Here is a 137,269-nt window from a genome sequence, read left to right on the forward strand (position 1 = left end):
CAGCTTGTTTAACTCAATGAAACTAAGCCATGCCATGTGGGGCCACCCAAGATGGATGGGTCATGGTGGAGAGGTCTGACAGAATGTGGTCCACTGCAGAAGGGGATGGCAAACCACTTCAGTATTCTTGCTTTGAGAACCCCATGAACAGGATGAAAAGGCAAAAAGGTACGACAGTGAAAGATGAACTCCCCAGGTCGGTAGGTGCCCAATATGCTACTGGAAATCAGTGGAGAAATAACTCCAGAAAGAATGAAGGGATGGAGCCAAAGCAAAAACAACACCCAGTTGTGGATGTGACTGGTGATAGAAGCGAGATCTGATGTTGTAAAGAGCAATGTTGTATAGGAACCTGGAATGTTAGGTCCATGAATCAGGGCAAATTGGAAGTGGTCAAACAGGAGATGGCAAGAGTGAACATCAACATTCTAGGAATTAGAGAACTAAGATGGACTGGAATGGGTGAATTTAACTCAGATGACCATTATATCTACTACTGTGGGCAGGAATCCCTTAGAAGAGATGGAGTAGCCATCATAGTCAACAGAAGTCTGAAATGCAGTACTTGGATGCAATCTCAAAAATGACAGAATGATCTCTGTTCATTTCCAAGGCAAACCATTCAGTATCACAGTAATCCAAGTCTATGCCCTGACCAGTAAGGCTGAAGAAGCTGAAGTTGAACGGTTCTATGAAGACCTACAAGACCATTTAGAACTAACACCCAAAAAAGATGTCCTTTTCATTATAGGGGACTGGAATGCAAAAGTAGGAAATCAAGAAATACCTGGAGTAACTGGTAAATTTGGCCTTGGAGTACAGAATGAAGCAGGGCAAAGGCTAATAGAGTTTTGCCAAGAGAATGCACTGGTCATAGCAAACACTCTCTTCCAACAACAGAAGAGAAGCCTCTACACATGGACATCACCAGATGGTCAACACCGAAATCAGATTGATTATATTCTTTGCAGCCAAAAATAGAGAAGCTTTATACAGTCAGCAAAAACAAGACCAAGAGCTGACTGTGACTCAGATCATGAACTTCTTATTGCCAAATTCAGACTTAAATTGAAGAAAGTGGGGAAAACCACTAGACAATTCAGGTACGACCTAAATCAAATCCCTTACGATTATACATTGGAAGTGAGAAATAGATTTAAGGGACTAGATCTGATAGATAGAGTGCCTGATGAAACATAGACAGAGGTTTGTGATACTGTACAGGAGACAGGGATCAAGACCATCTCCAAGAAAAAGAAATGCAAAAAAGCAAAATGGCTGTCTGAGGAGGCCTTATAAATAGCTGTGAAAGAAGAGAAGCAAAAAACAAAGGAGAAAAGGAAAGATATACCCATTTGAATGCAGAGTTCCAAAAAATAGCAAGGAGAGATAAGAAAACCTTCCTCAGCATCAATGCAAAGAAATAGAGGAAAACAATAGAATGGGAAAGACTAGAGATCTCTTCAAGAAAATTAGGGATACCAAGGGAACATTTCATGTAAAGATGGGCTCAATAAAGGACAGAAATGGTATGGACCTAACAGAACCAGAAGATATTAAGAAGAGGTGGCAAGAATACACAGAAGAACTATATAAAAAAGATCTTCATGACCCAGATATTCACGATGGTGTGATTACCCACCTAGAGCCAGACATCTTGGAATGTGAAGTCAAGTGGGCCTGAGGAAGCATCACTACGAACAAAGCTAGTGGAGGTGATAGAATTCCAGTTGAGCTATTTCAAATCCTAAAAGATGATGCTGTGAAAGTGCTGCACTCAATGTGTCAGCAAATTTGGAAAACTCAACAGTGGCCACAGGACTGGAAAAGGTCAGTTTTCATTCCAATCCCAAAGAAAGGCAATGCCAAAGAATGCTCAAACTACCACACAATTGCACTCATCTCACACGCTAGTAAAGTAACGCTCAAAATTCTCCAAGCCAGGCTTCAGCAGTATGTGAACTGTGAACTTCCAGATGTTCAAGCTGGTTTTAGAAAAGGCAGAGGAACCAGAGATCAAATTGCCAACATCCGCTGGATCATTGAAAAAGCAAGAGAGTTCCAGAAAAACATCCATTTCTGCTTTATTGACTATGCCAAAGCCTTTGACTGTGTAGATCACAATAAACTGTGGAAAATTCTGAAAGAGATGGGAATACCAGACCACCTGACATGCCTTTTGAGAAATCTGTATGCAGGTCAGGAAGCAACAGTAGAACTGGACATGGAACAACAGACCTGTTCCAAATCGGGAAAGGAGTATGTCAAGGCTGTATACTGTCACCCTGCTTATTTAACTTATATGCAGAGTACATCATGAGAAATGCTGGGCTGGAAGAAGCACAAGCTGGAATCAAGATTGCTGGGAGAAATATCAATAACCTCAGATATGCAGATGACACCACTCTTATAGCAGAAAGTGAAGAGGAACTAAAGAGCCTCTTGATGAAAGTTAAAGAGGAGAGTGAAAGAGTTGGCTTAAAGCTCAACATTCAGAAAACTAAGATCATGGCATCTGGTCCCATCACTTCATGGCAAATAGATGGGGACACAGTGGAAACAGTGTCAGACTTTATTTTGGGGGGCTCCAAAATCACAGCAGATGGTGATTGCAGCCATGAAATTAAAAGACACTTGCTCCTTGGAAGGAAAGTTATGACTAACCTAGACAGCATATTAAAAAGCAGAGACATTACTTTGTTCACAAAGGTCTGTCTAGTCAAGGCTATGGTTTTTCCAGTAGTCAAGTATGGATGTGAGAGTTGGACTATAAAGAAAGCTGAGCACCGAAGAATTGATGGGCTTTTGAACTGTGGTGTTGGAGAAGACTCTTGAGAGTCCCTTGGACTGCAAGGAGATCCGACCAGTCCATCTTAAAGGAGATCAGTCCTGGGTGTTCATTGAGAGGACTGATGTTGAAGCTGAAACTCCAATACTTTGGCCATCTGATGCGAGGACCTGACTCATTTGAAAAGACCTTGATGCTGGGAAAGATTGAGGGCAGGAGGAGAAGGGGACGACAGAGGATGAGATGGTTGGATAGCATCACCAACTTGACGGACATGAGTTTGGATGGACTCTGGGAGTTGGTGATGGACAGGGAGGCCTGACGTGCTGCAGTTCATGGGGTCGCAAAGAGTCGGACACGACTGAGTGACTGAACTGAACTGATTGTAAAGTAATTAGCCTCCAATTAAAGTAAATAAATTGATTTTAAAAAATAAAATAAAATAAATTCCTTGGTAGTTCAGACGGTAAAGAATCCACCAGCAATGTAGGAGACCTGGGTTTGATCCCTGGTTTGAGAAGATTCCCTGGAGAAGGAAATGGCAACCTACTCCAGTATTCTTGCCTGAAGAACCCCAGACAGAGGAGCCTTGGCGGGCTACAGTTCATTGGGCTGCCGAGTCAGACACAACTGAGTGTCTAAGCACAAGCTACTAAATTCCTGCAAGCCATGTGGCTCAGCCAAAGGGGGAAAAAAAAAAAAAGAATTGCAACATAGATCTTCCAAATCCTGCGGCTTACCAATTTTTCTCTCATATAAAAAATAAGTCTGGGGTCTTCCATGGTGATCTTGTTACTAAAACTCTGTGCTCCTAATTCAGGGGGCCCAAATTCAATTCCTGGCCAGGAAACCAGATTCCACATGCTGCAACTGAGAGTTTGCATGGCTCAAATAAAGATCTTGTATCCCCCAGCGAAGATGGAAGATCCTGCCTACCACCACCAAGACCTGGCTTATCCAAATAAATAAATATAAATAAATATTTAAAAAATAAGTCTGGAGATACACAGTTCAAAGCTGGTATGATAGCTTCATAATATTTTCAGTATTATAGTCTGCTTTCCACTTTTGCAGAAGATGCTTAACATCTTTAGTCATCAGGGAAATGCAAATCAAAACCACAATGAAATACCACTTCACATCCACTAGGATAGCTATAATCAAAAACAAATAATAACAAATGTTGGCCAGGATATGGAGAAATTAGAACCCTCAAAAACTGCTGGTGGAAATGTAATGTAGGGCAGTTACTTTGGAAAAAGCTTGGCAAGTTCCTCAAAAGGTTAAATATAGAGTTAACATAAGATCCAGTTACAATTCCACTTATAGGGAAAAAGCTGCCAACAAACTAAGCTAAAATATCTGAGGTCCAGTTCTATTTGTAATAGATTTTTTAAAAGAAAATAGTTTCTTCCTAAGCACTCAATATATATAGTTGAATAAATGAATGAATATATTGAAACTATAAATATTTTTAAAAATTTTAATTATTTATTATTGGCCTCACTAGGTCCTTCTTGTTGCACTCAGACTTTCTCTAGTTGTGGCAAGTGGGGCTGCTCTCTTGTCATGGCTCTCCAGTTCTAGAGCATGAGCTCAGTAGTCGTGGTGCATGGGCTTAGTTGCCCAGCAGCACGTGGAATCTTCCTGGACTAGGGATTGAACCCATGTCCCTTGCATTGGCAGGCAGATTCTTAACCCGTGGACCACCAGGAAAGTCCAAAACTGTAAATATTTAATGAATGAATATTTAATGTGGCAAAGAATCATGTCCTCCTCTTGAATCCACCAATTAAAGCATCAGTTCAGTTCAGTCACTCAGTCGTGTCCGACTCTTTGAGACCCCATGGACTGCAGCACACCAGGCCTCCCTGTCCATCACCAACTCCCAGAGTTTACTCAAACTCATGTCCATTGTGTCAGTGATGCCATCCTACCATCTCATCCTCTGTTTTCCCCTTCTCCTCCCACCTTCAATCTTTCCCAGCATCAACGTCTTTTCAAATGAGTCAGTTCTTTGCATCAGGTGGCCAAAGTATTGGAGTTTCAGCTTCAGCATCAGTCCTTCCAAAGAATATTCAGGACTGATTTCCTTTAGGATGGACTGGTTGCATCTCCTTGCAGTCTAAGGGACTCTCAAGAGTCTTCTCCAATACCACAGCTCAAAAGCATCAATTCTGCAGTGCTCAGCTTTCTTTATAGTCCAATTCTCACATCCATAGAGTTCAATATTTTGATACTCAGTATTATTTTTGTATTGGTATATTTAGGTATATAACTAAGAGAAATGGAAATATACAGCTACACAAAAACTTCTACATGAATGTTCATAGTAGCACTATTCATAATGGCCAAAAAATGGAAAGAACATGTCTATCAACTGATGAATGAAGAAATACAATAAAATCTGGTGTAAACCAGATATACAATAGAATACTGTTCAGCAATCAAAAGGGTTGAAGTACTGATATGAGCTATAATACAGATGAACCTTGAAAACATGAATGAAAGAAGCCAAACACAAAGAACTACGTGTTGTAAAACTTCATTTATATAAACTATTTAAGAATAGTTCTCTTTTTTTTTTAATGTTGCTCTGATGTTTTATTAGTGGCAGTAAATTGTAACTTATTTCAGCAAGATTTATCATTAATGACAACCATATTACCTAAATATTCTGGATTGAAACAATATTTAAATAATTAAGTTATGTGCTTCATATCTGCACACATTAAAAAGCATTTTATATGATTAAATACAAAAAGACTAAAACAATTTTTCCAGTCAATTTTAAGTAAAGAGACATCATGAGAGCTGAAGAGTTACATATTTTTCCATAGGTAAGACTATTTTTCAATGACCAAGTATTTCTGTAAGTTAGGCATGCGTGCTCAGTCACTAAGTTGTATCTGACTCTTTGTGACCCCATGGATGGTAGTGGGTTGCCCTTTCCTTCTCCATAAGAACAGTTCTGTTAGTAAGAAAGAAGGGAAGAATGCATATCAGGTAAGCAACTGTCAGTTTCTACCACAATTAATATTAAAATCATAAAAAGCTCCTACAAAGCAATTTTAAAAATTAGTGAATGACTCAGGAGCATGAGAAAGGACATGAAAAAGCATTTTGTAAAATAAATACAAACAAGGACATAAACATATTAATAAAAAGAAACAACCTCACTGGCAATCAAAAATTCAAATTAAAATAATAATTTTATGGCTATTTGATAATGGCTATTATCAAAAAGGGTCTTCCATGGTGACTCAGTGGTAAAGAACCTACCTGCCAATGCAGGAGACACAGGTTTCATCCCTGGGTCTGGAAGATCACCTGAAGAAGGAAATGGCAACCCACTCCAGTATTCTTCCCTGGGAAATCCCATGGACAGAGTAACCTGGAGGGTTACAGTCCATGGGATCGTAAAGAGTCTGACATGATTGAGCAACTAAACAGCAGCGCTCCTTGGGGGTGGACATGTTTATCCTTATTTCATAAATGTGAAAATGAAATCTCAGTAAAATGATATAATGTGCCGAGGCACCCAGCTATTGAGTGGTAGAGTAAGTTAGGAACCTGGTGTCTCTGACTTTAAAACCTTGCTAGTGCCATGATCATGGCAAACTGTGGAAAGCTCTTAGAGAGATGGGAATACCAGACCATCTTACCTGTCTCCTGAGAAACCTGTATGCGGGTCAAGAAGCAACAGTTAGAACCCTAAATGGAGCAAGTGATTGGTTCAAGATCAAGAAAGGAGTACGTCAGGGCTGTCTGCTGTCACCCTGTTTGTTTAACCTATATGCTGAGCACATTGTGAGAAATGCTGGCCTGGATGAGTTACAAGCTGGAATCAAGATAGGTGGGAGAAACATCAACAACCCCAGATAGGCAGATGATACAACTCTAATGCTACAAAGTGAAGAAGAACTAAAGAGCCTCTTGATGAGAGGGAAGGAGGAAAGTGAAAAAGCTGGCTTAAGACTAAATATTAAAGAAACTAAGATCATGGCATCCGGCCCCATTACTTCATGGCAGATAGAAGGGGAAAAGGTGGAAGTAGTGACAGATTTCCTCTCCTTGGGCTCCGAAATCTCTGCAGTCGGTGACTGCAGCCATGAAATCAGAAGATGATTGCTTCTTGGCAGGAAAGCGATGACAAACGTAGACAGTATGTTGAAAAGCAGACATATTATTCTGCCAACAAAGGTCCAGATAGTCAAGGCTATGGTCTTCCCAGTGGTCATGTACAGTTTTGAGAGCTGGACCATAAAGAAGGAAGAATGCCAAAGAATTGATGCCTTCAAACTGTGGTGCTGGAAAAGACTCTTGAAAGTCCCTTGGACAGCAGGGCGATCAAACCAGTCAATCTTAAGGGAGATCAACCCTGAATACTCACTGGGAGGACTGATGCTGAAGCTGAAGCTCCAGTATTTTGGCCATAGGATGTGCACAGATGACTCACTGGTAAAGTCCCTGAGGCTGGGAACGATGCAGGGCAGGAGAAGAGGGCATCAGAGGATGAAATGATTGGATGGCAACACTGATGCCATGAAAATGAACATGGGCAAACTCTGGGAGATGGTGAGGGACAGGGAGGCCTGGCGTGCTGCAGTCCACGGGGTCGCAAAGAGTTGTACAACAACAACAAGGAGTACCATGATACTAAGTGAACAAGACAGGGCAGGAGCTGATATTTCCTGATTTTCAACTCACCACAATCTCCATCAGACTGCTTTTCCTGTTACATAGTCTGTAAGTTAGCAATCACATGATATCTTACCTTGTGACCTTGCCATATCTACATCAGATGCAACAGGATTGATAACATTCCCCCTCCCCCAGGTAGGAATTGTGTCATAAATATTAATCTCCCTGAGCCTTAGTCTCCGTTTCTCCCAAGCAGCTATCTCACAGGACTGGGGTGGAGATTCAGTAGCACTTGCAAAGGCATCTCACGTGATGCCTGGCACAAACGCTCCAGAAATATTTTTTGCATCTCAAGCTCTCTTTGCAATCTCCTTCAACAAGTCACACAGATTTGAGTGGCTGGGTGTGGCTGTATTGGTTCTTGTCAATGATGATTATGATGTTGATAATCTTAGTTCCTGGACCAGGGATCAAACCTGTGCCCCTTGCAGTGGAAGTGCAGAGTCTTAACCACTGAACCACCAGGGAACTCTCTCGATTATTATTTATGTGACTGTGTTGGAAGAGGATTATTATCCTAGGCTCCTGTTGGATTTTCTCTCTTCACATATCACACAAAAGGTTTGCATCAAAGGATGAGAATGGAATGGTCCCACGCTGGATTCAGCAATCCATAGAGCGCTTCAGCATAAGTCATATTCTTACTCCATCTCTGTCAGTTGGTACCCTTAAGCCTATTTTACAGATGGGAAAGTGGAGTCTTAGATAAATTGCTGGTAGGTAAATTGCTAGTAAATTGCAGATCTGTCAAGACTCCAACGCAGGGCTTTAGATAACATTGGGCCTGGGCTCCTTCCATTCCTTGAAGCCACCAGCCAAAAGTCTACTTGAAAATAATCAATGGGTGGGACCTATGAGAAGGTGGGGGAACCAGACCTTGGTATTTCTAGCTCTTGGTATTTCTCCACCTTTTGCTTCAGGGAATGAGTTGCTTTTGAATTCACAGTACTCCTGCTTTGAGGTAGTCTTAATTCCTTAAGGTCTCAGGTGACTTACTGGCTAGCCCCGCCCTCTGCCCCTCCCCTCAGTGTACTAAGTAAGCCACGCCCACTGGCTTTTTAGCCCTGGGCCAATTACCGCGCCCCATCCGGGTTCCTAGGACTAGAAACCTGGGCTTGTCACCAGGCAACTACTGGCCTACTGGCTTCGCGGCGGATTTTCAGTTCGGTTATTCGCAGCTCCCCTCAACGGCTGCCAGCTGCGGGAGCCTAGTGCCCGGTACCCCGTTGCCATAACAGCAGTATACAACGCCTCCTTCTCCCTTGCCCTCTACAAGACAGCCCTTCTCTCTCGGGGTCAGATCTCTCCACGACAGCTTCTGGTTGAGCAGAACCAGGGTCTGTGTCCCTTCTGCCAAAGAGGATTGAGTGGGAGGGTTGGAGCCTGCGTGACCGGCTGGTGTCCAGGAGGGGACAGGGAAACGTGGGATGGGAGAGTTAGAAGAAAGGACTGGAGCAGGGGTCAGGGATGGAAAGGGAGGGGAGGTGTCTGTAGGGGATTCTGGAGAAGAACTTCCAGGCAGAAGTGGGAAGAACTGGCGAAAGGGGAGCCCAGGAAGCTGGACAACTAGCTGCTGGAGGAGTTGGAGCCACTGAGAAGGGCTGAGAAGGGCAGAAAAGGTCCTGGGGGGTCTGGGAAAGCATCCAAGGGGAAGGGATCCTTGGTGGGAAGTATGAAGTGGAGGTTGGGAGTCAAAATGCGATGTTCACAGGGATGAGGTAAGAAGCATGGCCGGCAGGAGATCTGGGGGGTGATAGGGTGATGGGAGGGGTACCCATTAATGGAGGTGAGGGAGAGAGCATTGGCTAAGACTGAGATCATCTCTCTCAGAGTGGGGACCCAGCCTGCTCTGACTCCAGAGCCTTCAGCAGGGAAGACAAATGTCAGATGAAGATGACCTGGAAGACTTCGAGCCAGACCAGGATGATCTGGAAAGGGAAGATGATGAGAAGGATACGGAGGAGTGGGAGGACTACAGGAAAGAGGGAGAAGAGTCCGAGGATGTGAGAACTTGGAAGCGGAGGGGTCTGGGGTTAAGGGCTGGGGTTGGGCTGGAAAGGCATGCCTGAGTCCACTTCCTCCTGCAGTGGATATCCACACCCCTCACAGAGGACATGATGAAGGAAGGGCTTTCTCTGCTCTGCAAGACGGGTAATGGACTGGCACATGCTTATGTCAAGCTGGAGATTAAAGACAGGTATGTTTATGGGGGACCAGAAGCGGGCCGAGGTGGTGGGACCTAGTCTCCTTTCTCAACCTCCATCCTGGGTGTTTTGGCTGAGTTTGGATCTCTGTCATCCTGGGCCAGCTAGGAGGGGGAAGGATAGAGTCTACTTCTCAGGACACTGTGACCCCCTGCATCAGAGCTGGCCTGCGGCATTGGAGGCCGTAAGGGGATAGGGTTGGGTGGAGATTCCAGATGGACTCCCTTACTTGTCCTTCAGAGTGCTGGTTCTCAGCCCTTCACAGACATAAGGTCCTGCTCACTGTTGAGAACCCACCTGCCTTCTCCTTCCCCTCCCAGACTCATCCATCTGTCAGTCACTCTCCGCTCTAAGCCATCTTCACGCTGCCCTCTGCTTTAGTACCTCTGACAGCCCTTGCTGGATTCTTAACCCTGACCTGGCCTCTACCACCTCCTAGGGATCTGACAGACATCCAGCTGTTGCGTTCCTACATCCATCTGCGCTACGTGGATGTTTCCGAAAACCACTTGACAGACTTGTCCCCACTCAATTACCTCACCCACCTGCTCTGGCTCAAGGCCGATGGCAACCAGCTGCGGAGTGCCCGGCTGAACGAACTGCCCTACCTGCAAATCGCCAGCTTTGCCTACAACCAGATCACTGACACGGAGGGCATCTCTCATCCTCGTCTGGCCAGCCTGGATCTCAAAGGTGGGGACTTAGGATGGGCCACGCACAATTCCTTCCTCACCTGGGGCCAGTAGCAGTGGGCAGCATGGCCCTTGGCTGTGCGACACAGCAGCCTACATTCATTCACTCATTCTTTCAGACACCCGTGGCAGTTCACGACGACAGTTCTATGTGCTGGAGATGTAGGAGTGAACCAAAGAAATTCCCTATTCTTGTATAGCTTACGTTCTAGTCAGGGAAGGCAGGCAATCATCAATGATCACAATATTTAATTTTATTTATTTTTTGGCTGCGCCATGCAGCATTCAGGATCATAGTTCCCCAAGTAGGGATCAAACCAGTGCCCCTGAGTAGAAGTGTGGAGTCTTAACCGTTGAACCACCAGGGAAGTCCCAACGATCACAAAAAATAAGTAAATTTTTATAAAGCATGTTAAAAGGAGATAAGCGCTAAAAAACAGAACAAAAAAAGAAAAGTAAAATGAAAAAATAGATCGGGGTAAAGGAAATGGGTGGAAGGAGGTGGTGATTTCAAACAGGTTGGCTAGGACAAAAGTCATTGGGAAGTTAACACCTGAGCGAAGACTTGAAGGAGGAAAGGGAGTTAGCTGCATGGATTGTGGGGCACCCCTCATTCATGCCTCAAAGACTTAGGTGGGCACATCCCTTGCGCCCTTGGACTACCAGACCATCGCCCCAAGGCCCCGCGGGTGTTACATCTGGAGCTGGCCCTCCTGGTATCCACCTGGCATTAGAGAGGATGATGCAGAGGCGCTATTGCTGAACACTCGGGGTGGCCCTCTGAACCCTTAACACCCTCCTTCTCCTCAGGGAACCGCATCCACATGGTGACAGGTTTGGATCCCCAAAAACTGATCAGCCTGCACACGCTGGAGCTTCGGGGGAACCAGCTGAACAGCACCCTGGGAATCAACCTCCCTAAGCTGAAGAACCTCTTCTTGGTAGCATCCTGGGTCACAGGGTGGTGGGCGCTGAAAAGGGGGCACTGTCCTGGGGGCCAGGATGCCAGCTTCTAGTAGACGGTGGTTTAGTCGCCAAGTCGTGTCTGACTCTTGCAATCCTATGGACAGAGGAATCCCCCAGGCTTCTCTGTTCATGGGATTTTCCAGGTAAGAATATTGGAGTGGGTTGCCATATCCTCTTCCAGGGGATATGTCCTCCTTCCCGACCCAGGGATCAAACCCTCTTTTGCACTGCAGGTGGATTCTTTACCACTGAGTCACCAGGGAAGCCTGGCTTCTAGTGGACTCACCTACTAACTTCATCATCCTTATGATAATTGGCATTATTTCCAAACACTGAGCATTTGCTTGGTGCTCAATGCTGTGAGGATGCAAAATCCAAATAGACAACGTGTTTACCAACTAACAGGGCTAATAATACACAGCGTGTGGATGACATAGAGACAGTTTGCTTTGATATAGGTTGGGACACCATGTGCATAACTGAGGTACAGACATCAGGCTAAGGAGGCCACGTAGGTGTCTAGTCTTTTAATTTTTTTTTTTTTTTGGCTGGGCCATGCGGCATGTGGGATCTTAGTTCCCCAAACTGGGCTTGAACCCATGTTCCCTGCGCTGGAAGTCTTAACCATTGGACCACCAGGGTAGGTCCTGTGTCTAGTCTTTTAGGCCCCTGAGATTCTTCATTCCAAGATGCTGCTGAGGCCATGTCTCCTTGGTGGAGCAGTGAGGCTCTTGGGCTGGGGGGTAGTGGGGGTGGGTTGAAGCATCTCCTTAATCAGAGGTGGCTGTGGTGGGCTGGATAGTAGGGTTTACTGCTAATCTTTGTCTTGGTTGAAAGCTTCTCCTGGATTCTTTATTATCTACATGGATCTCTACTCACCTCCGCTCCCCTTTCGCACCCTCTCTTCCTCTTAGATTTGCTCTTTTGCAAATCTAAGTAAAGAATCTGCCTGCAATGTGGGAAACCTGGGTTTGATCCCTGGGTGGGGAAGATACCCTGAAGAAGGGCATGGCAACCTACTCCAGTATTCTTGCCTGGAGAATCCCTATGGACAGAGGAGCCAGGCGGGCTACAGTCCATGGGGTCTCAAAGAGTCAGACACAACTGAGTGACTAGCACACACATACACATACATATATATAATTCATTATTGGCTGTGCTGGGTCTTCATTGCTTTACTCCAGTTGCGGCGAGCAGGGGCTACTCTCTAGTTGTGGTGCAAGGGCTTCTCACTGTGGTGGTTTCTCTTGTCGTGGAGCACAGGCTCTCGGGTGCCTGGGCTCAGTCGTGGGTCCCAGGCTCTAGAGCACAGACTCAGTAGCTGTGGTAGGTGGGCTTAGTTGCTCTGCGGCATGTGGGGTCTTCCCTGATCTATGTCTCCTGCACTGGCAGGCAGATTCTTTACCACTGAGCTACCAGGGAAGCCCTGCCACATCTCTTTCTGATTTCTCTTCCTTCTCCCCCCGACCCCCTTTCCCCATCTATCTACTGTATCCTGGGTCTAGGCCCAGAACATGTTGAAGAAGGTGGAAGGCTTGGAGAACCTAAGCAATCTCACTACCTTGCATCTTCGAGACAACCAGATTGAGACTCTGAGTGGTTTCTCCAAGGAAATGAAATCATTGCAGTACCTCAACCTAAGGTATGCATCCCTCCAGGCCCACCTCACCCTTACCCCTGACCAGGAGCCACCTTGGACCCTGTGTTCCTCTCTGGTCCCAGTCCCCCAGTTCCAGCCCACTCACAGATTCTCCCCTCATCCTCCGTCCTCACCCCTCCTTTCCTGACTGTCTTCTGCATCAGTCCTAATTGCATGCAGCACTGGAACCTTTGTAGCCTGAGACTCCTGAATCCTATTCATTCCACTCACATACTGAGAACACGCTATGTGCCAGGCCTTGTGCTGTGCTGGGAACCATCTGAAGGAATCAGAGATGGTTCCTGTTCTCAAGGGACTCACAGTCTGGCTCCATCCCATATAAATTTCCACTGCTCTTCTCCATCTCCTGGGCCCCAATTCCCCTTCCAATTTCCAGCCTCTCTTCTCCTGAGTCTCCCCTGTAAGGGATGGCCCCATACTGATTTCAAACACAAGGTGTGCTCAGATATGAGGCAAGGGGAGTCATTAGAAGAAAATCTCTAGATGGAAAGGCACTAAAGATCACGCGAGACTTTCCTGCAGCAGCTCCTGTCTGATGGGGGATTTTATGTGTGTATCTTTAAGCAAAGATGTAAGGAAATTGCCTGCTTAGTCACCAAGGCCAAATCCTCTTCGAGGACGGCAATGGAAAGAGAGTCTCCGAGTAAGGAGTGGTGGTTGTACCTTGAAGCCCAGAGTCCTGCCCTCACTCTTGGATTTAGCTCTGCCACCTTGGTCTGGTACAGTGGAGGGTGTATTGTTTTCCTGTCAATGGTATGCATGCTAAGTTGGTTCAGCTGAGACCCCATGGACTATAGTTTGCTAGGCTCCTCTGTCCATGGGATTTCCCAGGCAAGAATACTGAAGTGGGTTGCCATTTCCTTCTCTAGTTAATGGTATAGATAGGGATAATGGACCTTCCTCAGTGGATATTAACCAGGGGTGTTTGGAAGTAAGTGTAGGAGGGAGGGTTTGTCTCAGTGACTGGGAGGTGCCTCTGGGGCCAGAGACCTGAAAACAAGGACAGTCCAGCATGCAGTGCATGTTGCACTCCCCACGAGAAACACCATGCGTGGTTCAGCCCCTCCCTTGAGATAGGGCTGAAACATTCGAGCCTGATTTCACAAAGCTGTGAGCCAAGAGCATGAAAATAAACACAGAGGACCATACAATGGGGGCTTCCCCAGTGGCTCAGTGGTAAAGAATCTGCACAGGTTCGATACCTGGGTTGGGAAGATCCCCTGGAGAAGAGCATGGCAATCCACTCCAGTATTCGTGCCTGGGAAATCCCATGGATAGAGGAGACTGGTGGGCTACAGTTCATGGGGTCGCAAAGAGTCAGACACAACTGAGTGACTAACACACACTTGAGTTTCCTATAAAATGAAGCTGAGGTTAGGACCTACCCCTCAGGGTTATCGTGAAAATGTCTGTAGCTGAAACAGGGATGGCGGACCACTGAGGGGTGAATAGCTGAAGCAACTGAGCAACGCATGCATGCACAGTACCATGAGGCGCTTTGGGGGGAGCTTACTCTTTGGGCTTCTTCCTGAGGGAGTACCCAGATAGCACCGTCTCCATGAGCTTAGAGTCCAGTTCCGTCTCTGCTGGCTCTGGTCCCACTGTCTAATCTCTCTGGTTAGACAGAAGCCTGTCCTTGTAAGGGAGATTCCTCCCTTGTCCCCAGCTACAAGACAGGGTTGAGACCTAGCTTTGCTGTTCCAGAAGGAGACACACGACACGTTACAGAATAGACCATGGCCCTGAGGGTTCCCCAGGGTGGAACTGATTGGAGCAGGGTTGCCCAGCACTTCTGTCTGCAGCAAATCCAGCCAGTCCATGGAGGCTATGTTTCTAGAGGAACCGGAGTCCCGTGGGAGATTCCCCCGCGGGCCCCAGGCCTGGCAGCTGGCCTCTGACACCCGCATTCCCTGGTGAACCCCTCCTGCCCGCACCGGCAGGGGCAACATGGTGGCCGACCTGGGGGAGCTCGCCAAGCTGCGGGACCTGCCCAGGCTGAGAGCCTTGGTGCTGCTGGACAACCCGTGCACCGATGAGAACGACTACCGCCAGGAGGCCCTGGTGCAGATTGCTCATCTGGAGCGCCTGGACAAGGACTTCTATGAGGAGGAGGAGCGGGCTGAGGCTGAGGAGATCCGGCAGAGGATGAGGGAGGAGCAGGAGCAGGAGCCTGAAGCAGAACCTGAGTCGGAACTGGACCAGTCGTCCACCTAGCAGTTCCCCTGGCCTCCAAAGACAGTAAGGAAGGGGGCGGGGAGGCAGGAAGACTGGCTGAAGAGCTGCTGTAGGGAGGAGGTGGGTGGGGAAGTCAGGGGCAAGGAGAAGACTTGGGGGCACCTGGGTTAGGAGTCACGGGTGTCTCACGGGGAGAAGAAAGAACCAGAAGGGCCTGGGAGGAGCTGAGAGGCAGAGGTGATATATCAGAAAGCCCGAGGAGTAAGCCCCAAGAATGGTGTGGCAGGCAGAGATGAGGGTGTGGCTGGGCAACCACACCTGATGGAAAGGCTGGGTCAGGGGCTTTGGTGGGGTGGAGGCAGGGCCTGAGGACTGGGCCTAGGGAAGAAGGCGGGAGAGGAAAATCCTGCACTAAAGAGCCGAGGCTAAAAATGCCAGGACAGGGGCAGAAGGAGGGCAGAATGAGGCGGAAAGAGACAGAGGCTGTGAGCCCAGGGAAGGGTGGCAGGTGGCACTTCAGTGGGGCAGAGGAGGGGGGTGCGGGTGGCCAGAGGCTCAGCTTCTACCTTCTTCCTCCAGGCGATCAGGGGGATGCTGGCCCCCAAAACTGAGAAGACCCCAGTCAGGGGGTGCCCCACACTTATACCCCACCCTCATCCAGAGACAGAAGATGCCCACTCTTGTCCCAGACCTGCGAATTCATCACAGCGTGCCGCCCAGGCTACTCACAGGCATCTGGGCAGTGATGACTAGGGGGCAAGCAGCCCCCAGGGCAGGTCTGGAGGGAGCCAGGCCTGGATGGGCCCCAGGTGCTGCGTGAGGCATCTGCGGAGGAGCTGTGGAGGCGGTAGCATGGGTGTGAGGAACAGTTCGCCTTTCCAATAAAGAGACGTTGGGAAAAAAAAAAGAGAGAGAGACATTGGGATACTTTGGTGTCTGATTCGGTTTGTGAGACCCTTGAGTCCTTCGTGGGCTTTCCTGGCTGATCACTGGCTTGAGACTGACTGTTACTTTCCAGGGGGGTCTGGGTGTGGGTCTGAGCGCGCGTGGGCGGTGGGGGGCCAGGTCCTGGGTGGTCCCCAGCCCCTCCCACGTTGCTCTCCTCTAGCCCTCCCCGCCCCATCCCATCGGCCCCCCATGCGTGCTCCTGCGTGCGCCTCCGCCGGCGGCTCCTGACTCATCGGGGGCTCCGGGTCACATGCGCCCTCCCGGCCCTATCGGCGCCTCCCCCCGCCGCCCGCCGCCCGCCGCCGCCTGCCGCCCGCCGCCCGGGAGCAGCAGCCGCCTTCGCCACTCCCGCTCTCTCTGCGCCGCTGCCACCACCACTGCCAGCCCCGCCGCCACCGCCACCGGCTGGGTCCGCAGCCCCGAGGTGAAGCCCCTCCGGCCCCCTCCCCTCGCCGCTGCGCCCCCGCTTTCTCTCCCCGGGCCTCGCGCATCCCTCGCCCCGCCGCTCTGCGCACCTGCTCCACCACCCGCGCCTCCCCGGCACCTCCCTTCTCGGCCTCCCCGGGCCGCTGCTCTCGGTCTGAGGCCGTCGCCCCGTGGTCATTCGGGCGCCAGGCCTCTCCGCACCTGCGTGTGTCTGACTGCGCCTTTCTCTACCCTTGCGGGCCCCCTCCCTGTATCCCTCTGCCCCTCCGGTTCCGTCGAAGATAAGCGTTCGGGGTCTCCCGGGACTGTGCGTTTCTACCCTGGCACGTCCGTAGACGTGCATCGGGGAGATGTCTTCCCTCACCCTTTCTCAGCATCCCCAGACTTCCTCGAGACCCCCGCGGCCCCTCCTCCCCTGCATCGCCCTCTCCCGTTACCGCGCCGCTCTCCGCCGCACGGGGAGGGGTGCTTGGAGCGGAGAGTCTGTCCAGGGCCCGAGGGAGGACCCGCCCAGCTTTGCCCCTCCCCACCGTCTCCCCTCCTTCTCCCTGCCCATGGCAACCCCGAAGACGGAGGATCCTCGCTCCGGACTCGTCTCCCATCTCTCGGGAAGAGGCGGGACACACATTTGGAGGGAGATTGGGACCTCGGAGTGGTGGGAGGGATGTTAGCTTGGGTGGGATGGGGGCTCTGGAGGAAAGGCCCCCCTCCGCTGCCCAGACGACCCGTGCTCTTCTTGACGCCAAAGGAGAAGTGCAAGCCTGGCGGCCGTACCACCCCGAGGAGAGCTGGGGGCACCCCTCCAGCCGGCGGCCGAACTGCTGAGGGGGCGAGGGAGTCACTGCCGCGCCCCTCCTCTCCTCCCTGCAGTGTCCTCCCATCTCGTCGTTTGATCGTACCCCGCCCCCCACTGCAGTGACCTCCCCTTCCTCACTGCATTGACCTTCTCCTCTCCCTACGGGCGGGGGGATCCCTTCTACGGCCGGCGACTGCACCCAGCTCCTCCCAACCCCCCACCCACTGCAGTAACCTCTTTCCTGTCGCTCCCAGCCTCCCAGCCTCTGGCCCCTCCCACTGATCTCAGGCTCCACCCCTCTAAGCCTCTTATCTTTCTCCTTCCTTCCCTGCCACCCAAGGAGATCCTAGGCATCATGTCCATAGAGAAAATTTGGGCCCGGGAGATCCTGGACTCCCGTGGGAATCCCACGGTGGAGGTGGATCTCCACACTGCCAAAGGTAATGGGCACCTTCCCACAGCCCCGGGGCTGGGTGTACCTACCGGCCTGGAATGGGAGGATTCCCAGTGGGGGTGCCCTGCTGGGCCAGGCTCAGGAGCCTGCAGTCGGGGAGTAGACCTTCCTTGTCCAGGGGTGCCGTGATAGGCCAGTCTCTGTGTGCTAGTTTAGTGTGTGTGCTCTGTGTGTGCGCACTGTGTGTGTGTGTGCACCGTGTGTGTGTACCGTGTGTGTGCACTGTGTGTGCTGCCTGCAAAGCTCCATTTCTCTGGTATCCTCCTTGTGTGTGTGGGACCTCAACTGGGTGGATGAGGAGGCCACCGCTTGTGTATCTGCTGCCTTGTGTGTGTGTGTGTGTGTGTGTGTATGTGTGTGTGTATGTGTGTGAAGCAGTGTGGGGAGCAAGCTGGATGTGCCACAGGAGTGCAGAGCTGCAAGGCTGAAGGAATCCCGGGTCCCTGTGCTATCCTCTCCATTCTCTTTCCGCGGCCTTCCCCTCCCAGGTCTTTTCCGGGCTGCGGTGCCCAGTGGAGCTTCCACCGGTATCTACGAGGCCCTGGAGCTAAGGGATGGGGACAAACAGCGTTACTTGGGCAAAGGTGAGGCCTTTTGTCTTTTCCGGGTTCCCTGTCCCTCCGCTGGGGGGAGGGACATGCCCATCCCCAGCCCTCTTCCTGCATGCCTTCCCCTACCTGGTCCCTCCTGGCCTGACCTCTCCGCCTCTCCCCAGGTGTCCTGAAGGCGGTGGAACACATCAACACCACCATTGCCCCGGCCCTCATCAGCTCAGTGAGGCCTGCTCTTTGCTGGGGGTGGGGACAGGGTCCTGGAGGGAGCCCTGGATTAGGGGAGGGGGAAGAGGAGGGAGAAAGGGCCACCTCTGGGGAGTCATGGTTACTGAGGGAAGGGGGCCCCGTTGTTACGGGGGCTGAGTCCCCTAATTCAGACAGGCCACTATCAGAGGAACCTGGGGGAACCCTGGTGGACGTGAGCCTGTGTGTGGATGGGGGAGGGGTGCCTGTCTTAGGTGTCTTAAGGTCCAGCCTCCATCCCGGCTCCCGGTGATGGGGCCTCTGCTATCAGGGTGTGTCTGTGGTGGAGCAAGAGAAGCTGGACAACCTGATGTTGGACTTGGATGGGACTGAGAACAAGTGTAAGCAGGGGCTGGGAGACAGTGGGCGTGTGGGGGGCCGGGGGCGGGGCACGTGGAACAGACTGAGAAATGAAGGAAGGAAGGACAGCTGAGGACTAGCCCTTCTCGTAGCCTCCTCCAGTGGGAGGGAGTGACATGAGACAGAAGGGAGAACTCTGCAGCATAAGGAGGGGGGAGTTGGTGGCAGAGAGTCTGTGGTCTCAGGGATGTTTGCAAGAAGTGAAGCTCACTGCCCTTTCTGATCACACCCCGCCCCCTGCTATTTGCAGGATAGGATGGATGAGGTGTTGCTGGATTGGGGGGGTCACACGTGTAAAGTGTTTAGGTGACATCGTTAGCCTTCAATAAATGCCAGCTATTAAAAAAAAAATAGGTGAGGGCTGGAAGGGGAAGAGGACATGTTTGATCAGTGCCTTCCTCTATAATCTCTCAGCCAAGTTTGGGGCCAATGCCATCCTGGGTGTGTCCCTGGCCGTGTGTAAGGCAGGGGCTGCCGAGCAGGAACTGCCTCTTTACCGACACATTGCCCAGCTGGCCGGGAACTCAGACCTCATCCTGCCTGTGCCGGTGAGCACCGTGCCTCTTCCAGGGGTGGGTGGGGAGGAAGCATGAAGCCTTGGGAGACTGATGGGAGAAGAGTGATTGGGGCAGCTCTAGGGAGAGGACAGGGGCCATGGGATGGAGGGTTCTGAGTCTGGAAGCTGGGGGAAGTTTGGGCCCTTGGTTGGCACTCCTGGGGGTGGAGAGGGAAGAGCTCTGTGACTTTTTCTGTCCTCCCGTGGCTCCCAGGCCTTCAATGTGATCAACGGTGGCTCTCACGCTGGGAACAAGCTGGCCATGCAGGAGTTCATGATCCTCCCGGTGGGGGCCGAGAGCTTCCGGGATGCCATGCGACTTGGGGCGGAGGTCTACCACACACTCAAGGGCGTCATCAAGGACAAATACGGCAAGGATGCCACCAACGTGGGGGATGAAGGTGGCTTTGCCCCCAACATCCTGGAGAACAGTGAGGGTGAGACCAAGACCCTACTTCCAGCTCGGTCTTGCTCCATTCCGGGACATCAGGAAGGGCCACATGCTTCACTGGGTCCCCAGGAGGCTGCGTGAGTGTCCTTGAGCTACGAGGTCCCAGTCCTCGGAGTGGGTACCAGAGGGCCTCACAAATTCATGTGCAGGCCTAAGAGGACCACCTTTACCTGTCCAGCCAGATGTGTCAGTATCTGCAAGTTCCCACGGAGCCCTAAAGGATTTGGGGAGGTGGTCCACGTGACCCGTGGGATCCATTCTCACCATGGATTCTAGTTTGATGAGATACCCCGAACTCTAAATCTATCCCATCTCCACCCCAACCTCTTAGGCCTCTAGGATCCCTAATTTTTTTCCCTGCCCTGGCAGAAACCTTAGCGTGAAGAGAAACTATACAGGCAGGTAGTGGCTGAGAGTTAACTTTTGGGGGCCAAATTGCCTGGATGTGAACTTTGACTTGAAGAGTTACTGGCTGGTGATCTTGCTCACTGAACAGTCTCTGTGCTTGTCTTTCTTATCTGTAAAACAAGAATAACAACAGTGTCTACCTCTTAGCATTATTGTGAGGATTAAGTTAGATCATAGGTGTAAAGTGCTGAGGTGACATAGTTAGCCCTCAATAAATGAAAACAACAAACTGTTATTAACAGAATTCCATTCCCCTGCCTTCCTCGAAGGTGGCCTGCTTATCGCAGTCCTGGGAATAACCCCAAAACAACCTTAAGCAGAACTCTCCCCAGCAACAGCCCTCCACCTCTGCTCTGAATTACTTTCTTCCTCTCATTCCTCCTTGGCCACCCTTCCTGCTGATGACCTCACTGTATTCCATCCCCAGCCTTGGAACTGGTGAAGGAAGCCATTGACAAGGCTGGCTACACAGAGAAGATTGTCATTGGCATGGATGTTGCCGCCTCGGAGTTTTACCGCGATGGCAAATATGACTTGGATTTCAAGTCTCCCGCTGATCCTTCCCGATACATCACCGGGGACCAGCTGGGGGCCCTCTACCAGGACTTTGTCAGGGACTATCCTGGTGAGAGCAAGGGCTGTGGCCGGGGGAGGGCAGGCGGCAGGCGGGGGTGTCTTGGGGGCAACTCTGGACCTGGTGAATGCTGACCCAGATGCTAGGTAGAGATGTCCTGAGAAGTGCCTGAGAACCAGGGATGGGGTGAAGGGGTCTCCTGCAGAGGCTGGGCTTTGGGTGTCCTGTGAATGGGCAGGAACCCGTGATGAATCTGTTCCAACTGCTTTGGATCCTGATTAAGGTCACCATCTCTGAAGCTGCTGGGGTCATGGGGCGGGTTTGGAAGGACCGGGGCACAGTAAGGCTTCCCTGGTGGCTCAGTCGGTAAAGAATCTGCCTGCAATGTGGGAGACCTGGGTCCGATCCCTGGATTGGGAAGATCCCCTGGAGGAGAACGTGGCCACCCACCCCAGTATTCTTGCGTGGAGAATTCCAGGGACAGAGGAACCTGGGGGGCTGCAGTCCTTGGGGTCACAAAGAGTCAGATACGACTGAGCAACTAAACACAGCACAGCAGAGGCGCAGTGAGAGGCTAAGACTGGAAGCATCGCAGTTCAGGGTGTTCAGTTGATAAACCGGATGCTGGGGAATTCCCTGGTTGCCCAGTGGTTAGGGCTCTGTGCTTTCACTACCTAGGGCACGGGTTCAACCCCTGGTTCAGGAACTAAGATCCCACAAGTCACCAGCTCAGCAAAAAAAAAAAGAAAGAAAACAAAACTGATGCTGAACGGGGCTGGGCTGTTGTATGGGTGAGGAGGAGCTGAAGTACCTTTCGCAGGCCTCCCAGTGACTCTTATCCCTGGAATGGAAGCAGTTGGTTTCCATTTCCTGAGACACAGCAAGAGAAAATAGGCATAAACTGCAGAATGAAAGGTTTCCAATAGCCATGAGGAGGGTTTCCTGGTAGAAAATAGGAAAATGCAAAGAAAGGTTGTGAGAAAGTTTCTGAACCCTTGTTTTCTTTGAAAGGTTTTGTGAAAAAATCAAGATAAGAATGAGTCAGGGGGAACTTCCCTAGTGATCCACTGGCTAAGACGAGGTGTTCCCAATGCAGGGGGCCCAACCAAGACCTAGCGCAGCCAAATGAATAAAAAATAAATGTAAATGAAATATTAAGGGGTGGGATGGGGAGGAAGGTGGGAGGGAGGTTCAAGAGGGAGGGGGCGTAGGTATACCTATGGCTGATTCATGTTGATGTTTGGCAGAAACCAATACAATATTATAGAGCAGTGTGTATTAGTCCTTCAGTTGTGTCGAACTCTGTGACCCCATGAACTGCAGCCCGCCAGGCTCCTCCATGTAATTCTCCAGCAAGAATACTGGAGTGGGTGCCATTTCCTTCTCCAGGGGATCTTCCTGACCCAGGGATGGAGCCTGGGTCTTCTGCATTGCAGGCAGATTCTTCATTGTTTGAGCTATCCTTCAATTAAAAATAAATAAATTTAATTATAAAAAATATTAAATAAAAAGAATGGGTCAGGGGAGGCTTATTTCAGAGGGGAGGAGGCTGAATTGGCCAGGGAATCTGATCTGTCCATGCAAGGACTCTAAGCGGGGCGTTCTCGCCTGATGCAGAGCCCCCTCACCGTTCTCCCAACAGTGGTCTCCATTGAGGACCCCTTTGACCAGGACGATTGGGCCGCCTGGTCCAAGTTCACAGCCAACGTGGGGATCCAGATTGTGGGTGATGACCTGACAGTGACCAACCCCAAGCGAATCGAGCGGGCGGTGGAGGAGAAGGCCTGCAACTGTCTGCTGCTGAAGGTCAACCAGATCGGTTCGGTCACTGAAGCCATCCAAGCGTGAGTGCCTCTGGGCCCTCCCCCACTCAACCCGTTTCTGCAGGACGCCTCCTGCCAGTGCCCCAGCCCAGCCTTGCCCACAAGTGCAGAAGGAGGCAGGGAGCCCTGAGTCACCTTCATGGCTCTTCTGGTTCTCCTCCCTCCATGCCCCCCGATTCTCTTTCCCCCTCCTGGACAGCTTCCCTCCAGGTGTTTCTTGATCAATGTCAGGGCTGGGGAGAGCATGTGGGCTGGGCTTCACTGCTGCTGCACCAAATGCAGGTGCAAGCTGGCCCAGGAGAACGGCTGGGGGGTCATGGTGAGTCACCGCTCCGGAGAGACTGAGGACACGTTCATCGCTGACCTGGTGGTGGGGCTGTGCACAGGCCAGGTGAGCCCAGGGAGCCCGTTGTGCAATTGGGGGGTTCTAGGCTCAGGTCGCTCTCCTTCCAGGTGTTTGTGGGCACCATGGCAATTTCGAGGGAGTGTAAGTTCTTCATGGGGTGAAAGGGTGGCCACTGAGCTGTTTGTCTTTTGGGATATTTCAGATCAAGACTGGCGCCCCGTGCCGTTCTGAGCGTCTGGCTAAGTACAACCAGCTCATGAGGTAAGGGAGCCCAGGGAATGGAAACCCAGGGCTCCAAGGGTTACAAGCTATGTGTGTCCACCATTTTGTCTCCAGTGCCCAGGGCCTGGAGGACAGTAGATATCCAGAAAGTATTTAGTTTTGAATGATGGCCTGATTGATGACCCATGGAAAGCCAGGGAATGCCCTCACTCAGGCCAGGCCCCAGGAGCACGTGGTGCAAGGGGCTTGGAGGATGTAGTGGGGGAACTCCTGGGAAGAGAAGCAGGGTCCTTCTGCTTGGCCGTTTCCTTTCTGACTCGTCTCTCTCAGAATCGAAGAAGAACTAGGGGATGAAGCTCGCTTCGCGGGACATAACTTCCGCAACCCCAGTGTGCTGTGAGTTCCTCCCTGCCTGGAGACCTGGAACCCCCTCACTCCGTCCTCTTCCTGGATCCTCTTCTTTCCGGTCCTGCTCGAAATTTCCACCCTGACACCGGCTCACCCTCCGCGCTGCGCCTTGGCTGGTCTAGCCTTGCCGTCTCTGCGCTCCCACCCTCTGGGTTCCGCGCTCTCCGCTTCTCCCTCCTTCCTCTTCTCTGTCCTTGAAAACTGGCCATGGACTGAGGACCGTAAGGGCATCCGCAGAAGACCCATTGGGGTCCCTGTGGAGCGTCTGGGTTGGTTGTCGAGGTGTGTAGAGGGGCCGTGTGTCGTGTGTGCTTTGCGCTGAGTCCACGTGTTTCCAGGCTGCATATGAAGCAGGAACTGGGCAGTGCTGAGTGTGAGTACTGGGGAGGGCTGGCTGCCTGCTCAGGCCTGGTCTAAGGCTCCACTGTATTATTTATTCATTTATTTATTTTTCATTCATCTTGTTAATCAATCACTTCGCCATTACTCCGGGGCCTGAAAACTGGCCTGACTGGAGTGGGGACCATGTGTCTGTATTTCACGTGACTGTAGGTTCTGAGATGGCCTGGGGTGGGGGTCCTGCTGGAACTGGAAGGGCAGCAGAAAGGGGCCTCAGTGACGGCTCCTGGGCCAGAGGTGGGGCTGTGCGCCTGGGGACTTGTCCCCTGTCCCTCTCCCCCCAGCCCTAGCTTCCCCGTTCTTCCTCCAGCTGCACCCGTGCCATGTTTCACAGCTGCCAGCACCTCTGTGGCGCTGAAATGAACACTTCCATTAAAGTCTGAGTCACCGTGCATTCCTGTGTCTGAGGAGTCTTACTCTAGTCTACATGCGGGGAGAGAAGATGGAGCTCCTAGAAGTGGGGAAAACTGGATAGCAAAGATGACAGGTGGGCTTCCCTGGTGGTTCAGTAGTAAAGAATCCACCTGCCAATGAAGGAGACACGGGTTTGATCCTTGATCCGGGAAGATGCCACATGCCACAGAGCAACTAAGCCCAGTGTACCACAACTACTGAGCCTGTGCTCGAGAACCTGGGAACCGAAACTATTGAAGCTTGCACGCCTCCCTAGAGCCTGTGCTCTGCAACAAGGGAAGCCCACACACCACAAGCAGAGAGTAGCCCCCCCAAAAGCCCAAGCAGCAATGAAGACTCAGCACAGCCAACAAAAAAAGAAAAAAAAAGCTGGGGAGGGCACAGAAAGAGGAAGCAATCCAACAAATAAGGTCAGGAGGATGGCACTGCCTACACTTCCCTGGCCAGGTGGGGAGCTTGTTGGCCTGCCTTCCCCCTCTCCCCTCCCCGGCGGGGGAGGGGGTGGGTGGGGGAGGAATTAAGATTTTTAGCCTGGGGTCCAAGAATTCATAAAAGTATCAAAAACATTGTGTGTGTGTGCATTTTTGGAGAATGGGATCCAAAGTGTCTGCAGATTCACCAAGGCCCTTGATCAGAGAAGTGATGGAGCTGGTACTGGAACTGCTCTGGTGTACAGGTCCTCTCCCAGATTGAGTCTTGGAGCTCCTGGGATGGGCCAGCACTGTCTGGGCAGCGCCCCCTGCAAGCTGCAGAGGCCTGAGGACATGTAACTTCCAGTAAACTGGAAATTCAGGACCTGAGGTGATCAACAGGCCCCTGGCTGGGTGAGCCTGCGAGCAGGGGGCCAGTGTGTGACTGGAGACCATCACACTTGGGCTCCAGCAGAGCCCCAGAACTGAGACAGGAACGCAGGAAATACCTGGGGGTAGGGGGAGGATGAGCCCCCTCTTTCTATTTTGGTGCCTAAGTGGTGTCTGATTCAGTAACCCCATGGACTGTAGCCTGCCAGGCTCCTCTGTCTGTGGGATTTTGCAGGCAAGAATACTGGAATGGGTTGCCATGCCCTCCTCCAGGGGATCTTCCCAACCCAGGGATTGAACCCACATCCCCTGAATTGGCAGGCGGATTTTTTTTTTTTTTTTAATCACTGAGCCACCGTCTAGGGCTCGGCTACCTGGCCCGAGTGGTGGGGAGCTGCGGCCACTAGAGGGAGCCAAGGCTCTGCAGGAGGCCGACAGCTCCGGCGCCAGAGCCAGGGTGGGAGGAACCGCTAGGCTGCTCCCTCCGTGGGCCTCCTGCTCAGCTTCTACTCTGAGTTCTGGTACCGGGCCCCCTCTGCCATTCTGCCCAGCTCCAGGACTGGAAGAGGATTCCAGCTCTGTATGGGCAAGACCCGTTTCTCTGTTTTCTTTCCCGTATCGCTGACAACTTAGCCCTTTTCAGTCAAAGGGCGAGGTTTCTCGCCCCAACCTCTGTGCCTCTTCGTTCCAGCGCGGACATCTCAGCTTTCCCTGCTCCTGTGTCTCCTGGCGCCCCTTTTTGTTTCCTTTGGGGCACCCCGCGGTTTACTCTGGGGTCCATTATACGCACCTTTCTTCAGTAACTCCTAGGCTGACTCCTGGCCGGAGCCATGTTTCCCAACCTCTGCCCTCTTTCCTCGATGGGTCACTTTGTCATGCACCCCCGCAAAAAAAGAACCCTCAGGTACTGGGGTGGATTGAGTTACATCTCCCCCTCCCTGGGCCTCCCAGGCCCCTCTCTCCACTTTTCTTATGTGCTGTTGCCTGGAAACGGGTGGGTTGTGGGGAGCTGGGGTGACCAATGATGGTGGGGTGTGTGTGATGCTCCCTGAAGCTGAACTGAATCCGGTCCTCAGGTTGGGGAGGATCTGGAGGGGAGAGGCCCTGGCTTTTCTTTTCACTCTACTTTTCTTTTAGGCTCAGATATATCACCATCCAGGTCAGTGGTAAAGAATCTGCCTGCAATGCAGGAGACATGGGTTCCATCCCTGGGTTGGGAATATCCCCTGGAGAAGGAAATGGCAACCCACTCCAGTATTCTTGCCTGGAGAATCCCACAGACAGAGGAACCTGGAGAGCTACAGTCCATGGTGTCGCAGAGTCAGATACGACTTAGGGACGCAACAACAACATGTCACCATCCTAGCTGAGCCCTTAGTGGTTAAAAAAGGAGGCAGAAGGGCTTAGCCTGGAAGGGAGTTGAGAAGAGCCTGGGCCAGGGCCCAGTTGGGGACTGAGCTGGGCAGTGCAGAGAGAGAGGAAATGCAATGGGGAGGGGGGACCTCAGGGAGAGGAGGAGTCTTGGAGCAAAGTTGGGGGTGGGGAGAAGGAGCTGGGGTCCTTTTAGGGTGCAGTGGGCAGCGGGTGGGTGGGGTGGAGTTGTCTGGAAAACCCTGAGGGATAAGGTGGGCCTGGGGTAATAGAGTGAGTGCCAGCTGATTCAAGAGTCCGAAGAGTGGGAATTCATTCCTAGGCCAGGGAAGGCTTCCTGCTCAGGCTCCCGGTGCACGGAATCCATTTAGCACTTCTGGGTATTCCTAGAGCTTGGCTGAGCTGGGCCTGGGGAAAAGGAGGCAAAATCTACCAGTTGCTCCCTAACCAGTCTCCTTCCTTCTCTGGAGGCTGGGTGGTGGTGGGGATCCCACCTTCAGGGCCCACCCTCAGCCTCAAGCCGGCCTCTGGCACAACTACCCCATCCCCGCCCCAAATCTGGAGTGCTAGCGAGGGCTCCCAATCCCGACTCCAGCTCCAGCTCTTCCCGGTTCCCAGCCTGCCTCCCTCCCATTCTCTGGCCTTCCCAATCTCTGCTGCCAAAAATCACCCAGCGTCTTGGTGTCCTTTGTCCTGAGAGATGTAGCTGCTTGGCGTGGGGCAGGGAGAGAGCCCAGGAGACCCTGGGCGGGGGTGGGGGTGGGGTGGGGGGTGGACTGGGGGTGCTGGCCTCCTGGCTGAAGACTGGGAGTGGCTGGGGGCTGTCAGGGGCAGAGGCTGCCTGGAGAGAGTCTGTGGTGGAATGGTCTCCACTTTAGAATAATCGGGGCACTTGAGGTTGTCTCCACAAGGAGCCTAGTCCCCACCCCACCTCCCCCCTCCCCCCCACCAACAAGTACCATGAGTGGTGACTTCGGACAGATTTGAGATGGAAAATGGAGCGACCGCCAGCCAGAGGGCCTGGGGAGGGTGTCCCACTTCCATAAATGAACGTCTTCCCTGTGCCGGCCTGTCCTTCTCATTCCTATCGTTGCCTTCTCCTGCTTTTCCCTCCCGTGTCCACCAGCTTGTCCATGGACTTTTCCTCTCAGGGCCACCAAAGGCCTAGACTGCTCTTATATTTCCTCCTAACCGTCTTTACTCCCTCCCCCCCTTCTATCTCCCTTGTCTTGCCCAAAAAACTCTCCTCAGCTCTTTCAGAACCCGCCCCCACCCCCCAATCCAGCCATCCCAGTTTCCCACCTTCCTTTCCCACCCAGAACCCAGTCTCCCTTGGAATCTGCATCTAGCCCCACCTCCTTCATCCTTTCTTAAGGCTCCTCTAGTTTTCCTTCTTTCTCCACAGGACATCGCTAGACTTGTCACTCCCCCAAATTCTTATGTTCTCTGTTCTTTCCCCAACACCCATCACCCCCAGACGCTTCACTCTTCCAGAAACCCATCCTCTCGAATATATCTCCATCTTGTCAATTTCTTCCCCTCCTTAGGACCCCAAACTTCATCCCATTCTCTCACAACTGCCCCCCCTAACAAACCTCTTCCGCTATGTGTCTGCCACAGACGCCGTCACCCCAAGCTTCTTTCCTCTGGTCACATCTCATTGCCCCCAAGAAGCTCCATCCCTCCAACCTCACCCCATCCCCGCGGCTTTGCTACACACCCACAGCCTCCCCCCTCACCTCCGCCACACACCCCTAGGCCCCCCAAACTTCTCCAGCCTCCCCCATAACGGCCCGCGCCCCCCGCCCCCACCTAGCCCTCTCCAGCGCCAGGCCCGCGGGCTCCCCGCATTCCGCCTCGGCGCACCCCTCCCCGCGCCCCGGGCCCCTCGGCCTCGGTCTCGGCCAGCTCGCGCGGCGCCTCCCCCTCTCCGGATCCCCTCCCCCCTCGCCGCTCGCCTCGCGCTCCCTCCCTCGCGGCTCCCTCCCGGCCCCTCTCTCCTCCGTTCCTCCGCGCTCCCTCCTTCTCCCTCTTCCTCCCTTCTCCCATCCCCCTCTCCCAAGCTCCCTCCCTTCGCCGTCCGCTTTCCTGTGCGAGTCGCCGGACGCGCCGCCCAGCCCGCCCGCCCGCAGCCCCGCTTCGGGCAGGGGCCTGGGGCCGGGACCCGTTTCGGGGGTACCGGCGGCCTCGGGGAGGGGCCAGGAAGGGGCGAGAGAGACGACCGCCGGGCAGGGGCGGAGGCCGCGGGCGGAGGCCGCCTAAGGGGGTCGGGGATCGCGGCGGTGTGGGCTGCGCCGGGCGGGCGCGGGCGGTGGGCGGGAGGCGGCGGGTCGCAGCCGCGCGGAGAGCCGGCCGGGCCGCGGGGGCGGACGGCGGCGCGGCGGGGGCGGGTGGCGCGGCCCGGGCGTTCCGGGTGGCCGGGGGAGGCGGCGGGCCTGGGGAGGGGCCGAGCGAGAGCGGGGATCGGGATTTGCTCCGGAGGCCGGCGGGCGACTGGGGCCAGGTGGGGTAAGAGGGGGGATGGGGGCCGCCCTCCAGGGGGGTCGGGGCCGCCGCCGCCGCCGTCGCGGCGGCGACTGAAGCCGGGAAGAGGAGAGGGGGGCGGGGGAGCGGCCGCCGCCGCCCCCCGGAGGCGCCGGAGCCCCGAATCCGCTCGGAGCCAGCCAGCCGTCCCGAGCTACAACCAGGTAAGCCCTGCTGCCGCCTGGGCCTCGGGCCCGCCGGGGTTCTGGTCCGCGGCTCCCCACCCCCACCCCCACCCTTCCCAGTTCCCCCTCCCGCAGCCGCCGCCGCCGCCTCCATTTGTTATTTTTCCGATCTGGTCCCCCACTGCGGGCAATGCCCGGCTTGAGGCTGGGGGCTCAAGGGGTGGGGCCGGCCCCCGAGGAGGGAAGGGGGTCGGGGCACTTGGAGGATCTGGAAGGTAGGGGGAGGTGGGAGGGTCTCAGGAGGAGGGCCAGTGGGGCAGGAGGGTAGGCAGGACCCCGAGACCCAAAGAGGAACCCCGAGGTGGGAGTTTGGCGGAGGAAAAACGGGGTGCCCGGGAGGGGGCTTTGGGCGAAGCCAAAAAGGAATGGAGAGATGGCAGCAAGGTGGAGCATGAGGACTCCAGGAGAAGCCCCGAAGGCTCAGAACCCGGGTGTCAGAGCCCGGGGTTCGGGGTGCCAGGTATAGAAGGGAGGTGGGAAATGGGGAAGGGGTGTGGTAGGTAGATGGAAAGGGTTTGTAGCTGACTGAGGGAGGAGATTGGAACCTGGGGGAAACGGGACTCGCTCCGAGAGGGCTGCCTTTGAGAAGAAAAACCCGGCGTATTCCCCGGGTGGAAGTGGGAAGGTGATGCCTTTGTGACTCAATTTTCTTTCCCCAACTCCGGGTCACCTCTGACCCTGTTTTTCCAATCCCAGGCGTAGGTACTTCTTGGAGAGGGGCATGCTGGGGCCCAGTAGTGTAGTTCCTCCTCCAAGTGATGAGGAAGACAGAACCCCTGGAGGGAAACTTAGGGGGAAACGGTTTCTGGGAGGGTGGACTGGAGCAAACTGGGCAATCTTACAGGCACTCCAAACAAGTTGTGACCCCCACCCACAAATCCCCAGAGCACCCACTGCCCCTCTAGCTGTGGTTTCTTTAAGAGGGGGTGGATCTTCATTACTGTTTTGTGCTCAAAGATTTCCCTTTGTGCACGCACTTATCTCTACTGGGGTAGGTACTCTTTAAGCTCCCTTCCCTGAGGGTGCCATAGGAGGACAGGAGTTGCTTTGGCAACTGTAGGGGGAGTGGCTGACAGATGGACCCCTGGGATGGACTCTTGAGGGGCAGGGTCTGCCATTTTCTTGCCATGGCAATGATCCAGTGGGATGTCCAAGAGATGGGGGCTCAGAATCTTGATGGGGGCCTCAGCCTTTCACTGTGTCCTTGGGACTCTTGGCTGAGTTCTGGAGGATGTTTCTGGTGCTGCTGGTGGAGAGGAGGTTCCTCGGAGCCTCCACCCAGCTCCATCCAGCTGTCTTTGGGAACAAGTAGACATATTCCTTGCAGGTCATGTGTGTTTCTTCAAGTCCTTCCCCTTAGGCATGGTGGGAGGATAGAAATGCTCCTGATCCTTGGCAGTTCATTATTAGAGACTTTAAAAAAATGTTATTAATTTTATTTTTGGCTGCTCTGGGTCTTCTTTGTGGCGTGCGGGCTCTTTTTCCTGTACACGGGCTTTCTTGAGTTTCAGGGTGCCCGCTTCTCATTCTTGCTGGCTTCTCTTGTTGTGGAGCATGGGCTCTAGGGTGCTCAGGCTCAGTAGTTGTGGCATACGAAGCTTTGTTGCCTCATATGAAGTTTAGTTGCCCCGCAACATGTGGGATCTTAGTTCCTGGATCAGGGATCAAACCTGTGTCCTCTGCATTGGCAGGCAGATTCTTAACCACTGGACCACCAGGCAAGTCCCAGGGCTTTTTGTATACAGTAATCTTTTTGCTTCTTTGTGCAGATTTTCTCCCTTTTCTTAAACTTGAGTCTTCCTTCCCAGGTATCCCTTTTCCTTTTCCCCAGACTGTCTCCATGGTGACCCTTTCCCTCAGCCAGCCTTCGACCTTCTATTTCTCCCACCTTGTAAGCATGGCTAGGCCCTCCATGCCCATCCCAGATGACAGTGGCCCAGGGGAGAGGGCTGTGTATCAGCTGGTGTGGTGGGCTTCAGGACCAGAGCCAGGAGACCTGGTTCCTGGCCTAGTCCTGGCTGCACCTCTGAGTAACTGTGACCTTGGGCAAGTCACTTCTCTTTCTTTGAGCCTTGGCCTCACTGACTAAGGGTCACAGATAAGATGGTATCTGAGGTCCCAGTGACAACTGTAGATCCTGAAGCTTAGGCCCTACCTTGTTATCTGCTGGTCTGGGCTGCACTGTTATCTAGGACTGGTTTGTTAGTCTGGAAGTTCTGGAACAATGGTGGGGGCTGGGCCTACGTTCCTGAAATTTACCCTGCAAGCCCATCCTAGAAAGCCTTGTGCCTCGAGTGTATTCCTTCTGATCTCTATTACATTTCTCCCTTAATTTCTTTTCCTGTTCTTACTCTTTTCCCTTATTTTTCATGTTTCCACCTCCCCAGTCTGGCCTTTATAATTTTACTTTTGCAGTAAAGTGCTTGAAGGTGAAGGTGCTTATTTTTTGCAGACACACAGTAAGTGCTTTATAAATTGGAATTACAGTGACGGACTACTAGAGCAGGAAGGAGGGTAGTTAGCTTAGCTTGTAGGTGCTAAAACAGGCTCCTGGATCAGGAATGTATGTATAACCCAACCCTATCTCCTCCTTTCTCCTGCCACTCCTGCTCCCCAGGGTCACCTACCCTTTTATGACTGCTTTTCTTCTTCAGAGCTACCCATTGCTAATTTTATCAGATTTCAACTGATTAAAAGTTGAGGTGGGGGAGGGGCACACTGGGCTTGCTCTGTTCTTCAGGTACATCCATTCCTGCCTTTCCCTGACTCACCTACCGTGAAGATGGTTCTGTGATAGGAAGACAAGTACCCTCCTTTACAGGGGCTGCCAAAAGACACACCAGTCACTATCACCTCTCTTGTGCTTTCCTTAAGATTGTTTCCCCCTTTTGTTATGTTGGGTTTTGTTCTTTGGGTTTTGGTGGGGGTGGGTTGACAATATTAGAAAACCAATTTACACAGCAGCTCAAAAATGTGGTAATAGTTGTAGTGGAAGAGAAATGGCTGGCAGACTGGGCAGAGCATCAGTTGTAAGCTCAGACCTGGGCTTCGACCCAGCTATTTTGTGACTTTAAGTAGATTTTTAGTAAGTTTCCTGGAAAAGTTAGGCTCGCCCCTCACTGCATGCCTCATGAGAGTTCAGTGGAGGTGAGTGAGAAGGTGAGTGAGAAGGAATTACTTTCCCAAGGTATTCCTTGGGAAAATATGCTATAGAATGCGGAAATGCTGTTTCCATAGCCAGGGCTTTCAGCTCAGAGTAGGTGGCTAAGCTTGGTCTGTTCCCACCAAGGCCAGCAGCACTTCATTCGAGACCTGCTAAAGTCAGTGGGTTTAAAGGTCAGTAGCAAAAAAAGATCAGAACACCCATATGTACAGGACATTGCGAGGGATATAGAAAGGAAGAAAACAGTAAGAAGATAGTATTTTGTGGACTTCCTTGGTGGTCTGGTGGTTAAGAATTTGCCTGCCAATGCAGAGGACACGGGTTCAACCCCTGGTCCGGGAAGATCTCCCGTGCCGTGGAGCAACTAGACCTGTGAACCACAACTATTGAGCCTCTGCTCCACAACAAGAGAAGCCAATGTGACAAGAAGCCGGGGCCCAAAAACCCTCCTGCAGCAACCAAAAATAAATAAAAAGAAGATAGTATTTTTGCTCTCAAAAGATCTTATGGTAAGTAACATGGAGAGATGTGACACTTAGCAGGAAACACAAGTGTAAATGAAAATTGCTGACTATGTAGATAGGGATATATAAGGAAACATATCGATGTATATAGATCGGCTATGAGGAGCTGGGAGCCCCTGTCTAAACCAGATGGGAGGACAGGCTTACTTATGTATAAACTCGGAATGTTTGCTCAGTGATCTCCACGGATTTGGTTGGTAAAGTGAAAGCTCTGAGTTTTCCTCCAGCCTTAGGGGACCCAAGCACTAGAGCAGGGGTCTTATGAGACTCAGAACTGAAGTTCGGCACTTTGGGGACACCTCAGTTTGGCCTTCGCATTGGTAGGGCTGCGCGCCTTTGCACTGTTGAATGGGACATTGTTCTACAACCTACTCTAATGTGAAGAAAGATTCTTTTCATATCTCTGAGACTGATCTAGGCCTTCTGAGAATTCTCCTCACCAACTTCTGATGAGAGTATAGCTAAGTACTGAAAAAAAAGCATGCGCTTGGAAGTCAGGGGGATGGGGCTTGATTCTGGCAGTCTCTAGTTCCTCACTGTGTACTCATCGCGTGAAGTTGGGCAAGTCACAATCACAATCTTTGATCCTCAGTCTCCTCACCTATATAATGGGAATAATAAGACTACCTCCTTTATAGGGTTGGGCTTCCCTGGTAAAGAATCCACCTGCAATGTGGAGACCTGGGTTCGATCCCTGGATTGGGAAGATCCCCTGGAGAAGGGAATGGCTACCCACTCCAGTATTCTGGCCTGGAGAATTCCCTGGACTGTATAGTCCATGGGGCACAAAGAATCGGACACGACTGGGCGACTTTCACTTTCAGGGATGGTTATAAATATGAAATGAAATGGGGCTTTATGTCAACTAAGGGCTTGACATAAAGAAGGCACTCAATAAATCAGCTAATATTTCAGGTACACTTCTTTGTGCTCCTTTTGTAAGGCTCTGTGGAATTTTGTGTGCACATATATTTCCATGGGGGAAGTAGTGTGATCTCCTGAATCGGGGCACATAGAAACATCTGCGCTTTCTGCCTTCCCGAGAGATGAAGGGGATGACATTGCCAGCAGAGGTTCCCTCACTTACAGACAGCCCCCCATGGGAGCGGCCCATGGGCAAGTCAGCAGTGTGTCATGGCTGGGCTGCCCACTCAGCCCCTTGACAAGTGCAGTAGTACCTCCTTCAGACTCTGTTCTCCAGTTTGGAGACTTTGATGGTTCTTTTTCCAACAGGCTTCACTGCAGACAGACCCTGCAAGTTCCAGGTGCTGAAAACTTGGGAGAGCCTGCTTCTTGCTTCCCAGGCCGTAGCTGGGGGGACCTTAGGGTGAAGCAGAGAAGTTTCTGTATCCAGCTGCCCGGGCAGAGGAGAATGGGGTCTCCACAGCCTGAAGAATGAAGACACGACAGAATAAAGACTCAGTGAGTAGGAGCTAAAATGAGAGACACAGAAGACCACGGTCAGGGAGGATTCTGACCTGTCCCAGTGCTCCGCTCACCCCGGCCACCCTCCTCGACTCTTTCCTTCCTCCTTTCTTCTTCCCCCGACAGCCGAGCCTGGCTTTGAACCCCATCCTTCCGTGACAGCCACTGGAGGGGAATAGAAAGAAGGCACAGGATGAAATGAGGTATAATGTAGAAAACCGCATCATCTGCTCACTTCCTTCTCCTTCAGATGTCAATGAGGAGTGGACGGAAGAAAGAGGCCCCTGGGCCCCGGGAAGAGCTGAGACCGAGGGGCCGGGCCTCCCCTGGTGGGGTCAGCACGTCCAGCAGCGATGGCAAAGCCGAGAAGTCTAGGCAGACGGCCAAGGTATTCTGTCCCCATGTCCTGCCACAGGATGCCCAGGCACTGGGGCTGACGGTGTATGTTGTGTGTTGGGGGAGCTTCCTGTCTGGCCGAGGGCACTGGTGGAGCTCGGGAGTACAAGATAGGAGTTTTCTTTCTCTCTAACAGAAAGCCCGAGTAGAGGAAGCCTCCACCCCAAAGGTCAGCAAGCAGGGCCGGAGTGAAGAGATCTCAGAGAGCGAAAGTGAGGAGACCAACGCACCAAAAAAGACCAAAACTGAGGTGGGAGACCCTTGTTGCCATCATGACCATTTTCTTGACATTCTTTCACCCAAACTTTCTTTCACTCACAATTCTTACTTTGTCTGCAGTATGAAAGAAAAGTCTTATCCGAATGCATATGAAACTGGCCTGTCTGGATGTCAGTCAGATCTTTAGGGCTCTGGCCAGTGTCAGGTGGACAGGCAGGGCCAAAGAGGAATGGGTAGAGGGTGGGGGATTCTAGCCTCTCCCTTTCTAGGGCCTGGTTTTCAGGCAGGGTCTGGGGAGGAGATCCAGGGTGAGAAGTCTCAGTAGGAGGAACGAGTAAGTCATAAAGAACATGCAGAAGTGGTCTTTTTAAGAACCAGTGGTTTCTGCGATGTTTAATTAGAAGGGTAGATGAGATGAGAGGATGGCAGATGGGCTGGTGGAAGATAAGGATTTGGGTTCAGCTGTGGAATGGGAGGAGATGCTAGAGATGGATGCCTGAGGAAGGAACTGGGTTTGCCCCAAGGGAACTTGGATGCCTGCTAGGGAGCAGCGGAGAGACTGTGAGGGTGGAGGATCCCCAGATGGCCGGGCGGTGGGCTTGAGCCAGAGTACTCTTCACATCGTGGTGCAGTGGTGTGCTGTGGATGGGAAATCATTCTGTGCCAGCGAGGCCCCAAATCCCGGGGAGGCAGGAAAAGCAAAGGCCGCCATGGCTCTCCCTCTTGTGCAGCAGGAGCTGCCCCGGCCCCAGTCTCCCTCCGATCTGGACAGTCTGGATGGGCGGAGCCTCAATGACGATGGCAGCAGCGACCCCAGGGACATCGACCAGGACAACCGGAGCACGTCTCCTAGCATCTACAGCCCTGGAAGTGTGGAGAATGACTCCGACTCATCTTCTGGCCTGTCCCAGGGCCCTGCCCGCCCCTATCATCCACCTCCACTCTTCCCTCCCTCCCCTCCACCGCCTGACAGCACCCCCCGACAGCCAGAGCCTGGCTTTGAACCCCACCCTTCTGTGACACCCACTGGATATCATGCTCCCATGGAGCCCCCCACATCTCGGATGTTCCAGGCTCCTCCAGGGGCTCCTCCCCCTCATCCACAGCTCTACCCTGGGGGCTCTGGTGGGGGGGTTTTGTCTGGACCCCCACTGGGTCCCAAGGGGGGTGGGGCTGCCTCTTCAGTGGGGGCCCCTAGTGGGGGTAAGCAGCACCCCCCACCCACCACCCCCATTTCAATATCAAGCTCTGGGGCTGGTAGTGCTCCCCCAACGAAGCCGCCTAACACTCCAGTCGGTGGTGGAAACCTACCATCTGCGCCACCACCAGCCTCCTTCCCCCACGTGACACCGAACCTGCCTCCCCCACCTGCCCTGCGACCCCTTAACAATGCATCAGCCTCTCCTCCTGGCCTGGGGGCCCAGCCACTACCTGGGCATCTCCCCTCCCCCCATGCCATGGGGCAGAGCATGGGTGGACTTCCTCCTGGCCCGGAGAAGGGCCCCACTCTTGCTCCTTCACCCCATCCTCTGCCCCCTGCGTCCTCCTCTTCAGCCCCTGCCCCCCCGATGAGGTATCCGTACTCATCCTCTACTAGCAGCTCTGCAGCAGCCGCCTCTTCTAGTTCTTCTGCCTCTGCCTCCCAGTACCCCGCTTCCCAGGCACTGCCCAGTTATCCCCACTCCTTCCCTCCCCCGACCAGTCTCTCTGTCTCCAATCAGCCCCCCAAGTATACGCAGCCTTCTCTCCCATCCCAGGCTGTGTGGAGCCAGGGTCCCCCCCCACCTCCTCCCTATGGCCGCCTCTTAGCCAACAGCAGTGCCCACCCAGGTCCCTTCCCTCCTTCAGCTGGAGGCCAGTCCACGGCCCACCCATCAGCCCCAACACATCACCACCACCACCAGCAACAGCAGCAGCAGCAGCAACCACCACCACATCACGGGGGCTCTGGGCCCCCTCCCCCTGGAGCATATCCTCACCCCCTGGAGAGCGGTGGTTCCCACCATGCACACCCGTATGCCATGTCTCCCTCCCTGGGGTCTCTGAGACCCTATCCACCAGGGCCAGCACACCTGCCCCCACCTCACAGTCAGGTTTCCTACAGCCAAGCAGGTCCCAACGGACCCCCAGCCTCCTCTTCTTCCAATTCCTCTTCCTCCTCTCAAGGGTCCTACCCGGGTTCACACCCTTCTCCTTCCCAGGGCCCCCCAGGGGCGCCCTACCCCTTCCCACCGGTGCCTCCGGTCACCACTTCCTCGGCCACACTTTCCACGGTCATTGCCACAGTAGCTTCCTCGCCAGCAGGCTACAAGACAGCCTCCCCACCTGGGCCCCCGCCTTATGGCAAGCGAGCTCCGTCCCCAGGGGCCTACAAGACAGCCACTCCACCTGGATACAAGCCGGGGTCGCCGCCCTCCTTCCGAACGGGGACCCCACCCGGCTACCGAGGCGCCTCGCCGCCCGCAGGCCCAGGGACCTTCAAGCCGGGCTCGCCCTCCGTGGGGCCCGGGCCGCTGCCGCCTGCGGGGCCCTCCAGCCTGTCATCCCTGCCTGCACCGCCTGCGGCTCCCGCCTCTGGGCCGCCCCTGAGCGCCACGCAGATCAAACAGGAGCCGGCCGAGGAATATGAGACCCCCGAGAGCCCGGTGCCCCCGGCCCGCAGCCCTTCGCCCCCTCCCAAGGTGGTAGATGTGCCCAGCCACGCCAGTCAGTCGGCCAGGTGAGCGCCGGGGCGGGGGTTGGGGGTGGCGGGCGAGGGATGGGCTCCGCGTTCGTTTGATGCTTTTCAAAGTACTCCAGGCCCCAAAATACTCCGGCGGCTCTCGGCCGCCTGTGGGGGTGCCGCTCGCAGGGGCTGAGCGCGCGCTACCTCGGCGCCTGGCAGGTTCAACAAACACCTGGACCGCGGCTTTAACTCGTGCGCGCGCAGCGACCTGTACTTCGTGCCGCTGGAGGGCTCCAAGCTGGCCAAGAAACGGGCCGACCTGGTAGAGAAGGTGCGGCGCGAGGCCGAGCAGCGCGCGCGCGAAGAAAAGGAGCGCGAGCGCGAGCGGGAACGCGAGAAGGAGCGCGAGCGCGAGAAGGAGCGCGAGCTGGAACGCAGCGTGGTGAGTGCGTCACTGCGCGCGCCGCCCGCCTCGGGGCCGCCCTCTACGCGACTCAGGATGGTTCGACGTGGGGGGGTGGTGGTGGGGTGGTGGCGTGCGCCACCTGTCGAACAGGAGGAGCCATGGCAACCCAGGAAATGGAGATCAGAGGATTCCAGCAGCAGGAATTGCATCCCTGGGCTGAAGAAAGGCAAGCTCAGGTCAGAGTACCCGTGGATCGTAGAAAGATCATCTCCGTAGGAAGAGAAGGGGCAGGGAAGTCCCTGGCAGGCCGAGTTACAGTAAGCTGAGGCTTTAGGCATTCAGATGCTGAGACAAATGAGCAGCTGAGGACCCGGACCTGCCTTGTTGACCCCGCGTCTCCCTGTGTCCCACAGAAGTTGGCTCAGGAGGGCCGTGCTCCAGTGGAGTGCCCATCTCTCGGCCCAGTGCCCCATCGCCCTCCATTTGAGCCGGGCAGTGCTGTGGCTACAGTGCCCCCTTACCTGGGCCCCGACACTCCAGCCCTGCGCACCCTCAGTGAATACGCCCGGCCCCACGTGATGTCTCCTGGCAATCGCAACCATCCATTCTACGTGCCCCTGGGGGCAGTGGACCCGGGGCTCCTGGGTTACAATGTCCCGGCCTTGTACAGCAGTGACCCAACAGCCCGGGAGAGGGAGCGGGAAGCCCGTGAACGAGACCTGCGTGACCGCCTCAAGCCTGGCTTTGAGGTGAAGCCCAGCGAGCTGGAGCCCCTACATGGGGTCCCTGGGCCAGGCCTGGATCCCTTCCCCCGGCACGGAGGCCTGGCTCTGCAGCCCGGCCCCCCGGGCTTGCACCCTTTCCCCTTCCATCCGAGCCTGGGGCCCCTGGAGAGAGAACGTCTAGCGCTGGCAGCTGGGCCCGCCCTGCGGCCTGACATGTCCTATGCGGAGCGTCTGGCGGCTGAGAGGCAGCACGCGGAAAGGGTGGCCGCCCTGGGCAATGACCCGCTGGCGCGGCTGCAGATGCTCAACGTGACCCCCCATCACCACCAGCACTCTCACATCCACTCTCACCTGCACCTCCACCAGCAGGATGCCATCCACGCAGGTGAGACTCCCTCGTCCTTGGCCAGGCCCTTTGGGATCCCTGTGCACCCTGGCAAGTCATTGGGCGCTTCTGTTGCTCAGGCCTGGACCTCCCACCCCACGTCTGGCCTGAGCCGGTCTCCTGAGATTGCTGCCCTGGTCTTTGCCTCCCCAGCCTGTCATTCTTACCCCAGCCCTACTGCAGAGACCCTGCCCCACACCCCAGCCACATTCAGGTCTGCATCTCCCCCCACACCCCAGGTAGAAGCTGGAGGTGGAAACCTTTAAAGGAGTGCGACCTTCCTCCCCTCACAGCCTCTGTCCCTGAGCCCTTCTCATAACTATTTCCTTGCTCCTCTGGGTTCAGCTGTATTGTTTCTTGCCATCTTCTCCATTCAGGCAGAGGTGATTCATGTTCCTCTCCCAATCTATAGATCTGTGCCTTTCTAGAAAGAGCCCTGTGGCTCAGGTTGTGGGATCACAAGGGACAACGAGCTTTACTCACAATGAGTCTTTCCACCATTTTTCTAATTGTCAGAACACTGCCCCATTTAGCCTTACACTCACATTCATTCCAGGCTCCTTGTGTTCTCTCTTTTAAGTTCCTCCCTGTCTCATCTCCTAAACTTCCTTTTCTCTTCCATCTCCTCTCGGTAGTCCACTCCCTTCCTATTCCTCAGGTCCCTCTGAGAACTGGAATCTCCTGTCTTCTGCCATCCGTCACTCTGTCCCTCCTGCAGTAGGGTCTTGCCCTGTCCATCTCCTAGACCTCTAGCCCCTCCATTGTGCCTTTTTTGATTTGCTGGATCACCCTGTTTTGATCGTCCACCTCTCTTCCCAGGCATGGAGCCCTTCACCCAAATGCATGGTTTTCCCCAAACCTGCCTTCTGTTGACACCTTCCTCTTCTCTACCCTCCAGCCTCTGCCTCGGTGCACCCTCTCATTGACCCCCTGGCCTCAGGGTCTCACCTTACCCGGATCCCCTACCCAGCTGGGACCCTCCCCAACCCCCTTCTTCCTCACCCTCTGCACGAGAACGAAGTTCTTCGTCACCAGCTCTTTGGTAAGGATGGAGGTTGGGGGTGGGGACGGTTTCTCGAGAGAATGGAGGAAGTTAGGTGCTGGAATCAGTCTGATTGGGCTTGGGGAGAGATGAGGTGGCGGGAGGAACTGGGAATGGAAGCAGGATGGCTGAGGCCCTGGCTGAGAGGCACAGATGTTAAGGTCAGGCTCAGAGGCCTGGATCCTTACCACCTCTGGCAGCTTGCAGGACTGACTGTCACCTAAGTTGATTCGTGGTGGTTCCTCTGTATGTACAGAGTCTGGCCACCTGAGTACCTCATCAGTCACGTGGCCCCTGCCCTTCCTGCCCACAGCTGCTCCATACCGGGACCTGCCAGCCTCCCTCTCTGCCCCGATGTCGGCAGCTCACCAGCTGCAGGCCATGCACGCGCAGTCGGCTGAGTTGCAGCGCTTGGCACTGGAGCAGCAGCAGTGGCTGCATGCCCATCACCCGCTGCACAGCGTGCCGCTGCCCGCCCAGGAGGACTACTACAGGTACCACAGGGTGCCCGGGACCCGGCGGAGGGGGTGCACCCCAGCCCGACAGGGGTGGGTGTGGCCCCCGTGGGAGGGGACCCATCGGCAGTGAGTGGGGCCGGTCAGGATGGACCTCAGTCTCTCCCCACCCCCACCCCCACCCCGACTCCCTGCTCTGCCTGCTCTCCCCCCAGTCATCTGAAGAAGGAAAGCGACAAGCCGCTGTAGGACCCGCCATCGAGAGAGCACCATGGCCCCTGCCTCTGGACCCAGGAGGCCTCTCTCCCCTCCTGCCACTCAGAGCCTCCCGGTGCGGCTCAGGCCCCAAGCAATCGGGCCTCTGGGCAGGAGGGAGGAAGGGACAGACGCAAGGCCGAGGAGGAAGGGACAGACGCAAGGCCGAGGCTCCTGTGGTGTGCGGAGGCGGGGAGGGGGCGGGTGGGGGCAGAAAGCGCACACTTATCTTGGACCGGGTCCCTCTCCCTTGGCCCCCGACTTTATTCCTCCCCCACGTCAACCCCCCCCCCCATGGCCGCTGCCCGCCCCCCACCCCTGGTGTGATTATTTCATCTGTTAGCTGTGGCTGTTTTGCGTAGCATCGTGTGCCGCCCCTGCCCCTCCCCAGCTGCCCCCCCCCACCGTGTGCGCGCCCCACTGCGATGTACGCCCCTCCCCCCCACATTAATAATTTATATATATAAATATCTATATGACGCTCTTTAAAGAACATCCCAAACGAAACCAACCAAACAAAAACATCCTCACGACTCCCCAGGAAGATGTCTGTGGCTGTTTCTTTGTGGGCTGTGGGGCGTGGGTGGGGGTGTGGGTCTCCGCACAGTGACACCTCGAGAGAAAGCCGTGCGACCTCCCAGAGCCAGCCCGGAAGTGGGTAGGGACCCTGGCGAGTTGGAGAGGGGACTCACAAAGAGCCGGGTTCCTGGAGTCCTGGCTCCGCCATAAGGGGGTGCCAGGGCAAGTCCTGACCCTTTCTGCCAAGGCTGGGCAGTCAGGATGCTGGCGGCCCAGGACAGCTCTAGGGAACTACGCAAACTCGGGAGGCGTTTCTGCCACTGGTCCCACAGCTAGAAGCCTCCGGGGACCCGAATCCTTTTGGTTGAGTAGCTAGAAATGGTGATACAGCGGAGGTGCAGGGGGCGTGGCTGCAATAAGTTTAGAACCCAGGTGTCTTAACCACCCTAAGGTCGCGGGGAGAGGGAGTGGGGGAACAATTTCAAACGCCCAGAAGGGAAGAGAAATTACAGGGCGTCAACTCACACCTCGACGAAAGACCATTTTAGGAAAGCGCGGGAGCCGCCGAGCTCTTCTGCGGCGAAGCCCTGTCTGCGTTCTTAAAAACTGAAGGGGGCGTGACTGGCTTCCTACTCAGCCAATCGGCACTGGCTCATTTGCATAGGCCCCCACCCAACGTTCACAAACTCTAGACACGAAGGATTTAAGAGAGTTCCTTAGAACATGGTCTTCCCCTTCGAAAGTCGCAGTGTGTCTCGTTATCTGTACAGCAGTAGGAGCTAGGAACCGGCCGTCGGGGCTCACCCTCACCGACAGCGGGGTTGATGGCTATGCCGCTCTCCCTCCGGCGGCTACGCACGCAGTGTTACAGCTCTTTTAGAATTTGTCTAGCAGGTTTTCCGGTTTGCACCGGAAAGCCCCTCCCACATAAGTGGTTATCAACAATAGACTGATATTTAGGGGGGAAACTGTTGTTTTTCTCCTGATTCGGTTTTTTTTTTTTTTTTTTGGTCTACGTGTGGTTGGCTAGTTGCTGGCGGAGAAAATCCGGGAGGTTGGGACTCTTGTCGGGAAGTTTCCGGCTCTGTCTGATGTAGCTTCCCGTTCGCTTACCCCCTGCACCGGGAGGGCCGCACTAGAAACCGGTTCGTTTTTTGCCAGCTCGTCGCTACCGCACGTGCATCTTTTGTCCCATGGCGTCCGCCTCGGCTCAATCCGCGGCCCTGAGTGCCGAGCAGGCCAAGGGTGAGAAGCCTCCCATTTGCCGGGTGGGCTCTTTTCTCGAGAAGGGCGCTGGGCGAGAGGTGTGACTGCATTCGCTGGGAAGTGGGGGCGCGCGGGACCGTCCTCTCTTCAGAGGGGCCTCCATGCTCTCAGCGAGGAATTCGGGGGCCGAGCTCGGTTATTACGGCTTAGGTTCACTAATCCGCTGCCCTTTTCCTTGCGCTCTCGGCCGCGCGGGTCGGCTGGACTCGGATGCCCACTCGCGGCGGCGACTCCTCCCTGGGCTGCATCTGCGCACAGTGGTCCTGGCCGAGGTGATCCAGGCTTTCTCGGCGCCGGAGAATGCCGTTCGCATGGACGAAGCTCGGGACAACGCGTGCAACGACATGGGCAAAATGCTGCAATTCGTGCTGCCCGTGGCCACGCAGATTCAGCAGGAGGTTATTAAAGCCTACGGCTTCAGCTGCGACGGGGAAGGTGGGTCGGACGGGGGTCGGCGGTGCACTGGATCGAGGAGAGGACGATGGATCTGTTGGGTCCCTGAGCCGTCGTCCCCTTTCTCGCCACACGGCGGCAGCCACAGTCTTAACAGTGTTGGCGCTCAGAGCCCAGGGTCTGCTGTGAACTTGAGCCAAGAGAGGTTCTTAAGTGCATGTTGTAGTTACCATTAACTATACTGTTATTCCGTTTTAAGATGAGGAATCAGGCTCTGCTAGTAAACCAGTGCTGGAGGTCACAGCAGAACTTTCTATGAGTCCCATTTTGGTGGCTTTTAGTGAGATGTCTATATGACCACGCACTTCTGCAGCCCCCCCCCCACCCCCCACTCCCCACCCCGCAACGTGTTTCAGCTAATTTGAGGTCTGGCAGTTCAGTTTCTTGGGTGAGATCACCGAGTTCTCCAAGAGTGTTTATTGATTCCGCCCAGCTGGCCCATGATCCTCCTGTGTCCTGGTTATAGACTGGGGACCTCGTTCTGGTGGGTATGCATCCTTTGGGCTCTTGTGACTAAACTGCTAAAATGGTTAATCTGATCCTGGGAAGCACACTGCTTTGAGATGTTGTCATTCACTGCATCCCATCGGGTTGTGCCTGCTGTAGACCAGGAAATAGTTTATCCAGACCACGCAGGGCATTGCCTGGGTCTTGTTTTGGAGACAGCTACCTGGCCCGAGGGGAAGCAGCCATCCACTCCAGCTCAAGCTGCTCCCTCCTGCCATCTTGGACACATCCGTTCCCTGTTGGGTGTGGACTGATGCCTCGTTCCTCTTTGCAGGTGTTCTTAAGTTTGCCCGCCTTGTCAAGTCTTACGAAGCCCAGGATCCCGAGATTGCCAGCCTGTCCGGGAAGCTGAAGGCTCTGTTCCTGCCGCCCATGACCTTGCCGCCCCATGGGCCTGCTTCGGGTGGCAGCGTGGCCGCCTCCTGAGGGCTAGCCCTCCCGTGACACTGCTGGGGAAGGGAAGACCTAATTGTACCGCAGGATAATAAATGTGCCTGTGACTTAGTGTTGATGTCTGTTTTTGTGACCCTGACAACCTCCACGTCCCCCCTGACTCCCTCTTGCCTTTCAGGCTGTCCCATTTCCCTATCCAGATCTTTCCTGTGTTCCTGCCCGGCTGGACTGGCTCCAGGGCAGACTGGGAGGATGGGCCGGCCCCTCAACCCTGCTGGGTGGGGGGCCTGCACAGGCTTCACCCTCTTTGAGCAGTGGGGCTTTCTGGACTTTTCCTGAGGCCCCTGGGCTTCTGTGCCCCTGGAGACTTCCTCATTGGCTGGTGCTCCCTTGGCCAGGGTGACTTCCTGGGTTTTGCTGGCAGCACCCAGCTTCCTGCGGCTCGGTTGGCTGGTGGGCCAGGTGGAGTTGCAGGTGGCTCCTCCCTTCCCCAGGGAGGGAGGCGGGGGACAGGGAGGGAGGCGGGGGACAGGCAGGCGGTGCTGGGCTGGCGCTGGACTGCCGAGTGGGGCTGGAGGGAGAAGCCAGCTGCTGAGGCCAGCTCCGCCCCACCTCTCCCTTTTCCGGGGTTATTTAGTCCAGGGGCTTGTCCCTGCAGTGCCTCTGGCCTGGCAGGCAGCGTCGAGAGGAAAGTGGCTGGTTTCTGAGCATTCTTCCTCACCTGGCTTGGTCCCCTGCACAGCTGCGCCACGGGGCTCGACCCCACCCCCTGTGCCTTCTGCCTGGGACTCCCCACCCCTCTGGGGAAATGCTGTCCCATGGGTAAGTCCCCTGCTCCATCTGGGTAATGGGGCTCCTGTTCATTTGGGAGGGAGGGGCGGGGATCCTGCTCACTCCTGACAGGTGCATGACCATGAGTGCGACCCGCCCCTGCCCCCTCCCTGGGTCACTTTCCCCACAAGATGCCAGAACTCCAGCCTCGTTCTTGACCTTCTGCCCCACCCCCCCTTCTCTAGTACTTTCTCCCTGACAGATGCATATTTATTCTCACCAAATTTCTCTCTCTGCCCTCTGGTCCCCTGCTTCTGTCTTCTGCTAAGGACACACCCCCTAGGGAGCTGAATGTCACCTGAAACATTACGCATCTGAAAGGCAGACCTGAGAAAGCTCCCCTATTTCCCACTAAATGTCCCAAATCCTTCGTTCTGATCTCCCGCAGTTTCCCTTCACTCCTGTGCATCAGTTCGTTCAGATACTGTTAAGTGTCTATTGTATGCTGGTGCTTTTTAGTTTTTAAATTTTTTAAAAGTTTTTTTTAATGTGGACCATTTTTAAAGTCTTTATTGAATTTGTTACAATATTGCTTCTGTTTTATGTTTTGGTTTTTTGGCCCTAAGTCATGTGGGAGGGATCTTAGCTGCCCAGTCAGGGACGAACCTACACCCCGGGTACTGGAAGGTGAGGTCCTAACCACTGGACTGCCAGGGAAGTTCTGCCAGGTGCTTTTTAAGGTGCTGCCAATACTGTAGCAAACAAGAGAGACACAGTTCCTGCCTGCATGGAGCTTCATGCGCGTGGAAGGGGACAGACTGCCCAAGGAACCCATTAAATAGGATAATTGCAGGGTCTCAGAAGTGTTACCCAGAAAATAAACCAGCTTCACATGCTAATAAGTGACTGTGGTGCCGGTGGCATCACTGGCTGGAGGGGCCAGGGAGGGCTCTCCTGAGTCGGAGATGCAGGAGCTGAGACCTGGATGAGGAGGAAGAATCAGGCTCCAGTGCTGCTGGCAGAGGGAATGGCCAGTGCAAAGGCCCTGCTGTGGGAATAAACTGAACGATGGTGCTTGGGGGCAGAGTTGGCCAGTGAGGACAGAGGAGGGCTGGGTCATGTGGGGCCTTCCTGGAGTTTGGATACTACAGTGAGGACCTGCTGGGCGTCTTGGTAAGTTGCTAGGTTGGTCGCCCCAAGTTCAGTAAGTTCTTGCTTTTTATATTTACATCTGCTCTTGGGGTGTGCCTGCCTTCTTCAGTGCATCCCTTGTCTCCTTCAGCCCCAGTGTCAAGGTTCTTTTTAAAAAAAATAATTTATTTAAAAATTTTATTTTTATTAATTATTAATGTATTTAGAAATAAATTATTTATCGATAGATTTATTTATAAATAAATTATTGATAGATTTATTTATAATTAAATTACTTAATAGATTTATGTGTAAACAAATGATTTATTGGCAGATTTGTTTATTTATAAATAATTTGTTTATTGATAGATTTATTTGTATATAAATACATTTATTTATTAGTTGTGGCATATGGGATCTAGTTCCCTGATGAGAGGTTGACCCCGAGCCCCCTGCACTGGGAGCAAGGAGTCTTAACCACTGGACCACCAGGGAGATCCCTGCTGTCAAGGTTCTCACTGGGGCTTCTGGTCCCCGATCCCTTCCACGCTCCTGTCTGTCATTTTCCTGCCAGATGGTTGGCAAGTCTTTTCCTGTGAAAGAATCCTTCCTTGGTTCCTCAGCCTGGCCCCATGAGACCCTCTGCCAAGGGTCTCAGCCTCTCAGAGCAGCTCAGCTCAGCCACAGGGCCCAGCTCATAGCTGGTGCTATGCTCGTGGGTCCCGTGCCAGCCCCCAAGGGGCTCCTGAGGGAGAAGCGCCCTGAACCCGGCCTCGACGTGCGCTGTGCCCACGCCCTGCCTCCTCCTCCCACGGTGGCTGGTACAGTGGGAAGGACAGTGGACTCGTCAGACGTCAGACGGCCTTGGTTTCTTGCCTTCCCCCTTCCTAGCTTGTGACCTTGGTCAAGTTACTTCTCTGAGCCTTAGTTTTTGTTTCTAAAGTTGGGCTAACATGGACTTCCCTGGTTGTCCAGTGGTTAAGAATCCACCTGCCAAGGCAGGGGACATGGGTTTGATCCCTGGTCTGGGGAGATTGCACATGTTGAAGGGCAACTAAGCCCTTGGGCCACAACTACTGAGCCTTTGAGCCCCAGAACCTGTGCTCTGCAAAAAGAGAAGCCACAGCACTGAGAAGCCCATGCACCTCAACTAGAGAAAGACCACAAGCAGCAGGGAAGACCCAGCACAGCCAAAAATAAATAAATGAAAATTGGGCTAACAGGACCTACTAAATAGGGTTGGCATGTACATTAATAACGTCACATAAAAGCTGTTCATACTAAAAATCTACAACATATCAGCTTTTTATATCAACATTTGGGAAATATTGTTAAGCCCATTTATCAGGTAGGGGTACTGAGGCCCAGGGAACTTCAAGAGCTTTCTAGAGATTACTTTGTTTGCTCTTCCAGACTGCCTGTCTTTCTGCATCCCCGTTGACCTTCATCTCTGCCTTTGTCTCCTTGCTTCCCAAGTGAGTAATTTTCTCTTCTGAATTAGTAGGCCCTTGCTTTTTTAACTCTCAGCTTCCTTGAACCTGTTTACCTCCCTTAAAAAAAAAAAAAAGAATGGATGGAGAAGGAAATGGCAACCCACTCCAGTATTCTTGCCTGGAAAAGTCCATGGACAGAGGAGTCTGGCGGGCTGAAGTCCATGGGGTTACATGACTGAGCATGTGTGCACGAGGGTGGAGGGAGATGGGTTGGTAGCAATAAAGTGGTAGAACTAAAAAAAAAAAAAAGAATGGGGAAAATAATTCCTAGATCCGGTGTTCCAGCAGTTAAGAATCCACCAGCCAAAGCAGGGGACACAGGTTTGATCCCTGGTCCGGGAAGATCCCATTTGCAGAGGGGCAACTAAGACTGTGGGCCACAACCACTGAGCCCTGAGGGATGCCTGAGGCCCAAATGGGAGTGTGGGTGTGCGTGCACGCGCACGTGCTCTGTGAACTCCAGAGCACTTATGCCAAGGGAAGGGCAGTGCTTCTTATTTATTTTCCGGCCAAGGGACAGTAGAGACTGTGCATACCCTCCTAGTGCCTGTCTGCCTTCTGACTTGACACCCTTCAAAGAAATTCCTGTCTCTTTCATGGTCAGGAGTTTCTGGGTGCCTAGTTAGTTTCTTTTTTAAAACTCCCGAGGGAGAGTGGTTTGTGGCCACAGTACAGGGGGTGTTGGGTGCTACGTAGTGACCTGCAAATTTGTGGGTGGTTGGGATGCTGTGTCCACGTGTGGGTGTTTGCACCTAACTATGTACGTGTGTAGATGGACGTGGGTGATGAGGTTGCTTTTAGTGGGACGGTGTGTGTGTAAGTGGATGCTTGTGTGTGTGCATGCACGTGTGTGTGTGTATACTCATCTGTATGTGACAAGCAGGGTGTGCATGGGTAGGACTGGACCTGGGCTTGTGGCCATGTACATACATGGGTCTGGATGAATGTGGTTTGACACGTGCTCTGTGTGAGACATGGTGCTAAGTTTTAACTACTTGGAGGTGAGCCAGACCAGCAGTGGACCTCCTGTGCTGGAGGTGAGGGCCCCCTGTAGTGGAGGTGATGGCGTCCAGTCTCTTCCTGCCCCCTGCTGTGAGAGAGTTCATAGTCTTTCAGGGCTACTGTCTAAGATAGATGTAGTCAGTGTTAGACCATGAGATAAACAGACCAAACAGGGTCTCCAGAAATCCTTTCTGGGGGTGGGGAGGGCGGAGAATTGATATTCAAAAAATGATAAAGTAGCCAACATAAGAAAATAGACTTTTATTGCTTGAATAGTTTGTTATTTATTTTTCCTTCTTTTTTGAGGCATAGCATACATAATGTGCTTGAATACTGAACATCACATTTACTTCATCTGTGTACACACCTCTCAGATCTGCTATCCCAGAAATTGCCATCTCCCAGTCAGTTTACTTATTTTAATGAAGGGACTACATGCCCATGCTACAATCTTCAAAAAGGTAGACTGAAAGGACTTCCCTGGTGGTCCAGTGGTTAAGACTCCAGGCCCCCAAGAGAGATGCCTGCTCAGGGAAGTAGATCCCACATGCAGCAGCTAAAGATCCTGCAGGCTGCAATGAAGCTCAAAGATCCTGCATGTCACAACTAAGACTTGGTGCAGCCAATTAAATAAGTAATAAATACAAAAATATTAAAAAAAATAAAGGTGGAAGGAGGGAGAAGGAAAGGTCCCTCCCAGCTCTTTCCTCCAGCTACCCGCTCTGGTCCCTTCCCTAGGGAAGCCACTCATAGGGTTTCTTGTGTATCTTTTTTTTTTTTTTTTTTTTTTTAATTTTGGCTGTGCCCCAGGGCTTGTGGAATCTTAGTTCCCTGACCAGGGATCGAACCCTTGCACTCTGCAGTGGAACAGTCCTAACCACTGGGCCCCCAGGGAAGACCCCTCTTGTGTATCTTGCATTGATTGGGCTTCCTTCCTCTTGCTTTGGATTGGCGGTATGTTTGTATTTGGAATTAGATGGAGCATCAGAAGCTTTTAGTGTTTAGGGCCTCCCCAGGTGAACGGGTCCTGAGACTAGGCCATGGCAGGGTCTGGGTGCCCCGCTGCGGCCCAGGAGACAGGCCCCTGGGTCAGTCCTGAGCCCTGTCGGATTCAGACCAGACCCCCTCAGCAAGAACCTACAGTTCAGACTCCGGTGGATCCATCCATAGGGCTGGCGGCTCTGGCCCCACCTGCTTCCTATTCCGCTTCTCACCTGACTGCAGGGTTGGGGCACGGTGGATGGCCCAAAGGTCGAGGATAAGAAGCAGAGAAGGTGCCAGTTGGACAGGGCTGCTCCAGGGTCATTTTGTCCATCCCTCTGTCCCAGGGCACCTATTCAGATGTGTGTGTCGAGGGAGGGTTTCTCTCCCTCTAAGAGGCATCTGCCCAGCCTAAACAGTTAGGAAACTGCCCCCTCCCACCTTGGCCTGAGTGGAAGAGACTCTCAACCTCTGTTCGGTTTTTTTTTTTTTAATTATTTATTTATTTGGCTGCACCGAGTCTTAGTTGCAGCATGTGGGATCTAGTTCCCTGACCAGAGATCAAACCTGGGCCCCCTGCATTGGGAGCAGAGTCTTAGCCACTGGACCCCTAGGGAAGTGCCCCCCTCCCCAACCTTTTTAACTTTTTCTTTTCTTTTTTAAAATTTACTTATTTATTTGGCTGTGTCCAGTTTTAGTTGCAGTACACAGGATCTTCCATTGTGGTACACAGATTTAGTTTTGGCATGGGCTCAGTTGCTCCACGGCATGTGGGATCTTAGGTCCCTGCCCAGTGATCGAACCTGTGATGCCTGCCTGCATTGCAAGGCAGATTCTTAACCAGTGAACCACCAGGGAAGTCCCTCAACTTTTTATTTTATATTGGACTGCAATTCCAACCTCTGTTCTCTGAAGCCCTGAGCCCTGGCATATAGTAGCTAAAATCACTAGCTTTGGAGCCAGGCCGTCTGGTTTGCACTCTGGTTTGCCATTTACTGACCGTGTGGCCCCAGGGGGGAGCTCCCTTCACACCCAGAGCCTCAGGTTCCTTGTCTGGAAAATAGCAATAATGAAGGTACCTGCCTCACAGGGCTACTGTGAGGACATATCAGATAAGGCAGGTAAATACCGCCCAGCACAGTGCCTGTTGTCTAGGCAGACTCCGCTAATGATAGTTGCCACCCTCACCATTATTATTGGTTTGGACCAGGGAAGGCTGCATGGAGCAGGAAGAGATGGCGCGTGACTGTGTGGGTTCCCATGGACCAAGCATGAGCTGGCCCGGGGCGCTGGAGGCTCACGTGTGTTCTCATTCGGGTGGTCGTGTGTGGAGGGCCGCCCTCCCCAGGCCTTCGATGGCAGGCGTGTGGGAAGTGGGTCCTGTCCCCACCCCCACCGCCACCCCGTGCTTCTCCCCGCTCTGCCCTAAAACGAGAAGTGAGTGAGTTCCCCCAAGGGGTCGGCCGCGCCCCTTCCTGTCCCCGCCCTGCCGGCTGCCCCAGGCCAGTGGAGTGGCAGCCCCAGAAGCAGGACAGGACCGTGCTGGGTGGCGAGGTGGCCTGGGCGCTGAGAGCCTCCAGAGCTTAGCCCCAGCGTCCCCCGCCTGCCCAGACTCAGCGGCACCACCCCGTTGCCTGCACGCCTTCACCCCCCTCCCCACCCCGGGCACTCCCAGGATGGTGAGGTAAGGGCCGGGCACCCGTGGTAGGCAGGAGGCAGGGAGCCCCATGGCCCTGGGGCCTCTTCTCATCACCTTCTTGGCCCCCAGGTGGTTTCACCGAGACCTCAGTGGGCTGGATGCGGAGACTCTGCTCAAGGGCCGAGGGGTCCATGGAAGCTTCCTGGCGCGGCCCAGCCGCAAGAACCAGGGCGACTTCTCCCTCTCCGTCAGGTAGGTGGCCTGCGGCTCCAGCCAGGGGTGGGGTGCTAGACCTGGGCTGCTCATTTCGCTTCCCTAGGGCCCTGGGTGTATCCACCTCAACCCTACCCGGGACCCCCACCCACCCCCTACCCCCACCCGACCTCCACTCTCCCACCCACTGGCCTTACCACCGCCGCCGGGTGCCCTGCAGGGTCGGGGACCAGGTGACTCATATTCGGATCCAGAACTCTGGGGACTTCTACGACCTGTATGGAGGGGAGAAGTTCGCGACGCTGACGGAGCTGGTGGAGTACTACACGCAGCAGCAGGGAGTTCTACAGGACCGAGACGGCACCATCATCCACCTCAAGTACCCGCTGAACTGCTCAGACCCCACCAGTGAGAGGTGAGGGGCTTCGCTCCCTGGCCCGCCCCACTGAGAGGTGGGCTAACCTCCCCGCCTTGGGCCTCTTCCCTCTGTGTGATCTGCGGACCCCCTTCCCATCAACCCCTAGGAAGCAAGAGAAGGTTGCCTGGCCCTTCTCCAGGGTCCCTGTCCACCCACGCCCCAGGCCCTACCAGTGCCAGAGAGGCCTCTCCTCGTGGCCATGTCTTCCAAATGGCCGGCTCTGTTGTTAGAAAGCTCTTCTTGCCTGAGACAGAATCTGACCTCTTGTAACTGTTCCCTCCCCAGCACGGGTTCCTATGGTTGAGGAGGAGCGTAGGGGTCAGCGTGTATGAGGACACGTAGCCTCATCTCAGTGTCCCCTGAGAATGGGTCTGCCCTCTGGGGCTGGCTAGCGCTGGACTAGTCCCTTGACCAGACCCACATCGTTGAAAATTGTGTCATAGGGGTGCAAGGGCCTTGTAGCTGGGCACAGGACAATACTCTAAGCATTTCCCGCCCATCTTTCTGGTTTCAAAGATATGGTCCCCAGAACTGGGCTGGCTACTCCCCAGGTGGTCTCCCTAAAGTGTGGGCAGACCCAAAAACTCTGCATTTTATGGGTGGGTTGGGGGGTGTCTCATTTTCCAGCTGTGTCTCCATGATAGCTTCTATAATTAGGGGAAGGACAGCTGAAAAACTCTGGGTTGTTATGGGGGCTTTTTCTGGCACACTCCTAGGGCCAAGCCAACTTATCCTTGTCCTGTATTTGTGCATCGATTGTTGAAATGATTCTGAACCTGGATTCTCTCAGCTTTCGGTCTTTCTGAGATGCATGCCTCCCAGCTTGCATCCATATTTTGTTCGTCACAGGTTGAGACTGAGATCTAGATGAGGCTGGGTAAAGGCCCCAGACTCACCCCTGGAGACCCTTTTTCCCGTGAACATGCAGCCAGGGATCCATTTCTGGTGAAGCCGCCGCTCCTAGGAGGGAAGCACTTGGATGCCCTTGCTTGCGTCTGTCCTTCCCTGGTGTTCACCGCCTCTCACCCTTTTCCTGCACCCCACCTGCCACATTCATGGGGATTTTCTGCCCAGCCAGATCCTCATGGGCTCTTCATGACCTGGCCTCCTCCTTGTCCACAGCCAGGGTCCGGCCTACTGGCTGCTGCCAGAGGATGGGTGGATGCAGGGGTGGTTGAGGATGGAGCTGGAAGAGGGATGGAGCTGAGAGGACCCCCTGGGGCCTGGGGTCAGGGTTCAAATTGTGGCTGGAAGAGGTCAGGGAGAGAGGGACTCAAGACCAGGGCATCTGACTTAAAGAGGGGCTTCTGGCTCCCCATGCCAGGAGGCCTGGATTCACCCTTGACCCTGGGAGCCTGTGGGGAAGGCTCTTTCTCCCAACCTCTGCTCTGGTTTGCTCTGGTTCTTGGCCTTGGCAGCTGCCCCTCCTCCTCTGGGGGGAATTTGCATTTGTCCCCTCAATGGCTAGCTCTTTGCCTGTGGTCAGTCTGACATTTGCATGGAGACTTCCTCATCCTGTAGGGCCTGGGGAAAGAAGGTTAGCCCCCTCCCCACTGCTTGGGGGCCCTGGCCTATCCCTGAGCCGTGGGATATGGTGGCCCGGGGGTTCTGCACTGGGCTGGGGACTCTGGAGGTGTCTGAGCTGCAGTCTCCTCCGGGCCACAGTACGATGGGGTGGGACAGACTGGCCCCCTCCCTCCTTCCCCCCATTCCTGCGGTTGGAAAATGCCCCCCTTCCCCTGTCCCTGGGCTGAGGAAACCTCACAACCTCACTTCTCACTCTCTCCCCAGAAGGAGTTTTGTGTTTTTTCCATCACGTGGTTTCCTGTGGGGCTGGGCATTGCGGGGCTACAGTTTCCTCCTGGGAAGGGGGTGTGTTTTGGGGAAAGGTCCTAGTTCTGCTTTCTGCCCCTCTGAACCCCTTGAGCCTCCCCCCCAACACCGAACCCCAGCAGCCCCTTCAGTGACACCACCTGGGGCACCCCAAACCACTCTTCACCCTGTGGGGCTTGTCCACCTTCCCGGACCCCAGGGGGACTTCTCCCCATCTCCCCTCCCTTGTGACTTCCGTCTCTCCCAACCCCATCGCTGTCTGTGGTTTGGCCTCTGTCTGCATTTCTGCTTCCCTTGCCCAGCTCTTTCATGGAGACCCTTCCTGGGTTTCTCCCCTCTGAACATTTTGGATGTGGCTGCCTTTCTCCCTGTGTCTTAAACTTTCAGAGGTGGGCTTGCTTAGAAGTCCTGAGGCTTGCCACTTATCAGCCAGGTCCTTGGGCCAGTGTGCAACTGCCCAGCCTCAGTTTCCTCATCTGCAGAATGGGTAGTACCTACCTCTCATGTTTCTGTGAGAGTGACGGACCTACTCATAGTGGTGGATTTGAGAGCGTGTAGCAGAGCTCAGTTCGGCACATGGCAGGTGCCCAATTTCCCTGCCCCCTCCCTGAGCATCTGCCCAGCGCCCGCCCCCGGCCTCAGTCTCAGCTCCCCGGATGCCGTCTTCCCTAGGTGGTACCATGGCCACATGTCTGGAGGGCAGGCGGAGACGTTGCTGCAGGCCAAGGGGGAGCCCTGGACCTTCCTTGTGCGTGAGAGCCTCAGCCAGCCTGGAGATTTTGTGCTGTCTGTGCTCAGCGACCAGCCCAAGGCTGGCCCCGGCTCCCCGCTCAGAGTCACCCATATCAAAGTCATGTGTGAGGTAAGGCCTCTGGGCACCAGGGAGGCACCCCGCTGGGGGTCCTCTCTGGGTCCACAGCCTTGCCCGTGGGGAGGGGCAGCCTGGGCTTTGGTCCGAGGCTGGGGGTCTGGGCAGGGAGACTGAGGTGGCCTGACTTGGCACCCCTCAGGGCGGACGCTACACAGTGGGGGGTTCGGAGACCTTTGACAGCCTCACGGACCTGGTGGAGCATTTCAAGAGGACGGGGATCGAGGAGGCGTCTGGCGCTTTTGTCTACCTGCGGCAGGTGAGGGGTGGGCCTGGCTGCCTCCTCCCATTCCCTGAGCCTCTGAGCTCTAGAAGCGGCTGACTTCTGGCCTCCCCCACCCCAGCCATACTATGCCACGAGGGTGAATGCGGCTGACATTGAGAACCGGGTCTTGGAACTGAACAAGAAGCAGGAGTCAGAGGAGACAGCCAAGGCCGGCTTCTGGGAGGAGTTTGAGGTCTGTGATGGGACCAGCAGGGTGAAGGGCATGGGGTCCCAGGCAGACCCTGTCCCCTCACTCCCCTCCCTCACATTAGTCTGCCCCACCACCTCTATACCCATGGACACCCCTCTTCTGGGCCTGGGGCTCCATTTCCGTGACTCGTCTCACAGAGTCTGCAGAAGCAGGAGGTGAAAAACTTGCACCAGCGGCTGGAAGGGCAGCGGCCAGAAAACAAGAGCAAGAACCGTTATAAGAACATCCTTCCGTGTGAGCACCCTGGGCAACCTCCAGCCCGCCCTCAACTCAGGCAGCGTCCACTCACCCAGGAGATGCCTCTCCCCTAGCTGACCTCCCCCCATCTCAGACGGTCTCCTTCCCCAGCTCTATGAGGGGCCCCCACCCACAAGGGTGCCCCCCCTTCCTCCAGGCTCCCAGAGGATCCCCTCATACCCCACCCCACCCCCTTCTTCCTCTGAAACCTCCAACCCACACAGTTTGAGATCCCTCAACCCATGTGGGTCCCCCACCCCAGCCTGCCCACAGGGCCTCTGGGCAAGGATGGCCTGGGAGCTCAAGAAGGCCCTTCTTGCTTCCTTTCTACCCACTCCCAGTTGACCACAGTCGAGTGGTCCTTCAGGGACGCGACAGTAACATCCCTGGGTCTGACTACATTAACGCCAACTACGTGAAGGTCAGTGTGCTCACCAGTCATGGTGGGGTGGGGGCGGGAAATGGGCCCCGGCTCCTGGGGATGCTGGGTCCAGAGACATCGGGTGAAGCCAGAGCTGTTGCTATGGGGGTGTGTGTGGGTGGATGAGGGGCTCACAGCCCTGCTTATCTCTGCACTCTGTCCAGAACCAGCTGCTAGGCCCTGATGAGAACGCTAAGACCTACATCGCCAGCCAGGGCTGCCTGGAGGCCACGGTCAACGACTTCTGGCAGATGGTGTGGCAGGAGAACACCTGCGTCATTGTCATGACCACCCGGGAGGTGGAGAAGGGCCGGGTAGGCTGAGCCCCACGCCGCCCCCACCCCCAGGACTGCTCCACCACCATTAAGCTGGAGAGACACTTAGGGCCTCCTCAGAGGGCAAGGGCCTGACCTCCTTGGGGAACTGAGGCAGAAATCTGAGTACACAATGACTTCTGGGTCTCTGCTTCCTATCTGGGACTCCCCTGACCATCAGACCCAGATTTCCAGAGGCCTCCATCCCTTAAGTGTCCCCCCACCCAGTGCCCACCGTCCCCCTCGGGGTAGTAGCACCTCCTCTCCACTCAGCCTCATTACTCTCTCTGAAGTCAGCCCCAAACCCTCACCCCATGGTCAGGCTGCCCCCTCGCATGGCACCCTCTGCCCTGGAGTGGCTGTGACCTGTGCAGAGGTGTGTGACTTCTGCGTCAGGCTGTCCCCCTGAGGACCCTGGTACTCAGGTCTGGTGGCTCCCCTCCAGCCCTCACCTCCGACCTGCCAGGCTCCTTCAGGTTTCCGTGCCTCTGCAGGAGCTCATTTCTCCTAGAAAGTGACTTCATCTCTCCTCCCTATCTCTGCCCGACAGACTCCTTGTTTTTTTAAAGACCTGGCTCACATGCTCTCTCCTCTGTGAAGCCACCCCTGATTTCCTCCATTACCTAGAGGGAGAGTTAGCCTCTTCCTGCCCCCCACCCCCAGCCCGGGCTCCTCAGTGGCTCAGTTCCCTGGCTTACCCTTCTCTCTGTGAGCTCCTGGAGGCAGTGCGCACCAGGCTGTGTCTTACTTGTGTCTGTAACTCCAGCCTGGTTGGCGTGGCTTCAGGTGCGAGGTCCGTACCGGCCCGCATGTGCGTAATGACTTGTTGAGCAGCTGGTCAGGCCTCACCACCTGGAGCACGCTGAGCCAAGACCTAAGCCTCCGACTCTCAGCCAGGTCACCCGTTCATCCATCAGAAGCTGCCGGACCAGCACCGGGCACTCAGGCCCTGCCTCTGTGCCTCACGTCCCTCCCCACCCTCTCTTTTCAGAACAAATGTGTTCCATACTGGCCAGAAGTGGGCAGTCAGCGTGTTTACGGACCCTACACTGTAACCAATTGCGGGGAACATGACACAACTGAGTACAAACTCCGAAACTTACAGGTCTCCCCGCTGGAAAATGTGAGTGTCCCCTGCCCCTGCCCCAGGCTGGGGGCTCTGCTCACGCTCGTTCTCCTGGGTTGGGTAGAATGAAGCCACGCGGGGGAGCAGGGTGCACTGACCCTATGTCCTCCACCCAGGGGAACCTGATTCGGGAGATTTGGCACTACCAGTACCTGAGCTGGCCTGATCATGGGGTCCCCAGTGAGCCTGGGGGTGTTCTCAGCTTCCTGGACCAGATCAACCAGCGGCAGGAGAGTCTGCCTCACGCAGGGCCCATCATCGTGCATTGCAGGTGAGAGTGACAATGATCATGATATCGGTGATAATAATCCAAGTAGTTGCTGGCAAGTGAGTACTGCCAAGCGTCCTGCACTGTTGTAAGCAGTTTACATGTGAACGCATTTAAAGCCTCCTGGGCCCCCCACCTCTTCTGGGTTCCCTGATGGCTTCCAGACCCATGGGTGGAACTTAACTTGAACCAAGCCCATGGCTTGATCCCCTGCCTGGAGTGGGGAGTCCCCGTAGAGATGTAGTGTCCGGTCCAGTCTAGTTCAACCTGCCATGTGCAAATGAGGAAATGGGTCAAGCCTCTTGTCAGGTCACCTCTGGTCCATGGGGGGAACCTGGAGCAGGGCTCATGGTAGACCCAGATCCTGGTCAGTCCTGTTTTTTCACACATACCTACCCACGGTGTTTCTCCTTGGGGTCGGTGTGGCTCCCCATCTCTTCGCTTTACCGTCTGCACCCATGAGGGGGAGGGGTGCTGAGGCCTCTTCATGCCGCCCCTATTTCTCCCTTCCTGCCAGTGCCCCCAGCTCAGCCCCTCGGCTCATGCACCACTAGGTCCACTGGAGCTTCCCATGTTCATGTTTGGGAGACCCTGCTAAGCTGGGGAGCTGAGGGGTCAGCAATGAGCAGCAGGGCCCCAGCAGGCTGCCTGGCCTGGGTGGAGAGGAGGGGGTAGGCAGGGGTTGCTGGACAGATGTAGCTTCCGTAAATTCCAGCTCCTCCACTCCCTGGCTGTATGATCTCAGACAAATGACTTCACGTCTCTGATCCGGGTTCCTTATCTGTACGTGAGATCCTCACACTGTGTCTGGAGTACAGTAAATGCTCCAGAAGGGGGGATCATTCATGTTTTGATGTCTCCCGTGGGGGGGGACGGAGGTCTGTCTCCTTCCCTTCCCTTCCTGCTCCCTCCATGTGACCCAGGCTCTGAGGGCCAGGACTTCCTCCTTCTGCCCACCAGCTCTTGTGTGTCCTGGGGCAGGGCCGGGTGGGCTGAGCCTGGAGGTACCCTCCACGTGCCGTCTCAGGGACTCTACCTCCAGGGACAGGCTTATCGCCAAGAATGACCCTGCTGCCCGTGACCGCCCCCCCCCCCACCTTCTTGAAATCCCCATGGCCTTAATTTAGACGTTACAGGAAGGAAGTGGGTGAGAGGGTGTTATTTTTAACAATCTGGGTTTGAAATTAGACAGTGCGACTTGGGGCATCGGCCTGACTGGCCTAGTGGTGGAGGTGAAACTGGGGTCTCTGTGGGGTGTTGAGGTTGCTGGGGTCTGTGTGCCCAGGGGGTGGCGGCAGAGGGTGGGAAGGAGGGGAGACCTCCTGTGAGCTGCTCCCCCAACTCTCCTGAGCCCAGTGGCCTTGTGGCACGCCGGCGGGGGCACTGTCTTCACCCTGCTGTTGGGATCTGAAGAAAAAGGGAGATGCAGCCTTGCAGAAAGATGGTCCTCATGCGAGGAGGGCAGCCTGGCTCGGGCCAAGGCTGTGGGAGAGGGCCGGGGGGTCAGGGTGCCAGGGTAGTAGGCAGGACAGGTGGGATGGGGTCCCAAGTCTCCTGGGGTGGTGGGGGGAAGGGGGAGAAGTGGAAGCAGGCGGCGGGGCTGGGAAGAAAGTCTGGGAAGGGCATCGGGGAGCAGCGTCTTAGCACTTGAGTGCAAGGCTCTCCCCCCAAATCCTTTGGCTGGAGGGATGAGCATGGGTGCAGAGTTGGGCAAACCCATGCCCTGCCTGCTCCACCCCCACCGCACTAACCCAGCCAGGTTCCTGCATCTTGTTTCACTGCCCTTACCCTAAGCCCCGCCCCTGCCTTCTGCCCGCTCCCTAAGCCCCGCCCCTGCCGGCGCCGTTTGAGCCCCTGGTTCGCGGCCTTTGCGGGCTGGACCTCTCACGCGCCCCTTCTCTCCCCAGCGCCGGCATTGGCCGCACGGGCACCATCATTGTCATCGACATGCTCATGGAGAGCATCTCCACCAAGGGTGAGGGTGACCGGTGGGGGACGCTGGGACTGGTGGGTGAGCAGCCCCCCCCCCCCCGCCTCCTTCTCCGCTCGGGGCCTGACATCCGGCTGCCCTCTTGGCTAGGCCTGGACTGTGACATCGACATCCAAAAGACCATCCAGATGGTGCGGGCCCAGCGCTCGGGCATGGTGCAGACGGAGGCGCAGTACAAGTTCATCTATGTGGCCATCGCCCAGTTCATCGAGACCACCAAGAAGAAGTTGGAGGTCATGCAGGTGCGGGCAGAGCAGGGGCCTGGCTGGGCTGAGGGGGCCAGTGGGCATCATGGGGTGCTGCTGGGACCACCGGCCTCCCACCACACCTCTCCCCGCAGTCCCAGAAGGGCCGGGAATCGGAATACGGGAACATCACCTACCCGCCAGCCATGAAGAACGCCCATGCCAAGGCCTCCCGTACCTCCTCTAAGTGAGTGGCCCCTGCCTAGCCCGACCTTCCTTTCCAGGGAGGTTCGGGTTCAAGTATAAGCTTGGTTCTTACAACCTGTATTCACAAGTGTCTCCTGAGTGCCCTTCCACGTGGGGCCTGGGCTGAGTATACTGATGTGTGAGATGGCGCCTCTGCCCCTAGGCGCTTCTAGTCTAGTGTCAGGACGCTGTCAGGGCTGGTGTCCTTGCTTTTCTGGCCTCAGTTTGCTCACCTGTGAGATGGGGTGACCCCATGTCACCCCAGGCTGGTGCTGGGGAACCCTGCCCCTGTCTCCTGACCCGCTGGCCCCCGCCCTGCAGACACAAGGAGGACGTGTATGAGAATGTGCACAGTAAGAACAAGAAGGAGGAGAAGGTGAAGAAACAGCGGTCAGCGGACAAGGAGAAGAACAAGGGCTCCCTGAAGAGGAAGTGAGCCGGGCCTGTCCTGGGGCGGCCATGGTACGGCCCTTCCCTGGCCTGTCTCTGGGGCCCCCCAGCTGGGCTTTCTGCCCCGGATAGAGGGGGCGGCTGTGGCCTCACCCTGCCTTCCCAGCCCCACCAGACCTGCGTCTTGTCTCCCACTCCAGGTCCAGCCTTGCCTTATCCTTTCCTCCCTTCCCTTTGCAGCCTCAGCCCTGTCTCTGCAGAGGCCTCCAGTGGATGACCCACAGCCTGAACCTGGAGCAACACCGCCCCCCCCCCCCCCATTCTACTGTAATTTAAATAGCCGTGTCCTCACCTCCCTCTCCTGGGATCCTGTATATAGCCCAGCGAGGCCCCAGGCGGGGCCAGGCTGTTCTCCTCTTGTAAATAAAGCCTCTAGGTCACTGTGTGTGGGTCTCTAACTCGGTGTGCCTGGCGGGAGGGGGAGGCAGGCAGGGAGCCTTCACAGTCTAACAGGCGAGTGTGAGCATGAGCCAGGTCTGGCTGTCTCTTCCTTTTCTTTAAAGTGGAGGGTGATCCTGCCAGGGTGGTTGTGAAGATCACTGAGGTCAGGGATGATGATATAACTGGCAACCATAATTCATCACACTTTTTTTTTTTTTTTACACATTATATTTATTGGATTGCACTGGGTCTTAGTTGCAGCATGAAGAATCTTTAGTTGCATTAGGTGAACTCTTAATTGCAGCAAGTGAGATCTACATCCTTGACCAGGTATGGAACCTGGGCCCCTTGCAATGAAAGTAGGAAATCTTAACCAACCACTGGACCACCGGGGAAATCCCAATTCATTACACTCTTGCCATGTATCAGGTCTGGTGTAAGAGACTAAAAGCATTGTGGACTTCCCTGGTGGTCCAGTGGTTAAGACTCCGAGCTTCCAGTGCAAGAGGTACAGGTTAGATCCCTGGTCAGGGAACTAAGATCCTACAGGTCATGTGGCATGGCCAAAAAAATGTAAAAAACAAGACCCCCCCAGAAAAGAACAAAACCAAGACTAAACGTATTGAACCGAGGTACCTGTATCAGTCCGATTTTACAGTGGGACAGACTGAGACACAGAGAGATTAAGTAACTTGCTCGAGGCCACAGGACTGTTTGTTGAGCAGTGAAACTAAGATTTTAACTCTGGCCGCTGGGCCCCAGAGCCTGCATTCCTGGAAATGCAGCCGGGGTCACCCCGAGGGGGACACAACCACATTCTCTGGCCTGACTTCTGGGTCCAAGCGCTAAGAAGATGGATCAAGGCCATTTAGCACAGGCCCAGAGCCACCCTGCCTGCTGTCCCTGCCCTCTGGACACCTGGTGCTCTCAGGACCGCCTGGCTCCTCCCTTCCTGGGGCCACTGCTACCTTTAGGCTCTTGATCAGAGTCTTAGTTTTTTAAAAAAATGTATTTATTTGATATCTGGTTGTGCTGGGTCTTCATCACTGCTAGGGGTTTTCTCTAGTTGTGGCGAGTGGGGGTTACTCGTTGCGGTGTGTGGGCTTCTCATTGTGACAGTCTTCTTGTGAGACATGGGCCCTAAAGCGTTTGGGCTTCAGTAGTTGGACCACGTGGCTCATGGGCTCTAGAGCACAGGCTCAGTAGTTGTGGCACATGGGCTTAGTTGTCCTGTGGCACGTAGGATTTTCCTGGTCCGGGGATCAAACCTGTGTCCATTGCATTGGCCAGTGGATTCTTCACCGCTGAGCCACCAGGGTTCCCTAGTTTTATTTTTGATCACTTTCTGTGTGTCTGCAGTGGACAACCATGATTCCTGCTTTGTGTTAAGGCTTTATGTTGATTGAAAATGCTGGTCTCCTGGGGAGTTGAGTCTCAGAGAGCCCTACTCGGTAAGGCCCGGTTCCCTGCCGCTGGGCTGGCTGAGACTGGCTGGTCATTTGCTCAGTGGACACTTTCTGTATTGAGTGTCCCCATGTCCCTGGCGCTGGAGCAGTGCTGGGGCGAGGTGGTGGATCCGATTGTTCCTGTCATTGTGGAACTGAGGAGACTGGTGGGAAAGGCAGACCCAGAAACAGTCCACAAACAGAGAATAAATACAGACAAGAATTAAGAAGGGAAAAAAAAAAAAAAAAGAATTAAGAAGGAAGCAAACAAAGGTGGGCTTCCCAGGTGGTAAAGAACCCACCTGCCAGTGCAGGAGACATAAGAGACTTGGGTTCGATCCCTGGGTCGGGAAGATCCCCTGGAGGAGGGCATGGCAACCCACTCCAGTATTCTTGCCTGGAGAATCTCATGGACAGAGGGGCCTGGCGGGCAACAAAAGAGTGGGACACCACTGAAGCAACTTAGCAGGCTCACAAACAAGTGTGGAGGTAGAGAGCTGGGATTGGGCAACTCGGCAGGCATCTCAGCTCCCTGGAGCCGTCACCCTCCAGGGGGTGCGAGGGTGGAGCATCACCTGTGGGCCTCCGGGCCCCTCTCCCAGCAACCCTTTCTTCCCAGCTGAGCTGCACAAAAGAAAGGCGGGTCCCACCCCTCGAACTGCCCTGGGCTAATTGCTGGAGGCTGGGACTTGGCTTCTCCTGGGCTTCGAGGTGGGTCCAGGGGTGGCTCTGCCTGGTGAGGTGCCTGGTCCTTCTGAAGAGTGGAGACGGGGACTGCGGCCAGGGCTTCAGAAGCCCTCAGAACTCCAATCGGCCGGGTCAGTGCAGAGGTTCCTGACCAGGAACTCAGGACTCTTGGCAGGGGCCCCAACACTAAGGGTGAGGACAGGGAGGTGCCCCTCGGAGATCCCCGTGCCCTCCGCAGGCTGGGATGTTCTGGGCGGGGGTCGAACTCAGTCCCTGCTGAGCTGAGCCCCACTGACCTCAGGATCTCTGGCAGAGGACTCAGAGGAAAGGGCTAGCGGACAGGGGGCAGGAGCGGCTGTGGGGTGAGGCCCAAGGAGGAAGGCGAAGGGGCCCAAAGGCAGCCCTGTCCTTTGTTCCTCTGGCGACAAGGCCTCCCTGGCCTGGGCCCCGGATCCAAGGAGGCAGGTAGCAGAGGACAGACTGTGGCAAAGGCTGGGGGCCTCCGGTGGGGTGACTAGGCCTCAGAGGAGGTGCCTGTGGCTGGCACTGGGAGGGAAGGGGTTAAGGCAGCGGGGTGCAGCCTATGGCGGGAGGACACACCTGTGCGCAGGGGCGGCGGGCGGGGCCCAGGTGAGGAGCCTGCGCTGCCCTGCAGGAGAGAAGGAAGAAGGAAGAGTGGAGGCCAGGGCGGCTCCAAGGCCTTGAATCCTGGGCCTTGATTCCCCTTGCTCTACATGGCCCATGCTCTCTGGGGGCCAGGCAGCCTGGTGACAGGTAAAGACCACTGGGAGAGGGGTCCTGGGGCCAGGCTAGGGATTGCTGAAGGGGTTTGAGGGTGGGAAGCTGGTGTGTGGGGGCAGAGACTGGCTTTGGGGGTGGTGGGGAAGGGGCTCTGGGTGGAGAAGAGATGGTCAGGGGGCTTCTGAAGTTCTGCTTGGGCCTCAGTGGATCAACAACCCAGGGTGGGGCTGGTGGCCGCTGCAGGCTCACCCGGAAGTGTCCCCAGGGACGCGGGTGGTGGGGGATGGGGGCCTGGGCCTAGGACTGGCCCTGGATGGGCGGCGGGGTGGGGGCCCCCGTCTTACCCAGCAGTGTTTGGGTGCTGGTTGGGAGTCTCTAATACTGCCGGGTAATGATGGAGGCCCCTGTCTCAGTGCCAGCGACGTCCACGGCCTCACGGGCTCCCTGCGCACAGCTGCTGGCGTCCCCACTCCCAAACCTGCCCGCCCCAGCCCTGGAGGCCCCCTCTTTTTGAGCGGAGGGTGCTTCAAGAGAGGTGGCTCTTGGCTGGCTGGCTGCCCACAGAAGGGACACAATGGCCCCAGCCCCTCCCCCAACCCAGTGGGATTTGTCATCTGGAGGATCTAGGACCCACAGCTGACGTGGAGTTTAGGATTGGCTAGTAGACTTTCAAGAGACCTCAGCTGGCCCGCGGCCAGGGTCCCTGGAGGGACTGGCCAGCTCCAGCCTGGATGTCTGCGACCGGCTCTGGGTCCATCTTCCAGCACAGTGTTGGATGGTCTAATGGTGAAGCTCCTAACACTGTCTGGTAAAGATGGCCCCCGGCTGGTGCCCTCGGCAATGACCTTCAGGGAGGCCTGAAGACTACGGAGCCCTCCGGACCAGCAACCTCTGACCTTTACCCTTGGGGAGGTGGGGGAAGTCACTAGGAAAGGGAAACAATAGGAGGAATCAAAATGGCTGCCTCAGAGCCCCAGGGGATCTGGACACAGGCTGGTTCTCTGGGCACCTCCATTCCCTTCCTGCCTCGGGGATGTGAAGGAAATGAAATTGTGGACCTGGACTCTGGCTCATTCACCTCTCCCCTGGAGCTCCCAGCTCCTCACATGTCCTTTCATGACAGTGAGCAGGGGCCAGTTAATCTGATTTCTTCACAAGCCGCCAAGCAGCTGAAGGTGAGCCCCGGCTCTCTAACCCCGTCACCAGAACTCCCTGACTTCTGCACACACTTCCGCCCCAGGTGCCGACCATCCTCCGGTTCCCACCCTTCCCTGTCTCCCTTAATACAAGGGACGGGACACGGGTGAGATGGCACGTGGGCACAGCCAGTGGGCCCCTTTCTCTGCCCGCTCAGTGAGGGCGGCATCGAGGAGGGAGGAGGCGACTGGTCTGCGGGGTAGCGGTGGGGGCAGGGCTGTGGGAGTTAAGCCCACCTCCAGAGGGCAGGCCCTGGCTGAGAAGTGGGGGCAGCCTGGGCAGGTGACACGATCCGCAGGGCGGGGGTTTGAGCACGAAAGCCCTCCGGTGAGCTCAAGTGGTCTCCCCACAGTTGCGTGGAGTCTTGTTACCAAGGAAGCAGCTCCTGTTGGGATCATCAGATTTTTGGTCTAGCTCAGCAAAGCCACAGCTGCTCCGGCCTTAGAAAAGGAGATGTTGGTAAACAAAGGGGAGATGCGGTTTAGGAGGGCGGGGCGGGGAGTGCAGCTGGGCCTGGACCCCAAGGCCCGCGGTTCCCACCCTGGTCCTGTTTTGGATCCGGCTCTGCGGGCTTCCAGGGTGAGCAGCTGGCCAGGCTCTCCCGACCTGCCTCCGCCGGCGTCCTCGCGCCCCCTGCTGGCAGAGAAGGGGGAAGGACCCGGGAGTGCGCGGTGTGCGCGTGCGCATGTTTGCTTCCCCCTGGGTGCCTCCCCGGCCGCAAACACACACCAGGAGGCTTTGACTTCAGCTTCAGTAATAAAAATTTATTGAGAATTCCTGGGGTGGTGGTTATCGTCTCCGGACCACGAGGGAGGAATCAACACCGTAGCAAATCACTGAGAAATCACACTGTCCCAACACCCCTGGCCAACACAGGGAGGAAAGTCATTGCCCCAGAAGTGGTCAGTCTTTGTTCATCAGAAGGGTTGAGAGGAGCGATGCAGAGGGACCATCTCATGATAGCGGGGTGGGGGTGGGGTGGGCCCCAAGGTGACTCCTCAAACACCAGGGCAGAAACAGATCCACTTCCTCCCTGGAGGCAGAGTTCTTGGTCACCAGGCTCATTTCTTACCCTTGATGAGACTGTCACTGTGGAAATGAGACAGACGGTGACATGATTAGGGGACACACCTGTGAGAGGCAGAGCACCTCCCCCTCCTCCCTGGTGTGTGGGTGGGGAGGTCAGAAAGGGGAGCTGGTGGGGGAAAGGCAGGTACTGGGAGATAAACCCCACAGCCCAACGCTGTGTCGACTACTTACCTTCCCCTGTGGACACCAGATCACCACATGAACAGGGAACACAGAAAGACAAGAGAAAGGCACATGTGATTGATAAGTTTCAGGCCCCACCCAGCTCTAAACCCCTCCTCCCTCCCAAGAGAAAAAGGGGAGCCTGCTGGAAGCCGGAGTCTCTGGCTCTGGGAAGGAAGAGAGTTGCTCCCGTGGCCACTGCCAGGTCTCACCTCTGCCTTCCTAGCATCTTTCGGTGACTCAGAGCAGCTCCCCAAGACAAGGACTGAATATCATCTTTCACTGCTTTTCAGTGGAAGGGAACTTTACAATTAAAGCCTTTACAGGAACAATGCTATTTGATCTCATAAAATCAATCCCATGAGACTCAAGGTCGGAATTATTAACCACCCACGTTTCTAACTTTGATCCAGAGAAATGGTGTTTTCCAGGGTCATATGAATAGGCTAGTAACAGGCTCCGGCCCCTGATCTGTGTGGACGACCCACGTGAAGGCCCTGTCTCTCACCGGGTGAAACTTTCATCCTGTAGGTTGAGCACGAGGTTGTCAGCAGTGAGATAGATACGATTCTGTGAGGTGGCGATCTACGGGGCAGGAAATGAGACAAATGTTTGCATCAGGCAAAAAAGACCTTGATTCCTACCTGTACAATTCAATAACCACTGACAGAACACCTGGGGGTTAGAACAGGGATGCTGGTTTCTGTGCTCACTCAGGGATCCAAAGCAACAAGCAACGGTGATGGGTTAGGTCCACAAGAGGCATGAACAGAAGGTCAGGGGAGCCCAGGGAGTAATTTTTGATGAGAGGAAGTGTCAGACAAGCCAATTTGAACAGAAATCTGAACAAGCAAGATTCTACTTTCCTCCCTTCAGTGTGTGCACACTCACCGTCTTGGAGATGTTCTGGGCTGCCCGGATCTTGCGCAGCTTGATATAACCTGGGTTTTTGCTCAGGGCCTCTCCCAGGTAAGCAGGATGCGGTTAAGGGGCCACATGAGGCCAGATCTCAATCAGGGCACTGTTCTAACTACTCCCCAGGCTCGGCCCTCCCGTGGGCTGTCAGATCCAAGGTTGCGCTCACCGGGCTCGTGCCCAGCCCCACCTGTTGGCCTCCCTGCAGGCTGCTGCCAGGAACTGGAGGCAGCGGCGAAGTGAGGCAAGGCCAGCTGTGCTGTTGATCTGCCTCATGGCGGGGAGCCAGCCCTCGGGTGCCCCACCAAGTTCTCAGATCCCACTTGGAAACCCCGCCCCCAGGGGTCGCACGGCACGGGTCGCATTCGCCTTAAGTCTCATCAGCCAGCCTACGGGGGAGGATGTGGAGCCGCATGCCCCCGGCCTGCGCTGGGAGCGCTTCTGCGGAAGGATATCATCCGTGCTGCCTCGGCCTCACCCTCCGCCTGCACGATCTTCTGCCGCTGTTCCTGCTTCGCTTTCTCCACCAGGAACTGGGCGCGCTGGGCCTCCTGCTGGGCTGTGGCGGGAGAGAATCAGGGTCACGGGGATGCGAGGCGGCGGGAACGCAGTCGCACCTGCCTGCTTCCTCAGATGACCTCGTCCGACTCACCCACTTGTTTGGCTTCCACAGCAGCCGTGTACTCGCGGCTGAAGCTCAGCTCGGTAATGGCTACGTCATCCAGAATGAGGCTGAAGTCCTTGGCCCTCTCTGTCAGCTCCCGTCGGATCAGCAAGGACACCTGGGGGGAGGGGGCGGACGGGAGAGGGGAGTTGAGGGGGCCGGAGAACTGAAAGGAAGGCGTGCTGCCGTGACCACGGGAATCCCAGATCTCCGGAACACTGCAGGGGCACACTGATGCTCCCCGAGTTCCTCACTGGGCCCGCGGGCCGAGCTGGCGAGGCCTCGGTCACAGGGACTGCTAAGCTCGACTCCTTCCAAAATCGTGTGTACGGGTCTAGGTCATGGTTCTCCCTCCCCACCTGACACTAACCAGGCCCGGCTCTCGTTCCCCACACTGGCCATCAGCACGGCTTTTTGGGTGGATGGGACCTCAGGTTACAGTCCTTTCCTAATGGGCTGTCTTTCCTAAAAGCCCGTCCGTGGGGCTTCGGAGGGAAATGCTGACGCTGTGGGAGAGAAAGGGAGCTGGAGTCAGACCTGGGCCCGCTGGGTGATCAGCTGGGAGGCGTTGAACTTGGCCACCACGCTCTTGAGCACCTCGTTGACAATGGACGGCAACACTCGCTCCTCGTAGTCCAGCCCCAGGCGCTGGTACATGCTGGGCAGCTCCATGGCATTGGGTCGGGACAGCACTCGCAGGGAGATGTTCACCATCTGCAGGTCTAAGAGAGAGGTCAGCAGTGGCTGGGCAAGGCTATGGGGGCTCACCTGGCTTCTCTGCAAAGCCGCCCTCCCCAGGCATTTCTCCTGTGCGCACTCCCCTGGCTACCTAGGGCAATGCCCTGTGGCCCAGAACGGCCTTGGGCAGAGGAGAGTGAGGAGGCTGAGGAGAAGTGACTCAGCACAGGCCAAGTGCATACTTGTCCATGCTCAAATCTTCTCTGCCCATGGCCCCTCCTCCAGAAAATGATTTTTTTTTTTTTGACGCTTCACTGAAAGTTGTTACACTGTATCATTATCACCAGTCTCCTGAACTAGACAGTAAGGGCTTGAGAACAAAGACTGTTTTGTGAATCCCAGGGTTTTGGGAATTTAAGCAACCTTCACTAAAGATAATGCAAAAAATTACATTACAGGTGAGCTACTTGCCTCATTGTGTGTATGTGTGTGTGTGTAAGGGATGATCTGGGGAATCTCAAAGGCACAACATCTGAATGGTCTAGGGAATAGGTGCCCTAGGGAATAGGTGAAGATTGGGACCAAGTTTCCCCAGAACAGAATGCACCAGTAGATTAACAAATCAAACAGTGAAACAAAGGCTTTAAAGCGAGGCTCTGACCTAGGTAGTGAACAAGACAAAAGACAAACAGTGCTCTTACTGAGCTTACAGTGGGGGGAGGAACAGTTGGAAATGAGCAAATGCACAGCATGTCCAGAATGTACTGCTTTAATCCCTGGAGCAGGTGCTTTTATTACTCCTTGTTTGCAGAAGTGGAAGCCAAGGCCCAAGAGATCTGACACTGCCATCTTCCCCAGTCTCTGACCAGGCTGCCGTTTTTACTGTCAGGGACGCCCCAGTGCCCAGACCTACCTTTGGAGCCTGTGGGGGAGGAAATTTTTCGGGGTCTGGCCCGAATGTCATAGATGATGGGGTACTGGAACCAGGGGATCCTGGAGGGGAGGGAACAGGGATAGGGGTTAGGAAGCTGCGATTTCACTAGTTCTGCCCGGTTTTCCGTCACCACGTGTTTCTTGGCCTGCTCCTCCTCTTAATGACCACGGTCAAGGAGAAATTCTCTTCTCCCTTCAGAAAATAACAGTATGTGCTGCTGGAGATTTGGGCAGCACCACTGTTCGGGGAGATGGGGTGAGGAGGGGAAAGGGCAGCGCTGAATCTCGCTGTTAAGTCTTACTACAGGTACTGGTGGGTCGACGTTCAAGGGTGAAGGGTCAGGGTCAGTCAGCTCTGCCCGCCATTACCTGAAGTGAAGGCCCTCGGCCAGAATGGTGTCCTGCTGCACGCCTCCGATCCGATTAAAGAAAATGGCTCTGTGCCCTCCTTCCACTGCAGGGAGAGGAGTGGGGGGTCAGTCCAGGCCGGGCTCAGAGTACGTGCCAGCTTCTGGTGGGGCGGGGTGAGGGGTTGGGTGAGCGCGGGGCCCCGGCGGGGCTGGGAAGGGGTCTAGGGAACGTTGGCGGGAGTCCGGAAAGCGGGCGCAGGTTGCTCACCGGTGAACACCGATTCGCGGATGCCGTAGGCCACGGCGCCGGCCCCCAGCAGTAGCTTCAGCGCCGTGCCCATACCCCGGGGCCCGGAGGGCAGCCGTCCCGCCAAGTCCTTCAAGTTCTGGGCCATGTTCGGTCCTGAGGCCCGCGGCACCAATGGTAAGAAGCGGGTGCCGGCCCGCCTCTACCGCGCTCCCCGCTTAGGGATGGCCACCCTTCACACGAGGGTCCGGGCCCCAGGAGCTCGCGGGAGAAAGGGCACCGGAAGTGCGCTCCTTTCTGAACCCTCCCCTCAGCCCACGGCGGACCGGAGCTGGGCGCACAGGAAGTACGCATCCGGAAGTCCAGCCCCTTTCTGGAACCCTGCCCTCCCAGAGAGGCTTCGCGAGCGCCAGACCCGGAGCCGTCGCCATTTCCGAGCGCCCACTTTCGAAAGGGCAGACGGAAGGAAGCTGGCGATTGGGGCGAGCTTGAGGCCAATTTAAAGGCGTTACACAATTTCCGATCCGGATGCAAGATGGCTGCGCCCAGTGGGGCATTCCAACCTCGTGAGCGCCGGGCTGCGGAGCAGGAAGAGGACTGGGATGCTGTGGCGCCCAAGCGGCCCCGACTTGGGGCGGGAAGCAAGATCGGGGGCCGTAGGCTCATTGTGGTGCTGGAAGGAGCCAGTCTGGAGACAGTCAAGGTAGTCTCGGGCTAGGAGATGAAGAGCTAGTGGATCGATAGAATGGGATCCGGTGTGGTGAGGGTTGTGGGCTCAGGGGGTGATGGATGGAGAAAGCAGAGACGGGTGGAACAGGCTTTTGGAGAAGGAGTGGCCTAATCCGACTGCCTCTTCGTTTAACATCCTGGGTTGGCAGTACTCGTTTTCTTTGCTATTGAATCTCTGTGCCGCTCACATCCTTGCTTCGATTGATTTACCAGGATTCTGTGATAACCCTAACCCCAAAGTCGTCTTAGGGGAAAGGTTTCGTCCCTCGCGTCGTTCCTCGGTTCATCCCAAGACAAGTTTACTGGGCAAAGGGGAAAGGTAGTTACTGTAGCTCAGTCAGTCAGTTCAGTCGCTCAGTCGTGTCCGACTCTTTGCGACCCCATGAACCGCAGCACGCCAGGCCTCCCTGTCCATCACCAACTCCCGGAGTCCACCCAAACCCATGTCCATTGTGTCGGTGGTGCCATCCAACCATCTCGTCCTTTGTCGTCCCCTTCTCCTCCTGCCCTCAATCTTTCCCAGCATCAGGGTCTTTTCAGATGAATCAGGTCTCAGTATCAGGTGGCCAAAGTATTGGAGTTTCAGCTTCAACATCAGTCCCTCTAATGAACACCCAGGACTGATCTTCTTTAGGATGCACTGGTTGGGTCTCTTAGCAGTCCAAGGGACTCTCAAGAGTCTTCTCCAATACCAGGTTCAAAAACATCAATTTTTCTGCGCTCGGCTTTCTTTATAGTCCAACTCTCACATCCATTCATGACTAGGGGAAAAACCATAGCCTTGACTGGATGGACTTTTGTTGGCAAAGTAATGTCTCTACTTTTTAATATGCTGTCTAGGTTGGTCATAACTTTCCTTCCAAGGAGCAAGCATCTTTTAATTTCACGGCTGCAGTCACCATCTGCAGTGATTTTGGAGCCCAGAAAAATAAAGTCAGCCGCTGTTTCCCCATCTGTTTGCCATGAAGTGATGGAACCGGATGCCATGATCTTAGTTTTCTGAATGTTGAGCTTTAAGTAAACTTTTTCACTCTCCTTTTTCACTTTGATCAAGAGGCTCTTTAGCTCAGTCGGCTCACCCTTTTATTTGTAAGGACTTAGTGTTTTGATTCACTGAAACGTGTCTGTCAGTCTCCTTTATTACTACTATATATTTCAAAACACTGCCTGGATCAGGTTATCATTAATACATTCACGTCTTTATTTTTACCTATCATTTGGCTCTTCTCCCAAATAAATCCGGCAGTTCCCTGTCTTAAACTTTATGCAGTGTTCTCATTCCTTTTGACATTGTTTCTCTTGCCCTTTAGAGCTAAACTTGTTCACTGAGTAGAGCCAGAAGAAATAGCACAAGTTGAGAAGTCAGACCTGAATTTTAACTCAGGTTCTTACACTTGTTTTAAGCATCTGATTCTTGAGAAAAGTTTGTAGTCAGTTTGTAGAACGCAGTTAATACCTTGCAGGGGGATTGTAATGAATGTGCTTTAAAAGTAGTACATTTCCATAGTAATCTAGGTGCAATTCTTTTCCACCTTTCCTCAGCCACTGTGGCACTTTATTAAGCTTGCAGTTTAGAAAACCTTTTAAATGACCAGCTAATCAGGTTTCCTTTCATTTTCTTCTATAATTGATATTTCTAACCTAATTATAGGTTCATATATTCATCCCTCCAGCCGGTTAGTTCTCAGATTCACTTAACCACTTCATTTCCTGGTATGTTCTGTGGGGGTGATGGTATTTGTACCTGTTTTACTGGATTGTTGGGAGGATTAAAGGAATTAATGTGTGTAAAGGATTTAGAATAATTTTTGTCACTTGGAATTAGTTGTTACTGATTCAGGTTACTTATTAAGAAGCTGAAAAGGTTGTGGCTAAATTAAAGTTCCTAGAACATACTCCAGAGTAAATTAGGCCAGTTGTCATTAATGATACTCCAAGGGTGATAAATCCATTGCTGAAGTTGAAGCTGAAGGTTGAAGTTTTCTGTACTGTTAGCTTTTGTCTTCTTTGTGCTGGTACCTCTTGCTTCTGCCAGAAAACAAGACTCATCAGCCTGCTCTATTTCTTCTTTTTTTAAAAAAATATTTATTTGGCTGTGCTTGGTCATAGTTGTGACACATGAGATCTTCATTGTGGCATGCTGGATCTAGTCCCCCCCCTACCAGGGATCTAATCTGGGCCCCCTGCATTGGGAGTGTAGAGTCTTAGTCACTGGACCACCAGGGAAGTCCCCTCTCCATTTATTCTTTGTACTCCAGCCTCACTGGCCTCCTCTAAGCTCTTTGAAAGCACTAAGTTCTCTTATACCTTAAGGCCATTGCAGATAAATGTTGTTTAACTGCAAGCACCCTTTACTCAGCTCTTTGCCTCATTAATTCCTACTTAATGCTTATTCATTGGACAATTATTGAGTCTGTTACTCATTCTTCAGTTATTAAATGTTATTCTATCTCATAGAAATGATTTCATTCCTGGTATAAATCAGGTCCTCATAATCCTTTAGTGAACCATTTAGTTTTCCTTCATGTTTATCACAATTTGAATTAAATATTCATGTGGTTGATTGTCTTTGCCACTAGAAGGCTATAAAAAGGACAGAATAAGGTTTTAAAAATTCTTGTATCTCCAGTACCTACTACAGAATACACATGGTATTCATTCTTTGATTATTCTAATTAGTGGTTTTCAAGCTTATTAACCACAGCCCACAATAAAAAGAAAAAAATTACACGGTGAGCCAGTGTGTACACTCAGCTATATGAAGGAAAGTTTTGTAGTCCTTTATCTACCATGACTGCATTTGAATTACTCTGATGTTTTTTGTTCTATTCCATTAAAAGAACAAAACCTTGGTTATAACTTACTAATGAGTCAAAACTAGATTCATCTATTCAAAAGGTTGTTTTTTTTCTATAACTTAGAATGTCCTTGGAATAGGAAATGGCACCCCACACCAATATTCTTGCCTAGGAAGTCCCATAGACAGAGGTGCCTGGTGGGTTACAGTCCACTGGGCCACAGAGTTGGACACAACTGAGCACGCACATACATACAAAAGTGTTCCATGGACTTAATTCTTGGCCCTTTGGTTTTGTTCTCTGACATTTTTATGTCACTTACTCAGTTAATTTCAAAGTCTACATGCCTCTTCCTCTAAACTTTTTGGAGTCATATCTCAAAATGTTGCCAGACATACAAATGTTGTATTGATACATAAAAACTTAGCCTTTCAAAACTGTATTTGTACTTAAAACTTTTTACTGACCACCCTAATGCTCCTCAGGGCTCCAATTTGCAATTGTTTGTTTTAGCTATTGCTCATACACCTTAAACCTGGAGCTATCCCCTTTTCTTTTACTTCTGGGAATGTTCCTTGGTTACACTATCTCTGGCCTCATTAGTTTTCACACTTCTTCCTGTTCAGATTTGCAGCGCTTCACATTTTGCAAGCTTGTTTTAAGCAGACTGAGGGTAGTGACCATGTATGTTTTGCCCAGTGTGCACGTAATGATTTTGTGGTAAACAAGCCGTCAGCCTTGCTCACTAACCTAACTTTTGCCTGGTTCCATCACCCCTCACTGGCTTTGCTTGATACCCATAGGTTTTAAAATTAGATCCAGTTTAGAGTGTGTGGAATCACAGGCTGCCCTCTTCCTCCCTCTTCCCTCCAAGATCAGTGATGGGGGTGGGGGTCGGAAAGATGTGGGCACAGAGGATCCCCTGCAGGATTTGGGGGCCCCACCCCAAGTGTCTGATGTATAGATCTGGGGTGGGCCTGAGAATCTGATTGTTCACTAGGTTTTCAGATGCTGCTGGTTTGGGGACCCCTCTTTGAGAACTGGCATCCCAGGGAAAAGCAGCTTATGTAGCTCTTGTTCCCTTTTCTCAGGTGGGAAAGACATATGAGCTACTCAACTGTGACAAGCACAAGTCCATGTTGTTGAAGAATGGCCGGGACCCTGGGGAAGTGAGGCCAGACATAGCTCACCAGGTAACTCCAGGGGCAGAGCTCAGGCCCTGGGGCCTCTGGACGGAAGGTAAGGCAGCTGTGGGGCTTCTCTTCCATCCTGACTGTGCCCTGGTCTCCACCCCACCTCCCTCAGAGTTTACTGATGCTGATGGACAGTCCTCTGAACCGGGCGGGCTTGCTCCAGGTTTACATCCACACGCAGAAGAATGTGCTGATTGAAGTGAACCCCCAGACTCGAATTCCCAGAACCTTTGACCGCTTTTGTGGCCTCATGGGTGAGAAACTTGGCAGAACTGATGGAGGGAGGAAGATGAAGGGTTGAATAAAGTGTGGCGTTTTTAAGTGGGGGAGGGGTCACGTGACTGATCTCAGCACCAGCGGTCTGCACTTTCTTCCCATGCTTGTGGGTTCCTGGCTGCAGAGAAGGGGGTGGGGGGGCGGGTGCTGTCACTGCACAACCAGCCTGGTGCTCGCAGCTACTTGTTGAGAGCATCTCAGTTGTGTGGATGCACGGGACACGTGGAACCCAGCTCACCTAAGGGTTTTCTGGTTGAATCACTGGGCATGAGAAGCCGGGTCTCCACCTAGCTCTGAACTCTGTTTTTCTGTCCTAGTTCAGCTTTTACACAAACTCAGCGTTCGAGCAGCTGATGGCCCCCAGAAGCTCTTGAAGGTGAGGTGTTGTTACCTACTGGTTGGAGGTGGTGTTCTGGCTATGTTTCTGGGGCTGATTTTTATTTATTTATTTTTCTTTAGGTGATTAAGAATCCAGTGTCAGACCACTTCCCAGTTGGGTGTATGAAAATTGGCACTTCTTTTTCCGTCCCAGTTGTCAGTGATGTGCGAGAGCTGGCACCCAGCAGTGACCCCATTGTCTTCGTGGTGGGGGCCTTTGCTCACGGCAAGGTAAGGCCTGGGCTCAACTCTCAGATTCTTCACGGAGCTGAAGCTTAGCACAGAGTCCCGAGAGCACTCAGCATTTTGATGATCCTTAGGAGTTGGGAGGTAGAGGGTAAGAAAAAAGCTGAGGGGCTCCACCTCCTGCCCCGGGCGCATCCTGTGAGGAACGCTGGGGTGTGCCTCATGGTTGGAACTAGGCCTTCACCATCCTTTGCCCACACTGGTGGTAAACAGTGCTATGAGATGGCAGTTTTTCTGCCCTAAAGAAGGGCTGAACCTGTGATGGAGCGAACGAGCCGCTGAGAGATGCTGTCTCCTCAGGTGGACGTGGAGTACACAGAGAAGATGGTGTCCATCAGCAACTACCCGCTCTCTGCCGCCCTCACCTGTGCAAAAGTCACCACTGCCTTTGAAGAAGCGTGGGGGGTCGTCTGACAGCAGGGCCCGGTCCCCCGACAGACAGTGCGGACGTTGCTTCCTGCCCCTGTCCTCAGTCGACTGTTGGAAGACCCTCCCTGCACCCAGACTGGGGTCTGCAGAAGTCCAGGCTGTACGCCTGCTATTTGTTTATTTTATAAATGTTGTTCTTGTAAACCTGGTTGTCCTCTGAGAGTTCCTAAACTCGGCAGCATCTGATGGTGTGACCTGGTGTAACCCCTCAGACCTCAGGAAGACCCGTGAGGTTATGGTATTTGCAGTCTGGCGCCCTCAACGAGGGAGCCCTGATTGTTTCAGCCATGGCACACGTGGAGGGCTGTGTTTGAAAGAAAGTAGCCAGGGGTGCCAGCCGTGAAAAACCAAACAAACTGAAGTGATTTTATGTGGTACAGTCAGTCCAAGGTAGAAAAGTGGGGCAGGCGGGGCCTTGCCCCTCCCTTCCCCCCATGGCGGGGGGCGGAGGCAGCGGCATGGATACAATCATAGTAAATTGGCAGAAGAAAAACACAAGTTCCTTGCTAGAGGGGGAAGAGATAAGGCAACGTGCATGGGGGAGCCCAGAGGAGGGACCTGGGCCCCTCTGCTCCTCCCATGAGAGTTTCCCCTTTGGCCCCAAATGGAGACGTGGCCGGCGGCAGAGGCACAGCTGGGGAGCCCCGTCTTCCCACACCCTGGCTTCTGGTTCTCTGTGCTCCAGGGCAGAGGAGTGCTGCGAAGGGAGGCGGGTCGTTGGTGTGCCAGTCCTGCAGTGGGCCACCTGCGAGGGGAGGCAGCGGGAGGCCAGTTGGCGTCACTTCCTGGTCCCCGGGCCCCAGCCCTTCCAGCTCCCTCCGGGCACCTCTCAGAGCAGTCAGCGCCCCATACTGTGTTTCTGGAAGCCAGGCCCGGTGAGGTTCACACCATTTTCCCAGGACCAGCCGTTCCCCGCCCCATCCCAGTCCACGGCTGTCTTCTGTGACCTAGTAGTTTATGCTCAGTTGTAGGGAGGTGTACTTACCAGGGATTACTCCATTTTCTTCAACTTCTCTTTCCTCGGCACCATCACTTTACGGACGTAAGGCAATATGAATAGTAGACTCAAGAAGAAGACGTGGCCAAGGAAATAAATGGACTTGTACACCTGTGGGGACACGCAGCCTCCGTGGTAGATGATAGCCTGGAACTGTCCCCCTCCCCACTGCCCGCCTGACCTCTCAGCAGTCCCTTCCCCTCTGGCGGGTAGGTCCCTGGCTACCTTCATCCACTTGTCCCATGTGAAGAGGCAGAAAGCGGTCATCGAGTAACCCATGAAGAGCCAGTGGATGGTCTGCTGCACCAGATAGTAGAGGGGCTGCAGGACGGTGATGGAGGCCAACCTGCTTAGGACTGGGCTGTCTTGAATCAAGCTGGCAGCCTGGGGAGGAAGGAATGGGCTCACTCAGCCTTGCTCCTCTGCTCAGGTCCCCTCTGCCCGCCGTCCTGAGGGCTCACCTGTCGCTCCACGATCACAATGAGGAACTCCATCTGAAAGCAGACCAGGTACCCTGAATGCAGGCCGTGCCAGAGCGCCAGGAAGAGCAGCGAGAGGCCCTGGGACAGAACCTTATTTCCCAGGAACTTGAGTCGTTTGAAGAAGTAGCTGGAGAGAAGGGTGAGAGAGGATGAGCCTCAGACCCATCCTGCCTCCTGGCGCCCACACTGGGGCGGGAAGGCAGTGTGCGCGGGTCACTTCAGAATGAAAGGCAGCCAAGCTGATGAGTCACGGTTTAGACAGAACGGACTGAATGAAGACTCAGCTGGGGCCCCGCTTGGTACCGTGGACGATGACGGGTGGCCTGCCTGGTGCCGAGGCTGCAGCGGAGAGGGGTGGGCTAGCCTGTACCCAGGCCGCTAACTACCTTGTTTCTGTTTTTGAAACATAACAGGGATGGTTTTGGGGGTGTTGAGTTGGGGACGAGAGTGGGCATGGCTGGGGGTGTCAGAGTGCCTGGAGGGGTCCGCCTGCAGTGGGGAAAGGTGAAGAAGTCAAGTGACACATCCCTGCCCTGGGCGCTTACCGGGCCACCCAGGCGTTGGTGTTGATGTTGAAAGAAGCAATGGTGCCCGTGAAGCGGGGGTTGGTTTCAAAGAGCCACACCTTCATGTTGGCACAGGCATCCCACTTGGCTGTCCCATACTCATCGAAGCCACTGAAGCCCAGCCCCGTCAGAATGCACACGCCTTCCTGAGGGAGCCAGGCCATGAGTGTCCCACCGCCACCCGGCTCCCACTCCAGGCAGGTGGTCTGTGATCCCGCCCCTCTACCCCCCAACAGGTTCATCCCCTGTGAGCCCGCCCCCTCTGCCCCCCAGCTGGTCTGTGAGCCCACCCCTCTCCTCACCGTGACCAGCCAACAGGTGACATATTTGTACAGCACGAACTTGCCCCAGAGCAGCATGTACATGCAGCGGAACCAGAAGCTGCCGTTCTTGAGAGAAGAGAACGTGGGTGGGTTAGGAATGCCACTAGACCAGGAGCCCTTCCTCGTCTTACCTCACATATGCGGCTGACTACTCTGCAATAGGCCAAGGGGAACCCCTCGGAGAGGCCCCGAGACAGCGGGGCCTCACCTCCTCTCCTAAAGTGGGGGGCACTTGGGACACTGGTGCTGGGGGCTTTTACGTCCACATTCATCGTCAGTGAAGGAAATGGGGCCGAGCCAGCAACTCTCCCCGGGTCCTGGGCTCCTAGTGCCCGTCTGCCCAGGGCTGGAGGGGCTTGGCCAGGTCGCCCGGCTGTTAAAGAGAATGAACCCAAGCTGAGCTGCAGGGGGAGGTCGAGGTGCCGATGCGTACCCGGCATGGCCCTGTGCCCGCGAGGTTGTGCAGCGCTGGCTGATGGGCGCCAACTCTCAGATCTAGAGCAAGACCAACAGGCAGTTGTAGGTGGTGCTCCCACCTCTCAGCTATCTACGGGGGTCCCGGCCTGGCCACCGAGTGTCTGGTGCTGCTGTGCCGCGGCTGCTGACGAAGCACTCACGTGGTAGTCGTCGCTGAGGAGATAGTCTTCGGTGATGTGGGGGCTGAGCAGGGTGTAGCCCACTAGGTAGACCAGGCCCAGGGCCAGGCGCCGGAGAGCAGGTATGGTGCTGGAAAGGGACAGGCGGGGTCATGGCGGGTGATGGCAGAGGCCCCTCCCTCTGCTCTTCTTGAGGGCGTGCGCTGCCTCAGCTGGGCAGGGGAATGGAGCATGCAAGTCCTGAGTCTGGGTGCTTCCCCTCAGGTCCGGCGGACCTCTGGGTCTCCCCGGTGTACGCAGGCTACGTGGGGACTGAAAGCCCGATGCAGAGCTCAGCTTTGGATCTGCTCTCTTCTCTCCTGGCTGGATCGATGCTCAGACACAGGCTGGCCAAAGTTCTCAGCAAAGGGATCTGCCTGGTAACTTGATCAGTTTCCTGATTCTTGGTGGCTCAGATGGTAAAGAATCTGCCTGAAATGTGGGAGACCCAGGCTTGATCCCTGGGTGGGGAAGATCCCCTGGAGAAGGAAATGCACCCCACTCCAGTGTTCTTGCCTGGAGAATCCCATGAACCGAGGAGCCTGGCGGGCTATAGTCCATGGGACTGTGAAATATATAGATTTTGATATATTAACATTTTTTAAACTGGGAAAATGGGTTTTAAAGGCAGGGACATGACTGCTTCAGGCAAAATTCTATGGCATAAAAGTGTATTTTGATGTTTGTACCACAGGTTCGGGAGGGATGGTGGGAAGTGACCCAAACTGACAAGTGCCCACTCCCCGCCATGAGCAGGCACGCAGCGCTGGTCACAGGGCAAGAGCCTGGGCCACAGCAGACAATGCAGCTGGCCGGCCTTTGGGAGGTCACTTCAGAAGCGCCTTTGTGTCAGGTGAGAGGCCTGAACGGAGGTCTTGATGAAGGGGGTGATTACCTGTTTGGTATCCTCCCTGGGACGTCGGTCAGCTCTCCCCGCACCAGCTTCATGTAGTGGTTCATGGAGAACTGGGGCCCCACCAGGAAGGCTCCGTAGAAGTAGGAGAAGCCGGCGACTTCCAGCAGGGAGGGGACACCCCGTATGGCGTATATCTGCTGCTCGGAGGACAAGGATTTCTGTGCCAAGAAGAGAACAAAGAGTTCAGGACCCCCAAGAGCCAGTGTGAGGGCTCCCCGCCCTGGTGCCCCACTGAACTGGGTTCTGCAAACAGAACCTCTTTGAGGGGATGAAAATATGGAGGGGAGTCGGTGCTTCAGGGGGAAGTGGGTGTGTCGGGGGGAAGTTCAGCCACGGCCAGCTGCAGCCCTCTTCCCAGGGCTTGCTGGCTGGATCACTGGGCTGTGAGCAAAAGCTGGACCTGGGCAGTCAGAAATGGTGATCATACCACCCGGCCCGAGGGCGGGAGGGAGGCCCCACCCCTGATGATAATAGCCATCCTCCTCCCTTTGGGTTAAACTCCTTCACCTCTCTGCAGAGGGAGGGTACTTACCTGATCCTTCCCTCCGTCATAGTAGTCTATGGCCAGACCTGAGCAGAGAGAGAAGGTGTGGGTGGAGCGGAGGGAGGGGGCACACGATGCGGCCTGTGGACCGAGGGTGGGTAGGAGGATGGGAGGGGCGTGGGTGTCAGAGGGGACCCACCACTCACCGATCAGCTTCAAGGTCAGGACACAGTGTGGCATCGTCCACTTGATGTCATAGGTGCCGGTGGCTGTGCTGTAATATCCGGCCAGAAGGTAGCCCTAGGAGAGGGGTGAGTATTTATTTATTCCACCATCACTACAGTGCATCTCCCCCTGCTCTGAAATCCAAGGTATTCTTTCACTTTTTCCTTTCTCTTGCTCTAGAAAGTGAACCTGTAAAGGGAAACGGACATCCTCAAGGTTTCTCAGCAAAATGAGGGCTAAACTGAGCATTTAAAGGATTAAAAAGTTAAAAAAAAATTTTGTTTTTTTGGCCTCACCGCATGGCCTGTGGGATCCCAGCTCCGTGACCAGGGATTGAGCCTGGGCCCCTGGGCCCTCGGCAGTGAGAGCTCAGAGCCCCAACCATGGGACCGCTGGGGACTTCCCCAAACTGACAATGTAGATGCTCACATCCTGCAGCTCATTCCAAGTGGGTCTCCCGCCTTGACTTTGAGGGACTCCCCTCGTGGACGGATGGCTGCACTAATCCCAGGAGGCTCAAGAACCCTGATGGCGGGGTCCAGGGCAGAGGGCCAGTGGCCACCCCTCGGTGAGGCAGGCAGCCTGCAGGGGACGTTCCCGGGGCCTCTGGACACTGACCCAGAGCCTCGCTGCTGAGGGTCGCTGTGGATCTCCCAGTCCACGGCTTCTTCTCCACCCCAACCCTCGTCCTCCCCCTGCCCCCAGCCCGGCCAGCTGTGACCCGAGCTGCCCTGGGAGAGACACGTTTACCATCTGGACGCAGAAGGTGGTGAGCACAGCGGTGACAGTTCGGCCCATCAGCCGGAGGATGAGGAACTGCAGCAAGATGCAGAGCAGGGAGTGGTAGAACTGGGTTCCTGGGTGTGGAGCAGACAGCACGTTGTTGCCTGTTTTCCCCCTACTGCCCTTACCTTCCCACCCTTCCTGACACTTCTGAACACAAGGAGGATATATACAGAAGAAAAAAAAAAACTTTGGTATCTGGATCTTTCTTCTTTTTAAGGAGCCTCCTGATTTGGAGGAAGGGAAGGAAATTAACTGTATAAAAACACAGGACTGCCAGGGAGCTCCTGTATTTCTGGATGTTGGGCCTAAGGGATGCTCCTGGGGGTACTGCTTGGGTCTGTCGGCCAGTTCCAGCCCCAGCAGAGACAAACTGGTGCCTCTCTGTGGATGGCATCTGGTAAAGGTTGTTTTGTTGTTTTAGTCACTAAGTTGTGTCCAACTCTTTTGCGACCGACCCTATGGAGTGTAGCCCACCAGGCTCTGTCCATGGGACTTCCCAGGCAAGAATACTGCAGTGGGTTGCCATTTCCTTCTCCAGGGGATCTTCCCGAACCAGGGATGGAACCCTCATCCCCTGAACTGGCAGGCGAGTTCGTTACCACTGAGCCACCAGGGAAGTCCCTCTGGTAAGGGTAACCATTCTCAAAATGCTTTTATTTGGGAGAGAAATGTACATGAAAGGAGAAGCTAAGCTGTGTTCCTGCCCATAAAACCCTCTCTTTGCTCCCAGAGCATCACAACTTCACTCTCCATCAGATTCCCTCCAGGATGTTTTGTTCAGGTCTGTTCCTTCTCAGGCTCCCTATAGTTGTGGTGCTAACTCAGTTCACTCACCAAAGTTATAATAAGCGATTGAGAGGCCCGTAAAGGTGTGGAAAAGGTGGATGAGGTAGCTGTCCTTGTAGAAAAGGTAACGCCGATAAAATAAAGCCAAGGGGTAACCTGGATGGGGAGAAAGAGAAATAGAGGGTTACTCATGGCTGGTGCCCAGATTTGTTCTGGAAGTTGATCTGGCATAACACCCAGCCCAGAGAGGAAAAAAAAACCATGCATACTAAGGATGTCTACAAAGACAGCAACAGCATCCCTAATTATCAAAAGAAGCCTCTTTGTAAATACAAATTTAACACGGGAGATATTAATTTTATATTGAGGCAATACAAACTAGGTCCTATGATGAGGTTTCCTTTACTGCTTATTAAATATTGCTAGGAACTTTCTCTTGCATTTTTCTTAGATGATATAAGGGACTGAGGGTGCCCAACTGTGCCCAGAAATGCCATTTTACACCTTGATGATCTATTATAATTCCATCACCAGCAGAGTATTGTCAGTCACATTATTAAGAGGATAAATACAAATGATCCCTGGCAACAGACAGGGTTGCTGTCAGCATACACAGTTGCACGGCAGTTAGTAGGTGGGTACTCCTCACACACTTGAGGTCTGGGCACTGCCCAAGCTAATAAATCCATTTAGGTATACTGGAAAAATGTCTTCTGAAGCCATGATTCAGGGTATGGTCCCAGGGTTACGACTGAACTACAGGGGGTCTCTTGATGGCCGTGAGCTGAGGATGCAGAGCCAAGGGTTGCTGACGGAAAGGGCCAACACCACTGGGTGTTCCCGGACTAAAATCAGCACGTTGCCTTGTTTCACTGCAGACTCACAGCCAGGGTTCCTCACATCAACCATCATGAAATCTGGCCGATAGGCTTGGCAGCGTTCCTCCTGTAGCGCCTGAGCAGAGAGTTGAGGCCCCTCCTGTTTTTTGGAAGGATGCTTTACCCAGTCTATCATTGCATAATTAGTGTTCTTGAGTTGGTCATGGTTTATAGCTGCTGCAATTCTTGCAATTTTGGCTGTACCTCGGGGCTTGTGGGATCTTAGTTCCCAGACCAGAGATTGAACCCAGGCCCCCAGCAGTGGAAGCTTGGAGTCCTAACCACTGGACTGCCAGGGAAGTCCCTGCAATTCTTAACTTTTCAATTGTAAGTTGCAGGTAGTTTATCACTGGTGATATAGTTGTGAGTTTGGTTAACTTCAAGGCTTAGATGAGTATCATACATAAAATGCTGAATTAAGTGAACGAGTAACTGGATAATCATGTTATATGTTAGCTGATGTTCTCCTAGTTATTTTTCCCATAACCTTTTTTTTTTATACTTATGATCACAGGGACTTCTCTGGTGGTCCAGTGGCTAAGACTCTGTGTTCCAAATGTAGGGGGCCCAGGTTCAATCCCTGGTCAAGGAACTAGATCTCACATGCTGCAACTAAAGATGCTGTGTGCTGGAATTAAGATCCAGCACAGCCAAATAAATAATAATAATAATTAAAAAAACAACTTATGATTGCAACCTGTATACTTATGTATCCTAGTTTTTTCACACAACAATGTATCAGTCATTTATCTTCTTCGTGGTGGCAGGATCTACTGGTGTCCTTTGAATGCTGCTCTCATAATGGGCTATATATTTATCAAATATATAGCTTCATGCAAACAGTCGATGTAGATAATTCTGTGGATGACTGGCTCATTTGCTCATTCATTCATCCGACAGATGTTTATTATGTGCCCACTACATGCCAAGCGTTCTGTTTATGGAGCACAGAATGACGGAGGGGGTGGCGTGGAATGGTTTATGTTCTAGCTACCTAAGGTGAAGTGATGCAGGGCTGCTAGTCGAGGGGAGGGGGCAACTGTGACCCTTTCACAGTCAGATGAATGAGTAAAGGAATACGACAAGCCTCATACGTACCGCGTGGGCAGAAATCTTGTGGGACTAGCAGCAAGTATTGCTAAGAACCAGAGCCAGGTACTAGAAAGTATATGTAAACACCAAATGCCTTACATCTTTTGTCTTTAATGTTTTAGGAATAGGGGCATAAATGAACAAAAACAACAAATAGGGTGGATCTTAATTACCTAGAGTACTCATAAAAAAGTTTCGGACAGCTGAGAGTTTACCCTTTAAAGCACTTAAAGGGTTAAAAACCTTTAACCAATTGAAATCACTGAAACCCTTCATCATTTGGGATGCTTGAAGTTAAAAAACACAACACACATCACGCCGCCTCCTTAAATTGAATATAACTGGACATTTTCTTGGTGATCTGGGTCATTGTTCTAAAGGCATGATGGCTTTAGGACCTATTGGGGTGTGCCCACACTGTCCTACATTCTGAGTCCTTATATCTATTTCCCATACTTTTCTGCCCCTTTCTTTGCTATTCAGGGATCTACAGTCACTTCTTGATCTTTCAGTGCCAAGAATAGTCTCTCTTCCTACTTCTAATTTACAGCAGGCCTTAGAAGTCTTAACTTTGTTTTAAAGGTGCAAAACAAACAGACAGACAAGATCTAAGACAAGAACAAGGGCCTTGGTGTCTTCCTTGCAGACTTAGTGCGCAGCCCTTGTAACAGCTGTTCTGGCATTCAAGGCCCTTTCACTCTCTCCTATTTTCAGGTGTATTTGGGGGGGCGTTGAATTGGGTGAGGAGTTCCATGCAGGTGAAGTCTGACTGCGCACCAGGAAATGTACCGATAAGGAGATGGAATAATTGGGAGAAAAAGAAAAAGAGCGCAGCAGGCCAGGTTACCAAGGACAGGAAGATCATCAGAGAGAACAGCGGAGCCTCCAGGCTCTGGAAGCCGCCAAGGGGAGGAAGGAGCTGTGCTGGGCGAGTTGCTGTGACAACCCGGAGCTGGTTGTCAACACGGTACCCTGCTCCCCGCTGCTGCTCAGCTCGGCAGGCTTCCGAGCCTGGCTGCCCTTCATCCTACTGGGGATGTGCTGTTTGGGGGGCGGGTGTCATCCTACAAGCTGCTTCTGAGTCTCAGTGCTGCTGTGTGGGAGCCGACGCTTGATACAGTGGCTGCAGTCACCTGAAGAATCTCTAAAATAAACCAACAGAAGCAGCTCCCACCCGCACACCCGCCCGTCAGTCTGCAGTTAGGTCTGGGTGGCCCTAATGGGCAGCCGGGGCTGAGGAGCTCTGCCTTCCTAAACCCTCGTGCAGGGCAGGTCCTGGGGAGAAAACCCTGAGCTCGACGACCAGGGGCTGCTGTTTTCCCTGAATGGCACCCAATAGGCAGAGGTTTGCTCTCTAAATCCGGTCTGGAGGCTTTTTAGAGCTTGTGTGGCCGCCACACTGGAACAGTTTCTTCTATTTGATTGTTTGCTTAAAGGGGGACCCTGGGGACTTCCCTGGTGATCCAGTGGCTAAGATTCTGTGCTCCCAATTCAGGGGGCCTGGGTTCGATCCCTGGTCCGGGAACTAGATTCCACAAGCAGCAACTAAGAGATTGCATGCCACAACTAAAACCCGGCACAGCCAAATAAATAAATATTAAAAAAATAATAAAGGAGGACCCTGCAGAAACTTATCAGTGGATGAAGGCTGAAGATCAAATCTGCACCCTAAACCCGGGATTCCCAAGCAAGAATGGGTATAGGCCAAGAGCAGACTGGAGGGCACTCACTATGCCTACACCCTACAGCGGACTGCTGGGAGGCACTGCACTTGGCCCTTTCAGGCAGGGGTCCCCAACCTCCGGGATCCAAGGATCTGAGGTGGAGCTGATGCAATGATAGTATTAATGGAAATTAAACACACAATAAATGTAATGTGCTTGAGTCAGCCTGAAACCATCCTCTACCCCTCACTGTCTTGGTCTTTGGAGAAAACTGTCTTCCAGGAAACTGCTCCCTGTGTCAAAAAAAGTTGGGGACCATTGCCTTCAAGGATCCCAGTAGTTACAACATGGAGTGTGTGTACCCCGCTGGTCTCCCCAGCTCGTCGCTGGATGTCTCCTCAGGCCCCACTGCTGTCTTGAGTCAGAAACTTGGATCTATTAACTGAGATCGCTAGTGGAGTTCCTCCCTCTCTGAGATCTAAGACTTGTGAAATTACTCATTAATCCTAAAAGGTCCTGAAGTTCCATGTGAAGAAATAGAAATGGACTGCTTTCATTCAAGTCTGATGAATTTCTTTGTCTCTCATCCCATATCGCTATTTCTGGGCTCTGTGGGAATATGATATGACCCCATTTGATCAGGCAATGGTTCATGTGACCTTGATGAAGAGAAAACAGAGCATGTTTTGGCAGGTGTGAGGAAGAAGACAGAACTAGAACTGCTGTGTGTTGTCTTAGCCAGGTATTGACACCGGTTTTACCAAAAAGAAGACAACCACCTCCAACACCACACCAAGAGTTCAGAGGACACCCTTAGCACATATACATTAGTGGCTGTCAAACATTTTGGTCTCAGCACTGCTGTTTTAAAAATCATTAAAAAAAAACTGAAATAGAGTTAATTTACAATGTTGTGTTAGCTTCAGGTATACACAAACTGATTCAGTTATATATATGTGTGTGTATGTATATATATTCTTTTTTAGATTCTTTCCCATTATAGGTTATTATTAATATAAGATATTAAATATATCTTCCTGTGCTATACAGGAGGTCCTTGTTAATTAGCATCACTTTATACTCTTAAAAGCCTTCCACTGCAGGGGCCATAGGTTGGATCCATGTTTGGGGAACTAAGATCCCATATGCCATGCGGCAGAGGCAAAAGAAAAAAAAATTAAAAGTTTTAAAATTATTAATTCATGAAAAAAAAATAAACCTATTACACATTAATATAAATAATGTACTCTTAATGAAAACAGCTATATTTTCTAAGTTAACCATTTAAATAAAAACAAAACCACTTAATGAAAAGAATGGGATTTTTTTTTTAACAAATATCTGGCCTTGGCTAAATAGAAGAAGGCTGGATGCTCAAAACTGCTTCTGAATTCAGTTTGTTGTAATATGTCATTTAGGCCAAAATATATGAAAAAAAATCTGGCTTCACAAAGATATACAGCTGGAAAGAGAATCTTAATAGCCTTTACAGGTAATTTTGGATATTCTGTCTTTGATAACATACAGAAAATCAAAACTCAGCAAATAAGTAGTTTCTTAAAGGTTAGTTGTAACACGGAATCTGAAATCATATCAATGAGCTTTTCACACTGTTACATTAAAATCCACAGGTCTCTCATGAGCTATAAATAGATATTAGCCAGGCCTGGGTTTTTAACAGTGTGCATTGGTCATTGGGAAAATATTGGTTCACTGAGTTAGGGAGATCTTTCAAATCTTGAGACATCCTTATAATACAATATCCAAAAAAAAAAAAAAATCACATTTCTTAGTATTACCATTGATTTTCAGCAGAGAAGTCTTTATAAAATGGGAAGTTGTCTAGCTCATGGTAGCAAATATAAGTTTTGCAAAATTCAAATTTTCACTTGAAAGTTGAAATTTATCACTAATTACAAACACTGTCAGTAATGTTCCTTGAAGTGACAGGCTCACTTTGCACATTTCCAAGAAGCTATCTGCCAAATGCCCAGTCTAAACAACCAGTTTGTCTATCAGTCATTTTTTCACGTGAAAATGGTCTTCTGTGTAAGAGAAGCTGTCAATTCAACGTGCAGTTTGAGCCAGGGCACAGGTGCTTTGCTTTGAGACACTTCTACTTTGGGACAGAGGGTATTCCATGCACGTGTCTCAGTTCTTCAAACAGAATGTTAAAAAGACATGTACTCAGGGTTGAGATTTTATGCTTCATCCAGGACACTCTTTGGTTGTTGTTCAGTTGCTCAGTTGTATCTGACTCTTTGCGACCCCATGGACTGCAGCACGCCAGGCTTCCCTGTCCTTCACTATCTCCTGGAGTTTGTTCAAATTCATGTCCATTGAGTCAGTGATGCCATCCAACCATCTCATCCTCTGTTGCTCCTCCTTCTCCTCCTGCCCTCAATCTTTCCCAGCATCAGGGTCTTTTCCAATGAGTGGACAGTGGATGGATTTGTGCACCCCCCGCCTTGTTTTTTTTAGCATTTATTTTTTGGCAGCATTGGATCTTTGCTGTGGCACTTGGACTTAGTAGTTGCGGCTCGAGTCCTTCTCTACTTGTGTCACATGGGCTTAGCTGCCCCCAGGCATGTGGGATCTCAGTTTCTGGACCAGAGATCAAGCCTGTGTGCCCTACACTGGAAGGTGGATTCTTAACCACTGCATTGCCAGGGAAGTCCTGGATCTGCCCTTTCTCGAGCGACTGCATGGTGGTGAAGAATGTAGGGTATGCTGGTTCAGTTTGGTGTCCTCACCTTCACTCATGCTTAGGGACCAGCAGAGTTTTACCCACCATTGCTTCTGCACTGTCAAGTGCCAATGACAAAAGCAAATAACATTTTAATTTTATTCTGAAAATAACTTTAAAGTTCTCAGGGACCCATAGGAGTTCATGGACTACACTTGGAGAAATGCTGACACGGAATGGTGTTTTGGCTTAATCTTCCGGGTTAAAGCACCCTAAATCAACAGGCTTTTCTTCCTCCCTCCTTTCCTCAACTGCTCCTTCTTTTTTTTAAAAATTTATTTATTTGGTGGCACTGAGTCTCAGTTTCAGCATGTGGGATCTAGTTCCCTGACCAGGGATTGAACCCGGGCCCCCTGACCAGGAGGGCAGAGTCTTAGCCACCGGACCACTAGGGAAGTCCCTCCTTCTGTATTTTATTTTTTTGGAAAGTTTCTCTGTCCTTGGTTTTGAGATGATCAGTTTCCTCTTTTTTTCTTATTCTATTGAGATGTATTTCACACACCATCAAATTCATCAGAGTGTAGAATGCAGTGGTTTTTAGTACATTCATAAGGTTGTATAATGTCCCCACTGGAATGTCTAAATTCCAGCATGTTTTCACCCCCTGCTCCCCGCCCCCAAGAAACCCCATCCCTGTTAGTGGTCACTCTACAGACCCTGGTGACAAAGTCACTTTCTGACTCTACAGACTTGCCTGTTCTGGGTATTTCATAAAAGCGGAGTCCCACCACACGTGGACTTTTGTACCTAGCTTCTTTCACTCAGCGCCCTGTTTCTGAGGTTCACTTACGCTGTACCATGTAGCAGTACTCCATTATTTTTTTATGGCTGAATAACATTCCTTCGTTTGGACAGATCATACTTCATTCATCTAGCCATCAGTTGATGGACATCTTGGTTGTTTCCACTTTGGGGATATTAAGCAGAAGGCTGCTGTGAAGATTCCTGTATCACTTTTTGCACGGTGCATGTTTTCCGTCCTCTTGGGTATGTACCTAGGAGCAGACTGTTTGGCTCATTTGGCTGCTGAGCAGCACTTCTCGGTTGGTGGTACAGATCAGTTTTTAAAATTTCCCATCTGCTGCGAAGCGATACTTCAGGAAAGTACAAAGTCATGGGCTTGGATGATGTGGCACTATCGAACTGCTGTGAAAATCCCTAAATGTTCACTCTTACTCTCCACTTGCTTTGAGCTTTGATTTGTCAAAGGGTGGTGACAAATTGCACCAACCTCTCCTTTGCCTCTTTCACTGAAGGCTTTTTCTTCCGACTCCTAAACATGGCTAACCTCCAGTCAGTCCCAACCCTCTGCTATGCTCTCTACACCATCTCATTGGACAGCCCATCTACTCTCATGTAACTTAACGTGATCTTTATGCCAAAGACAACCTCACATCTTTAATCCTGACCTCTCAGGTTTCAGTTCTACATTTCCTACTTCCTGGCGGGGCATTTTCAGTTTGATATCTTGTACCATCTCTATCTCTGTGTAAATAAGACATGGGCTTTCCCCTGATTCAGGCTTCTCTCAGCTTCTTCTTTTGTTGATTAATGTTACTGCTCTCTGGGCCACACAGCGACATTCAAAGGCGTGAAGTTGTCTCTGCCTCTTCCCTTTCTCCTCAGTGCCCATATCTAATCACCAAATCCTGGCTTGTTTTTGTTTTGGCCGCACCACAAGCCTTGCAGGATCTTAGTTCCCCAACTAGGGATTGAACTCATGCTCCCTGCAGTGGAAGTCCAGAGTTCTCAGCCATAAGGACTGCCATGGATTTCCCCCACCAAATCCTGTTGCTTCCTCCTTTCCAAAGTCTCTCGCCACCATCGCATCCTCTTCTTTCCCACGTTACATCCGCAGGGAAGGCCCTCAAGTGCTCCCGGCTTCAAGTCTTGCCACGACCTCATCTCTGCCTGTAGCTGCCTCCTCTGACATCCTCCACCAGGGGGCTCTCTCTGCCACTCCTGCTCAGAAGCCATCAGTGACTCGACCTGACCACTCCACACAGCACCAGCTCCCAAGTCCAAGATTCAAGATCTACCTTCTTTTTTTTTTTTTAAGATCTACCTTCTAAACTACATTTCTGGGCAAAGCCTCCACCGTCTTCCTCCAGCTAACTGATATGCTAGTTTCTGCTCAAACATGCCTTGTGTCAGGAATTCCACAGTGGTCCACAGGTTAGGACTCTGCGCTCTCACTGCCGAGGGCCCTCCAGGGTTCAATCCCTGGTCAGGGAACTAAGATCCCACATGTAATGTGGTGTGGCCAAAAAAAGAAAAATCCAGCCAAACACACAAAACCACAACAGCCCCCCCAAAAAACCAAACAAAACATGTCTTATATCTTTCATCTCTAGACCTTCACTCATACCAGTCTCTTTGGGTGGGACACCTTCTTCAACCACTCCTCTAACCAAGTGAAGTCCTACCCATTCTTGAAAAACACTCAGTTCAAGTGTCTCCTTCTTTAGGGTTACTGTAGACCACAATTAATTCATGACCCTGCGCTTTGGACTCATGCCTTAAATACATGGTGCTTAGGACAAAGACTCATTTGGCAAAATCATTATGTAATACATGTTGCCATTCCTTATACTTCTGTTCCGAATTAAAACTATCACACGTGCTTGCTTCGGCAGCACATATACTAAAAAAAAAAAAAAAATTGGAACGATACAGAGAAGATTAGCATGGCCCCTGTGCAAGGATGACACGCAAATTTGTGAAGCATTCCATATTAAAAAAAAAAAAACTATCACACGTTCACAATGTCTTTTCCTAAAGTCCTTCTGTGTCTTTGGATCTCCCATAGCATGCTATCCTGTGTACTTCATTTTCTGATGGGTTGACCTACAGTAATTGACACTTAATACCAGTTTGAGTGTAAGTTTCCTCATCTGTAAAATGGGGACAGGACCTGCTCCAATGATTATTGTAAGGGCTAAAGGGGATAATGCATATAAAGTAGTCAGCACAGCCTAAAATATTGTAAGCAGTCACAAAGTCACACACACACACATGCAGATTCACATAGAGGGTGTCTGTAAACTAGGTCTTATCTGAGAAATTCTGATGAAAGTGGTATCAGGGGTTCTGAATCTAATCTTCATTCCATGTGACAATCAAATGACTGAGGGATTTGCTTCTCATCTTCACTTTAAAAGGAGAGTCATTGTCTATTTATTTTAGAAAGATACTGACTCTGGCTTGCCAAGAGCACTTTTTCTAAAATGTAACGTACGGTTAAATTAAGGCACTGGATGGTTAGAAGAACACCAACTCTGAGGTTAAGATGAGATTTGACAGCCTGAATCCCAGTTCTGCTACTTACTAGCTGTCCCCTTAGGCTGGTTGATGAGTTACTGCTTTTGGTCCTCAGTTTCACTAGTAGAGTATCTAGGTCCTGGCTCATATTTCAACCTGGTCCATATCAGATGCTCAGTAGTGTGAGATGGGATCAACCTCTCCTTTAACAGAGGCATGCCCAGCGACCTCCACCAGTCACCTGGCTTCAAACACCGTGAGTGCCGACGGCTCCTGTATGTCCCCCTCCCGTCGAGGCTCTCCGCCGAACTTCACACTCATGTGCCATGTGGAGTCAGCACCCACCTAACGGACACCTCAGAAGTAATAGGCCTCAAACTCAACTGCTGATGTCCCTCTCTCAGCAAGCCTGCTCCTCCCCTGGCTTCCTCATTTCAGCAAAGCCTTCTGCTCAGCCCTTCTGCTGGCGCAAGGCTGAGGCCCTGCCACCTTCCCCTCCTCCTAATACCCTCCCCTCCTACAGGCAACCCCATCTGTCAGCAAACCCTGTCTGTTCTACCTGCAAAGTGAACCCAGAATCTGACCACTTCTTCCCCTGGTCCACGTGGGTGCCATCCCTGGCCTGTGTTATTACTGTCGTCTCCTGACTCATCTCCCCCAGGGCCTTCAGTCACGCTCTGCTCTGCAGAAGCTGAAGTCCAACCAGAATGCCAGACGGAGCTGCCCGCCCCTCCCCCACCGCTCTGACTCATCTCTGACTCTGGGCTGCCCTTCCTGGAATGGCAGGCTTGTGCAAACCTTAGAGCCTTCACATTAATATGTTCCTGGCCTGGGATGCTCTTTCACTGATGAGCTCAAGTCCCTCCAGCACTTCAGGTTTTTACTGAAATGTCACCTTATCTGCGGGGCCTTCCCTGACCCCGTATCTTGAGATTGCACACGTTGCCCCACCCTGTATGCCACCAACGCACACTTCCTGTTTTTCTTTCCTACTTCATCTTTCCTATTTTCCCCTGGCACTTACTACTCTTCCACATGCTGTATATTCTACTTATTGGTCTTTGAAGGCAAGATTTTTTCTCCCCCCCCCCACCCCCACACTGTACAGCAAGTGCCTTATAGAGTTCCTGGTACAAGAAAGTTCTCAAAAATATTTGTTGAATGGATGAGAGAATAAAAGAATGAATGAACAAATACTCTGTATCCTAGGGAGTGAATAAAATATGTATTGAGCATCCATTATGTGGTCAGCAATGCATTAGGCAAAAGGAGACTATGGTAGATTTGTAAGAGATGCTTTCAGACTCTGAAGGAGCATTTTAGAGAGAAAAGAATACCAAGCAATGATGTTGTGTAAATGCTAACTGATGGAAAAGCCAATGTTGTAGAGGTTGGAGAAGACAAGAGGTCAATAATGAACAGAGCAGTAAGGATGAGCAGAGACGAAACAAGGGAAGGGAGTTCCAAGGGAGAATGATGTACTAAAGACCCAGAGGCAGGAGAGGGCATGGAGCAGTCATGTCACAGACCGGGCTGACTACCAGATGGGGCAGGAAGGTTTGCAAAACCAGACAGAGTCAGAATTTGATATAATGGGGAAAAAAATCAAGAGGATTGGACTTCCCTGGTGGCTCAGAGGTAAAGAATCTGCCTGTGCCAATGCAGGAGATATGGGTTTGATTCCTGGGCTAGGAAGATCCCACATGTTATGGAGCAACTAAGCCCATGTACCACAACTACTGAGCCTGTGCTCTAGAGCCCCGGAGCCACAACTACTGAGTCTACGTGTCATAACTACTGAAGCCTGAAAGTCCCAGAACCCAAGCTCTGCACAAAAGAAGCCACTGCAATGAGAAACCGAGAAATGCAACTAGAGAATAGCACCCGCTCACTGCAACGAGAAAAGCCCGTGCAGCAATGAAGACCCAATGCAGCCAAAAATAAACTGAGCTCATCACCTCTTTTTCCGGTCTACCCATTTCTGCCTTGGCCCTCAGCAATGGGGTAACATACCTCCAGCCCAGGCCAACTCACCCTCACCTCTTGTGAGAAGATCTGGTTCATAGGGTCAACAGGCTTCTTAGAGTAAAATGACTGAAACTGATCTCAAACTCAAAATTCATGCTTATCGTTGGAGATAAAGGGATGGAAGACAGTGGATCCCCCCCAAAAGGCTATGTCTGTCCATCTCTGCTCTTAGGGATAGTTCACTGACAAAATTATGGAAACTCTGGAATTTCTAGCTAAAAAAGATGGATGGAAAAACCTGTTCCAGCCTTATATCATCTGAATGCTGAAATTTTTCTAAATTATGAAATGTTCCCACAGATAATGGGTATTTTGCTTTGGACAATGCAAAGGCCAACTTTCATGATCAAGTTTCAGTTCAATTTTCCTAAGGATCACAGACTAGATTATAAAACAGGACTGCTTTTGAACATGGCTTATTTGTATTATTTATTTATCTTTGGCCATGTGGCATGTGGGATCTTACCTCCCCAACCAGGGATAGTACCTGCGCTACCTTAACTGGAAGTGCAGAGTCCTAATCACCAGATGGCCAGGGAAGTGGCCGTCTAATGGCTTACTGGTAATGACAGTTTATTTTTTATCACATATTTCCACATGCTAGCTTTATCGTGATTATTTCCACTGTGAAGAACTGCCACTCACATTTCTTTTCTTTCACCAAAGCGGAAATTCCTCATACTGAAGAACTATACAGAGGAAAGGAAGACAAATGGAGATAGGAAGGAGAGTGAAGCCCTGTGTGACTCTGGCTCTTTGCGGTGATAGGTAACTGATTGGTTACTGACCACGCTGTCAGCTGGGGGAACACTGGGACATTATGGACCTGGAGGTGGGGTGACACTCACCTCTGGAATTTGTTCACAATGGTCCTGTCTCTATTCGGCAGATTAAGCCTTGTTGATGGTATGGCCAAGGTGTCAACACACCTGCCCCACTCCGACAGTCCTCTACGGCTCAGGCTGAGTCACATGCTGAATGGTTATCCATAGGATTCAGATTCTCTGAACCCATGAAACTTTATAAATCACTGACTCCAAACCCTTGATTAGAGAGAGAAGAAAGCAAAGCCCAAAGGGGCTAACTGGCTTGCCTCAGGTTAATAGAGCAGAGCCCCAGTTAGAACCCACATCACTTGACTTCTATGCTGATACTCCTGTCACATGCCCTGGCACCTTGGCGGTGGCCGGCAAACACATCACTAGTCACTGTGGTTGTTCAGGCACTCAGTCATGTCTGACTTGTTTTGACCCCATGGCCTGTAGCCCGCCAGGCTCCTCTGTCCATGGGATTCTCCAGGCAAGAACACTGGAGTGGGTTGCCATTTCCTTTTCCAGGGGATCTGCCCGACCCAGGGACTGAACCTGCATCTCCTGCATTGCGGGTGGATTTGTTACCTCTGAGCCACCAGGGAAGCCTCACTAGTCACTAGCTGTGCACTTTTAAAGCTACGGCTATGTTATTCTCTGATTCTCTGTTCACAGACACACGCATGCCCATGTCTGCTTATCATCCTATCTAAAACCATTTGAAAACTTTATCTCTGCTAAATTTAGGTACTCCTTGTTCTTTCTTTCTTCATCAGTTCTTGGGGACGCCCCCTGCCTATCTTCTTAGGGTGCAATTCATTTCTGAAAGGGACCTCCTGCTGAGTATCTTAAACATTTTGATGACTATAGAATAGAATTCAGGTATAAATGATCAAAATGTCCTCGGAATAAGAACAGAAGGGGCATTTTAAGGGTAAACTAGTAAATGACTGTTATCTGTGAGAAAGGAAAAAGGCTCTTATGAAGGTTAAAAAGTTTTTTGTTTTTTTTTTTTTAAATGGGAATTCCCTGGAGGTCCAGTGATTAGGACTTGGTGCTCTCAATGCTGAGATCCCAAATTCAAACCTTGGCTGGGGAACTAAAATCTCATAAGCCAAGTGGAATGGTGTGAACAACAACAAAAAAAGGACATATTAGTTTTTTCAGTCACTTAACCCAAACAACCTAAACCTGAATTGCACCCAAAGTCCCATCAAAACTCAGTTTTTTATTGTTCCACTCAAGCCAGGGGCTCTTAGCAGTTCACAGGCAAGGCCATGTTAAGGTTAGCGCCAATGATACAAGCTGGCAATTGTGTGTGCAAACTGGTGCTGAGGCTGAGAAGTTATGATGTTATGATCAGACAACAGACTGACCCTGAAGCCACATTCCCTTGTATGACCCCACTGGGAAGAGGTACTCACTGGCTTCTTAGCCTAGGAAAAGTCAGCACCGCTTCCCTCCACCCCCGCCACCCTGGGTCAGGGGCCAGCCCTCAGGACTACCTCAAGCCTGATCATATGCTCGGAACTATTTGTGAATGTCTGTCTGCACTATTACAGTCTTTTCTGTACTATTACAGATTGTGCAAATGGTCACATAGTTTTTTTGTTATGACAAAAATTTATAGACTGAAAGAATGTTAAGGCTGTTTGCTAGCAGGTTAGTTGCTAGTCACTGTTGACTTGTGGAACAGGACAATAAAGGCTGACCAACCCTCAGGCACGTGAACACACAGAAATGCTAGCAAAGATAGCAGCCTGAGGCTTACAATCAGAGAGTGCTTTTTTATCACATTGTAAATCTCTGTAAATTAGCGAACCACATGGTGGCCAACTTCTAGCCAAATTATCAAAGCTAGACTCAGGAATGAAGAGTAATCTGGTTGAGAAATTCTGCTTTGCCGCATGAGCAAATCACTTAGATTCTTTGTACCTTGATTTCTTCACGTCTAAGGTAGTGATGTAAAGAAAAGAATGTGGCCCGCCCATTCCAGTTCTTCAAGGACCACGCCAGCGGCCACTGCAGCTGCCCACCAATGGCGCACCTAGGGGGGACTTCAGGATGGAGAAAAACTGGAAGGATTCTGTGCTTTGGATACTGGTCTAGATAGTTCAGATGTATATCTAAGGGACAGTTTCAACGAGTCCAGATTCTGGCATCTTCACATAACACAGAAAGGCACTAAAATCATTAACTTGAGACGTCTGCTTTTTGTGACTGGCAGTAATCTTTTGATGCTCAAAGTGTGTGTTAGCTACTTAGTCGTGTTCAACTCTTTGCGACCCTACGGACCGTAGCCTGCTACAGGCCGCTCTGTCCATGGCATTCTCTAGGGGAATCTTCCTGACCCAGGGATTGAACCTGGTCTCCTGCACTGCAGGCAGATTCTTTACTGTCTGAGCCACAGGGAAGCCTCTCTGAAGCTCAACTACATGCTTTTTTCCAAGCAAAAAAAATTCACATATTAATATATCCCTGATCTCTTTGGAGCCTTCCTCAGAGCCATCCAAGAGGCTGTCTTCCAGGCTGTATTCCTCAGTAAAGTCCCTGAATAAAACTTAACTTGCCATTTTTAGGTTGTGTGTTTTTCTTTCAGTGAAGAGGGAAAATACTAGCCATCTTGCAGGCTGTTGTGCAGATTATAAGAGAAAATATCCATAAAAAAGCATCAAACATGTACTTCCTTGAGGCCACTTAAGAAATATTTACATATGAGCAAATATTTTATACAAGCATATCTATACCTAACTTCTTAAAATCTGTGTGAGATCTTTTAACCAGTTTTAAGACATACACTCTCAGGCTCAAGCCTCTAGCCTTGAGCTAGGGGTGGGAAATTTTGGTCTTCACCCATCTTGATCTGATTTTAACTAAATTAAGTCTATAGCAAGTTTCAAAAATAAAGCTCTGAGTTGACCCCAGTACTCCCAGGAAGAAGGCAATTTGCCACGAAGTTCATCCAGCTTCATTCAGTCTGAGGCCCTTTCTCTGCACGGGTCTGTTAAGGCCTGGGTGGGTGTGTGTGTGTGCAGGGGTGGAGGTGGGAGCTAGTAACGTGCTCACGTGATCATACATCTAGCAACATGCTCACGGGGTCATACATTGTTATAAAACGTGTAACATATTTTTGAATTCTTTTTCTTAAAGAAAGTCACCAAGATTAGAGAATTTTCAGGTCCCACAAATCCTGGATTATTAAAAAAAAAAAAAAAATCAACCACTACAACAAAACTAGGCATTTGTTGTCATTGTCATTCAGTCTTTAAGTGGTGTCCGACTCTTTGCAACCCCATGGACTGCAACACGCCAGGCTTCCCTGTGCTTCACCATCTCCTGGAGTTTGTTCAAATTCATGTCCATTGAGTCAGTGATGCCATCCAACCATCTCATCCTCTGCCCTAAGATCTTACAGAAAAACCTGAACGAACATTTGGGCCAACTCAGTATTTCAGACCCAGGATTCCTGTTTAAGTCCAAGAAGGGAAGGAGTGCTGACGTCACCTACCAGAGAAGTCTACCACAGAGAAGTCTACCAGCTGCGAGCACAGGCTCAGCACAGGTCAGGGAGAGAGGCCAGGCCTGCAGAACCCCAGACTCATCTTCTCTGCTCGGTCCTGTCTGCCCCTCCTCTCACTTCTTTTCTTTCTTTTGTGCCTTGTGTTACTGCTTCCTCCTCTTCTTTCCCTGATATAAAGGCCTGAAGTCTTCTATTCCCTGCTTCTTGGCTTTTACACTTCATGGTTCTCTCTCAAAAAGTCTTGAACTAGTGTGTGGCAGCCTGAGTTGTTTTCCCCCTTTTGATTCCTGACACTGGTTTTCAGTGGAGAAACTGGAGTTCTTCACTCCTGTTGTGACTTGATCTGGCCAGGGGTTGCCCCAAGGCTGCCAAGTGGCTGCCCCAAGGCAGCCAAATGGCTAATTAGCTTTACACAGCCCTCCCAAATAACTTGTCTTGGTAGTTTTTCTTCCTCCTGTGAAGAGTTGCCAAATCTAGGATTGCAAGTACAAACAAAGTAGGTGAGACTTCCTTTTTGCAACAAGTATTCCAGCAAGTGAAACAATAAACTCTTGCTGAACCAGCTGGGATTCTAACAGGAGAAAAGACAAAAGGCATCGCACCCTCTAACTGAACCTGTGAATCTGAACGGGTGTGGTTATTTGTTGGGTTCTGTTTCTCTACCTTTGTGAGCATACGTAGTCACCCTTTATTCTTCAGGTCTGCGGATTTGGTGAATTTTAGTACATTCGCAATGTTGTGCAACCACACCCACTACTAATGTCCCGATACCTCTATCACACTAACCAGAAACCCCACACCTCTCAGCCGTCACCCCCAATTCAACCCTCCTCTCATTCCCACCAACCACCAATCTACTTTCTGTCTTTATGGATTTGCCTATTCTGGGCATCTCACATAAATGGAAGCAGACATTACGTGGCCATTTGTGTCTGGCTTCTTTTGCTCAGCACCATGTTTTCAAAGTTCATCCACGCTGTAGGAAGTTATCAGTATTTCATTCCTTTTTACGGCTGAATATTCCATTTTATGAATATTAATATTTTATCTATTTGTCAGTTGGGTCATTCACTGTTTGTCAATGATAATAATGTGATGAATATGTGCATACAGGTTTTTGTGTGAACATATACATCAACTCTTTTGAGTAGATAATTAGGGGTGGAACTGCTGGGTCCTACTATAACTCCTTAACTTTGAGAAACTGCCAAACTGCTTTTTTCAGGGGCTGCCCTGTTTGACGTTCCCACCAACCAACCACACATGAGGATTCTAATCTCCCCACATCTTCACCAACATTTGTTTACTCCTTTTTTTGGTTACAGCCATCCTGGCAGGTGTGAAGTGGTATGTCATTATGACTTTGATCTGCATTCCCAAAGACTAAAGATGTTGAGCATCTTTCCACGTGCTTATTGGCCATTTGCATGTCTTCTTTAGACAAATGTCTATTCGTATTCTTTGCCCATTTTTAAACCGAGTTGTCTTTTTATTGTTTAGTTATAAGAATTCTTGATATATTCTGGATACTAGACCCTTACCAGATAAATGATTTACAAGTATTTTCTCTCTCTCTTTCTTTTCTGTTTCTCATTTCTTTTCACTTGCTTTATAGTATCCTTTGATGCAAAAAAGTTTAAAATTCTGATGAAGTTCACATTATCCCTCACCATCCATGCTGAAAAAAAAATCCAATTTCTTTATCAGCATCTCAATATTACTTGAAGATTTGGGAAGAACTTTAAAAACTATTTAAAAATTTTGTATTTTATTTATTTATTCTGGCTGCACCCTATGGCATGCCAGGATCTTAGTTCCCCAACCAGGGATCAAACCTACACTCCCTGCATTGGAAGTATGGAGTCTTAACCCTGGACCACCAAGGGAAAGTCCCCAAGTTAGGTATTTTAGAATGTAATAAAAGCACATATACCTTAAAAATACAAAGCGAGATTAAGACTTGAAGAAGTTGGAAGCTTCTGGTGAGATGATGACCTGGCTCCCTATAATTACTGTTAGGTTCTTAGTATAAATAATACAAATGCATGTTATCTAGGGGGGCTTCCCAGGTGGCTCAGCAGTAAAGAATCTGCCTCCAATGCTGGAAACTCAGGAGATGCGGGTTCGATCCTTGGGTCAGAAAGGTCTCCCAGAGGAGGGCATGGTATACCCACTCCAGTATTCTCTCTTGGAGAATCTCCATGGACAGAGGAGCCTGAGGGGCTACAGTCCATAAGGTTGCACAGAGTTGGACACTGAAGCGACTTAGCACGAATGCTGTATAGGAATTCCTAGGTTTTGCTTTTGTTTCCTTCTTTCAGAAGAACTAAAGAAGAACTAAAACATGGGGTCAAATTATTCTTTAGCTAAAGAATGAGGGTTTCTAGTAGCCCTTCTGGTTCAATATTTTTAATTGAATATTCTTAATTTTAATATACATGTATATTGTATTCCAACTATAATCAATCTTTTCCACCAGAGCCTGAGGTATATACCATGGGAGCCTTAAAGGGCACTATGCCAGCTAGCTTCTGCTTGCTGGCTAGCAAACAGAAGTTTTATATTTGCGGACGGTAATCCAGAATGGTGTCCAAGTCCATCTGAGTTTAGAATCGCTATCACAGCAGAAACTGGAAACCTCAAGGGCTGTAAGCCATTGAGCATGTCTACATGGAAGCCACTTCTCATTACAGCACATACAAATACACAGCGACCCAAGCTCAGCCTTCTGGGATTGCATATCCTCCTCAGATTTGCACACAACATACTCACATGAGTTCTTTCTCTTTTTTTTAATAGTGAGCTCTTAGTTGCCTACAAAACTACTATCTTACCACTTATAATTTTGTGTAGCAGGTATGACCATGTATGCTTTTTTATCAAAATGCCATAGCAATATGACAGATACTTGATACTGAAAAGCATCTTTAACTGACAAAAGCTTTTTATTTTTAATTTAAACTTAGCCTGTGGTTGGTGTGGGGTATTTAAATTGTCCACTTGACTTCATGTGAATCAAGAACAAAACGTGAGTCTTATCACTTTTGTCCTGAACTTCTCTCCGCTTTCTGACAAACGGTCCCTACAATTAGAATGCAATGACATTTCCATCAGAAGTCTCTATCGCTAACAATTATGGTACATGAGGTTCTCAGATAGAATCCTTCGTTAAGGGTGTCCAGAGTTTCATGAATCTCATTTATGTTCAAAGCCACTGCTTGAACAGGGAGGAACTCAGATTTAAAAAGCAATCCAGGGACTTCCCTGGTAGTCCAGTGGTTAAGACTCCATGCTCCCAATGTAGGGGGTGTGGATTCAATCTCTGGTTGGGTAACTAAGATCCCACATGCCCCACATGCCGCAAAATGCAGCCAAGAAATAAATAAAATAAAAAACCATCCATTTTAAGCCAAAAGGAAATCCTTATCCAGAAATTACTCATCCTTAATTTTCGTGTCTTACTTGCCACCTTCCACATTCTAGCTTTGAAAATAGGGAGAAATAAAGATGTATACAGCACCTTTTGGGATACACAAATCTTAAGCTTTGAGGTCTCTAGGAAGCTATTATTGCTTCACAAAGAGAATTTTAGGTGGACCCTAAATCTCCCTGCCCTTGACTTCAGTAACTGCAGGGGAAATGTCAACACCCTTCAGCCCCCACCTTAAAAACTCTCTGCTTCAGGAGGACAAATCACTTAGAATTGCATGAGGGCATCTAATTTTTGTTAGAGCTACAGGTCACAACAGAAGGCCTGGAAAGATTATCATCTCTATTACCTATCTGATAATAGACAGATTATCAGATATCTCATGTTCCTAAAGACCTAAAATTTTACTAAAGATGAGGTAATGAGTTAAGCACTGTATCTGATAAATAATTTTTAAAATTATATTTAATTCATAACAAGCGGCAATAGTTTGAAACAGAATACAAAACTTACCTGCATTTAAAAAAATAATATAGTCATCAAAGAGCTTTCTTATTTGATAAGAAATCAGAGCTTATCTATCTGACAAGAGATGATAATGATATAATAATGTCATTAGTACATTAATCCTATGATTCAGTAATAATAATAATATTTGGAGATGTTAGCAAATGGGGAAACCTAAGCTATAAAGAATCTGAGAGCATTTTGTTTATCCCAAAGATCGTAGGGTACAAGTTTAAGGTACTATGGGGGACATCAACTGTTACAAAAAAGGGACTTGAAGCCACACATTAAGCCCGCAGTCCTCAGACAAGTGGGGAAGTGTATAACATGGAGAGCTGTTAAAACACGGATCACTGGGCCTCATCCTGAGAGTCTCTCATTTAGTCCCTCCTGAGAACCTGGTTGCTTAACAAGTTCCTAGCAGGTCTGATGCTGCTGGTCCCAAGACCACACTTGGAGTCTCCCTAGAAAGGAAAGAGATGAATATCTACTGAGGGAAAGGAGAGAACAATTATTTAAAACTATCCTGGGTCAGGCTTGGCCAAGGATTGATACAGTCCATCTCACCTGGTCCTCAGAGCTTCCCCAGAACAACGCTTCTTTCTCACACTTGGCCAGAGCAGAATGAGAGCGAAGGGTCTGCCTAGGCAGGTCTCTAGAAATAGGCAAGCTCTTCGATGACTATATCATTTTAAAAAATGCTGGTCAATTCTGTATTCTGTTTCAAAATATTGCTGCTTGTTATTAATTAAATACAATTTAAAAATGTGTATCAGATACAGCGTTTAACTCTTAACCTCAATTCTTTACTCAAATTGGCCTTTGGGAACATGAGGAAAAGGAAGGCTAAAGCTTAGTAACTAGTCGATGGTGAAAGAGTTGGCACATTATTTAATCTTATTATAATTATTTTGTGGCTGCAATTATTTTAGTGCATGTGTGCTTAATCACTGGATGGCCAGGGAAATCCCCAAATTTAATCTTAATTAATTTTAGAAACCTGCACCTAGGCCTGCAGGTCTGTAAAGATGCTTGTCCTGCCAGCTCACTCTGTCACATCACACCCCGCCCCCTCCATCCCTGTCCCCTGAAGACTCAATCATGCTTTCCTCTGCGGCTCCTTTATGGAACCTCTGGTGTCCCAGCCAAGCTGGACTGCTTGCTGTTCCTCAGGTCTTCCTCACTTTTCCTACTCTCCACATACATGCTCATTACCCTTTGTTGTTGAAAAGTTTCCCTTTCCATCTCCACCTGACTAGAATCTTCCATGCCTTTTAAGGTCGAGCTGAAATGCCATTTCCTTTTTGAAGACCGAACCCCATTTTTAAAAGGCTGCTGGACAGAACTCCTTCAATGAGTTCCCATGACTGCCCAGACAGATTTCATGTCAGTGGGCATGTAATTGCTTTGTTAAATTACCCTGTGCATAGAATCTCATGGGCCCTGTTTTACACATGTCTCTGCAAAGAAATGGGCTTCCCAGGTGGCGTAGGAATAAAGAATCTACCTGCCAATGCAGGAGACACAAGAGACGCAGGTTCAATCCCTGGGTCAGGAAGATCCCCTGGAGTTGGAAGTGGCAACTGGCTTCAATATTCTTGCCTGGAATATTCTATGGACAGAGGAGCCTGGTGGGCTACAGTCTGTGGGGTCGAAAAGAGTTGGACATGACTGAGTGACTGAGCACCCATGCATACTGCAAAGAAATGGTTCTGTTTGACATTAAAGTTATATTGCCATTCAAACATGAACTTTTGTGCAATGTATGATATTGGAGTGTGGATTAAAAAGTTGGAAAAATATAGTTAAAAGAAATCCCAACAGGAAGCTTTAGGTTATGATGAAATTTGTGGCCATGAATTAGAATAAAGATAAAAGTCTAAAATGAAGAATGGACCTAGCCTTTTGGGACGAGACAAGGCCTTGAAAGTCTTTAGGACAACCTCCTCACTTCACAGTCATAGGATTTTTGGACCGTGCTTTGTATTACGGTCAGAAGTCTCATTTGTCTCATTAATGTTGCTCAGTTTCCACTGCGCCTAGCTGTGGGCTCTTCATTTTGCTACTTGAAAGAAAAAAAAGCTTTTTGCCCTGAATGACGGATTTAGTTGTGAAGGGCCAGGCCTGACTCTGGTCCAAAGGGAGCTGAACTGTAGGACCTCCTTTGATTTTAAAGGTTGCTAACCATAGTGGTGCTGATTCTGAAGCTCCAAGGAAACAGTCCTCACCCTCAAGTGCCACTTTAGACGAGTCTACCAGTCAAGCCGTAGTCATGGTCAAGCCTGAAGGAGGAGCTTGTGCTAGGTGGGGTGGCCATCTGCTCCATTTGGCTGATGCCATCTTTGGCTGCTGAGAGTTACCTAACATGCTGATTACATCTTGGTTCAGTCATGTCGAAAGTAAAAAGTAGAGGATACCAAGGGCCTTTGTCTTTCCCATCCCACACGCTCCTCCCAGTCCCGAGATGGTAAAGAGCAGGGGTTTCAGAGGTGGGCAGAAACGGGTATGAGCTGGAGGTCACAGCTTCCTATCTGCACGAGGCAGCTAATAAGAGGACTGTACATAACTTAGGGGTAATTGGCAGGCCAGGCGGGGTACTGTTGAGCACTTTATAAATGTCAGCTACCAATGCCATTATCAATACACTCTATTCTCTTCCCTCTCTGTAAGCATCTCTGTGGCATTTCAGTCCCTCCCTGATTCAATTATGATACCACTGAAAAGTGAAATGTGTTAGTAGGGTCGTGTCTGACTCTTTGTGACACCATGGACTATAGCCCCCTAGGCTCCTCTGTCCATGGGATTTTCCAGGCAAGGATGCTGGAGTGGGTAGCCATTCCCTTCTCCAGTATTGACTTCTAAAACTAACTGTTATCAACCCTTATCAACAGTTTTCAAGCTCAAGACTAGGCTTCACAAGACAAGCCGGAGGTGCCCTTTGAACCTAAAAGCCAGTCCCCAAACTAGGTCATTCCCTGGCACTGAACAACATCTAACTCTCACTTGACCTCTCCACATCTGTGAAAGTCACCGTCACCTTTTCAGCTCCCCTGGCAGAAGAACTGAGCTTGTTTTTTTGTTTTTTGTTTTTTCCCAACTATTATACTTCTTTCTCTTTCAGGCAATCAGTTGTCAAGTCATTCATCCACACTTTCACTTATTCAGCAAATATCTATTGGGCCTTTTCCACAAGGCAGGTACTGTATTCAACTGATGAACGGAACTTAAACGACTGCTGCCCTCATCTGCAAATACATAATCACGTGTTGGCATGTGTACTCACTCAGAAGGGGATTTCAGTCTGGAGGAGAAAGTACAACAGGTCACATAACTTAAAATGAGAGGCAGGCAAGGACTCTGCGAGGAAGTGACAATCTGAACCGAGGCCCGAAAGAGGAAAAGGCTCGGTGAGGTGGGTAATGAGCACAGAGTGCTCTTGGCAGCCGGATCAGCAGGTACCATGGCTCAGGTGCAAAGGGCCTGATGCCTTTTCTGAGGAGCTGGGGCAAGGCCACGTGGCCACAAGGCTGTGAACTTGCTCGGGTTGAAACTGGAGTGGGAGATTCCCAGGGGTATATGGAACCCCTGGTGGGGGCTCAGCCAAGAGAGGGATGGGGACGGGTCACCCTGGCTGAGCCAGGGAGAATGGACTGGGTGGACAGGAAGAAACTATAGAGACCTGTCCAGGGGCTATTCGGGCAGTTTTGGTGACAGATGGTCAGTGGCTGTGATGATGGAGGGAAGGAGTGTATCTGAGGCACAATTTGGAGGTGGTGCTGATAGAACTCGGTGATTGGGGTGAGGGCAGAGTGAGGGGGGTGCTGATAAGCCTGGTTTCTGGTGCGTGCAGCTGTGTAGATGAAAAGTAGTCACGGAATCTATCTTCCAAACTACTCTGTACTCCTGGATCCGCTCCCAGGACAGTGCTGGCCCATCGCTCCCCTTTCAAGTATCTGCGATGGCTCCTGATCACCCGCTTCAGTAAGCACACACGTCTTCCCTTGGCTTTCAAGGATCCACAACCTACATTTCCAGTCTTTCCTGTTCCTGGAATGTGTCACCACACATCCTTGCCTTAGTCCCTATTCCTCACCATCTCAGTCTGCTGAAACCCTATTTGACTTTCAAAGTTCATTAAAGGTCCAGTCGTTAAACCTCCTAAAACTCTGGGAAGCTCTGCCAGCACCTAGAGTGCCGCCTGTTATTATGGTTACGAGAGTACTTCTCGCGTGCCTGTTCCCTGCCCCCAGCAGACCACAGGTCATACCTTCGGGTGCCCAGCCCCATTACTCATCCTGTACCACTGCCCACTCCTTTGCAGGGCCAAGCACAGTGCTTCACCCATAACAGGTACATCTTGCTGAATTTATTTGGAACAATTCGTGTTGCTAATTATGCTGAGGAACGAGGAGACCTGAGTTGTTGAACTGGAGATGTTTTCCAGTGGCATCTGCCAGCACCAGAGCTCACAGCAAAATTTATCTTCCACCAAACTCCTGGCAATCAGACGCAAGACAGACACACACATGCCCCTCTTGACAGCGTCCTCTGCCTGTTTGAAATTCTCCAGTGCAGCAGTGCTCATAAACCCACCCTTTCCTTGCAGCACCCAATATCAAAAAATTACAGCCTCTAACTCAGGAGTTTTAAAACTGCTTGCTGTAATCCATTAGTGGGTTTTGAAATCAATTTAGTAGGTTAAAAATGATACTAAAAAATAAAATAGAAAATAGCTAAGCACACTACTTATATTCAGGATGAGTAATGTTTCCTGAAACTTCTGTTTCCAATGCAAGTATACATCTGTGTGTTTACTGGGTCATGATGTAAAATGTTATTTCTCACCATGGGCCCCAGTTCAAAAGGTTTGAGGGCTAATGCTGGGTAGATCAAGATCAGCACACAACTCAAACAGGGAAAGATGTTAGGGAACCAGTAATGAGACTATCTAACTAAAACAGTGAGACACTCATATTTTATCCCTTTAAAATGTGAATGTCTGATATACCCAACTCTTCCTTCAGGGGACCTGCATTTCAGTGCTTTTAACCAAAATTAATCTCGTTAGTAGAAAGTGAGTCAGAAATTGTTTCCAACTACAGGCCTTTCGGTACCTCAGACAAGGATTTCCTCCAGTATCCCAGTTCCCCAGGAGAGGTGGTTCAGGAACTCCATTGCTGAAAGGCTACTGGTTTCTAGGTTACAATACACAGAAGTGATGATACTTTTGTAGGAGAAGCATATTTACAACCAGAAAAATGCACCCTTTCTTCCATGTACTTGTCAACAAGCTTATCAATGTATGTTTCTGTATATGTATGTAACATAAACCTAGAAAATACAATCCTATACATCCATGTGTGAAACTTAGGCCTGATCAATTTGGGGGTCAATGTGAACCCAAATTGACCTAAAAATGAGATATACTATGAGTTACTGAAGGCAATGACACATGTGGGCTAGGAAGGGGGGATGTGGGCCATGGTAGGATGGGCAAAGGGGCTCAGGAGTGTGATGGATGTATTATACCAAGTTTTTATTACCTTGATGCTTGGTGGTAATGAGAGGATGAGGTTAGAGGGGTAGGCTATGGAGACAACAACTTTCTAGACAGGTGTATGCCCCATGATAGTACACAGTCGTCCACTACAAGTGTGTAGGCTGTATTTGATTATGTCACCACTAAAAAGACAGATTCCAAGCCTAATTCTAGCCGCAGCTCCATTTAACAGGTTGTCCCTTATAATTTGTTGCTCCTTGTGTTACAATCTCCATTTATAGTTGAGACATCAACAGCTGACTTCCTAATGAATGAAATGTAAACACTCTTAATTGTCAATTATAATCCCAACAAATAACTGGGCCTGGAAACAAGGGTGAAGAAGTAGGAAGTTCAAAGCTGGTGTGGTGCAAAGAACCCTAGATTGAAGTACTAATAAATTTGGGTTAGATCTGGGTGACAGCAAATAAGTTCCACAACCTAATGTTCCTGCCACCTCTAAAATTTTGTAATTCTACAAGAGAAGGTAAAGGTGATCTTTATCTGGAAGACAGAAATAGTATCTTGGCTTGATGTGCTATGGGCAAATGACAATGATATTACCCAAGGTTGTTTAAATATGAATTAATGCCTTTCCCATTATCTGGATCGTATTAGCACCCTTTAGGTGATATTACATACCAGCATTTAAGGCTTTCCACATCTGCCCAAATTTATCTCAAATTTCTTGTGGTTCAGACCTGCTCCTGCACCCATCCTCCCCCCCAAGTCTGGTGTGTTTAATTCTTCACCACCCCTACTCTCCTAGCTAAAGTCCCGTAACCTTCATAAAGCCTTCCAACTACTCAAATATTTAATATCAGCTTATGACCTTTGAATTCCTACCAGACTTTATAGCAGTCCTATCAGATAGGCATTATTATGCTCATTTCATCTAAAGGCCCAGAGAAGTTAAGTGGTTTGCCCAGCATCCCAGTTTGTGCGCAGCAGGACTGATTTTTTTGCCCTCCAAGTCCACACACTTTTTTTTTTCTTACCATGCCATGCTGCTTGGCTATTAAAAAAACCATAGAGGAAGGATGCAGTAAAAAAGCCCATAAACCAGTTACAATAGGGTTTGTTGGGACATAAATGCAAATACACCACATCCTTTGAACCACGTGTGTAAAACACGCTTGGGGTAGCGTGAATAGTTTTTAAGGGCTTGCCAACCCTGTTTTCCAAGCCCAGTACTAAAATGATATTCCACGGTAAATGACAGGTGGGTGGCTAATGACCAGAAAAAGCAGTATGGTTAAAAGAAGAAATTAGAAACGGGACAAAAAGACGAGAGTGTAATACAAGCTGGCAATGCACACAAGAGACACAGAATATGCAAGCATGGAGTATGGGGCTGAACGGGTCCATAGGACTAAAATATCTAAGTTAGGAAGCCTATACCTGCCAATGAGAAGCGCGCGTGTCTGAGGGTTGATATTAATAACAGCAGTACACATGGACAGAGAGTAGAACTCAAGAGAGAGACAAATAAGGACAGGTCGTGGGGACACAGGGCAGAGCATGACAGGATGAGGGTGGTGGCGCCCAATGAGGGGCCAGAAGGGTACAAGAGGGGTCGAAGGGAAAGGTGAAGAGGTTCAGAGGGTACAGTGCCCCCAGACTCCAGAATAGTGTCATCTTCCTCTCCACAGCTGGTTGGTGTGTGCGAGGATTCACATCCGCACCCCGAAAAGCCCTCCCCGTGGCTCCGAGAAGACGGTGAGGTCACATCCCCGTCTCCCGGGGACTCTGCGAGGGGTCCTTACCTAGGAAGATGGAGATGATGAGCCGCAGCGCCTGTTCTGACGCGCCCAGGGACGTCGCCAACTTGTTAAGGCTCAGGTCTTGGAAATCCCACCGCAGCCCCCTCGTCAGCTCCGCTTCCATGTCCCCCTCGGCTGCGGACGCCATCTTAGCTCCGGGCGTCCCCCAGGGACCCCTCTGCTCCGCGCGCCCCGAATGTGGGCACAGCGCTTGAGCTTCACCCCCAATTCCGGCCCGGAGCCCGCCCACGGCGTGCGCATTGGCTGCAGACCCGCCCAGAGGCTCCGGACTCAGCCGGTCATTGGTCAGCCCGGGCCGGGGGCGGGGCCTCACGCGGCAAGGTAGGCCGGGGGCGGGGCCTCATATTTGTAAGGCAAAGGTGACTCGGCCCGGGAAAGAACGCGGGGCAGGCCGGGGGCGGGGCTTGGAACCGGGAACCAGACCCGCGATTGGAAAAGTAAGAAGCCGGCGGCGGAGGACTGTACAACTCAGTTCTAACAGCTCGGGGGAGGAGTCGGGGCGGGCGAGAGTCCGGCCGGCTCGTGCGCTGCCTCTCTATTGGCTGAGACGGAGCAGGCGAGAGTCGGGTAGAGGGGGGCTGTCACCCGACCGCGAGGTTACTCTCGGTCGCAGGCGCGCCGGGGTTACTGGGGCATGTAACAGGAGGGCGCGAATTCCTGCGGCGGCCTCGCGAGCGCCCCCTAACGGCGCCGCGGCTGTTCTTGAATCGTTAGACAAGCCGCCTTCCCTCCCAGACCGAGAGGACCACCCCGGCGCCCCCAGCACTCTCTACCTGCTCCTTTGATTTCCTGTAACTTCCTATATTAAAACGTTGCCTTCCTCCGAGAGGCGATGAAATTAAGCTACGCTGATTTAATCATTCAGTCAGTCAGTCAGTTCAGTCTCTCAGTCGTGTCCGACTCTTTGCGACCCCATGAACCCCAGCACGCCAGGCCTCCCTGTCCATCACCAACTCCCGGAGTCCACCCAAACCCATGTCCATTGAATCGGTGATGCCATCCAACCATCTCATCCTCTGTCGTGCCCTTCTCCTCCTGCCCTCAGTCTTTCCCAGCGTCAGGGTCTTTTCCAATGAATCAGCTCTTCGCATCAGGTGGCCAAAGTATCGGAGTTTCAGCTTCAGTATCAGTCCTTCCAATGAACACCCAGGCCTGATGTCCTTTAGGATGGACTCGTTGGATCTCCTTGCAGTCCAAGGGACTCTCAAGGGTCTTCTCCAACACCACAATTCAAAAGCATCAATTCTTCGGCGCTCAGCTTTCTTTATAGTCCAACTCTCACATCCATACATGACCACTGGAAAAACCATAGCCTTGACTAGACGGACCTTTGTTTGCAAAGTAATGTCTCTGCTTTTTAATATGATTTAACCGTTAGGCTTTTCATTTAAAATTGAACTAATTTGTCACTAAGTAATACAGGTTCAAGATCAAAGTGCAAAGAGGATAGAAATTGGAGACAAAAGTCCTTTTGTCCCACCTTGCTTTGCATTCTTACTTCCAGTGTTCAGATCAGACTAACAAAAATGTGCCAAGGCCTGTGCTGGGCTCTGAGCCCAAAGCTATGGAGTGGAGATGGTGCACGGACATATAAGGTATTAATGATGTGTAATTAAGTGCAAGGGAAGGCAAGTGCTCTGAAGGAAAAGAAGAATGTTCCGTGAGAATATGTAACAAAGGAACACCAAGTTTTCAGTGATCACTGGAATTCGTGGAGCATTCTTGCCCGAGTGCAGCTTATACTTCTATAGCACTTTGCACTTTATGCAGCACTAATAGTCATATTATTTCACTTAACTGATTATGAAACAGGTTATTTACAGACACAGAGGCTTGGAGAAATTCAGCAACCTGCAAAGTTCCTTCCCTAGTAAGTGGCAGAGACAGAATGGAAACCTAGGTGTGTTAAAGTTCACCTCTCTCCTCTTCAGGGGGAGACAAAATGAAAGAAAAACAAACAAACAAATGGAGAAGTCAAAAATAATATAACTTCCCCCTTACAGGGACTTCCCTGGTGGTCCAGTGGCTAAGAAGCTGCCCTCTCATTGCAGAGGACCCAGGTTCCGTCCCCAGTCAGGGAGGTAGATCCTGGCTGCCACAACTAAAAGGTCCCATGTGTCCCAACAAGAATAAAAGATACTGTAAGCAAAAAAGACCTAGTGCAGTCAAAAAAACAAACATTTGCACAGCTGAGTCTGGTGTATTCCTTCCTGTCCTTCAGAGGTCCTCTTCTTTGGTACTTATCAATCCCATGCCTACTTTTATACTTTATACAATGTATATATCCAGAAACAATTGTAATACAGTTTTGCATGCTTTTAAACTTTATAATTGGCTGATTCATGTCAATGTATGGCAAAAACCACTACAATATTGTAAAGTAATTAGCCTCCAACGAAAAAAATAAATGGAAAAAAATAAATAATGAACTTTATAATTACAGCAGAATGTATCATTTTGCAACTTGTTTTTATGATTAACATCTTTATTGAGGCAGACTCATGTTTTTATAGGTAACTGTAATACAGTCATTTTAATTGTGATGTAACATTGCCTGGTATGATTATGCCACTTTTTCATGATCATGTTGAGAAATACTTGGATTGTTTCCTATTGATGTATTTATTTTATTACAAACGTTGCTGCTGTGGACATTCTCCTTTAAGCAAGAGTGAAAGCTTCTCTAGGACTGTAACTCCAAAGTTTTTTTTTTTTTTAATTAACTGGGATCTATTGCTCAGTGCTAAAGAATCCACCTGCCAGTGCAGGAGATGCGGGGTTTGATCCTGGGCTGGGAAGATCTCCTGGAGAAGGAAATGACAACCCACTCCAGTATTCTTGCCTGGGACATCCCATGGACAGAGGAGCCTGGTGTGCTACAGCCCATGGGATCACGTAAGAGTTGGACACAACTTAGCAACTAAACAACAACTACTGTAGGAAACATGTTGCTACCCAGTATACACGTGTTCATACACTACATAACATATATGTATAGTACTCACACTATATGCACACATCACACACTGCCTTGCTATGTATGTGTTCTCTGATACTTTCTGTTCTAATTCATTAAAAAAATAATCAGGATCCACTAACTTGATATCACTACTTGCTAGTAGTTTATGATTCTCAGTGTTAGAAACACCCCTTTAGGGATTATAACCAGGAGAGGAATCATGAGTGCTAAGGTTTGCTCACCTTCAATTTTACTAGATTTTGCCTAATTGAAGTGTTTGGCTAAATTTTAAGGCCCTTAAAACCTTTGATTTTCTGAATAAGTAAAACATATTTGTTAAAGCATCCAGTCAGCTAGACCCTGTGTAAAAACAGGAGTCCGTTTCTTCCTTATATCCAACTCAGTAATATGTCTGCCCTTTCTCACACCTCTGGTGTTACAAGGCAAGGAACAATGTGGCAGGAGGCTGTGTCTCCCTTAACACAACAGGTGCCTGTTTACTTTCTCCCTCAGGTACTTGATGGGCTGCATTCCCTTCATTCTTCCTACTGTTCCAAGGAAGCACCTGGTCCTCTAGTTACACTGGCTGATGAGCTGCTGACTGGGAGAAGATTGGGATTCTATGACCTCTTACTTTATAATTAAGCACATTCGTGGGAGGCTTAGTAAGTCAGGTTCTGTGCTGGTCCCTCGACGTAAAGATGGCTGAGACAGCCCCTGCCCACAGGAAGTTCTGTGTCAAGACATGGAAAGATAATTAGAAACCAGAGTGGAAGTGTTTGTATAGAAATAAGCATAATGCATTAGTGAAATTCCTCATTTCTTATGACTGTTTTCCCCTGGGCCCCCCTTCCCTTTTTTCTTTATCAATTTCAGTATTTCCTTCTACTCCCTTTCCTCTGGCTCCTTGACCTCTATTATCCATAACTATCTGCAGGTCTTCCCATCCTAAAGTTAGTTAGCCGCTCAGGCTCAGTCGTGTCTGACTCTTTGCGACCCCATGGACTATATACAGTCTGCCAGGCTTCTCTGTCCATGGGATTCTCCAGGCAAGAATACTGGAGTGGGTTGCCCTTTCCTCCTCCAGGGGATCTTCCCAACCCTGGGATCGAACCAGAGTCTCCCACATTGCAGGCAGATTCTTTACCCTCTGAGCTACCAGGGAAGCCCTCCCACCTTAAAACACCCTCCTTTCCCCTGAGGTATCTGCCCTCTTTTCCTTTCCCTTCCTACCTACTTGTAGAGAACCTGTCTTTTTGGAGTTCATTCAATATCCGGGTATGGATTTATAATCTCTCAACCTTTGGCAGTAAGCTTGGGACCCTGTGACTAGTTATGGCTGATGGACTGTATGCAGAAATGAAGTGTCATTTCCTGGCCAAGGAGGTGAAGGATCAGGATGACTCCGAAATTTCTCTCTTCTCTTGATAGTAACACATACGGAGGACAAGTGTTCTGAGATGGAAGAAACCACCCAAACTGCTTCTTTCTCAACGTTTAGCTTGAATGAAAAATAAACATTTGTGAAATCCGAAGATTTAAAGTTATTGCTTTAACTTGCCCGGACTAATACATGGGACTAATACACCAGTCTTTAACCCCATTAGAACTTGGTGTTCGTTTATGAAACTATTCACTCAAAGACCAACTATTCCTTACTAGTTATGTGTACCTTCCCTCTGAAACTGAGCTGGACATTGTGGGGCTCCCTGGCATGGCGTGGTGGCCTTTCTGTCCCCCATTTCTTTTTTAAAAAATAATTTTATTTATTTATTTTCGGTGTGCAGGGTCTTGGTTGCTTTCAGGACTTTTCTCTAGTTGCGGCAAGCAGGGGCTACTTTCCAGTTGCAGTGGGCGTGCTTTTCATTGTGGTAGCTTCTTTCCCTGTGGAGCTCAGGCTATAGGGCACATGGGCTCAATAGTTGGTGCCTCCTGGGCTCTAGAGTACAGGCTCAAGAATTGTGGCACATGGGCTTCGTTGCTCCGTGCTATGTGGGATCTTGCCAGATCAGGGATCAAATGGAAGGTCTTCCGCAGTGGCAGGCAGATTCTTTCCCACTGAGACACCAGAGAAGCTCTGTCCCCCATCTCTTGTAGGTAAGACTCTAGCCACCATGACCTTCCCTGAGTTCCAAAAGGTGGATTCAAACAATTTCTTGATTGAGGGAGAAGCAACTAAGGAAACAACCTGAGGCCAGATCAAACAGATCAGAGAAACTCACCAAGATTAGGAGACCCACCACCTGAGATGAGATTAAGGGAGTGAAAGCCCTGCTCACATTCTAATCTTATCAGACACCCCACCTTTGACCCACTGTCATAAAAAGCCTCCTCCAGTTCTCTGGAGTTGAGACACCTAGTTTTTCAAGGCAGAACCCCAGTGTATCTCCCTTTGCCCGACAAACAATAAAGCTATCCTTTTCTATTTCATGCAAAAGTCTGCCTCCAGGATTGATTTGGCACCAATGTACAGAGAGGCTGAGCTTCTCTGTCTCATATTTTTTAAATAACTTTTCTTATTTTTTGGCCTTGCTATGCATCATGTGTAATCTCAGAACCCTGACCAGGGATTGAACCCATGGCCTTGGCAGTGAAAACTCAGAGTCCTAACCACTGGACTGCTTCGGAATTCCCTGTATCATATTCTTTTTTCCCCCCAACAGCATTCTTGATTTCATGGATGAACTCTGCTATATTAACCTTCTGAGAACATGATTTACGGATTTGGGGGGATTTTTAAAAATTGTTGTTTATATTTCTTCTTTTATTCTCAGTACTTTCTTTTTCCCTCTGGGGTTTTGTTTTCTGTTTATCTCTTTTAGGGCTTCCCTTGTGGCTCAGCTGGTAAAGAATCTGCCTGCAATGTGGAAGACCTGTGTTCGATCCCTGGGTTGGGAAGATCCCCTGGAGAAGGGAAAGGCTACCCGCTCTAGGATTCTGGCCTGCAGAATTCCAAGGGTCCATGGGTTTGCAAAGAGTCAGACAGGACTGAGTGACTTTCACTTTCTTTCACATTATCTGTTTTAAGATGCTGGTCATCCTTTCATATACAAACAAGGTATTACAAAGTTGTTTGGATGTATGGGCTGTGAACAGGGCTTGTTGCCTGGTGAATTTCCCTGAAATTGATTGGGCTGGGTGTTCCCCTTTTGACTGAGAAACTTTGGAATGTCAGTAGGTGGAGGGTTTATTCTCTAGGATTGTTCAGCCTCTTCTGAGAGGAACTTGGGTATGGCATAAGCCCTCTTGGAGGAGGTAATCATTAACCCCACCATAGAGCTGCCAGAACTCACACAGGACTGGGACATAGACTCTTGGAGGACACAAACTGAACCTGTGCACCAGGACCCAGGAGAAAGGAGCAGTGACCCCACAAGAGACGGACCCAGAATGGCCTGTGAGTGTCCAGGAGTCTCCAGTGGAGGCGTGGATGGGTGGTGGCCTGCTGCAGGGTTGGGGGCAGTACATGCATGGGATCTTTTGAAGGAGGTCACCATCATCTTCATTACCTCCACCATAATTTGGCCCCAGGTAAATAGCAGGGAGGGAACACAACTCCACCCATCAACAGAAAATTGGGTTAAAGATTTACTGAACATGGCCCTGCCCATCAGAACAATACCCAGTTTCCCCCTTAGTCAGTCTCTCACATCAGGAAGCTTCCATAAGCCTCTTATCCTTCTCCGTCAGAGGGCAAACAGACTGAAAACCACAATCACAGAGAAATAACCAATCTAGTCACATGGACCACAGCCTTGTCTAACTCAATGAAACTATGAGCCATGCCGTGTAGGGCCACACAAGATGGATGGGTCATGGTAGAGAGTTCTGACAAAATGTGGTCTACTGGAGAAGGGAATGGCAAGCCACTTAAGTATTTTTGCCTTGAGAACCCCATGAACAGTAGGAAAAGGCAAAAAGATAGGACACTGAAAGATGAACTCTCTGGGTCTGTAGGTGCCCAATATGCTACTGGAGATCAGTGGAGAAATAACTCCAGAAAGAATGAAGAGATGGAGACAAAACAAAAACAACACCCAGTTGTGGAAGTGAGTGGTGATGGAAGCAAGGTCTGATGCTGTAAAGAGCAGTATTGCATAGGAACTTGGAATGTTAGGTCCATGAATCAAAGCAAATTGGAAGTGGTCAAACAGGAGCTGGTAAGAGTGAACATTGATATTTTAGGAATCAGCGAACTAAAATGGACTGGAATGGGTGAATTTAACTCAGATGATCATTATATCTACTACTGTGGGCAGGAATCCCTTAGAAGAAATGGAGTATCCATCATAGTCAACAGAAGTTTGAAATGCAGTATTGGATGCAATCTCAAAAATGACAGAATGATCTCTGTTCATTTCCAAGGCAAACCATTCAATATCATGGTAATCCAAGTCTATGCCCCGATCAGTAATGCTGAAGAAGCTAAAGTTGAACGGTTCTATGAACACCTACAAGACCCTTTTAGAACTAACACCCCAAAAAATGTCATTTTCATTATAGGGGACTGGAATGCAAAAGTAGGAAGTCAAGAAACACCTGGAGTAACAGGCAAATTGGCTTTGGAATACAGAATGAAGCAGGGCAAAGGCTAATAGAGTTTTGCCAAGAGAATGCACTGGTCATAGCAAACACTCTCTTCCAACAACAGAAGAGAAGCCTCTACACATGGACATAACCAGATGGTCAACACCAAAATCAGATATTCTTTGCAGCCAAAGATGAAGAAGCTCTATACAGTCTGCAAAAACAAGACCGGGAGCTGACTGTGGCTCTGATCATGAATTCCTTTTTTCCAAAATCAGACTTAAATTGAAGAAAGTAGGGAAAACCACTAGACCATTCAGTATGACCTAAATAAAATCCCTTATGATTATACAGTGGAAGTGAGAAATAGATTTAAGGGACTAGATCTGATAGAGTGCCTGATGAACTATGGACAGAAGTTCTTGACATTGTACAGGAGACAGGGATCAAGACTATCCTCAAGAAAAAGAAATGCAAAAAGCAAAATGGCTGTCTGAAGAGGCCTTACAAATAGCTGTGAAATGAAGAGAAGCAAAAAGCAAAGGAGAAAAGAAAGATACACCCATTTGAATGCAGAATTCCAAAGAATAGTAAGGAGAGATAAGAAAGCCTTCCTCTGTGATCAGTGCAAAGAAATAGAGGAAAACAATAGAATGGGAAAGACTAGAGATCTCTTCAAGAAAATTAGAGATACCAAGGGAATATTTCATGCAAAGATGGGCTCAATAAAGGACAGAAATGGTATGGACCTAACAGAACCAGAAGATATTAAGAAGAGGTGGCAAGAATACACAGAAGAACTATATAAAAAAGATCTTCATGACCCAGATATTCACGATGGTGTGATTACCCACCTAGAGCCAGACATCTTGGAATGTGAAGTCAAGTGGGCCTTAGGAAGCATCACTACGAACAAAGCTAGTGGAGGTGATGGAATTCCAGTTGAGCTATTTCAAATCCTAAAAGATGATGCTGTGAAAGTGTTGTACTCAATATGCCAGCAAATTTGGAAAACTCAACAGTGGCCACAGAACTGGAAAAGGTCAGTTTTTATTCCAATCCCTAAGAAAAGGCAATGCCAAAGAATGCTCAGACTACTGCAAAACTGCATTCATCTCATACACTAGTAAAGTGATGCTCAAAATTCTCCAAGCCAAACTTCAACAGTATGTGAACCATGAACTTCCAGATGTTCAAGCTGGATTTAGAAAAGGCACAGAAACCAGAGATCAAATTGCCAACATCTGCTGGATCATCGAAAAAGCAAGAGAGTTCCAGAAAAACATCTATTTCTGCTTTATTGACTATGCCAAAGCCTTTGTGTGTGGATCACAATAAACTGTTGAAATTCTGAAAGAGATGAGAATATTGACACTAACTGCCTCTTTGAAAAATCTGTATGCACAAGAAACAACAGTTAGAACTGGACATGGAAACAACAGACTGTTCCAAATAGAAAAGGAGTACGTCACAGGCTGTATATTGTCACCCTGCTTATTTAACTATATGCAGAGACATCATGAGAAATGCTGGGCTGGCGTGAGCACAAACTGGAATCAAAATTGCTGGGAGAGATATCAATACCTCAGATATGCAGATGACACCCCTTATGCAGAAAGTGAAGAGAACTAAAGAGCCTCTTGATGATGAAAGAGGAGAGTGAAAAAGTGGCTTAAAGCTCAAATTCAGAAAAACTAAGATCATGACATCCGGTCCCATCACCTCATGGCAAATAGATGGGGAAACAGTGGAAACAGTGACTGATTTTATTTTGGGGGGCTCCAAAATCACAGCAGATTGTGATTGCAGCCATGAAATTAAAAAACGCTTACTCCTTGGCAGGAAAGTTTTGACCAATCTAGACAGCACATTAAACAGCAGAGACATTACTTTGCCAACAAAGGTCCATCTAGTCAAGGCTATGGTTTTTCCAGTGGTCGTGTGTGGTTGTGATTTTTGGACTATAAAGAAACCTGAGCACCAAAGAATTGATGCTTTTGAATTGTGGTCTTGGAGAAGACACTTGAGAGTCCCTTGGACTGCAAGGAGAGCCAACCAGTCCATTCTAAAGGACATCAGTCCTGGGTGTTCATTGGAAGGACTGATGTTGAAGCTGAAACTCCAATACTTTGGCCACCTGATGTGAAGAGCTGACTCATTGGAAAATACCTTGATGCTGGGAAAGACTGAAGGCGGAGAAGAAGGTGATGGCAGAGGATGAGATAGTTGGATGGTATCATTGACTCCATGGACATGAGTTTGAGTAAACTCTGCAATTTGGTGATGGACAGGGAGGCCTGGTGTGCTGCAGTCCATGGGTTACAGAGTCAGACACGACTGAGTGACTGAACTGAACTGAACTGAGAGGAAGCTGCTAGTCTCCTGCCTGGAGGATGTATGTCCAGTTTTTGGGTCCACATCTCTCCCTTGTTTCTTGCAATAGTGTTAGTTGCTCAGCCATGTCTGACTTTGCGACCCCATATACTGCAGCACACCTGGCTCCTTTGTCCATGGGATTTTCCAGGCAAGACTAATGTTTTTAGGTCTGGAGTTTTTCCTGTCCATTTTCTAGGTGACTATAATTCTCTGCCTGGTAGTGGTGGGGTTGGCTACTTACCTGACCTTGATGGTGGGAAGGGAGCTTGAGGGTCCAACTTTTTGGGTTTTTTTTTTTTTTTTTTTTGGCTGTACCTCTGGGATACAGGGTCTTAGCTCCCTGACCAGGTTTTGAACCCATGCTCTCTGAGGTGGAAGCATGGAGTCTTAACTGCTGAGGGGTCTGACTTTTCAGAGTTTAGGCTGTCAGGCCAGTCCTCCCGTTTGGGCTATTGGTCAGCTGCCTCCCCTGGCCTGTGTCATCACTACTCCCCCATCTTCTTTCCATTTTCCAAAACTGAATTTAAATGTTTCATCTGCTTTTCTTCCATTCACTTCGTTCCTATAGATTAATACCTTCCTTAGAAGGAAATGGCAACCCACTCCAGTATTCTTGCCTGGAAAATCCCATGGATGGAGGAGCCTGGCAGGCTCCATGGGGTTGCAAAGAGCCAGACATGACTGAGCAACTTCACTTCATTTTTACTATGTTTTACTGGGATTTTAGGCACAAGAGGCAAGTTGATTTGCCATCTTTATGAGAAATTTTCCTCTTTTTTCTTAAAAAAATTTTTTTCTTTTTAAAAATAATTATTTATTAGTTTTTTAATTTTTGGTTGTACTGGGTCTTTCTCTATTTTAAGCGAGGGAGGGCTTCTCTTCCTTGATGTGTGTAGGCTTCTCATTGTGGTGACTTCTCTTATTATGGAGCACGGGCTCTAGTCGTGGGCTCAGTAGTTGTGACTCTTGGGCTCTAGAGCACAGGCTCAGTAGTTATGGCGCTCAGAATTAGTTGCCCCATAGCATGTGGAATCTTCCTAGATGAGGAACTGAACCTGCATTGGCTGGCAGATTGTTATCCACTGCACCACTGGGGAAGTCCCCTCTTTGTTTTAAAAGTATTCTTCTATTGGTCTACTTAAAAAAATTACTTTTAGGGAATTCCATGGTGGTCCACTGGTTAGGACTCTGTGCTCTCACTGCCAAGGACCCAGGGTTCAATCCTTGGTTGGAGAACTAAGATCCCACATCCCATAAGCTGCATGACCAAAAACAAACAAAAAAACTTTTAGACAATCTATTTTTTTGGGAGACTTTTATGTCTTTAAAGAACATGCTTAAGCTTCTATATTAGCCTGGGTTCTGCTGAGAAAGAGCTAATAGAATATATATATATATACAGTTAACTCTTGAAAAACAGACGTTTGAACTGTGTGGGTTCATGGCTATACAGATTCTGTTTTACTGTATACATACTGTAGTGCCACATGATCCACAGTTGGTTGAACTAGTAGATGCAGAATCACTAATAGGGAGCATCGACTATATAGTTACACACAGATTTTCAACCGCCTAAGAGGTTGGACGCCCCTAACCCCCATGTTGTTCAAGGGTCAACTATATATTATATGTACTAAAGCACTAGCTCTCGTGAATATGGGGACTGAGAAGTCCAATATTCATACTTGGTAAACTGGAAGCCCAGGAGAGAAAATAGTTGAGTTCCTGTTTAATTCTGAAGGCCCGACAACCAGGCAAGCCGATGGAGTGATTTTTATTAATAGTCTAAGTCCCAGTCCAAAGGTAGGGGACTGATGTTCTTGCTCAAAGGCAGGCAGAGAACAAATTCTCCCTTACTCAGCCTTTTATTCTGTTCAGGCCTTCGAAGGATAGGATGAAACCCACTCACTTTGGGGAGGGTGATCTGCTTTTCTCAGTCTTAATATTCCAACATTTATCTCATCCAGATAAACTCTTCAGACACACACCAGAATAATGTTTAGCTAACTATCTGGGCCCACATGGCCCCCAGGTAATTGACACATAAAATTGAGAATCACAGGTCTACCCCCTGTCAACTTGCACTCTTTTGCATCTCCTGAAGCCATTCTTATTCTCCAAATAAAAATAGCAACAAGGTCATCATTCCACCAAACATGATATAATTATCCTGTGTGCAACTGAAAATGCAACCAACCCCTTCCCCAGAAGAAGTAAAGCCCTTGAGTGATGTTTGCTCTTTTCCTTGGTCTCTCTTAACTTAAATGAAAGTGAAAGTGAGGGTGAAAGTCACTCAGTCATATCTGACTCTTTGAGACTGTATAGTCCATGGAATTCTCCAGGCCAGAATACTGGAGTGGATTGCTATTCCTTTCTCCAGGGGGTTTTCCCAACCCAGGGATCGAACCCAGGTCTCCCACATTGCAGGTGGATTCTTTACCAGCTGAGACACCAGGGAAGCCCCTTAACTTAAATACTATGATGTAAAATTAAAAACATATCTGGGAATTCCCTGGTTATGACTCCATACTTTCACTGACAAGGACCCAGTTTCCATCCCTGATTGGGGAATCAAGATCCCACAAGCAGCATGGCATGGCAAAAAAACCAAACAACCCTAACCTCTCCCCCGCCAAAAAAAACCCAAACACATAAATTGTATGAGAGAAAATCAATGTATATTATGCTACATGAAAAGGAATAAGGGGAAAAAGCCCAAGATTATATATATACAAAAGTAAAATTCAGAGTGTTAGTAGCTTAGTCGTGTCCGACTCTGCGACCATGTGGACTGTAACCCACCATGCTCCTCTGTCCATGAGATTCTCCAGGCAAAAATACTGGAGTAGGTTGCCATTCCCTTCTCCAGGTCGTATTCCCTACCCAGGGATCAAACCCACGTCTCCTGCATTGCAGGTGGATTCTTTACCATTTGAGCCATGAGGGAAACCTTGAAACCATATGTGTGTGTGTATGTGTGTGTGTGTTTGTTATGTGTGTTTCACATAACAAAATGAAATGGAATACTTGTTATAATTACAGTGTTTATATAACTGGTCACATGGTCATAGCTGGTAATTATCACTAGCTTCTAGTTGCAGTGGGCAGGCTTAGGTGCCCCACAGCATGTGGGATCTTAGTTCCCCGACCAGGGATTGAACTCATGTCTCCTGGTTTGGAAGTTGGATTCTTAACCACTGGACCACCAGGGAAGTCCCTATTACTCATTCTATTGATACAATCCCTTTGCAAGCACCTCAGTTGGTTGTGATTCTTTTCTTGGTGGAGTGACTTGAACCTTCATTCCTGAGAGGTCTGAATCATTAATAGTCCTGCCTGGCTTGGACTGCCAGTTTTCACTGACCTTCATCCCAGGGCATGTTAATGGGAAGAGAAGCCCTAAAGGGCTCTTTGATGTGGTCGGCTTAGTCTCCCTTGTGCGCAGTGTGGAGAAGCAGTCCAGTTTCCCCTTGGAAGTCAGGGTCACTCAGTCCAGCCAGCACAGAAACCCCCTTCTTTGAGTCTCTCATGCCTCTAAATCAACAGGCAAAGTGGCCGGGCAGCAGTCTTAAGTTGCAGTTCAATAGAATCATTGTTATGTCTCCTGGTGGAAGCATTCCTTCCTCTGAACTAAGACCTCCAGGCCAGCAGAGCATAAGGACACAGGGACAGGAAGCAAAAATTTCACTTGTGGGTTCTAGGGTTAGTAGTGATCACCTATTTCTACTCCTTGATACCTGGACGCTTGAATCTTGGCTATGGGAGGAATAGCACCATATGTTAGATGCTGATTCAGAGTATAAACAACCTTCTAGAGAAACTTGCCCCAGCCCTGCAAGGTATGACCACTGTAGGGAGCAAAATTTGCCACCCTAAAATGTCTCTTTGGTATGTGGATTATCTTGAGCTGAAGATAAGGAATGAAAGACTCAGGAAGAACCTTTGACCTTCTTCCTAACTGCCTAAAAGAATTCAGACAGAGGTCTTGTTCCTAGAAGAGACCTATCACCAGAGATATCTGCAAAGGATATGGGTTGAGTGGGGCCGTGGGGGGTGGGGGTGGGGTGGGGTGGGGAAGCTCCAGGCAAGACCTAAGATCAGGGTCTGCTTTGGGTCCAGTGTCTCTCCATATCCCAGCAAACATTTGTTAGCCAAACACCTGCTTTTTTAAAAATATGTTTTTCTTTATGATTTTTAACTGTGCTGGGTCTTCCTTGCTGTGCAGGTTTTCTCTAGTTGTGGAGAGTCGGGCTACTTTCTAGTTGCGATGCTCAGACTTCTCATTGCAGTGGCTTCTCTTCAGGCTCTATGGTGCGAGGGCTTCAGTAGTTGCAATTCCTGGGCTTCATAGCATAGGCTCAATAGTTGTGATGCACCGGCCTCTGCTGTGTGGCATGTGGGATCTTCCTGGATCAGGGATTGAACCCATTGGCAGGCAGATTCTTTACCACTGAGCCACGAGGGAAGCCCACCAAATACTTTTTCATCTCCATATGTATTGCCTTCCTCCCCTTTGAGGTTCCAAAACCATTTTCCCATCATTTTATCTTTCTTTTTTTTTTCCTAACGTGGACCATCTTTACAGTCTTTATCGAATTTGTTACAATACTGTTTTTGTTTTATGTTTGGGTATTTTGTCCATGAGGCCTGTGGAATCTTAGCTCTTTGACCAGGGATTGAGCTCAAACTCCCTGCATTGAAAGGTAAATTCTTAACCACTGGACTGCCAGGGAAGTCTCCCCACCATTCTCTTTTGTCTTTAGCTGAAGATGCTATTAAAGATTAAGATTTTGTCTGTTTTGTTGCTCAGTTTTCCTGGGTCTCTCCTATGTAGACAAGTTACTAACTTTTATTTGATTTTCTCCTGTTATTCTGTCTCACATCAATTTAATTTTTAGACCAGTCAGAGGAACCTAGAAGGGTAGAGGACAATTTCTTCCTCCTCAAAAACACTGTGGGAGAGGGAAGTTGCTTCTTCCTCCTCTTAGTTCTTTTTGGTTGACAAATTTAAATGGCATAAGGCAGATGAACAGGAGAAAATAAAATTTATTACGTGGCGTGAGGAATCCACATAAGCATGAAGAAGTCCAAAGACAGCAAGGCAAGACAGAGAATATATATTATCCTTACACTTTCCTGGCAGACCAATGGTTAAGGGTCTGCCTGCCAATGCAGGGGACACAGATTCAATCCCAGGTTCGGAAAGATTCCATGTGCCTTGGAACAACTAAGCTGCAACTACTGAAGCTTGCACAAGAGAAGCCACCACAGTAAGAAGCCCGAGTACCTCAAAGAAAAATAACCCCTACTTGCTGCAACTGGAAAAAGCCCGGAAGCAGTGAGGAAGACCCAACATGGCAAAAAAAAAAAAAAGAGAGCGAGAGAATATGTATTATCCTGGACTAAGGAGAAGGAGCCCTGGAGAAGGAAATGGCGACTCTCTCTAGTATTCGTTCCTGGAAAATTCCATGGACAGAGGAGTCTGGTGGGCTATAGTCCATGGGGTCAGAAAGTCGGCTATGACTGAGCACATCAGTACAGTAAGGAGAAGGTGGTAGGAGCATGATACTTCAAAGGAATGTAAGGTAATTCACAGGAAGATTAAAAAGAGTTAATATTTGGTAAATAAATCCAAAGACAATGGGACACAGAGAGGACTTTGATCAAGGGTGCCTTGCTAGGTTCCTCCCTGCTTACCACACCTAAATTTACACTTGGCTGTAGTTATCTATCCTGATAACTCCTTCCTGGGACAGGCAATTAGTGAGGATGTTGTTCAAAGGTTCTTTCTGAGTCTTTCAGGCCTCGCCTATTTTCGGCTCAAAGTAATTTGCATGCCAGCATGGCACATCTTGGGGTGGACTGGCCTGAACCCCGTCATCACTGTAACTGAGTCTTCGGAAGTCCACAAAAACCATCTAGCCACTGCCTCAGAGTGGTGAGGAACATGATGCAACCAGTGAATTCCATGAACAGGGACTCGTTGCTGCACTTCTTTAACTGTGGAGTGAGTTCCTGGATGTTCCTGGAAGCTTGGCCTCTCTGTAAACTGGTGTCAAATCAAATCCTGGAGACAGTGTTTTGTATGAAGTAGAAAAGGATATCCTTATTGTTTGGCATCACTGACTCAATGGACGTGCGTTTGAGCAAACTCTGGGAGACCGTGAAGGACAGGGGAGCCTAGTGTGCTGTAGTTGACGGGGTTGCAAAGAGTCAGACATGACTGAGTGATTGAACAACAAAATTGTTTTGCTGGGCAAGGGGAGACACAGTGGGGTTCTGCCTTGAAAAAACTAAGTGTCTCAACTCCAGAGAGGGCTTCCCTGGTGGCTCAGCAGGGAAAAAAATCCACCTGCAATGCAGGAGACCCAAGTTCAGCCCCTGGGTCAGGAAGATCCCCTGGAGAAGGGCATGACAACCCACTCCAGTATTCTTGCCTGGAGAATCCCCATGGACAAAGGAGCCTGGTGGGCTACAGTCCATGGAGATGCAAACAGTCAGACACAACTGAGCGACTAACACTCACTTTCTACAGGTCCAAGACGGCTGAAGATTTGACGTTCAGTAGAGCTTGAGCCTCATTTACACTCTGTAATGCATCAGCATCTGAATGACACACCCACGGGCACCGTGGTAGTTCCCAGGCTAAGCATAAAAGGCCAAAGAGCGGGCAGTGGCCCAATACCTGGAAGTCTCTGTCCCTTCTCCAAAATAGTTGGAATAATCCTCCCACTTGTCAGTCTATGAAATTGTTGTTGATTGTTGCTCAGTCACTAATTTGTGTCTGACTTTGTGACTCCATAGATTGTAGCACGCCAACCTCCTATGTCCTCTACTATCTCCCAGAGTTTGCTCAAACTCATGTCCATTGAGTTGGTGATGCTATCTAACTATCTGATCCTTTGCCGCCTCCTTTGCATTTTGCCTTCAATCTTTCCCTGCATCAGGGTCTTTTCCAGTGAGTCAGCTCTTTGCATCAGGTGGCCAAAGTACTGGAGCTTCAGCTTCAGCATCAGTCCTTCCGGTGAATATTCAGGATTGATTTCCTTTAGGATTGACTTGTTTGATCCCCTTGCAGTCCAAGGGACTCTCAAGAGACTTCTCCAGCACCACAATTCAAAAGCATCCATATTTCTACAAATGACCCAATTTAATTTCTTTTTATGTTTGAATAATATTCCATTGTATACAAGTACCACATCTTTATCCATTCTTCTGTTGAAGGACATGTAGATTGTTTCCATGTCCTTGTTATTGTAAATAGTGCTGCAATGAACATTGGGATACATGTGTCTAATTTGTTTTTTAATCTTAGTGACTAATTAAAAAGTTTTAAAAGTGCTCTGTAGGCCAATACCGAAAAATGAAAGTGTTAGTTGCTCAGTTGTGTCTGACTCTGTGATCACATGGACTGTAGCCCTCCAGTCTCCCCAGTCCATGGAATTCTCCAGGCAAGAATACTGGAGTGGGTTACCCTTCCCTTCTCCAAGGGATCTTCCTGACCCAGGGATCAAACCTGGATCTCCTGCATTCTAGGTAGATTCTTTATAATTTGATACACCAATAAGCCAATACTAAGAAGCAAGAAGCAAATCAGACACATTTGCTGGCTAGGTTTGGCATATTTTCTTTCAGCAGCCTTATCCTCTCTGATCAGTTCACCTGTGTAATGAGAGACAGAGGATGGTGGTGCAGCCTGACTTAGGATTCTTAGCTATCTGGCTCTCTCTGGGGAATGGGCCAGGTGAGTGTATCAGAAACCTGCTTGGTTGAGGAGCCTCTCCTCAGGAGAGAACTTGACCACAGGCAAGGGGGAACCTGTTCTGATATGCTCAGTTCAGTGACAAAATCTCTGGATCAGCACTGATGCGAGACTCCCCACACTGGACTGTGACTCCTGTGAGGGCAAGGGCCGTGTCACCACTGTGCAGTCAGAGCTTAGCGGAGCCTGGCACGCAGTAGATAGTAAGTGTTGACCGACTGACTGACTGACAGCATTCTTATTACTGCCCACTGCGTGTCACTCAAGTCGTTTTTCACATCAGCCCTGATCGGTTCCTATCTGGATCCACGAGACTGTGTGTAAACAATGCAAGAACCACGTCACTGAAAACCCCACAAGACACGGGAGCCCCGACACTCTGCCCTGGTGCTCCCTAAAAGAAATAACCAAAAAGCAAGAAAGGGGATTTCCCTGGGGGTCCAGAGGTTAAAACCCTGTGCTTCCATGGCAGAGGGTACAGGTTCGATTCCAGGCTGGGGAGTTAAGCTCCCACAAGCCACAGGGCATGGTCTATATATATATATATATATATGTATGTTGTTGTGTTCAGTCACCCAGTCTTGTCTGACTCTTTGCGACCCCATGGACTGCAGCATGCCAAGCCTTCTTGTCCCTTACCATCTCCCGGAGTTTGCCCAGGTTCATGCTCATTGCATCGGTGATGGCATTCAACCCTCTCATCCTCTGACACCTTTTTCTTCTGCCTATATATACATATATATATATATATATATATATATATACACACATATAGGCTGGCAGTTCCCAGGTGGCGCTAGTGGTAAAGAACCCACCTTCAGTGCAGGAGATACGGGACATGGGTTTGATCCCTGGATTGGGAAGATCTCCTGGAGGAGAGCATGGCAACCCACTCCACTATTCTTGCCTGGAGGATCCCATGGACAGAGGAACCTGGCAGGCTACAGTCCATAGGTCGCAAAGAGTTGGACATGACTGAAGTGACTTAGCATATATATGCTATATATGATTTAATTTATTTATAATTTATATTTATAATTATAACATTTATATTTTATAAAAATATTTTATAAAGTAAACATGAAATGTATATGTATTCATATAAATCTATATTAAAAATTAAACTCCTAAGTATTGTGCTCTAAGAAGCCTTCTTTGAAACTTCAAACTCATTAAAATTAGAAAAAAGGCAAGAAGGCAGTGTTTGCCTCTATGTTACTTGTGGTGTGATTTTAGCCTGTAAAGGGCTTCCGAGTGATAGCAGGAGCTCCCTTCCAGGAGATGGCACTGCTGGGTTGTTATAGTCCCCACAGGCTGGTGAGGAAGTTGCCAGGTCATAGAGTGTTTATGAACACGAGGATCCTGTGTACGTGGGGAGAGGGTACAGGAAGCAAAATTTGCCACCCTAGAGTGTATCTCTTTGGCATGAGGATTCTTTTAGGCTGGTTATTTGTAAGAAATAGAAGAGTTAGGAAGTCATTTTTTTACTTTCTCTGCCTAAAAGAAGTTTCTTTTTATTTGAAAAGATTTTGAATTTTATATTAGATTATAGCTGATTAACAATGTTGGGATAGTTTCAGGTGTAGAATAGAGTGACTCAGTCATACATGTACATGTATCCGTTCTCCCCCTAACTTCCTTCCCATCCAGGCTGTCACATGACATTGGGCAGAGTTCCCTGTGCTATACAGTAGATCCTTGTTAATTATGCATTTAAAAACACAGTAGTGTGTACATGTCAATCTCAAAGTCCCTAAGAATTTATATAAAGGTGGGAACTCCCTGGGGGTCCAGTGGCTAAGACTCTGTGCTTCTAATGCAGGGGGCCCGGGTTTGATCCCTGGTTGGGGAGCTAGATTTCACATGCCACAACCAAGTGTTCCCATGCTACAATGAATACTGAAGATCCTGCATGCTGCAACTAAGACCTGGCATAGCCAAATAAATAGATACCAAAAATAGAATCTGAATGAAGAGCTTGGTCCAGGAAGAGCACTCTTACCAGAGATGTCTACAGGGAAGAGGGGCTACGTGTCTGGTGGGGCCGAGATCAGTCCTCCCTGTGTCTCATTGTCTCTGCACGGCCCAGCAAACATCTGTCTAGCAAGCATTTGTTATTCCATATCCACATGAATTGGCTTCTTCGCCGCTGAAGTTCAAATTCCCTACCCCCTTCTACTTTCAGATGGCATGTGAGCCTCAGTTGCCTAACTTGGACCCCACATTCTTTTCTAAATTTTTTAAAAAATTAATTAACTATTTTTGGCTGTGTTGTGTCTTCGTTGCTGTGCTCAGGCATTTTCTAGTTGCAGCCATCCAGGGCTACTCTCTCTGGTGGTGTGCTGGTTTCTCATTGCGGTGGTTTCTCTTTTGCAGAGCACAGGCTCTTGGCACTCAGGCTCAGGAATTGCCAGTAGTTGCAGCTTGAAGGCCCTAAAGTGTGGGCTTCATTCGTGATGGTGCAGTTGCTCCATAATGTGTGGAATCTTCTTGTACCAGGGATCGAACTTGTGTCCCCTGAGTTGACAAGCAGATTCTTATCCACTGGACCACCAGGGAAATCCCTATCATGTCAATTTAATTCTGAGATCAGCCAGAAGAACCTAAAAGGGTAGAGGAAAGTTTTTTCCCTCCCCCAAGTAGAAAAGCCCATACATATTTAAGGGGTTTTATTTGTATCCACAGCTTGGAGAAATATAGGTTACATTTGGAGGTTGTGGCAGACACTAATAGCTGCTAACCAAATCCTCTTCTTTCTGGGCACACACTCACAGTTAGATGTAAACTCATGGTTGACTTCTAGCTAATGGAATGTGAATAGAACTTGTATGTACCACACCTAGCCCTGGCTCATAGAAATCTCCCACTCTCTGATCCACTATGTTCTTTTTTTACAGTGGCCCTGGAAGTAATGTGTGGAAGATGGCAGGCCTTTGCTGTTCTGCTGACTTTTAAAAAACTTTTTGTTTTGTTTTTAATATTTATTTATTTGGCTGCATTGGGTCTTAGTTGCAGTTCAGTTCCAGTTATCTATTGTTAAATAATGTGTATGTTTTCTCAATTGCTCAGTCGTGTCTGACTCTTTGTGACCCCATGGACTGTAACCCACCAGGCTCCTCTGTCCATGGAGTTTTCCAGGCAAGAATACCGGAGTGTGTTGCCGTTTCCTTCTCCAGGGGATCTTCCAGACCCAGGGATCAAACCCAGGTCTCCTGAGTTGCAGACAGATTCGTTACCATCTGAGCCACCAGCGAAGCCCTAAATAATGAAGTCAGCCCAAAACTTAATGACAATACTTACTGTCATTATTTCTTTTTCTCTGGCGAGTGGGATCTTGTTCCCCAACCAGGGATGGAACCTGTACCCCCTTCAGTGGAAAGGAGGTGGAGTTCTAACTACTGGACAACCAGGGAAGTCTCTTATTATTATTTCTTTATTATCTCTCATGGTTCAGGACATTCACTGGGTTCAGGTAGGCGGCTCTCACGGGTTTCCTGCAGTTGCAGTCAGATGGGGATGGAGTCATCCTGTGAGCACTCCCTCACTCACAAACCTGGTGTTGAGATTAATGTTGATTGACAGCTGTAAGTTCAGTGGGTTCAGCCAGCACATCCACATGGCCTGGTCTTCCCCACAGCATGGCATCTAGGTTCCAAGAGTGAGTGTCCTGTGAGTACGAGGATGGGGCCTGGGCTCAATTCCTGGTAGGGAAACTATTAATAAGGTCCTGCAAGCTACACAGTATGGCCAAAAAGCAAACAAATGAAAAACAACCCCCACCCCCAAAACCCCCACAAAATAAAAAAAACTAAAAATAAAGCACTCCTGGGCATACATCTGGAGAAAAACATGGTTCAAAAGGGTATATACATCCCAGTGTTTACTGCAGTATTATTTACAATAGCAGGGACATGGAAGCAACCTAAATGTTCATCTATGGAAGAATGGATAAAGAAGATGTAGTACATATATACTATGGAATATTACTCAGCCATGAAAAAGAAAGAAACATTGTCACTTGCAGCAACAAGGATGGACCTGGAGAGTACCATACTAAGTGAAAAAAGTCAGAGGGAGAAAGACTAATACCATATGATATCACCTATATCTAAGAAAAATTGTGGAGTTGAAGTGATACAAATAAACTTATTTGCAAAACAGACTCACAGACTTATGGTTACCAGGGGGAAGGATGAGGGGAAGGGATAGTTAGGGAGTTTGGTATGGACATGTACACACTACTATATTTAAAATGAACAACCAAAATCCATGGCTGATTCATGTCAATGTATGACAAAAACCACTACAATATGGTAAAGTAATTAGCCTCCAACTAATAAAAATAAATGAAAAAATAAAATAAAATGAATAACCAGCAAGGACCTATTGAATAGTCCAGGGAATTCTACTCAATATTATGTAACAACCTAAATGAGAAAAGAGCTTAAAAAAGAATAGATACACATATAATGGAATCACTTTTGTTGTACACCTGAAACAAAACATTGTTAATCAACTATATTCTAGTATAAAATAAAAATTAAAAAGATAAAAATAAAAGCTACTATAATTATTATTGTAGGAATTTCACACGATTTTCTTTCTAATACTAAAAATTTCCTTGAGGGACCTGGGCCTTCATATTGGTGTTTGGATGTAGCTATACTTCTTTTTTAAAATTGATTTTTCTACATCAAAGTAGTATATCAATAAACAATCCTCTTTTAGTGCTCCTGAACAGTACATGAATCGGAATTTTGGCAAGCATGGCTTCTATTTGACCATGGTCCAGATCCCCTGTATGTTGTGGAACTAGGATTCTCCTTAATCCCAATGTTTCCTTCTAGAAATACTTCCTGCAGGGAAGCGAAGCTCTGCAAGTGCTGCATGACTCAGCGGAGACTGCAGCTTTAATCTGCGAGGGCCTGGCTAAGGTTCAGAGTGCTAAATTATCCAACTCCATCCTTCATTCACGGCCAAGGAGGAAATTGGAAAGTCTGACCTTGAATTCAAGTGGTTTGTTCAAAGATTTAAGAGTGGAAAATTCTCAAAAAATTACTCAGTGGGTTTCCAGGTGATATACTTATTGTAGGTGAGCTTGCTGGCATTACCTGTACCCTGAAGTCACCCTAATTTGTTATTGAAATTAAAAAGTGGAAGAAAGACTAGTATCAGGGCATCTGATAGAGGTATTATTCCTTAACTAGGCTCATAGGCTTCAAAAGAGTCAGGGCCTCAGTTCAAGAATCCACTGAGGGTTTTTTTTTCTAGCTGAAATAAGCGTGGATTTGAAGGGAGAGTCACACCTAGGAGAAAGGCGTTTCCCGTCTTAGTGATTACAGAGTCAAAAGACGCAGGTGCCCAGGGTTGAAAACATCTGCCCTCTTTGCACCATTGAGGCTGAATTACCAGACAGAGCTCATCTACCAATGCAGCCTTGAGAGCCAGAAGCTTGGGTCTCCAGAGGAGAAATGGAAATGAAAATTTCTGCATAGGAGCACCCCCACCCCCACATGCTAAGTACAGAATGCCCAAACGAACCCTTTTCCAGATGATTTCTTCCGATCGTGTAACATCGCACGTGTGATTTGCTGTCTCCTTGAGAGTTAGAAAATGAAAATGTTTCACTTGCATGACAAAATTGAAAAAGAGAAGACTGAACACAGTGTACATCAGAGACAGTCACCAACTTTTTGGCGAGTGTTGAATTCCACAGGATGAGAAGGAATCACGGACAATTTGGTGACATGTTCTTTTTCCTTCTGCTTGTGTTTGGAGATGAAGTTATTGCTGTTTATTTATTAAGGGCTTGCATGCTTAGTCACTCAGTCGTGTCCAACTCTTGTGACCCCATGGGCTGTAGTCTTCCAGGCTCCTCTGTCCATGGAATTTTTCAAGCAAGAGTATGGAGTGGGTTGCCATTTTCTTGGCCAGGGCATCTTCCTGACCCAGGGATGGAACCCTCGTCTCCTGTGTCTCCTGCATTGGCAGGTAGATTCTTTACCCTGTGAGCCATTGGGAAAGCCTTATTAAGGGCTTACTGAGTGCAGAATATATGCTGAATGCCTAGCATACATGATCTTATTTAATCATGGTCATAACAGGCCCTGACAATGACAGCTGTTTTTGAGCTGGTGATATTATTCCAGCTGTTTTTCAGGTAGGTGATATTATTCCCATTCTACACATGATTAAGCTCAGAGAGGTTAAAAAACTTTTCAAAAGTCACGCAGCTAAAAGCAGCTACTAAATGGTCTGAACTCACTGGTGCACTCATGTAGTCATTCATTTCTCAGGTACTCACTGAGCTTAGTTTTTTTTTTTTCCCAAAATTATTCTATTGAAATAAAATTGATATGCAATGTTGTATTAGTTTTTGCTGTACAGCACAGTAATTCAGTTATGTGTATATATATTCTTTTTCAATTCTTTTCCATTACAGTTTATGACAGGATATTGAATATAGTTCCCTGAGCTATACAGTAGGACCTTGTTGTTTATCCACTGAGCATTGTTCTTAATTGCAAGAAATAGAAACCAACCCTGGTAGATTGTAGCAGAAAAGGAATTTATTAAAGGGATCCTGGATTGCTTGCAGAAATGCTGGGAGAGCTGGGGAGCCAGGTGTGGACACGTAACAACAGGAAGAGTGGACACAACGTGGCTGCCACTGCCCCTGCCATGTCCTAGACACTTCACCTTGTGAGGTTCACCCACTGGGGCAGGATGCTGGGTGCTGCTTGCAAGCCCCAGCTCCTCCTCCATCTTAGGGTGGCTACCACTGTCCCCAGAGGTACTGTAGTGTCTGCTTCTTGGCATTACTGCTTCCGGATTCAAAGTCTAGACAGTGCCTCTGATGAATGGAGTGTGAGTATACAGTTTGCTCCAGAGCTGATAGACTGCTAAGAGACACGCTTTCTGCATTTGCATTTACTCTCCTGGGAGATGGGCTCTGTTCCCAAGACTCACAATGAGGAGCTCCCCAAATGTGGTAAAGATGTTCCGATGCTGGGCAGCCAGAGGAACACCTCAAGTTCCTCTTTACATTGAGTGCACGAATGATGCAGCTAGACATGGAGCATGCAAAGGTGAGTCCCAGAACCTGCCTGCAGGCACCTCATTGACTCAGAGTTCCCTCCCTTTCAAAGTGTGCATTTATTTGGCACCACAGCTTGCAGAGCTCTCTCTTCTCACCGTTTCCTTAGATCATTCGGACAGACAGCCGTGCAAGGTAGACAGAACTGATACTCTATTTCATCCTTGAAGAAGCTATGAAGTTAGATGATGAACCCGAGGTCCCCCTGCTGGTGAGTGGCAGAGTGGAGACTTGGCCTGTCTGAGTCCAGGCCTGGTGTCAGCCGGAAGCAAGACGTGATCACAAATATCATGCTGCATCAATTCCTAGGCCTGTGGTTTTCCCCTGCAATTTTTTTTTTTATGTGAACAAGATCAGCCTTCTTTATTTATTTTTAACTTTTCATCACAGACATTTTCAATCATACACTAAAAGAAAATACCATAATAAATTCCCATTACCCATCATTTCAATAATGATAACCTAAGGCCAATTTTGTTTCATCTATAATCCCCACTCAACCCCACCTCCACCCCTAGAATTTTATTTTATTTTAATTTTATTTTCCAGAACTCCCCTGACCAGAGATTGAACTCATGCCACCTGAAGTAGAATCATGAAGTCTTAACCACTGGGCAAGTCCCACCCCTCAGTGGTTTTTTTTTTTTTTTTTTTAAAGCAAATAGGTTTCCCTAAAAAATGGGACTTTAAACTTAGTGATTACACACATCACATGCGTGTTTCTCTTTCATCACCTCACCAAAACACTGGATATGGTATGGCACCACTTTATGCCAGTTTGAAGTAGCACAACAAAAGTATCAACAAAGTCTCATTTTAGATGCCGATTACAAATTATCTCTTTTTAGTATCAAGAATTGTGTAGTTATTAAAAATTAAACAATTGCAGAGTTGGTAGGCTAGTAAGTCTGTCGAGTTTTTGTCACCACAGCTGCTTAACAGAAATGCCTACCTACCTTCATGATCATTCCACTTGTATGGTTTGGAATGGAATAATTTTGGTGGCTATTTTTCAGATTAACACTTGCCATTTTTTAAATGTAAAACTGTTTTTAATAGCTCAAACAATGCCATGAAGTGCTGACATTTATGTTTAAAACTCTTTTCTGGGGACTTTCCTGGGGATCCAGTAGTTAAGACTTTGCCTTCCAGGGCAGGAGTGTGAATTCAATCCCAAATTGAGGAGCTAAGATTCCAGATGACTTGTGGCCAAAAAACCAAAACATAAAACAGAAACAATACTGTAAACAATTCAATAAAGACTTAAAAAGTGGTCCACATCAAAACAAACAAAAAAATACAACTCACAGCCATATCAATAGTTCTGGAGTAGAAGTTAATATGATAAATTGCTCTGAAGAAGGCCAGGCCCCACAACATCTGGCAATGTTTAGGACACTTCTGAATTCAGATGCATCTTGGAATCAATGATACAGCACAGTTTAAATGGCAACTGTCACCCTGCTTATTTAACTTGTATGCAGAGTACATCATGAGAAACGCTGGGCTGGATGAGGCACAAGCTGGAATCAAGATTGCCGGGAGAAATATCAATAACCTCAGATATGCAGATGACACCACCCTTAAGGCAGAAAGCAAAGAAGAATTAAAGAGCCTCTTGTTGAAAGTGAAAGAGGAGAGTGAAAAAGTTGGCTTAAAGCTCAACATTCAGAAAACTAAGATCATGGCATCCGGTTCCATCACTTCATGGCAAATAGATGGGGAAACAGTGGCTGACTTTATTTTTCTGGACTCCAAAATCACTGCAGATGGTGATTGCAGCCATGAAATTAAAAGACGCTTACTCCTTGGAAGGAAAGTTATAACCAACCTAGACAGCATATTAAAAAGCAGAGACATTACTTTGCCAACAAAGGTCTGTCTAGTCAAGGCTATGGTTTTTCCAGTGGTCATGTATGGATGTGAGAGGTGGACTATAAAGAGGGCTGAGCACAGAAGAATTGATGCTTTTGAACTGTGGTGTTGGAGAAGACTCTTGAGAGTCCCTTGGACTGCAAGGAGATCCAGCCAGTTCATCCTAATGGGAAATCAGTCCTGGGTGTTCATTGGAAGGACTGATGTTAAAGCTGAAACTCCAGTATTTCGGCCAACTGATGCGAAGGGCTGACTCGTTTGAAAAGACCTTGATGTTGAGAAAGATTGAAGGCAGGAGGAGAAGGGGACGACAGAGGATGAGATGGTTAAATGGCATCACTGACTCAATGGACATGAGTTTGGGTAAACTCCGGGAGTTAGTGATGGACAGGTAGGCCTGGCATGCTGCGGTTCATGGGGTCGCAAAGAGTCGGACACGACTGAGCGACTGAACTGATGTCAAATAAGGGGGCACTTCACTTGAAGGAATTGTAGATTTGTTGGAATACAGTCACTAAGACAGGGGTAGAAAGTGAGAGGGGACGGGAGGAGAGCTGGGGTGGGGGGTGGTCAGGGAAGGCTCTGATGAGGAGGTCTGCCACCCTTGGTCCCTTAGCTGAAGCTCTAGATTCCAAAAAGCTCTGGAATATGAGTGTTTATTTGTTTTCTTCTTCCAAATTTGGCACCAAAACCTAACCTGAACTAACGCAAATTAATTTTTTAAACATAATCTGTAATGATAACTTCATTCTAGTCACTGTGAAGATCAATCTGTTTAGTTGCAGAAATATTAATGTTTGTTGATAGAGCATTGTCCCAGTCCCTCAAGGGGAGGGACAACAAGAGATGTTACCTACTTTATTATTATTATTTTTTGGCCATTTTTTGAAGCTTGTGGGATTTTAGTTTCCCAACCAGGGAGAGAACCTGGGCCCTCAGCTGTGAAATCACAGAGTCCCATCTACTGGACTGCCAGGGAATTCCCTGCCCTGCCTTTTTATTTTATTTTTTTAAAAAACATGCTTTATAATTTTTCTTTCTGTCCTTTGATATAGGAATTTATTTTGACTTATTTATTTTTGGCTCTGCTGGGTCTTGGTTGCTGTGTGGGGGCTTTCTCTAGTTGTGGTTCTTGGGCTTCTCATTGCGGTGGCTTCTCTCGTTACAGAGCTCAGGCTATAGGTGTGCGGGCTTCAGTAGTTGCAGCTCAAGGGCTCTAGAGTGAGGGCTCGGTAGTTGTGGTGTGTGGGCTTAGTTGCCCTGTCCCACCGTGGAATTGTCCTGGACCAGGAATCCACCCCGTGTTCCCTGTTTTGGCAGCTGGATTCTTAACCACTGGACCATGAGGGAAATCCCTGATGGCTGGAT

The 137,269-nt window shown here is 50.2% G+C and overlaps 8 protein-coding genes, 1 long non-coding RNA gene, 2 other non-coding genes and 1 pseudogene across 14 annotated transcripts; 8 read left to right on the forward strand and 4 right to left on the reverse strand.

Moving 5' to 3' along the window:
• Positions 1-8,606: 8,606 nt before the first annotated feature.
• LRRC23 (leucine rich repeat containing 23) lies at positions 8,607-16,221 on the forward strand. Its single transcript, XM_043440140.1, has 8 exons — positions 8,607-8,829; positions 9,323-9,495; positions 9,580-9,689; positions 10,136-10,389; positions 11,199-11,329; positions 12,860-12,996; positions 14,955-15,252; positions 15,769-16,221. Exons 2-7 carry the CDS (start codon positions 9,373-9,375, stop codon positions 15,226-15,228), a joined length of 1,029 nt encoding a protein of 342 aa, XP_043296075.1. The 5' UTR covers positions 8,607-8,829; positions 9,323-9,372; the 3' UTR covers positions 15,229-15,252; positions 15,769-16,221.
• Positions 16,222-16,346: 125 nt separating this feature from the next.
• ENO2 (enolase 2) lies at positions 16,347-24,551 on the forward strand. Its single transcript, XM_043440139.1, has 12 exons — positions 16,347-16,561; positions 17,700-17,799; positions 18,302-18,397; positions 18,529-18,587; positions 18,882-18,951; positions 19,385-19,518; positions 19,741-19,963; positions 20,813-21,010; positions 22,602-22,803; positions 23,065-23,173; positions 23,331-23,389; positions 23,681-24,551. Exons 1-12 carry the CDS (start codon positions 16,388-16,390, stop codon positions 23,748-23,750), a joined length of 1,494 nt encoding a protein of 497 aa, XP_043296074.1. The 5' UTR covers positions 16,347-16,387; the 3' UTR covers positions 23,751-24,551.
• Positions 24,552-25,760: 1,209 nt separating this feature from the next.
• On the reverse strand, positions 25,761-28,544 carry LOC122423272. Its single transcript, XR_006264119.1, has 3 exons — positions 28,338-28,544; positions 27,702-27,762; positions 25,761-27,150 (listed from the first exon to the last, which is right to left on the reverse strand). It is a non-coding gene; the product is annotated as an uncharacterized LOC122423272 (long non-coding RNA).
• Positions 28,545-28,721: 177 nt separating this feature from the next.
• ATN1 (atrophin 1) lies at positions 28,722-41,654 on the forward strand. Of its 2 annotated transcripts, none has more exons than XM_043440136.1 (10): positions 28,722-29,429; positions 34,371-34,559; positions 34,813-34,950; positions 35,095-35,208; positions 35,909-37,896; positions 38,062-38,284; positions 38,662-39,358; positions 40,257-40,400; positions 40,714-40,894; positions 41,071-41,654. In XM_043440136.1, exons 2-10 carry the CDS (start codon positions 34,533-34,535, stop codon positions 41,102-41,104), a joined length of 3,546 nt encoding a protein of 1,181 aa, XP_043296071.1. In that variant the 5' UTR covers positions 28,722-29,429; positions 34,371-34,532; the 3' UTR covers positions 41,105-41,654. The 2 variants fall into 2 exon arrangements, with proteins under 2 accessions (XP_043296071.1, XP_043296073.1); XM_043440138.1 differs by having other exon boundaries at positions 28,723-29,429; positions 35,912-37,896; positions 41,071-41,248.
• An 835-nt stretch (positions 41,655-42,489) lies between these two features.
• On the forward strand, positions 42,490-42,551 carry LOC122424113. Its single transcript, XR_006264308.1, has one exon. It is a non-coding gene; the product is annotated as a U7 small nuclear RNA (small nuclear RNA).
• C21H12orf57 (chromosome 21 C12orf57 homolog) lies at positions 42,490-44,360 on the forward strand. Its single transcript, XM_043440141.1, has 3 exons — positions 42,490-42,874; positions 43,154-43,330; positions 44,130-44,360. Exons 1-3 carry the CDS (start codon positions 42,823-42,825, stop codon positions 44,279-44,281), a joined length of 381 nt encoding a protein of 126 aa, XP_043296076.1. The 5' UTR covers positions 42,490-42,822; the 3' UTR covers positions 44,282-44,360.
• A 415-nt stretch (positions 44,361-44,775) lies between these two features.
• PTPN6 (protein tyrosine phosphatase non-receptor type 6) lies at positions 44,776-60,695 on the forward strand. 2 transcript variants are annotated; one of them, XM_043441176.1, is made up of 16 exons: positions 44,776-45,070; positions 51,395-51,517; positions 51,699-51,893; positions 54,402-54,591; positions 54,740-54,856; positions 54,942-55,055; positions 55,211-55,307; positions 55,652-55,731; positions 55,896-56,045; positions 57,037-57,168; positions 57,288-57,442; positions 59,347-59,414; positions 59,520-59,671; positions 59,770-59,861; positions 60,182-60,322; positions 60,491-60,695. In XM_043441176.1, exons 1-15 carry the CDS (start codon positions 45,057-45,059, stop codon positions 60,294-60,296), a joined length of 1,794 nt encoding a protein of 597 aa, XP_043297111.1. In that variant the 5' UTR covers positions 44,776-45,056; the 3' UTR covers positions 60,297-60,322; positions 60,491-60,695. The 2 variants fall into 2 exon arrangements, with proteins under 2 accessions (XP_043297111.1, XP_043297112.1); XM_043441177.1 differs by lacking the exon at positions 44,776-45,070 and adding an exon at positions 51,091-51,310.
• Positions 60,696-65,504: 4,809 nt separating this feature from the next.
• On the reverse strand, positions 65,505-70,127 carry PHB2 (prohibitin 2). The gene is made up of 10 exons (XM_043440262.1): positions 69,821-70,127; positions 69,572-69,656; positions 69,183-69,262; positions 68,129-68,313; positions 67,580-67,709; positions 67,383-67,486; positions 66,904-66,981; positions 66,521-66,597; positions 66,022-66,027; positions 65,505-65,850 (listed from the first exon to the last, which is right to left on the reverse strand). The coding sequence occupies exons 1-10, from the start codon at positions 69,945-69,947 to the stop codon at positions 65,823-65,825; spliced, it is 900 nt and encodes a 299-aa protein (XP_043296197.1). The 5' UTR covers positions 69,948-70,127; the 3' UTR covers positions 65,505-65,822.
• On the reverse strand, positions 67,073-67,315 carry LOC122424135. Its single transcript, XR_006264326.1, has one exon. It is a non-coding gene; the product is annotated as a small nucleolar RNA U89 (small nucleolar RNA).
• A 49-nt stretch (positions 70,128-70,176) lies between the features above and the next one.
• Positions 70,177-75,992, forward strand: EMG1 (EMG1 N1-specific pseudouridine methyltransferase). 2 transcript variants are annotated; one of them, XM_043440263.1, is made up of 6 exons: positions 70,177-70,502; positions 74,418-74,519; positions 74,632-74,773; positions 75,113-75,171; positions 75,255-75,404; positions 75,720-75,992. In XM_043440263.1, the coding sequence occupies exons 1-6, from the start codon at positions 70,335-70,337 to the stop codon at positions 75,831-75,833; spliced, it is 735 nt and encodes a 244-aa protein (XP_043296198.1). In that variant the 5' UTR covers positions 70,177-70,334; the 3' UTR covers positions 75,834-75,992. The 2 variants fall into 2 exon arrangements, with proteins under 2 accessions (XP_043296198.1, XP_043296199.1); XM_043440264.1 differs by lacking the exon at positions 74,418-74,519 and having other exon boundaries at positions 70,190-70,502.
• A 196-nt stretch (positions 75,993-76,188) lies between these two features.
• Positions 76,189-109,535, reverse strand: LPCAT3 (lysophosphatidylcholine acyltransferase 3). The gene is made up of 13 exons (XM_043440261.1): positions 109,289-109,535; positions 82,097-82,204; positions 81,227-81,333; positions 80,458-80,551; positions 80,300-80,337; positions 79,747-79,925; positions 78,834-78,942; positions 78,196-78,282; positions 77,873-78,039; positions 77,307-77,454; positions 77,071-77,229; positions 76,834-76,956; positions 76,189-76,593 (listed from the first exon to the last, which is right to left on the reverse strand). Exons 1-12 carry the CDS (start codon positions 109,431-109,433, stop codon positions 76,840-76,842), a joined length of 1,458 nt encoding a protein of 485 aa, XP_043296196.1. The 5' UTR covers positions 109,434-109,535; the 3' UTR covers positions 76,189-76,593; positions 76,834-76,839.
• Positions 91,053-91,167, forward strand: LOC122424099 (annotated as a pseudogene).
• Positions 109,536-137,269: the final 27,734 nt, after the last annotated feature.

The sequence above is a fragment of the Cervus canadensis genome, chromosome 21 (genome assembly GCF_019320065.1).
Source record: "Cervus canadensis isolate Bull #8, Minnesota chromosome 21, ASM1932006v1, whole genome shotgun sequence".
Classification (NCBI taxonomy): Eukaryota; Metazoa; Chordata; class Mammalia; order Artiodactyla; family Cervidae; genus Cervus; species Cervus canadensis.

Coding starts and splice junctions, on each gene's coding strand:
- LRRC23 (XM_043440140.1), top strand. CDS start 9,373: ATGTCAGATGAAGATGACCTGGAAGACTTCGAGCCAGACCAGGATGAT. Junction 10,390..11,198: donor GGCCAGCCTGGATCTCAAAG/GTGGGGACTTAG, acceptor CCTTCTCCTCAG/GGAACCGCATCCACATGGTG. Junction 12,997..14,954: donor TTGCAGTACCTCAACCTAAG/GTATGCATCCCT, acceptor CCGCACCGGCAG/GGGCAACATGGTGGCCGACC.
- ENO2 (XM_043440139.1), top strand. CDS start 16,388: ATGCGCCCTCCCGGCCCTATCGGCGCCTCCCCCCGCCGCCCGCCGCCC. Junction 17,800..18,301: donor GGATCTCCACACTGCCAAAG/GTAATGGGCACC, acceptor TTCCCCTCCCAG/GTCTTTTCCGGGCTGCGGTG. Junction 19,519..19,740: donor ACCTCATCCTGCCTGTGCCG/GTGAGCACCGTG, acceptor CGTGGCTCCCAG/GCCTTCAATGTGATCAACGG.
- ATN1 (XM_043440136.1), top strand. CDS start 34,533: ATGAAGACACGACAGAATAAAGACTCA. Junction 34,560..34,812: donor CACGACAGAATAAAGACTCA/GTGAGTAGGAGC, acceptor CTTCTCCTTCAG/ATGTCAATGAGGAGTGGACG. Junction 34,951..35,094: donor AGTCTAGGCAGACGGCCAAG/GTATTCTGTCCC, acceptor TCTCTCTAACAG/AAAGCCCGAGTAGAGGAAGC.
- C21H12orf57 (XM_043440141.1), top strand. CDS start 42,823: ATGGCGTCCGCCTCGGCTCAATCCGCGGCCCTGAGTGCCGAGCAGGCC. Junction 42,875..43,153: donor GAGTGCCGAGCAGGCCAAGG/GTGAGAAGCCTC, acceptor ATCTGCGCACAG/TGGTCCTGGCCGAGGTGATC. Junction 43,331..44,129: donor CTTCAGCTGCGACGGGGAAG/GTGGGTCGGACG, acceptor TCCTCTTTGCAG/GTGTTCTTAAGTTTGCCCGC.
- PTPN6 (XM_043441176.1), top strand. Junction 55,056..55,210: donor GCTTCTGGGAGGAGTTTGAG/GTCTGTGATGGG, acceptor CTCGTCTCACAG/AGTCTGCAGAAGCAGGAGGT. Junction 59,862..60,181: donor GCCTCCCGTACCTCCTCTAA/GTGAGTGGCCCC, acceptor CCCGCCCTGCAG/ACACAAGGAGGACGTGTATG.
- PHB2 (XM_043440262.1), bottom strand. CDS start 69,947: ATGGCCCAGAACTTGAAGGACTTGGCGGGACGGCTGCCCTCCGGGCCC. Junction 69,657..69,820: donor CCGCGAATCGGTGTTCACCG/GTGAGCAACCTG, acceptor CTCTCCCTGCAG/TGGAAGGAGGGCACAGAGCC. Junction 66,598..66,903: donor CCCAGAACATCTCCAAGACG/GTGAGTGTGCAC, acceptor CCTGCCCCGTAG/ATCGCCACCTCACAGAATCG.
- EMG1 (XM_043440263.1), top strand. CDS start 70,335: ATGGCTGCGCCCAGTGGGGCATTCCAACCTCGTGAGCGCCGGGCTGCG. Junction 70,503..74,417: donor CCAGTCTGGAGACAGTCAAG/GTAGTCTCGGGC, acceptor CCCTTTTCTCAG/GTGGGAAAGACATATGAGCT. Junction 74,774..75,112: donor CCGCTTTTGTGGCCTCATGG/GTGAGAAACTTG, acceptor TTTCTGTCCTAG/TTCAGCTTTTACACAAACTC.
- LPCAT3 (XM_043440261.1), bottom strand. CDS start 109,433: ATGGCGTCCGCAGCCGAGGGGGACATGGAAGCGGAGCTGACGAGGGGG. Junction 80,552..81,226: donor CCACCTTCTGCGTCCAGATG/GTAAACGTGTCT, acceptor CCCCTCTCCTAG/GGCTACCTTCTGGCCGGATA. Junction 79,926..80,299: donor ATGACGGAGGGAAGGATCAG/GTAAGTACCCTC, acceptor TTCTTGGCACAG/AAATCCTTGTCCTCCGAGCA.